Consider the following 144,179-nt stretch of genomic DNA (forward strand, 5'->3'; position numbering starts at 1 on the left):
GAAAATTAAAAGACAACATGTTTGTCAAAAGTTATAACAGATTACTATGTCGAAAATGTTTTTTGAAAGGCAGCCAACACCAGCTCTTTCTGCAGGTGGCGTTCTGATCAATCTTGTTTTTAATTATGGTCTATGGGAAAACCAATACAAATCTGCTGCATCAGCATTCAAGATAATTAAAGGTCAATATTAATGACATTATTAATAATAACGGCTGAATCCATGAATGACTACAATACCCAGGAGTAACTTTGTCACAAGATGCATTATTGGTTTTTGAGCCCATAGGCAAAGATTTAGGAGGGGCAAAGGGGACATGTCCTCCTCAATATTTAGAACATGAGCATTTGTCCCCCCTACTAAAAACATGAAAGTAGCAGAGGACTTTCATTTTGACAAAATTAAAGACATTTACGGTATAAATGAATGCAGAAAAGGCAGGTTTGGTGCATATAAATTTGCCAAAATGCAGGAAATTAAGTGTCTGACTCAAAAAAAAAATTCTTGGGGGAGGACCCCAACCCCCAGTTTCAGATGCCCCCTGCGCAAACAAAACCTGCGCTCTTCACTAAGCCTCTCCCAGCATGAATTGGGTGAAGGACAGGCAAAATCTCTGGACAGTTCTCCAGTCTATTACAGAGCTTAACCTCGGCCAGATAGACACATTTGCACTCAATTTCACACATATGGGCAATTGAGAGTTTTTCACGTTCCTGGACTGTGGGAAGAAGCCAGAGTACCTTGAGGAAACCCTGTGAACATTCAAGCTCCACACAGTACGCCGAAGCTGTGATTTTTAACACACAATCCTTTTATTGTGAAGTAATGTTGCAGACCATTTAGGCAATGCCTCACTCATTTTAACTCTGTTAAATAAAGGCTTTCACATACAGTATGTGCAAAAAAAATTTCATTTTTCCTCTATAAAGGTGCCAGAAAAGTTATTTTATTTCATGGAGGATTAGGCATATTTGTGCAAAATAGCTTGTCCTTCATTGTGAGTAGTCATATTCAAATACATTAACAATAAGCATGGGCAGATTATGAGAAAGTAGGGCCCCGGGCACAGACATGTTTAAGGCCCTACCACCTCTCCTGCATAGGGCAGGAAACACAGAGTGATTTTTGCCTCTTTTTTTATTTATGTATTTTGAGTTTCTTTATAGTCATTTTTTGTCTTTTTTGGATGCTTTCCCCCATTTTTTAGTTATTTTGTGTCTTTTTGTAGTCGTTGTTAGTGTCTTTGAGGTCATTTTGTGGGGTTTCTTAGGCAATTTTGTGTCTTTTTTGGTCATTTTGTGTCTCTTTGTAGTGATATTGTGTCTCTTTGTGTCTCTAGGTTTATGAGTGTTTCAGGGGATTTTGTGTCTTTACTAGTCTTTTTGTGTCTCTCGCATTTTGCAGGTGAAGGCAAGGAGGGGCCCTTAACACTTTTGGCCTTGGGCCTGTGCCCGGTAGGCCCATTCAGTAATCCATCCATACCCATAAGACTTCAAGCATCTTTTTTTCTCAAGAGCTTTCTAAAAAATCAAGTTGAATGGAGGAAGACAGCTGTACTGGACACATTGTTTACTGAAATAAACACAGTCTCTTGATTGATTCAAGATCCTAATAAGACACAGAAGACCTTCATTCATGCAGCATTTGTGAGAGAAACTTTTAATCACCCCTTGGCTCTGACAGGCTGCGTCATGGAATGTGTTTGAGCACACACGTCGTGCGTGCCTCAGCTCTGCCCATAACAAGGGTCTTGGTGGGGGAGACCAAGAGTGAATCATATAGGATCATTAATCGCTCTCCATGGCTCCAGGTCCTATTGTGAATCCTTTGCCTTTTCTGTTCAGAGTGAATATCCATGCCCCCACATAAGTCTGCCCTCCGCCTAGTGATTACCTCTGCTTAGCTTATAGCATGCTGCTCTAATTGAACTTCATCATGGTGGCCTACTGATAACTACAATTCAGTCAAAACAACATTAAGTCCTGCCTCGCTGGTTCTGTAATGAGCTCCTGGGAAAAACTGTGTGTTTTTGTTTTAGCTTGCAAGTTATGCAGCACTCGCATCAAATGTAGCGAGCAGAGTTCATTTGTATTCATAGGTAGGATGAGTTCTTCCTGCTACATATGTTTTTTTTTCCCGACCACAATACCTGTGCAGACTAGTTAATTCATTGATGTTACAGGGATGGAGAACTTACTAAAGGAGGCATTAACAAGCATTTTCTGAGAACAGCTGGCCGAAAAGTGAGAGAAGTACACTTGTGGAGCTGATTCTTCCCTCCCTAATCAACTACACCCTCGAGCAAGGCGCTTACATTACCCGCCGACGATTCACAAGACAAACAGTTAGTCCTCATTCATTATTTATGAGAGGTGAGTAGCCGAGTTTGAACAGTATGACATTAAGGTGGTGAAACAAATCAGGGGTGAGATACAGTGAAAGAACTTTGAATAATTTCATATGATGCAAAGGAGGATGGCAGTCATGCTAATCATGTTTGAGCAAAATGGAAAAAATTTCATTCCAGGAGACTCACAGAAAGTGGGAGTCACTGTCAGATTGTTGGTTTACCAACAATACAAAACTGTTCAGGCTGAATCTGACTGCATCCATTGTGTCAAACAGCACTTTTTTTTAAGCTAACAGCAGCCCTGAATACCAATAACTCCAGAGGGCTGCTCTGTGTCTGACAGCAGAAGATTGAGGTTGTACTGCTCCTGGGCATGAATGTGTAAAAACTGAGTAATGTGTAGTGTTTAGAGAACTCAGAGAGTTCAGTCTCTGCAGCAGCCGAAATGCCCATCAACTTCATCAGCACAGCGTGACAGGACATATGTAGACCATTCAGTATAATGTCTATGTAGAGTGGTGCAGGAATGTGTCCTCAATTGTGGAAATGAGTTAGCATTTTTCAGAGTCAATGGATTTTTAAAATGTGTTTTTTGGTTTGATGGCTGAAATAAGGTCTGTGTTGAACAGAAGCTTAAAAATGTTTCATGTTTTGCAATATAAAATGCGACAGTAAAATTGCAGTTGTGATTTTGAAGCTTTTATGTGTCTATGGCGTTTGCTAACAAGTGGCTGAATGAGACTATAGACTGTCATCACACTTAACATCGATTTACACACTACTTTTGGTTGGGATGTAAAGTCATGTGACTGCATTGTGGTTTGTTAAGAGTCTCATACTAGCTCATTTTCTTCTGGAAGTTGCATTTACACTTAAAAAATCATAAAAGTGGTGTTCATTTGTGAAGATTATCTTGCTAAACAAATTGTGCAAGTATCGTGTTCTTTTGTTTGCCACTAAGCTTTGTTTTTTGCAATAGTCCAAAATACAGTGGAAAAATCCCACTGGCTTTTTGCTGAGGGACCCAGTTTGTTGCTTATGTCTGGGTCGGCCCACAAAAAAACATAATTCCTGCAGCACTTTATAAGCACCTCCAGGTTTTGGTCGATAGCAAACATTGAGTGCCAATACGGGAAGTGACGTGCCCTTTGTGTAGACAGGCAGGATGTACGGGTCATTTTATGGTCGAAAAAGAGAAAGTCATATAATGTGTCATCTGGCTGTGTCAGACTGTCATACTCAAAGACAGAGTGTGAATTAGGCAAGAGACTGTCTCTCCTGGAAGACATTCATAGTGATGACCTTGGTTTCACATGAAAAGTGACAGAAGTAGCTGTGTTAGGAATGAATAAAGAGAATTTGAGACAGAATTTCAAATGCAGGCTCCATTCTCACCTCAATATGACTGGTCCATCACAACCCTCAGGTTGTGATGGGCGACAGTAAAACTGAGGGTTATGATGGGCCAGTCATATAGAGTGGGTGTGAGTACTGGATGGTTGGTTTCAGAAAGTTATAGAAAGAGTTGGGTACAGTAACCACTGATCTGATGTTGGAAAGATGCAGCGAGGGATATCTGAAGCTATTTAACCCATCGGGCAAGCAGTTCTGATGAAGCATATTGGCAGCTCAAGGGTGTGGAAGGCCGGATGGTTATTGGGAGAGTATAGCAAGGCAGAAAACCTTTGAGTTTGCATTCCATCACAGATCTGCAGTTACCATTTGCCTTTTACTGACTATAACCACAGACCTTTCCTAACCTCTACCAAGGTATCTAGTTGCCTAACGCTAGCCAAACCTTAACCACAGTTTATTTGCCATAACCACAGTTTTTCACTTTTAGCTTGCTCTAAACAATCAAGTTCGTTCAACCAGGTCGGAAGGAAAAAGGGTTTAAGGTGGTTTAAAACAGCCACACTCGAAGGGGAGGTGAAAAGCTGGCAGGTGATAGACAGGTGAGGTTGGGATATTCTTTTGAATGAGGATAATGACACACACTTTGGGACAATCCGTCCTCAAAGAAATTCAAGGTGTTCAAGGTGCACTCATTTGTATGCAAACAAAGAGTGGCTGAACTAATTTTTTTTTAAATTTAAAAAAGAAAGCCTGAGAGATAAATTCAAACCCTTCTTACTTACAAATTCCAGTGTGGGAAATGTATGTAGGCTCTTCTCATGCACTACCTACAAAAAGTAACTCACCAAAATTCATTTCTATAATCTCAAGTCAGTAATTTGTGTACAAACCATGTATTTGGTAAGGTAACCATGTGAGGGCAGCACGGTGGCTTTGTGGTTAGCACTGTTGCCTCACAGCAAGAGGGTCCCTGGTTCAAATCCCAGTTGGTACGGGGTTCGGTCCGGGCAGGGGCCCTTCTGTGTGGAGTTTGCATGTTCTCCCCGTGTCTGTGTGGGTTCTCTCTGAGGTCTCCAGCTTCCTCCCACAGTCCAAAGACATGCAGCTCAGGTTGATTGGTGACTCTAAATTGCCCTTAGGAGTGACTGTGAGTGTGTATGGTTGTTTGTCTATATGTGTTGGCCCTGCGATGGTCTGGCGAACTGTCCAGGGTGTACCCCACCTTTTGCCCGATGAGCGGTTACAGAAAATGACTGACTGTAACAATGTGACCGGAGTAAAGAAGGAAGAAGTTTGCATAAGCAGGCAGGTTTGGGTGGTAGCCTTACCAAATACATGGTTTGGTAGATAGATCACAAAACACAGGACTTTCGCCCTAGAGAATGGTGTTCAGATTAACGTAAAACCCACTGCACTTTGAGTTATTTTAAGGTATGTTTGTTTTCCTAAACAAAACCCCAGTGTGGTTTTACTTTCCTAAACCCAACCTACGTAAGTATGTAATGTCATTTGTGATGCACTGATTTGACACGTCACATAAATCGTGGGGGGAGGGACTTTTCAAAGCTGTTCTAGCATCTGGCAAGTACTTTGGTTGAAGCATAGCATCACCTCAACCACACCAAGGCTACCATTTGCAGATATTGTAGAAAGAGTTGTTTTTTTAATGTTTGCATTGGCCATTAAGATTCTGGACACTCCTCATTATCTAGGGTTTTGTAGAATGTGTAAGATGTAGGGTCAAGGTAAATGTGGCCCATTATGTAACAGATGGGGGGTGGGGGGCTGTATATGGATCACAAATTTTTGGCTGTGATCAAATTTTCAAGGACCCTATTCAAAGCTTGTGCAGTAAAAGGCAAGAAACTCATGCATGAAGCAATTAAACTTTGTGAAGGATAATCTGTTCAGCATTTTAAAATACATGTCCTCTTGCCTAAAGTACTTCTGCTTGTCTTGAGCTTCCAACATTTGACCTGAATTTCAAAACTCCCCTGCAATTTTACCAGAAGAGCCCACTGTGTAATTTCAATATGCCACTGAATCATTTATGTGGGCACACAAAAAGATGCTCTGCCACGTATCCGCCTGGTGAGCACAACAACCCAGGAAAGGAGGGAAGAAATCTTAAAATCTCTGTCTAGGCCATTTTGCTCTGTTTATTTGTTCCTCGAAAACATTCGGAAACTGAGGAGTGGAGATAAGATGGAGAGAGTGGGGCAGAAGTGGGAAAACTGGCTGCTAAAAAAGCAGCGGGACAGTAGATTGAGGATGCTCTCTGTCTCTGGCACTCATCCATACGCACAGAGGAGAAGAGTGACTTATAATTAATCATCTCTTGCAGAATTCCCCAATCACATTCCCAAATCGATGCTCCTCGCATGTCAGGACAGAAAACACAGCGCTCATGAATACAATTGATTTAAAGCCTTTTTTTGCCCATCTAAATGCTATTTTTTTGTTTGACTTTTGTTCAGAATGAGTCTCCTACGGTTTCTTCCTCCTTTACCTACTAATTACACAGTTTATTTTTTTCCTTACAGGGTTGCTGCCTTTGTCATTAAGAAGACGAGTCATATTTCAGCTTTGTCTTGCTGACACCCAGACCGCTGATGCATCTGTTCTCGTTCCACTGTGTTACCATGATTAGACATACTTGCCCTTTTACCAGCCCATGTGAGCCTGCCTCTGTATCGCTATGTCTCTCACATGCACTGAAAACCTACAATTGTCTAAACATTACCCTGAGGAGCTGTGTATGCCGATGCAAATGTCTGAATCAGTTGGGTCAGACATTAAACAGACTTCACCCTGCCAGCTTACAAATAGAAAGTCTGTGTCATGTCCTATGGAGCCTGTGTGTGAATAGAGCAGCTAACTGTCTGGAGAATTCACAGCGAGTGAGTAGTTGTTCTGATGACGTTTCTATAATGCAGTTTGCATAAAACCAGAAGGAATAAACACTCCAGGATGAAGAACAAAGGCCATTTACATGAAAATGGCAACCAAAATGTCAAACTCTGGAGATGACAAGAATTTGAAATTTCTGTCAATAAAGGCTAATGCCGGAATCCTCAAACAAACCAAAGCAATGGCAAGAGACTTGGTTGTTTATGACTAAAGTACAAACCAGCAAAAGGACGATAGCAAAGACATGACCTGCCCCACTTTGCCTTACACTGTCTCTAATTGGCTTACCCTTAGATTCTTACCTTAACCCTAACCAATCCTCTTGTAAATCTCACCAATCCAAAGAATAAAGACAATGAGTACTAACCAGTCAGACGGACAGTAAGGCAGGTCCATGGTTGTATTCCTTGGATGTGTTGAACTGCATACAGTGTCGAAAGTGCGACCCTGTCCATTCCTATCATAGCTGCTCAGTGGCACATGAAGCCAAAATAGTTCAACTGCCATGTGTAAAATTACACTGATGATTGGCACTACTTTCACACTTGTGCAGCAAGCTCACTAGAGACTTCGGCTGCCGAGCGCAGTCAAGTTCTGCCAGCCAAGCGCCCAACATTCTTTAGTGTTTAGTGTTCTGGTAAGCTAAATGGGAATTAAGTTATTTAATTACTTTCTAAATGTTATCAGACTGAATGGATCAAATTCTGATGGTGAAACAAATAATTTTGGGGGTGGTTGTGACATAAAAAGTCTTTTTGGTCCACAGGGCAACATGTGACATTGTTTGGCCACTGTGAATCTTCAAAGCCCGGTGGACCTCCTGGGGGCATATTTAATCTGCACAATGTTCTGCTTCTTTCCTGCTCTACCAAGGTGCCATGGCACATCTAAACCAAAGTATTTCCAGTAGATAAGACACATCTGACATGGACAATCTCCTGTTGTGTACCACATTTGTGAAAGAATAACTCTCAGACCTGTCTCAGACACTGACTGGAGTTCATATGAGAAAACGCCTCATGATTCGACCTACTTGACCTCTCTCCTGCAGATGATGCCCATGCGAGTCTGCCTCTGAATCGCTCAACACATTTATCAAAACTAACAGAGCAGCTTTTCCTCTTTTTTGTTGTAGATTTATTGCTTTTACCCAGACCTGCCTCTGGTTTCAAAGAGCCCTCCTGCAATGTTAAACAAATTTACTCTTCTAACAGGTTCATAACAGCTCTCCAACGGCTCTCTCCGTACTCTTCACAGTGATGTTTGCTTTTCAGCTAAAGCTTTCATGGATTTCCAATAAAAAAAAAAAACATACAGCAAGAGAAGCTCTCTAACAACTCATGGACAGATGTGGTGAATGAGCACACTAAAGAGATTTTTTTTCGTGTCAGTCTCCCGCTCCGAAACCAAATTTATGATGTGCCGTCATATTATGACAAATGATGTGGAAAGAGCTGATGATAAATGATGAAAATTAATTTTCAATCCTTTTCGTGGACTCTCTCACTCATACATACCCATACACACAATCTGTCTCATGCATAGTCACGTACACATTTCGCCCACTATGTCTCTTTTTCTCACACTCAGCCATCTTCATTTCCATGTCCGTGGCTGTGTTAAACGGCTGCAGTCTGGGCCCGCTCTTGTGTGTCTGTGTATGTTTTGTGTGTGCCGATTGTCCAGTGGTCAAGCCCCGGCGGAGTTGTGTGGGATGTGTAGAAGCGTCTAGGGGGGATTGGAGATGAGGGGGGAGGGCGGTTGAGGACACTGTTTCCTTCAGCAGTGGAATGTCTTCATGCATGTTCCTGTTTGGAGAGGCTGCTCACGGCTCCCAGAAGTTGGCAGGAAACCACATGCTGCTTACACTGGGGCCGATAAGGAGGAGAGAGGAGGCGAGAGGAGGGAGGAGAGAGGAGAAGAAGTGGGATTGTGGTGGGAAGGGAGGGAGGGAAGGGTGCTTTAGTAAACCTTCAGGAAGGTAGATTATCCCACGAAATGCTGGCAGAGCTTCAGCCTTTGTGCATACCCTTGTGTGTGTGTGTGTGTGTAGGTACGTGTGTGCGCCGAGCAGAGAATGAGGTTGTGTGACAAAAAAGCAGCTCCTTCAGCTCTCTCAGCAGTGGAGAGTTTCAATGAATCCGGGGCAGGCTCCACAAAGGGCTGCAGAACAAAAGGCCTGCAAGCTGAGAATGTGCAGCGTAGAGGCACGGCCCAATCTCACGCTTTGTTAACTCTCAAGCATAACACTGAATAAAGACTGAGACAATCACAGCTCGCTTGTCAATTACCTGCCTGTTGATTACGAACCTGACAGCTCACCACCTCACGCTGCAGGATTCATACGTGACTCCCGCTGTTCGCCTCATGCAGGGTGACTGTGCGCTGCATTTTCCCGAAGTTGAGTCTTAAGGAGTTATGTGTGTTATGATCCTGAGAATACCATGGAGCATATAAGCACAAGAAAAACAGAGGTCTGACCAAAATATTGTTTTGCAAGTAACAAGTCAGTCTCAAGCCCCTGCACTCAAGTCCAAATTCAAGTCCTTAGTCAAGACAGGCAGGTCGTAAGTCAAGTTGGAAGTCCAGACCCAAGTCAAAGACAGGCAGGTCCCAAGTCACAGAAAGTCAAATCCTAAGTCAAGTCCTAAGTCAAGAAAGGCAGGTCCTAAGTCAAGTTCCAAGTCAATCCCAAGTCAAAAGCTAGTGTCCAGACAGGCAAGTCCCAAGTCCAAGAAAGGCAATCCTCCCGAGTCAAATCCCCAGTCAAGTCTAAAGCTGAACACATGATGCGACTCTATCAGTGACCTTCCATGTCTACCAAGAAAGGCAGGTCTCAAGTCAAGACAATCAAGTCATTTCCAAAGTCCCAAACTTTGAGTTTCAGGTCTCAAACAAGTCATAATACCCTTTTCAACAAATATAATGCCATCTTAACAACAGAGTAATAAGGTTATCTAACCATTAGCCTGCTCTGTTAATATAAGCCTTGACTTTACTGTTCTTTGTGCAACTTTAAACAATGAACAAAGTTGGAAGTAGGTGGGTCTCTTTCAGTATTGGTATTATTTTTCCCAACAGGCACCCTCTTATGTCAAATTACTTCTTTATTCTTTCCTGCAACTTGATTGAATGGTGTCAGACTGACTAAAACAAAGTGGATTTTGTTGACATTCTGAGAACAGAAAGTGTCAACGTTTGCTTATTCAAGAAATAAAGTGAAGATGAACTGATTTGTGGCATACTTTGTAAATAACACTGTCTATTCTTTGGGTTTGGGGGAAGATATCAAGAATCAAAAGGGTCAAGTCCAAGTGAAGTCATGAGTCCACACCTCTGGTTTTTCATGTTGCAAAAGTAATGCTGAGAAATTAGTATCAAGAAAAAGATCAAATTATCCAGAGCAAACAAAAAAAATTCTAGGCTCAGTCAGTTTATTTTTGTTTTGTTTTAAATCCAGTGGCTGGTAGGATCATCTTTCAGAAGAGAGAGAGTTCATTTCAGTCAGTTTACATGTTTTCTTTGTCTATTTTGCATCAAAATATTTTTGATGCACTTGAAAATAAATGTTTTTCTGTTGAAAATGTCCCATTTGCTGCTCAGAATTCAGACCCAAATATAATTTTATAGTCTTAAGCGCCTTCACTCTTTATGAGGTTACGCTTTACCACAGTTTATTATAGTGAATCAAATGAGATAATGAACCCAATCTTCATGCATAAAGAGACGTGACAAATGAGATTGGATAAAAGGGTCGTCATGGGTCACCAATTTCTATTTCGCAACACAGCCTCTAAGAAAGTGGATGGACCAAGAAAAATGGCAAAGACACTCAATTTAGTCCACTTTTGGATCATGCTTCTCTGAGTATATCAGCCTTTTTTTACCCTCCCAATACAATTGCATGGGCTGAGCCCTGCATGTCCAACCACAGTCTATAGTAATTCCCACAAGTGCACACACACAATCCAGGGGATTATAAATCACAGGCACTTGGGAAAGGTTTCAGCTGACTACGGCTGATGTTTATGGTTTTCTATGACTGGATCCAGCTGTTTGGAGCCGCACAATGCTCCGAGAGGCACAGTCAATTTGGCAGATTAGCGTATTGACAGATGGTGTGCCATCCATCCAGCAATCAATATGTTTTATTTGAATCCCTTCAAATGTTTACTCAGGAATCTGGACACAGAACGCCTCTCTCCCCAGGCTCCAGCAGCTATTATACAGTATCTCCGCCTTCCTATTACACCTCCTCCCCCTCCATCCTCTGCCTTTTCTCTCCCTCTTGGAATGACTTTCTTTCTGGCCGTCCACGCAAAAGCAACACTCTTCCCCTCACTCAGAGAGCGCAATGGGATATGCTCCCCCCTCCTCAAGTAGGGCAGCCAAATCGAGCAATCAGACAAGACATCCATCACTATCCTGTGGGGTGGAGTAAATGACCTTGATGTAGTCTTCACACTCAATTTCAGATACCCTTGGGCTCCATTATGGAGAGATTTAAGCAGGGAGAGCGCGGCTGGCCTTCACATTTGATTCTTGCGATACTAGATGTGATAAGTGTGTGATGCAGCACAGAGAAAGAGAGTAATATGGGAGGTACAAGGGAGGGGGTGAGTCAGCAGGTGATGAAAGCACGGCAGAAAATTAAGATGGAGTAAGAGGGGCTCCAGGAGATGAGAGGAGGAGATGGTTGGAAATAGCTGGAAGAGTGAGCAGGTAGAAGGTGGCTGTGGATGGAAGAGGATAAATTGCTTTTCAAGGACTTTGTCAGCCTCCCATGAAACAGAGCTCTATCTCCAAAAACAACAGTACTCCTAGTAGAGTAGACAAAATATGATGGTAATTTTCAGAAAGAAAAAAAAAGATCCCAAGAGTGATCCATCAGAGCAGCATCACGAGCAAACTGATGCATCTGTGAATGTAAAAGCCTGCACTGTAAAACCCGATAAGTTGATTTTACTTCAAGAGCGCTGATTGCCTCAAAAACTGTAGATTAATGTTACTATTCATCTTGATTTATGTTTACTTTATATCTAATTAAGCTGACTTAAAAGTTAGTTATTGTTACTTAATTTTGTGAAGTTGTTGCAACTTGAGAATTTAGTTAAATCAGTCTTTCTAAGTTTTAGCAACTTCAGTAAACCAAGTTGACTGTGCTATAAATCTGTATTCTGCTGGCCGCAAACTAGTCAATTATATTTGTATCTTCTTAAACATGTTGACAAAAGAACTTGCAGATCTCCTGACCTCATCACTGGCAAAATCCTCTATGTGATGATCAAGTTAAGTCAGACTTACTTGGTTTACTGAAGTTGCTCACACAGAACAAGGTAATTCTTCTAGTAAATACAGCTAAATTTCAAGTAAACTTAACATTTAAAAGCTGGTTATATTTACAATTTTTTTGTAAAGTTGTTGCAACTTAAATTGAAAAGACATTTTTAAGCTGCATCAACTTCACAAGATTAAGTAAATACAGCTAAATTACAAGTGAACTTAACAACTGAGATTTCTAGTTATATTTACTTCCTGTTTTCATGGAAATCAGTTTCCAAGATAAGATTTCAAGACTTCAAGTAAGATCAACTCATCAGATTTTACAGTGTGGCACTTTGTCTCTATTCTCTCTCTACGAGCTGGTGAAGAAGAAAGCGAGTGAGCGTGTAAATGCACCCCTCCCCCTCTTCTCCACTGGCTGCTGGGAGAAAAAAATGTAAGCATAGATGAGTGCCCACCAATGAAAACATGTTTGCATACCAACAACACACACAGGAGTTTGGTGCAAGACATCAGATCCGTTTTGACAGAGCAACAACACAAAAAAGGGAGTTTTGATGTAAAGTGATTCAGACAATGGTTTCCTTTTATTTTCACTTCTTGCCTTTGATTGAGTATGTGTTCTTTCTTCCTCTCCTACCAGTCAGGAGGAATGAGCCGCTTTAGCGCAGCAGCCAGCCAGCTCCGCACGTCGCTCCCCGGGGAGTTCATTTGAGAAACACCACCTGCAGGTTTGAGTGGCATCATTAACAAAGGTCAGATGTGCTCACTGTGAAATTATACACACATGAATTTCTCATTGACTTGTTAATACACCTGATTTCCTTGCCCAGGGTGACAGTTTGCCCTTTGCTGTCTTCCAGGGGGAGAGTTAGACGGGAGCGCACCACGTGGGTGCCATGCGTTTGATTTAATTAAGAGGCCGCTGATAACACTTTACACTTGAGTAAAACAAGCATGTAAATAAAATTAACATCATTAACGAACCAAGGGGCAAAACAAATCAATATGGGATGTTCAGAGTGTGCAGCAAGATTGTGGCTGATTACTCTGAAAGCCGCTTGTTCGTATCTGTTTTGAGTTAGGCCAGTATCATAGTCTTTTATAAAGATTACATCATTTTACAATTTTATTGTAATTTCTGTTATTGGCCAAAAGGTCAAGTGATGCAAATTATTTTCCTTTTTATTTGTTTAGCTACTAAGAAGGGCTTTGCTTTTTTGGTGTGGATAAACTAAACCTTGCCAACATGCAGAAATGGGACCAATTCAGTGTTTTGCGTCGTGCAAGTAAGTCTCAAGTCTTTGCACTCAGGTTAAGACAGGCAAGTTACAAGTCTCAGTGGCCTCATCTTGCCACCCATACAAAATATTTCTGCCACCGCCATGTAAAGTCCAAAGTCAAGACTGACAAGTCCAAGCCAAGTCCCAAGTGCCAAAGTTTGAGTTTCAAGTCCTAAAGAAGTCATTATGTGCTCTTGACCAAATATGACATTTTTACAACATTGGGATTATATTTTCAATTTAGCTTACAAAATCATGTATGCTTTTTAAAATTTTACTACTTTTTAAAAGTAGTGTTAACATTGTTAACATTGCAGTTTCATAGTATACAGCATTATTTACCAGTTCCACAATTAGCACATAGCATATAAGCTTACTAACTATGTTAATATTCGCACTTGCTTTAACAAATTTGCTTTCATGATTTTTGTAAATTAAATACATATTATTACTCTGTTGTTAAAATGGCATTTCATTTGGTGGGGAGTGGATTCGGATTCGTTTAGGACTCAAAACATTTGCGACTTGGGACTTGACATTTTTCAGTCTTGATTTGGAACTTTAGTTAGGACTTTCCATTCTTGACTTGGGGCTTGACTTGGGACTGGAGTACAAGTAATTTAGTTGTGACTTGGAAAACCATGACTTGGTTCCACCTCTGAAGCCGAATCACATTAAGCTAAATCTGTTAACCGTGTTTATCATTCCTGCAGCAGCTGCTCCTACTGTTTAAAACAGGAGAACCACACCAATAAGCTATTCACACATTTCTCCACACATCACATACAGCTTATCACCAGAGAGGTCAAAGCGCTCCCAGATAAACCCAGTATGTGTAGCTCTCTAATGGTCCCACATTGCATGAACAATTTGCGGTCATAACATTGTGCGAGGGGGCTGTCATGTGAGGAGAAACACACCATTGAGAGTCAAGCAGCTGTGTCAGATCAGACTTTTGCACAGCCCGCTGCTTTGTCATGTCAGAGAAGGTTGCGGCTTGTCCTTGTCCACTGAAGCGAGTGTTTGCGCAGCGGAAACAGGCCCAGGGCAGGTTATGTGTGCAGCACTCATCCATGTAACTGGTACATATAAAACACTAGCTTCTCTTCTCTGCCTGGTGAGGAAGTGTTACATGTGGAGGCACATGTGGCAGAAATGTAATCATGGTACCAGTGGAACCGGGACAGATGCAACAGCACTGTTTGTCACTGCGACAATGCTGGTGTTGAGCACGTGAAATATGAGTCGTCCTGCCGAAGACTGTTACAAGGGAGAAAAATAATTGGAAGAGTGCAGGAGACATAAGGGGGATCATTTTAAAACACTTACTAATACAGGCTTTAGAGTTGCACCTGAAATCTCCTAGCAATGAGGCTTAAGCTATCCCAGAGTTGGAGTTCAGGTCAGGTTAGGGTTCACTGGGGTCAGGATTATGGTCCGTCCACTCAGGTTTCCTGGAGGGTTGGATGGCTGTCTTGTAAACTGAGCCGGAGCAAATAAGAATACTCCATGTGTTACAACAAAAAAAGAAAGGTATGTGACCACTTTTTCTAACACTGAAGTGATGTGATTGCATTTTTAGCTTACTTGCATGGCACTATATAGGGAAGGCAATGTTGGTCTGATGGTCGGTCAACGCACCACTTTGGTCCAGACTGATACATCTCAACAACTGTTGAGACTGACTGCCATTGACTTTTGCACAACCATTCAAGTTCGCCAGAGGATCAAATATTTCAACAACTTTTATGGAAATCCTTGAAATTTGATTAAGTGTCCTTGATGCAAAGAGCATGAATCCTAATGGCTTTGGCGATTCCCTGACACTTCAACTGACCTCACCAGTTTTCACTCATCCCGTGAAATCTCTTGACATTCCAATGCAAATGGGATTGGCATACCTTTACAGACATTCATGGTGCCCAGAAGAAATATCAAACTTGATCTTTCAGAAATATGTGAAATGACCTTGGGATATGACCTCGGAACACCACATCACAGGGTGGTATAAAGATGACCACACTTCTGGAAATATGAGTGGTTATCAAGCAGCTGCCTGCATTGTCAGAAGAGGCAAAAAAAAGATCTGACAGGATCTAATTTCACTGGAGTTACATGATTTTGTATGGAGTTATATGATGTCATATGACAAATAAATGATTGATTAATTGATTGATTGATTGATATGTAATGTACCAAAATGACATGCTGGAACAGTCACAATTTAAGCACGTGGTTACCATTTCAAAACAGTTGCAGTTTCGTGACATGAGTATATTGCGTCATGTTAAAAAAAGTCAACAATGACTTTTGGTTTCACACAGGACACAAAGTGTGACCTCTTGGATGAAAGTCCTGTGTGTGTTTGACCCATCCACTGCCGCAAACTCCTCTTTATGGAGCTGTAACATTAACCACCAACCATTGCATAATGTTAAACCAGGGAATTGTGTGTCCATCACACAAGGACTTTCCAACATGCCAGCAATATAATGTAACACAGTATGCACCACCACTTAATGTGATGTTAAGAAATTGTGATCTTTCTACATATTTTTGTGAAACCAGTATGAAAAGTCATACTGACTTTGGTGAATGTCTGTTATTTTCTCTAACTCCAATACAAGGTTCACAATTGTGGTTTTCAGTGTGATAGCTTAACATGGATGGGATGCCATGACATTTGGTTCAAACATTTATCTAATAATTTTTCTTTTTTGTGCACCATCATCAGGTCAAATCGGGTCATCAGGTTAGCTCTTTTTTTTTTAAATCCCCATTAGCCTCATCTGTTTTTGTTTGTGCTAATTAGCAAATGTTAGCCTGCAAACACCAAACTAATATGATGAACATGATAAATCAGATGTAGGTCATATCGGAGGTAGCTATAGATTCCTTGGGAGCCGACCAATTAGCTTAACCAAACTAAAAGTTACAAAACTCCCACTGTATGACATTGTGACTCAGACTGTTATCAGTGGGTCAAATAAGGAATGACACAAGCCAAGTCCACAATGAAAATCAATACAGTGTGGATAAAAATAATAAGGAAAACAAATGGAGGACTGAGTCGGCTCACAGTATGATTCTTATTGAGTAAAAAGTCCTCATTAACTTAATTTAAAAATCACATGGCACTTATATAACCGACATGGGAAAATAAGTAACAATGATGCCAAACAGACAAAACAAGAGCTAACAAGTTGACAACAGCAACATACTTTCCCTATTAGGTTGTAAATAGACATCATCTCACAGTTTTGGAGGATGACAAGATGCTCGTTTTCTCTCAAAACTGGTGTCCAGAATCAAGGTCTGTTGTCGATTAGATCCTGTCACGCTGCCTTCTGTCACATGCTCGTATCCTCCAACAGGCTGGAAGCTTGTGAGACTGCCAACATGTACATTTCCAAGAATGAGGCTGTTGGCACTTAAGACTCTCTGCTATATGTTGCTCTCCACCTCTCTCTTTCTCTCGCTCTCCTTCACAGATGAATACTGAGAGTTGTCTACTTTTGTGGTTTATTCACAGCTGCATTTCAGACTCCAGGAGAGAGCTCAGTGTGAATGCTGAGCCCTTGTTGAGCTCTTTGACATGTACGTGGTTTGAAAGGTTTACTTTTGAAAAGATCTCGGTCTAGACTGTTGTACTTACACTTATTAAACACTGAGGGAAAAAAGTATAAGTATTTGCTTTTGTAATTCTCTAATTCCCAAAAAATTCACTTTAAGATCTTTTTTTGATGCCATGTCAGCACATCAAAAACATTGAATAACTGAAACTTTGCACACATACACTGCAGTAATAGACTACTAGTACATTATTTTTGTATGAAAAGCGCGATCATTTGTGCGCTCTCTCACATTTTCTAAATTAGTTAAGATTTTAAACATCTTTTAGTGTGTGCCAGGCTTAAGTGTATTTCGAGAAATTTCTGCAGTTTGGAGCTCACCATGTTGTATTTTATCTTCACAACAGAACAGATTATCTGCCACATCACATGTTTAAATAAATAAGAGGGGTAGGTTGATCTGAATAATCAGCGTTTGTAGTAAACTCCACTTGACTCCTTGAACCAAAGTAACATATTAACTCATACAGTATTTCTGACACAGGTCTTGTTATCTCCTGAGTTTCATACACGCACATGCAGTGTGACCTCATGTCCCCCCGGGCGGATGGGAGGTGTGTGAACAAGTGTGCGCGGTCTGTCGACACAGGAGTAAATCCACGAGTGATGCTAACATCCCACAGATGTGTGAAGGCTGCAGTCTCCTGAATCAGCCGCAGAGATGAATGTTATGTGGGTGGGCGGGCGCCTCATTGATTTTTGTGTTGGAGAGATTAGTGCATGTTAAGGTTACACACTCAGGGCTGGGATGTATTAAAGAGGAACATACACTTTTCGCCTGACTGCAAATCTCGCTCTCCCATCATCCTCCCTCTCTGTTCATTGAGATCAGAGGATGGGCCGCACCAGGCTGCAAACAGATGTATCACCAAAAATATGCATCTCGAGTCTTTTGATCCAACAGTGAATGTTAATGTTATTCAAGTGAGAAAATATGGGATAAAATAAATGCACATGGTTCTAATTTAGACATAGAAAGTTGTTTGAGTTCATTCTTGATCTTTGGGAACTGCATTTGTAACAAAATACTCCACAATCGTCCCTTTACTACCTTCTGGAGCTTTCATCTCATGGTCCTTTAACACAGCGCCAACTTAACTGTCATTATGTGGCATGAATGAGGAACTGTGGCGATGTGATCTCTATTCAAGGATGGCGTTTGGTGATGGACATGAATACATGCTTGATTTTCATGACTTCCACTAGTTGATGACTTTGACCAGTTTCTTGTGGTCAGTGACAGTTGATGTCTGCTTCATTTAGTCTGTTGCCCAGGATCCTTAGGTTACATTCAATGCAGCTGTTGCACATGATCTTCTTGTAATCAAGAATCTTTTTTTGTATTGAAGAATCATCCAAATTCTGTTTGGTTTCAAGATACTGATGCTTGGTCCTGGAAAAAGAATTTGATAACAGATGGAGGTAGAGCAGTTTGCCCCACTGGTACAAGACTCTTTAAGAAGATTTAAAGGTTCAGTGTGTAAGCTTTAGGGCAATCATTTAAATTAAGTATAATATGCTTTCTTTAGTGTATAATCACCTGAAAATGTGAAGGGTGGTGTATGGACATAAAATGCAGCACAGTCACATGCAGGTATAACTGGTAATGGCCTTAAATAAACAGGTGAGTAAGTTCAATTCCAGGGACTCCAGACAGGTCAGAAGCAGGTGAGGTCAGCAATGGGAGATCAGTTCACAGGTGAGTGCTGGAGAGTCTCACATGGAAGCGTAAAGAGCAATCTGGTAATGAGTGAGTGGACATGAGATGCAGCTGTGACACCAGGTGAAAGTGCTGAGCTGATGAGGTGGGAGTGTCTGGCTGGTGGGCTGAGATGGAGGCGGGATGAGTGGGAATGACTAAAAAACAGCAGGTAAAAAGAAGTACACTGTTACAGAAAGTCATCAGCAATTTAAGCTTTATTCACATAAGAAATATGACCAGTGAAATAAAGCAAACCTCTTCACAAGAAGTGTATAAAATGCATATAAAAATATTCTACACATACGCAAATAACCTGTCAAATGAAGTCTAAATCTTGTAGCACGCCTTCAGAGGGATCAAAGTCTCCACTCAGCACGTATTCAGTCATCCCGGCTCAAGGTCCGTTAAGTCAACCACTCTGCCAGGGCTCGCAGGTCAACAGCCCGTGTTTACAAGTAAATGGATCTACCAACCTTATCAAGAGTTATCCAACTGCAAGCTGGTTATCTGATAGCTTCCTTTCTCTTTTCAAGAGCAGAGTGACTCAGCTCACAGCCAGCCTGCAGATACTTTTATGCCACATTATCAGTTCTTATCTGATCTGACACTGTTCCCTCAGCTTGACACAGCATTAACATACAACATGCGTATTCCCCTGCTCTGATGTCAGGAAAATCCACCGAGCTGCCAGTCACATTGCGGCAGATGTCGATGGCGGCGCCGAGGCCCCCACATCCTGCAAACCTAATGACACTTTAGTCATTTTCTGCTTTTTTAGTCCTTGTTAACACGCTCGCTGGAATGTTTCATTAGCCTCAAGTCTGCTTTTTTGATGGGAATCAGTAGAAGTCTTTCTAAGAAACTAAAAAGACAGGAAGTTCAGACAGGCGTCTTTTTAAAGGCAGTGACAGTGATTTTTCTCCCCCACTCTCCTCTTTCACCGCCCTCTCCTCTCCCTCTAAGCCCCCATGTTTTACCCTCTGCATTGATGCCGTGTGTCAGCTGGGAGGCACGGCGCTGAACCATGCAGATGTAATCTACACCTCTCCGTGCCAGAGAACAGCGATTGAATCGCGGCGGGCGGACGATCCGTGACATGCTGACAGGATCGGCAAAGCGACACATGTGTGGGTATCTGCTTTCATGTTACACATCCTGAGGGGGGCTGGGGGAATATGGTAGGAGGCCAAGTCTTGTGATGTGCGTAGCAGTGAAAAGGAGAGGCGCTGGAAAAACACTGCACGACTGGGTGGGACGTACGTGGGGTTGGCTGACACTACATTGAAGAGATCTGCAAAGAGAGGCTGGGTGGAGATAAGAAAGAAGGCCACAAGTGAGAGGGCGAGGGGAGTGTGTGAGAGGCAGAGCATGAAATAGAAAGAGCAGGGTGAAGGAAATGTTGACTGGGAAGAAGAGCTGTGGAGGTGCTGTGGATGAAACGTGGCAGCATGATCTGGGTGGAAAGTCCGTGTGTTTTTTTGCTCAGGGTACGTCAACACAAGCAGCAGAGCCGCCACTGCCGAGCGAATACAGAAAAGTGTGTTTCTGTGTTTACACGCATGCAGGAGCTTTTTATCTGTGTCAAGAACCTGTGTCGGTGGTGTCAGGGGAGCTCGTCTGCAGAGCGCTCGGGGAGTGCGAGCATGAGAAACCTTTGTTCACAGCAACATACTAACATCCGTGAGGCATCATTAGGCTCAGTCTGCTCTACTCAGAGCCAGGAGGGGCAGAAATGTGGACTTAACATGAGGGCTAAAGGGCATCGTCCGGTGGACACAACTAAGCAAACACAGGCATAGCCTTGGAGGTTCGGCTCTACCGACGAAGCTCTGATCTGTTCGCCTCTGAGAAGAAAACTTCAAAGAGCCCTCTTCATGATTGTTCAAACTACCATGAAGTGATACACTAAACCAACCAGGAGAGCTTTACCCAGTTTATTTTGATTTCCATCCTGCACCGCTTTGTTGCGGGAGTCATAAAAGAGCTGCTCAGTTCCACGAAAGCAGGATCTAGGCAAATATACATACAGCAGCCGAAGAGGGAGAACGCCAGAAAGCAACAGCATCGGTTTGTTGTTTCCAACTCCCCTAGCACTTAGAGGTTCCCTCCAGCACATTCTCTCGCTGAAATATTAATCGTGTTTGACAGCTGTTTTAGCTATGAAAACAAACACAAGACCGGAGCTTTTTTTGGGGGGGGGGCGCAGAGACATACGCTCGAGCGTGGACTGGCTCAGATAAGGAACAACTGTCGTGGACAAAAAGAGAGCGGGCTCGAGACAGCACCGCATGGAAGCGGCCTCATTAGAAATGTGCTGTTGTTCACCAGTGTGAAATGTTGACGAGCTGTACTGCAACTCAGCTGTCACGTCCTCAGGGGCGGCGTTATCGTGTACTAAGTGGCAGAGTATATAGTTTGAAATGTGCATTCATTCAAGACGCCTGATGCTCGGCTTCTCTTCTAGGTAACTCTCCTGTATACATTAACATTTAGCAACATCCCTGCAATGCCAACGCACTTAACAAGATGGTAGAACGATGAGAGGATTCCTTGATTACACACACACACACACACACACACACACACACACACACACACACACACACACACACACAGTTCCAGCACGGCACAGGCAATTTGCAGCATTAAGCTGCCTGATAGCACATGTCCACTGAGAGTTAGGGAGTGATTTAACGGACATTGCTCACACCAATTAGAGTGAATCAGCCAGGCAACGCTACCGACGACAAGTGGATGCCGGCGCTGTCAACACGCAGCCACACACACACACACACGCACGCACTCACATACGCTCCCACACACTGCGGAAAGGGGGTATTTCACTGTTTCTTTTGTGATTAAGAGCATGAAAATAGCCCATTTAGATAATCCCTCCCTGTCAGCGCCGTCAGCCTGAGAGACACTGACACATCCCATGCACTCGTTCCCTCGTTACCATACGCCAGTCATTTCAAGAGGGCCGACTGCAAAGCCTCAAGAATGAGCTGAAGTGAACGGCCACCTGCTTCTCTTTTTTGCCCGAGCCGCTCCTCGTCTCTTCGCCAGCCAAGCCTGGAGCGACATGACACAGTACGAAGGCCACAAAAGGGAGAGTCGAGCCGCACCGGGGCGACACGGCCGGCGAGAGAAAGAGGGTGCACAAAAGGATTTCTATTTGCACGCCCATTGGAGGGGTCGGACCCCGGAGAGCACCTGATTCATTTCTTCTTGAGGGCTATTAATCTTTTCAAGCACCAGAATCACTTTGCCTCTCAGGAATGGAGAGGAGATTGAGTTTTCTATTACAATCAGGCAGAGGCAGTGTGTCGCAGGGAGAGGGGGCAGCGACCATGCTGTCCTTGCTGCCGCCTTTCCCAATTTAAACAAAAACAAGGGAGGAGATGTATTATGGCGTCAGTAAGCTCATTTTGAAATTTCTATACACGGTGGGGTGAGCAAGGTCAGAGTACATGCACCGCCAAGTGCTTCACTTCATCTTCACAGACATAAAACCTGAATGATTTCAAACCAGTCCATGTGTAACTTCATATGGTCATACACTAATTCTCCACACATACAGCAGATGGTATTTGTATAAGTAAATGAGTCTTAAGCTTCTTATATATTCCTTACGTTTAGCCATGCATATGCTTCCCATATAATCCTGGGTTTTGTCTGATCATTTCTTGTCCACAAAATGAAATTAAGATGTTTTACAGATGTTCCATATGTTGGAGATGACTACAGTTGGTTACTTTAATTAGGTGCCATACTTTCTGAGACTTTTACTTTCCTAACAGTAGCACATAAAACAGATAATTTGTGAAAAAAAGGACACCTCCTACTGCTCCTAATGGCATTTGCAAGTATCCACCTCACTAGGTGGGTTTCCATTAACCTTAAAATTGCGCAAATTGAAATTGTGAATACAAAATGTGCCTAATGGAGACATGTCAATTACGGAAAAAAAACTCCATTTATTGAAAAAAGTTTTTACGCTGGCATGAGGGGGTATTTTAGGCAGTTTTTAAAAAAGGATATTTTGCAAAACTGCAATGGAAACACTTCACTTTCATAGATCATATGATATTAATGAGACTTTATGGGTGCCAACCACCATTAAACCCAAATAAGGAAAAGAAGAAAGAGGAGGAGAAGAAGAAGTATAACAAAGTCACATGACATCTACAAAACATGGCTCGATATGTGTGGATGGCGGAAGACACCAAGATCTTCTTATCTCTTATATGTGACACAGAAATTAAGGTGACATTGGATTGGCTTCATTGAGTGGTTGCAGTAGTTTGAACATCCATCGCCATGGTTATTGTAATGTTATCGTGAAAGGAAAGTCACATGATATCACTCAATGGAAACACAGTCATCTAGCAATAATGTATTATCGAAATTTTGAAAATATCGCTTAGGTTTAGCACAAATCTGTAGTGGAAACCCACCTAGTAAAAAAAAACAATCAGAGCCACGAAGTCTCCAGTACCTCTTTCTCACCAAAATTAGTGTGTGCATGCAGGTTTTTTCTTACGGGATGGTTAGCTTTGCATAAAACCTAGAAATAGAGGCAAACAACTTCTCTGACTGTCCAATAGTAACAAAAAAATAAATAAATACCACCAGCACCACAGAAGCTCACTAATGATTGTGTGTTGATAGATACAAAAACTGAAATTGACACAGTCTGTGTCCTGATTTATTCAGACTTTTGGAAAGTCTGGTCTTGTGTTTAAGACTCATTTTGGCTGCCTTTCTTAGTGAGTCTGTCTTTGTTTTCACAAAGGATTATTATTGAGATGATTGCATTTTAGGGTTTCAGTTTACTGTGTTCTTCCTCTCCTGTGTCCCTGTGCAGCCTCTTCCTCTTACACACATCCACACAGCTGTCCTGCATCAGCCTTGTTAGTCCTTCCTGCTCCTCAGTTTCTCTCAGCCAATAAGCTCCCTGCATTTCCTCTGCCTCGTCCCCTGATTCTCCTCACCTGAGCCTCTCCGCCCTTTTTCTCCACCTGAACTTCATCCACTTGTTAGACTAGATTTTGTTTTTAGTCCAAGTTTTCATTTCAGTCTTTGTTGGAACCTTGTTTTGCTCCTTTGGACTAAAGAGTGATCTTTTGAGTTCCTGTTGTCTCTGGAATTTGGGTCCACCCGCTCCACATTACATGACAAAACTGTAAAAACACACGCATTGTGCCTGTAACATCTTTGAGTCTCAGATTTCAATACAGTACAGCACGGTATAATTTTTAAAATTAAATGTTAAAAAGAGTTTACATTTTTATTTTGATATAGTCACAGTATGCGCATGCGAGTATGTGGAAATTCACATTGGATTATTGCATTTCCATTTTAATATTTACTCAAATAACATACATATGTGGACAATTATATGATGGAATTTCAGTTTAATTTTCAAGTTATTATTTTAATTGAGTCCCCTATGGACTTCCATATATCACTCAAATAATGAGCTTTAGAGTTATGAGACTGGACCTGATCTACTTATGTAAGTCTTGAACAAGCATTTTTACCAAAATATTAAATTATTCCTTCTTAGTCCAAACAGATTATTTTACGACTATTTCCAAGGTCAAGAATGAGCTCCTACATGGAATGGTTAGTGTTTTGTAGTTTCAAAAAAGCTTCTCAAGAATTCTCAAGAATGACACTCTGACGGTGGCTGAGCTGATTTGCCCTTGACCTGTCGTCTGCCAATTTTATGTTCTGCAGATAAAAAAGATGCAAAGCAATGCAGCAGTTTTTCTTTGCGTAGAAAAAGCAAATATATCATGAGCCTCAGTAGCCTTTCCTTATCAGACATGTGCTGTTGCTAATGGGCTAATTACCACAGAGGCCCACATGAGTCCTGGACACATTACTCCAATTTCGTAGACCCTTGAGGGTCAAAGGGCACACTCACTACACGAGTAAAAGGCTGATTTATCAAATCTAAGTCAAAATAGAGCATAGACATCACATTTATTACCGCCTTGTATAATTTATCAGCTGCGTTCATTAAACCGTGGCCTAGTCAGTTGAAAAATGTCCGTCGGCGAGGAGCATTAATTGCAGAAGAACATGAAGTGAGCTCGGTCGTGGATCCCCCGGTCAGACTCCGTGACGTCTGCGCTAATGGGGGAATATGGAGGCCACTTTAAAATGAAAAACTGCAAGAGAGCCCGGTGTCACTTAATCAATGTGAAACCCCAGCGGGGAGAGCGAAGCACCGCCTGCGGGGGCCGCGCAGTCCCCGGACTCATGTCCCCTAGAACGGAGGGGGTTTTAAATGGGGCCGCTCTCACGATGTAACTCATCTCAGTCACGGCCATGATGGTGCTCCCTCCCAAGGGGGTGTTGCAAGGAGGTTGTCTCTTCTTGGGAGGTGCTTAACAACACCATCCATCTCGGTAACACAATAGTACACACACACCGCCTACCTAAGGAGCCATCATCACCGCTGGCTCCTCAGCTGCCTTCATTCATGCAGGATGAAATTCGCCTTGAAAAAAGCCTGAGGCAACATCCGATCAATCACCCCTCAGCCAGTTATGACCCGTCAGGATCATAAAAGCTGACAAATTTGGCTAATTTGGGTCATTCCTCTATCCTTTTTCCACCCTCAATTACCTTAAAAACAAAAGTCCACTCTGGAGACACAAATTTCGATGCATTTCGTTGCAGGCGAGGTGCCAATGTATGTGGACATCTGCACGCCTGAGTTGGCCCCAGTGTCAGTTAAGTCTCCAATGGCCCCTCTGCTCCTCTATCTCCCGGCTGCCCTGGGCCCCGGGGTGCTCTTATCTCTCAAACAAACGGCTCCCGTGCCGCAGCCTCGCTTGCAGCCCTCATCTATCTGCCTGACATGTGCTTCCTTGTTTGTTTTCTCTCGCCTGCTAGACGCGGGGCCGATGATATTGAGCTGTGTCGACGGCGCTCCTCCATTCATGCCAGATGAATCAATCACTGCTGCGTGCTCCGCGGCCCTGTTTAGTGCCGACGGAGTCTTTTCCACTTCAATCAATGCTTTGGGAAGAGGTCGGTGCTTTTTCCTGCTATTTATTAGGGAAAGAAAAGCTCCTGAAAAGTAGCTCTGCCAGACACTTTGGCAGAGAGACGAGCAAGAACTAACAATGACAAATGTTTGTCAGGAATGACATTCTTGTTTTATTTGCCATGGAAATATACACTGAAATTGTAAATATGGGTATGGTAATAAAGCAGAGATCGGTTTCCAAAATCTACAGTATTAACCTGGATTTACCACATGGAAAGAAGGTAATAAGCAATGAAAGAAATTACCCTAAAATTAGCAAGAAATTAGCAAAAAGTACAAGATAATTACCTGAAAATTAGTTTGAAAAGTTTAAAGAAAACAATGGAGCAATTACTTTTTAAAAAAAGGTGTTTTAGAAGTATAATAATTCAGTAGCATAATTCTAAATATGTTATTATGATCATTTGAAATACAGCTTTTCCCTAGCTTTCTTTCCTAGATTTAAACAAAAAATAATTTTCTAAATCATGTTCTAAAACCAATTTCTTGCAAAGCATGCAACATTTCTTGCCAAGATGTTCATTGTCTTGTGTGTGTATGTTCAATCTTTCCCCATGTTTTTTAAAGAGCAAAGCACCACTTTGCTCAGGGTTCAAAGGTTTAAATTCCTGTAAAAGGCATCTGACAGCAGCACAAGAAAAGTGATGACGCTGCAGATTTCAGGGGTCAAATTACATTACATAATTAAAGAAAGGAGCAGAAATAAGTCATGTCAAATCAAAGCATGCTCAGAATTAATATATATATATTTGTACAGCATGTAGCAGAAAAGTCAGATAACACAGGAGGCAAAACAGACGACTTCCTGACTCTTCTTCTGTCCTCTAATGAAATAACTACAAGCACACACTCGCTCATTAAACAACCATATCATTTTAATGAGGCTTAGCAAGTTCATACATTAAGAGAATATAATTCAATAAGGTCCTTCAGAAGAGGCTCTGAGTATCATATGGAAATGAAGCCATTAAAAACCATCTGCACTCACTTAAAGAGTTCAAAATTCAAGAGTCTTTCAGGATGCATAGCGCAGTCTCTCAGCAGCTGAAGTCGCTCTCCTCCTGGACGATGAGCAGAGGGTTTCTGCGAGGACTCGGCTCTAACAAAGTCCCACTGCTGCTCCTCACAGACTCTGCACCGCTCGCCTGTGAACACTGTCTCTCTGCTTTGTAGCTGGAGTCTTGAGAGATTTTCAGCTCCTCCGCCACCCGCTCCCCCAGCTCCTGGATCAGCTGCCTGGAGCCTTCTGAGGCTGCGGGGAGGGAGTCCACCTTCCTCTCTGCTGAGGGGAGTGTGCTCGTGGGTTCCTGGGGGATGGGAGAGGCAGCCGAGGTGGGTTGGGGCTGTAGAGGGTTGTCCTTAGACGTCTCCCCTCCTCCTCCTCCTCCTCCTCCTCCTCCACCTCCTGCTCCCTCTCTGGATTCAGTGCTGCTTTGCCCTTCAGCCTCAGACTCCTCGCTCTCATCGGATGACTCGCTGCTGCTGCTGCTGTCACTGTGGGATATCAGAGCGTGCTTGGAAGCTCCCTGCTCTTCTTCTTCTTCCTCTGCCACCATTGTCGCTGCCTCCTCTAGCTCCTCAACTTCCAGCTCCAAGTCTTTTTTCCGCAGGGAGGATTTTTGTAATGTTGCGGCCAAGGCTGATATCTTCTTGGACCTGTAAAGATAAAAAAAAAAAGTAGTAAAGGAGGATGAGTAAGGAAAAATCACTTTCCTCACCTTGTGTTTGACTACAAAGACAGAAAAAAGAGAGACATCAAACTACAACTTCATCAGTGGTACCCGAGAGAGAGCAGCGACTGACTGATCGACTGGCTCTGCACACTAAAGACATAGCCACAGGATAACCATCTACAAATCTAATACCCATTAACCATATCCCATTCTGAATGCTAAGTAGACTGCGATTTGCAGAGGCGAGGGGGGCTCAATGAAATATGGAAATATGGATGTTTAATAATGTAGGGAGATGAGCTGCGCTGATACACTGAGCTCGAGCTCTTCTCCTCCCCCACTGCTGCTCTCCCTGCACGAGGTGATAAGAGACTGAGAGGGATTACAGAGAAAGCGAGGCAGACCCCTCCTCCTCCTCCTCCTCCTCCTCCTCCACCACCATCGACTCGGTCCGCACATGCAAACACGCTCACACTTTCACCTCCGCATTGTGAGAGGCTAAGCCAACAGTTGGAGGCTGCAAATGGAGCAAGAGGAGAGCGGTGATTGGTAACAATCAGAGGCAAGCAGAGGAACCTTTCATTCTGTACAAGATGTGATTTTAATATTTTAAAGAGCTCATTTGTGCTCTTTTACTTAATGATTTTAAGCACGGCCAACAGCTCCTGAGATAGATGCCAGAAAGAGAAAAAAAAAGACAGAGTATTACTGCCTTCAGTTTTATGTCTCCGCAAACCAGATTCAGTTACAGTTTACAATTATGTCCGTTAAAACATGGATGCCTCACACACATCTTCCTTCGACAGCACGGAAGATCAGACAATCAGCACAGTTTCAAGATTAGTGGCACAGACTCAGTATCTACCCAAATGTCTCCCCTTCTGTTCCTGATTTTACAACACGAAATAATGGCCAGAAAAGTGATTTACAAAACATTATAAAGTCACAGCAAAGTTGACCTTTTACATTTTGGATATATAATATTATCACTTCATCATAAGACATTTGTGTGAAAATTTATCATAATTAGTGTATAAATTCTCGTTATGGCCAATAACGTTTGATCACTAAATTCATCAGTCAGTGCTGACATTTGTGCTAAATTGGAAGAAATTCCCTCAAGGTATTCTTGAGATATCGTGCTAACGAGAATGAAACGGATGCAAGGTCACAGTGACCTTGACCTATAAGCTTTAACTACTAAATTTTAATCAGTTAATCCTTCAGTCCTAGTGGACATTTCTGCCAAACTTGAAGAAATTCTCTTTAGGTTTTTTTGGGATATTGTGTTCATGAGAATGAAATTGATGTAAGATCACGGTGACCTTGACCCATAACTTTTGATCACCAAATTTTAATTAGTTTGTCCTCAAGTCCAAGTGGATGTTTGTGCTGACTATGAAATAATTCCCTCAAGGTGTTCTCAAGATATCACATTCACAGGAAGGGGACAGACGTAACGTCACAGTTACCTTGACCTTTGACCACCAAATTTTTAATCAGTACATCACTAACTCCAAGTACATTTGTGCCAAATCTGAAGAAATTGCCTTAAAATGTTTTTGAAATATTGCGTTCAAGAGAATGAGACAGAGGCAAGATTACGGTGATCTTGACCTTTGATCCCCAAATTCTAATCACATCCTCGAGTCCAAGTGGATGTTTGTTCCAAATTTGAGGAAATTCCCTCAAGGCATTCTTGAGATACGGATGGACAACTCACAATCATAATGCCTCCATAAAAATCCTCACAGTGTGATTTTTAAACTGGATATTTTACCCAACAATCAGGCCGCAGAGAGAACTGATAGAAAAAAGCACATTTTGAGAATAAATCCTGCAGAACAGAAGCAGGGTAACCCTGAATGGCCCGACTCTGCAGTTGTGCACAAAGTCTGACTGCAATACAGTCAATAAAAGTCCGGCCGGAAAATGGCTCCGAGCTGCAGATCCACAGCTGAATGTCTCCAAAGATTAAGATTAAGAGAATGTCCTCATAAAGCAGTACATTAAACAATGTCCCTGTCCCCTTAGCTTCACTTTTATAGCTGTGTTGCCACAGAAGACACAACAGTCTCATTGAAGACAGAGAAGGTGTTTTATTGCTGATGAATGTCCTCCTACAAGGCCCCATTTGTGTAAAGCCATCAGATTGTTGGGAGGCCCCCGCCTGCACATTATTCACGCTGGGAATGCCTGCCATGCTGCCAAAAACTTAAGTGGTTGCTATTCGTCCCCCAGTGTGGCTAGGGCATGTGTGCCGCCCCTATTGCCATGGTGATTACAAGGTGACCTCTGCGGGTCACTGCGATTCAGAGTATGTCCATTTAGAGTGGGATAAAGTGTGTGTGTGTGTGTGCGTGGAGGGGCTACTCTTCCGCTGCCATTCACATTTTCACACTCGGCTCCTGGTGCCCTCTCTCTGGCCCAATTAACCCACTGCTGAGCACCAGGATGGCTCCTCATTACCGTGCAGTCCTAATGAGCTCCCTATTCTGGCGAGTAAAGTGTTTATGGAAGCAGCGTGTAGGGGCTGTGTATTCATTTAAGACCTCAGGAGGGACTGTGTAAACAGATCTTATAGTTGTGCACATTCTCCTCTTGTAAGCTGAGAAAGGGAGAAACCGGGGATGTGGGAAAGGAGGGAGATGCCCTTTCTCACATGCGCCTTAATCCAAAAATGTTTTGGCAGTTTTCTCTGTCACAACGTGGCGGCATTTGAAAACAGTAGCCAAAGTCGATTTTCCTGCTAAGGTGCTTTGGCAGCTTGCCAACGACAGAATGTGGAACAAAAAAACAAAAATCTTGAAAAATCTTCCCCCGTGGTTTTAGTCATGGAGCTTTGAGTGCAACATTCTCAGGCTACAAAAAATCTGTAAATATATTCAAATAAAACTCGCAAAAAACAAAAAAAAGAAAAGAGGTATGTAGATTTTGAAGAGGAATTTGATTGCTTTTTGCATTGATGGATGCAATATGATAATACTTTGTATTACCATATCAATCCTCTAATGCATTCTATTGATCCTGCTGTCAAATATTGTTTGTGCATGTTTCAACTATGTTTTCAAGCACACTTATATTGCATTATTATTCCATATATGAAAATGTTCAGAATTCGATACATATTCAGTTTGGCTATTCGGATTTTGGCATTTTGCAGTTAAGACGTGAGATATGCTGGTATCATTCAGGTTTTAGGAGCATTCTCTGCGTCTTAATTTGAGCTTTTCTGCAGTTTTCGACACACGACATCTTGTATTTTTACGGTCAGCCCGTAGCATTGTGCACAAAGCAACTAGTCAACAGTCTGCAAGGCTTCAGATGCTTACCCAAAAGAAAAGCCAACATTTCTGGTCGAAAGGAGAAACAAACTTTTTTTTTAAACATCATCAAAGACTCGGATATCAATAGGTTTTTGGTTATGTGCAAATATCGCAGCACCAACCTTTGCAAGAAGGTGGTTGAAGGAATGAAAGAGGGAGGCTGTGTTTGCATAGTCCAACAAGTCTGCCACAGATGAACAACTGAGACAATCATGGCACAAGCAACAGCTGTTCCACTTCTCCATATTTTGACGTAATAAACAACACGTTAAGGCACGTTAATCGGAGTATGCACGGCTGCACATAAATGGAAATATATATGTTTACAAGGGCGAAAAATCCATATTTTGCCCTTGTAAACATAGTAAGTGTTCGTGTTAGGGTTCTCACTGGAAATGTTGAAAACAAAAAAAAAAAAGAAAAATAGAATCATGCCTTTAATAAGACTAAAAGTCTACCGCCATGCTAGCGGCTTTGTGAGGCTGTAAGCTCTATGGGAAAAAAATAGCCTGTTCATTCATTTCAATAAGTCCATTCTGAAGGTGCTGAGTTGTCTGGCAAAGTTTTGCGGCAATGCAACACAGTGTCATCTAGCAGGGCATGGTGTAGGTCTGCTCATAAACTGGTTTGTTGGATCATATTCCACAGGTGGTTAAAGCAACACGTCACCACCAGCACAGCAACACAATACTTTAAGGTTATTTTTTTGGGGGGTTTATTGCATGAAAGGGGGAGAGAGGCAGCAAAGAGTCCATCCATCCATCCATCCATTTTCTTCCGCTTATCCGGGGTCGGGTCGCGGGGGCAGCAGCCTAAGCAGGGAAAACCAGACTTCCCTCTCCCCGGCCACTTCGTCCAGCTCTTCCCGGGGGACCCCGAGGCGTTCCCAGGCCAGCTGTGAGACGTAGTCTCTCCAGCGTGTCCTGGGTCTTCCCCGGGGCCTCCTACCGGTGGGACGTGCCCTGAACACCTCACCAGGGAGGCGTCCTGGAGGCATCCTAATTAGATGCCCGAGCCACCTCATCTGGCTCTTCTCAACGCGGAGGAGCAGCGGCTCTACTCCGAGCTCCTCCCGGATGACCGAGCTTCTCACCCTATCTCTAAGGGAGAGCCCAGCCACCCTACGGAGGAAACTCATTTCGGCTGCTTGTACCCGTGATCTTGTTCTTTCGGTCACTACCCTAAGCTCGTGACCATAGGTGAGGGTAGGAACGAAGATCGACTGGTAAATCGAGAGCTTTGTCTTTCGGCTCAGCTCCCTCTTCACCACGACAGACCGGTGCAGAGTCCGCATTACTGCAGACGCCGCACCGATCCGCCTGTTGATCTCCCGTTCCATCCTTCCCTCACTCGTGAACAAGACCCCGAGGTACTTAAACTCCTCCACTTGGGGCAGGACTTCGTCCCCGATCCGGAGGGGGCACGCCACCCTTTTCCGGCTGAGAACCATGGCCTCGGATTTGGAGGTGCTGATTCTCATCCCAGCCACTACACACTCGGCTGCGAACCGATCCAGTGAGAGCTGAAGGTCGCGGCCTGATGAAGCCAACAGGACCACATCATCTGCAAATAGCAGAGACCCAATCCTGAGGTCACCAAACCGGACCCCCTCAACACCCTGGCTGCGCCTAGAAATTCTATCCATAAAAGTTATGAACAGAATCGGTGACAAAGGGCAGCCATGGCGGAGTCCAACCCTCACCGGAAATGAGTTTGACTTACTGCTGGCAATGCGGACCAAGCTCCGGCACCGGTCATACAGGGAACGGACAGCCCGTATCAGGGAGTCCGAAACCCCATATTCCCGGAGAACCCCCCACAGGACTCCCCGAGGGACACGGTCGAATGCCTTCTCCAAGTCCACAAAGCACATGTGGACTGGTTGGGCAAACTCCCACGCACCCTCAAGGATCCTGCCAAGGGTCCAGAGCTGGTCCACAGTTCCACGGCCGGGGCGAAAACCGCATTGCTCCTCCTGAATCCGGTGTTCGACTATCCGGCGGACCCTCCTCTCTAGTACCCCCGAATAGACCAGGGAGGCTGAGGAGTGTGATCCCCCTGTAGTTGGAGCACACCCTCCGGTCCCCCTTCTTAAAAAGAGGGACCACCACCCCAGTCTGCCAGTCCAAGGGCACTGCCCCCGACGTCCACGCAATGTTGCAGAGTCGTGTCAGCCACGACATCCCCACAACATCCAGGGCCTTGAGGAACTCCGGGCGGACCTCGTCCACCCCCAGGGCCCTGCCACCGAGGAGCTTTTTGACCACCTCGGTAACCTCAGCCCCAGAGATAGAGGAGCCCACCCCCGAGTCCCCAGGCCCTGCTTCCCCAACGGAAGGCGTGTCGGTGGGATTGAGGAGGTCTTCGAAGTATTCCTTCCACCGATCCACAACGTCCCGAGTCGAGGTCAGCAGCGCCCTGTCGCCACCATACACAGTGTTGACGGAGCACCGCTTCCCCCTCCTGAGACTCCGGATAGTGGTCCAGAACCTCTTCGAAGCCGTCCGGAAGTCGTTTTCCATGGCCTCACCTAACTCCTCCCACGCCCGGGTTTTCGCCTCGGCGACCGCCGCCGCCGCACTCCGCTTGGCCTGTCAGTACCTGTCTGCTGCCTCCGGAGTCCCACAGGCCAAGAAGGCCCGACAGGACTCCTTCTTCAGCTTGACGGCACCCCTCACCGCCGGTGTCCACCAGCGGGTTCGGGTGTTGCCGCCCCGACAGGCACCGACCACCTTACAGCCACAGCACCGGTCGGCCGCGTCAGCAATGGAGGCACGGAACACGGCCCACTCGGACTCAATGTCCCCAGCCTCCCCCGGGACATGGTCGAAGCTCTTCCGGAGGTGGGAGTTGAAGCTCCTTCTGATGGGAGACTCTGCCAGACGTTCCCAACAGACCCTCACAATGCGTTTGGGTCTGCCAGGTCTGACCGGCGTCCTCCCCCACCATCGGAGCCAACTCACCACCAGGTGGTGATCGGTTGACAGCTCCGCCCCTCTCTTCACCCGAGTGTCCAAGACATACGGCCGCAAGTCCAACGATACGACTACAAAGTCGATCACTGAACTGTGGCCTAGGGTGTCCTGATGCCAAGTGCGCATATGGACACCCTTATGCTTGAACATGGTGTTCGTTATGGACAATCTGTGGCGAGCACAGAAGTCCAATAACAAAACACCACTCGAGTTCAGATCGGGGGGGCCATTCCTCCCGATCACACCCCTCCAGGTCTCACTGTCGTTGCCAACGTGAGCGTTGAAGTCCCCCAGCAGAACGAGGGAGTCCCCAGAAGGAGCACTCTCCAGCACCCCCTCTGAGGACTCCAAAAAGGGTGGATACTCTGAACTGCTGTTTGGACCATAGGCACAAACAACAGTTAGGATCCGTCCCCCAACCCAAAGGCGGAGGGAGGCTACCCTCTCATTCACCAGCGTAAACTCCAACGTACAGGCACCGAGCCGGGGGGCAATAAGTATTGCCACCCCTGCCCAGCGCCTCTCACCAGTGGCAACTCCAGAGTGGAAGAAAGTCCATCCCCTCTCGAGAAGACTGGTTCCGGAGCCCAAGCCATGCGTCGAGGTGAGGCCGACTATATCTAGTCGGAACTTCTCAACCTCGCGCACCAGCTCAGGCTCCTTCCCCACCAGAGAGGTGACATTCCATGTCCCCAGAGCTAGCTTCTGCAGCCGAGGATCGGACCGCCAAGGTCCCCACCTTCGGCTGCCGCCCAGCTCACATTGCACCCGACCCCTACGGCCCCTCCTATGGGTGGTGAGCCCACAGGAAGGAGGTCCCATGTCACCTCTTCGGGCTGTGCCCGGCCGAGCCCCATGGGTAAAGGCCCGGCCAAGCCCCATGGGTAAAGGCCCGGCCACCAGGTGCTCGCCATCGAGCCCCACCCCCAGGCCTGGCTCCAGGGGGGGGCCCCGGTGACCCGCGTCCAGGCGAGGGGAACTCTGGACCATTGATTGTCATCATCATAGGGGTCTTGTGAGCTACACTTTGTCTGGTCCCTCCCTTAGGACCTGTTTGCCATGGGTGACCCTACCAGGGGCATGAAGCCCCCGACAACTGAGCTCCTAGGATCACTGGGACACGCAAACCCCTCCACCACGATAAGGTGGTAGCTCAGGGAGCAAAGAGTCGAGGCCGGAATTTGAGCCCGCGGGTATGACTTTTCTAGGTATTTGGTCATAACCCAAACAAACTGAATTGTTGACCTGATGATGGCGCTAGATTTAAAATTTAAGGGATCACCAAAGTGATATATCCACAGGGGGAGAATGAATGTTTGAACCAAGTTTCATGGGAATTCGTCCAATCGGTGTCAAGACATTTCCCTCTAAACCTCAAATGTGAATCTCATGATGGCCTTTGAGGAATGATCTGGGGATAAAAAGTCATTATGATACATTTTCTGGACATTGTGGATGTCTGTACCAATTTAATGGCAATGCATTTAATAGCTTTTGAGATATTTTAATCTAAACCAAAGTGGTGAACCAACCGACCAACACTGCTAACCCTGGACCATGAAAATTAATCTGCTTAATGCGCCATGGAGGATAAGCTAATTTTCTAATTTATACATACAAATGCACCACATTGGAAGACTTCCCAAATCATTCTGTGCATTACAAATTAATGATGAGTTCTGGAGACACCTTGTCTTGCTTTAGCCTATTCCCCAAGCACAATCATGTCAGTTAAAAAGTCTGAGGATGCAAACAACATCAAACCACTGCATTCTTTGGATAACTGACTCCGGCTATTTTGCGGTCTTCATGTGTGAAAGCCACTAAAGACAGACACAACTTCAGCTAAGATCCCTAAAACTTTTTAAAACAATGACAAAGTGGCTTTTCCCACAGCGACTACAGGATATCGAGACATTAATGTGACCTGGGCTAATGATGATGAGGGTGCGCAGGCTGTATGGAGCCTGTTTAGGTCCCAGGCTCTATAAAAGCCACGTGAGAGCTTCCTGTAGCGTGGCTGGGGCAGAAGAGCCTCCTGCAGCACAGCCACTTCAAAGACTGCCCTGTATTCTCTTTCCCCCCGTGGGAAGTCATTATTGAGTTAGCATTGGGGAGGCGCGCTTGTTTTCTCTCCCCTCCCTTGCTCTGTGGTTGGAGAAGCTCTGCCTGCGGTGAATACAAAGGCTGTGTCCAGGAGGGGGAGGGATAATGTTGTACACAATCCAGTCATTACTACACTGCTGTTGTGGCTTGCCTTCATTAAACGGAGGAGGGGTGGTGTTTTCAAGGTTGGAAAACTTCTGGCGAGACAAAGACGCCTCCATCTGCCAAAGTCTTTAGATGAGAATGGGATGTGTGTGTGTATATGTGCGTGTGTGTGTGCGCGAGAGCCGAGCTAAATTACAATCTGACATTTCTTTCATCGGCCTGGTGTTCATTGAAAGAGCGACTCATTCAGGGCGTCTGTGCTCTTGAAAACATCTCAGATAAAGCTTGTCCTCAGATGTATAAATCTGTGTAATACGAGCACCAGATTTCTTCAGCGTAACTCGCAAAATGCATCATTCACTAGCTGAGGGGGATAAAAGCCGATGCTGGGAGATGTGATCCGTCACTGTGACTGAATGCTGGAAAGGTCTGAGGCATTGGATGCCACTCCGATTCCAGAAATGAGAAACACAGATGTATTTATTCAACACGCCAATGTTCCAGACCAGACTTATAGCTGCCTATGAAAGACTTATTGTACTGAACAAGCACTGATTCATCATAAGTATCTGTTGACTGTCAGGTAAATGTCTCTACGGGTCCAAAATGGTGGACCCGAATGCTGATCAATGTGGGAATTTAATTCTGAGATCTGATTTGACCTGACAACTTTTAAAAATATATACGCAAATCAAAACCATTATGTTTGTGGAAGAGCATATCTGGGTCTATTTCATCCTAAAAAAACTGTTAATTAACATTCCTTCTAAAAACTGCTAAAAATGTTTATCATGTTGGATACACAGCCTGCATAAATAATGGATGTCGAACTGTGGTGCCATTCATTGGTTTGTGGACTGCAGTTTTGAAGCTTCGAGTTTGGCATTTCGTCCCTCTCAATCCTGTATCTTTGAAGCCAAAAATGACCAGATTTAGATGAGAGGGCGGAGCTACGGATGAGCAAGGAATGGATTGGACTCATATACCCCTATTTCCACCAAAACACAGGTAAACCCACTCAAACTGGGCTATAGACTGCTTTCCCATGCCAGTAGACCTGAACTCTGTACACGGTTCTGCAGCAGATGAATATGCCTTACTGTATGTGTTTTTTGTGGTGCGTCATGTTCAGCATCACGGACATGCCAGAAAACATGTTCATAATCAGGTTTCTATGACGACCACAGCACAAGTAGATGCAGCAGCCAGTAGCTCTTCAAATCCTTGCTACTTTTTGCTATATTTTTCTCCTTTTTTTGGCTCCATGGCCACTTCTGTTGAAGCATGACTTTTCTATGATAGAGAAGCACTTATCAACATTGGGAGAAGTTGTGTGGGTCTTAACACAGCAGACCACGAGAGAATCCCCACCAGTGACATGTACGGAGTGGCAAGTCTGACCAGAGGGGAGAAACGAAACCTAAGGCGCCGGACAAGGAGAGGAAGGAGAGCCGGCATCAGGGCAAGGCTGCTCTGCGCACATCTTGACATGGTTAAACATTCTGGATCAAGCCGTCGCACTGGATGGACGGACCTTTTGGGAGCCATTTAGACACAAGACTCTGATGTAAATTTAAAAAATGCACTGCAGGATTTCAATGATGCCACCAGCAGCAGCATACCCAAGGAACTGGATGGAATTTTTTATAGTAGCTGCAGATTTTTTAATCAACTAATCCTTAAACTCCAATGTTGTAGCAGGATCAAGGACAACAGTAATTTTGTGTTATAAACTTGGTTTAAAAAATGACCAATAAATCTACTTAATATGAATGGAGGCTGTAAAAACTCTACAGCGGTCACTTCTTTTTATGTATATCTTACTTATCTTACGCCATTGCATCTCGCCAGTTAAGGAGCTAAAAATAGCACATTCACCCAGGAGTTTTCTTTCCAACAATGCTGTTCAAAGCAAATACCTGTGACTACTGAAGAGTCATTGACTCGGATGTGAATGCTGATCGTTACTGTTCCCATTACATTAAAAGCTGTTTTGAAATTCATTTAAAAGCCAATATTTGCTGATACCGACGACTTGTTGATATTACTGTTCATCACTGAACAGAATGTAAAAACGAATCTACAAAATTCAGCTTGATTTTTCTTTAAAACAAACAAACATTTTGGTATGGTAGAGCAGAAGAAGGAATGTGAACAAATTCGTAAAAACCCTCCACTGACATGATTCCATTTTATTTCCCACATCATCATTTAAGTTTAAAAGTCAGGCTGAAAGTTTTATCTTCACTGTAGGAGACTTTGGTTTGGGTTGTGCTCAAAGGCGCCCTCAGGCTTGGACTTTTCAGTGTTATTTTTCAACACTGCAGCTTGGCAAGCTTAAATTTTCAGTTTGACTCAACTGTTGGGATTGTGGGATTTTTTTTTTTTTTACTACAAACTATGTTCAGCTCATGACTATCTACTTTTACTGCTTCCTCTAACTTTTTGATTCAAGTACTCCCTTGGACATTTAAGCACTGTATTAATAGCTGTCCAGTGTGTGTGTTCCATATTCAGCTGTTAGCATCTCATTATATGTCTAAAAGTGACAAAAATTATGTTAGGAGCTGTTGTTTGATCAGCATCTGTTTAGATGTACAGAGCTTTGAGGCTGCAAAGACAGACGAAATCTCTTCACTGTGATCGGTTGTAAAAACTGGAGTGGGCACTCCAAACATGCATAGAGGAAATTATGCAAACACAGTGTGTAAGTATGTGTTTAAGATGAGCCTGTGTATTCAAGACAAGAAGCTGGAGTGGCCACATGCTGGGAGGAAATCTGTACTACTTATCCCTGTTAGCTGTCAGACATTTGCATCTTTGTTCTCCCCAGCGGGGGCCTCTAAGATCTCCTTCAGTGCTGTGGCTAACATCTGATAGAGCAGCTCCATTATCTGTTTCAAAGCCTTCAGGATGGCCGTTTGACAGTCGTGTGTTGCTGCCTGGTGCTTTCCAGCAAACATCTGGTTGTCACATCAGCTGTGTGGTTGAGGGAAGGGGGGGGCAGCAGAACAATTCCCCATTTTCACCCACATGGGGAGCATCGCACCAGAGAAGCAGCCTGCGACACCTAATTTTAATTCTCCTGTGAAAAGCCCAAGAGCACAAGTTAAATGAAAACACCTATTACGCAAAGTAGCCAGGGCGGAAATCTGGGTAATAAGTGCTTTAAAATCACAAAGAGGTGTACTGAGGTGAATTGACCACCCGAGCCTGACGGGGGGGATGGGTGTTAACACCACACCACCATGCACAAGTGCATTTCCAAGGCGTTAACCACAGGTCTTGGCTGACACGCTGACCCAGTGCTTGACCCCGTTGCCCTGAGACGATCCCGCTTGTTGGAGCTCCAGATGCTATTCCCTGGGGGGGAGCTGCTGTCAGAGTGGCCGACTCTTCCCCCGTGAGCTATTGTCATGCACACAATGCTGAGGACGAATGAGAAGAGGGAGGAGGAGAGCATGTGGAAATCCGGAGGGCTGGTTCGTCCTCCAGAAATAAAAGGATGGTCTGAGGGGGAAAAAAAATGTCTACAACTTCATTTCTGGCAGTTTCCTTTGTCGTTTTCATGCAGCATTGCACACGTTCTTGTCTTCATTGTTCCCTGTGTCTTCAATGAAAACAACAGCCACTGTTTTTTTGGGGACTGCTCACTTCACACCTTCCATTCACAACTGTTGGAGTCTGTCCATGCAGCTGTTGCAGCGCGAGGCTCGGTTTATCCTGGAACCATTTCTTGTCAATTTTCCAGGCTCTGGAGCGTGTGACTGTCCGATTCCCACATTGTACAGACACAGTCACAGTATCCCCACAAAAAATCCCAAAACAAACAAAAACACATACAAAGAGCCATTTTTCCCTTTCTATAGGGCGTCAACAGGTATAAGATACTTCAAATTAATGGTTGATAAGACCTTTTAAAGATTATTTTTAACCAAATTTAAGACAGATTTTTCATCCTTTTCTTATCCTATATTGAACATCTTGTTATAGTGCAATGTTTTGGCGGGAAACCTTGGGTTCTAGCCTACAGGTTGATGCAATTTGACACATGCCACCCACCCAAACACTAGCCGTATTTGCACTGCCTGTTCAAGGCAGGAATATCACACCATAATGCTGCCTTGCCGATCGCTGAAAGGGAATACAGAGTGGTCTCGCCTTAGCCCCGAGGTAACAGCGCTGTAACGGGGTCTATGTGAAACATAACGCCGGAAAGATGTGACCATGAGCGGTATGAGTGTGATGCTTTGACAACGTGTTTATGTGTGTGTCCCACCGCAGGAGATTTAAAAAGCAGTGACAAAGAAGACAGTGGCCGTAATGTCTGCAAAATGGTAAAACAATTAGAGTCAGGAGCTCCTTACCTTGAGTGTAAAGGACAAGATCAGCTGTCACATAACAGAGAAGGTACTGACATGTTATGCCTTTGTTATTGTTTGGAAAGCGTGTGTATAATATGTCACACCTGAGGCGGATGCTTGTGTGTTACATGTCATGCCTGTCATGCCTCTTTTGATCGCGGGATGCCACGATGCATGTATAATCACACACAGGTGCGGAGTGATTCCCCATTGTTTGGTTCTATGTAAAAATTCAGGGGCAATATAAAAGGGGGACTTCATTGCAGCTCTATAGTGCAGTCTCGGTTTGGAAGTGGCTACTGTTGCAAAAAAGGTAAACCAGCTTCTCAAGGTAATGACCTGGTCACCCAATTCCCCAGATCCCAATCTAATCGAGCATCCATGGGACTTGTCGGTACCCACCTCACAACCCACAGGACTCAAAGGATTTGCCCTGCTGCCAGACACCACAGGACACCCCCAGAGGTCTTGTGTCCATGCCTTGACAGGTCAGAGCAAAGTCCAATCCATAGAATTTCCGATCAGAGAATTACATTGTAACGAGAGAATCACTGCTATTAACTTCACGTGTCGGTGGTTTTAATGTTGGGGCTGATCAGTGCTTGTAGAGCCATGCAGAGGTAGGTTTTATGTATGGATATGGTTAGTAGAGTGAGTTAGTGCTGATCTACATTTTACAAACAGGGAAGTGCAAGTATAAAATAAAAACACAAATTTTGTGTAAAGATTTGCGACATCAGTGATGTAGAAGATGGTTATGGTGAGGAGAGGCGTTAAGTTCTTGTGGCAATTAAGACCTCATAAATTCAAAATTTAAGACTCTTAATTGACTTTTAAGCCCTAATATCTATTAATAAAATGAATTTAAGACATTTATTGACCTTTTAAAGTCTTAAAATGGCCATCTGAAATCAATCAGTTGTGCTGTGTTTCCTTGAATTTGTGAGGAAAATGGCTAACGTGTTGAATCATTGATTGATTGGGGACCAAACAATTCCATAACACCATTTATGAATTCTAACACAAGTTGTGCAGTATGATCCAAGCGTCATTTATCCGGGCTCAGAATTCAGGAGGCATGTGTTTTCGTCAGGAACTCAAGGTAACACTGCATGACTAATTGATTTACAAATGGCCATTTTGTGGTTAAAAACCTGCAGACAATAATGACTTCAAAAGGAAACATGAATCTACCTCACTTCCCTCCTCTCAGACGAACCCTCTAGCACATCACTTTTTTTTTCCTGCTAGAATCTAATTGACCCAATTAATGAGGGTGGGTGGGTGGTTTCAAGTGAAGCGGTGCTGAAAAAGGAAGTTGTAGCCCTTCTGATTTCACTGAGGTACTGTAACACAACACCAGGCCTATGAGCTTTGTCTGCGCTGGCTGCCATGAATCTACACTGGCGTCTCTCCAAGCTTTTTGATAAAGGGACAGACGACAAAGACAGAGAGAGAGAAAGTGAGGCGACTTGCTTTTTCTTTTTCGGTCCAGCAGCTCTGCGGGGGCTTTGGCATCTGAGGACCTCCAAATGCATACCCTGAAACTAATGAACTGGAGCCTGCTGCTCAATTTGGAAGGATACTCAGTGCTAACAATAATTGGGATTAGATGGGCGTGTGAGTTCAAAGTGTTTCCGCAGAGGAAATATGTGTTTAAATTCTGGAAACTGTGACCACTGCGGCGCAAAATAAAATAAAGTTCCAAATCAGTGAGACAAAGTGAAGAGCAATTTGCTTTGAGGTTGCACTCTTTATTTCATTGCGCAGGGTTCTGCTCAGACTCTGTGTGTCAGAGTAAAGGGGAGCGCCTGCCCCGAGGCTTAAATCAGAGTGAAGTCTTTACGAGGTTGTAAATTTGAGACCGATGTCTCGGCAGTCAGAGCAACTTTAGGAGGAGAAATGCATGTGGGACGGAGCGGAGATTAAATAAATCAACCCCCCTCCGGCCCAACAAACATCCATTAATCGCTATGTCCATCATGCGCAGCTGATCGCGTCTGCCTTGGCGGCTGCGCGTGGTGACAAGATACGGGGATTGCACCGGGGGTATAGATTACATCTCATCTTACCGCTCGGCTCCCAGAGGCGACTCACTTAACGGAGGATGACTTATCCCGCGCGGGGGAGAATATCTCGCACTGAAGAAAGCAATGCCTACACGATCTGTCATCAAACCTGTCAGACGACACAAAAGGGGCTGCCACAACAAACCGCATGTAAGATAGCGAAGGTTTGGTCTGTGAAAACCGCAGGCCTAACTCTCCTGTGCTGCTTTGCATTTTAACTGCAGGCTCCTTTTAATATCATACTGCAAACACGGCGAACATAGTTTCAGGAACCGCATGTGAGGATTGCATGGTATTACAGAGCGTGAGCCATATTGAAACAACAAAAATGATGCCTGACTGCTCTTTCAAGTGGTTGGAGACAGAAGTGGTTTTACTAATCCCCATGTTTTCTTCACAACATGACAGCTCATATGCAAGGACAAAACAAACTTACTTTATTGACAGGAAAAAAAACGAAACAGAAAAGGGAAATGTAACAATTCAACATGTCGCTGCTATGAGAGCACGGGCTAATCCATTTAATGATCGATGCGGGGCGTAGTAGGAGTCAGCATGTTAGGTCAAGCTGACATTTAGTCGCAATGTACAGTGGAGGAGGAGGAGGTAGGGGAGGCTCCGGTGCCTCTCAACTAAGAGAGTGATTGAGTTTTTCAGTGAGTTGACAGAATCCCGTTTTACACTGCCTGTCTAAGGCCAGAATATTGTTTTGTTAAACCACCTATCGCAGAATGGGTCGCATGGGAGGTGGTAAAAGCACCAAAATGGTGTCTGTATGAAAAGGGACAGCCAGCAGAAAGGCATCATGGGCAGGAAAAGTGTGGTGTTTTGATGTGTTATGTGTTTGACCCACCATGGGAGATTTTAAATGCAGCTGATTGCAGCTCGTCATGCCTATTTTTGTTCCACGTTGCAGGCATGCTGTCTAAAATCGCACACTATTGCGGAATGATGCCGCCGTTGTTTGGTTTTGTGTAAAAAATGAAAAGGAGACATAAAGAGGGGACTTCATAGCAGCTCCATAGCGAGATCTCTGTAAAAAAAGGGCTTATAAAAGGGACAACTGGTGGGACAAGATCATGAGCAGGACAAAATAATGAGATTCGGGAGCTCCTTTTCCTCAGAGCAGAGGACAAGAGCTGTTGTGTTAAACATCACGCCCATGACGCCTCTTCTGTTTCCGCAATGAGGCCTGCTACTTAAAATCACACATTAGGGTGTCATGCTGCTTCAGTCGTTTGGGTGTGTATAACAATGCAAAGGCGACACAAAGAATTGACATAAGCCACGTTTAGATTAGAACGGCCCATTAAAAATGGAAAAGTCTTTCCTTTGCACCTAAAAAAAAATCCACGTTCATATGATAACACGTGAAAGCGATCCTTGTGTACATGGATCTGCAAAAACAACAGAAAACGCTGTAGTATGCATGCCAGGCCATTAGTTGTCGGTGTAACTTTGTAATGACACACTAAAGAAGAAGCACAACACACATGCACAAAGTGCAGCTGTGACATCACCGTTCTCACAGGATCTGCGCATTGTGAGTTTACACAGCGTACAAAAGATAACTCTCTGGAACCCGGTTTCAAAAGTTTGCATTTTCAGACCCCCAAAACGCTGTTTTCACAACAAAACCACAAAAAAGTTAAACATTTCACGCAGGAACCGCCGCTGTGTAAGTTGCCTCTTAGTGGCAGCTCTATAGTGCGATCTCTGTGTAAAAAGGGCTGGAGCTTCAGAGGAGACAGAAAGCCTTTAAAAGTACAAGTGTGTCTTCTTAGAAAGACATCATTCCCACCCATTAAGATTCCAAAAATGTAGAAATGAGAATGTGAGGAGGAGGAGATGAGGGGAAGGAGAAGGGGAGGGGTGGGGGCACTAAATCCCTGCAGACCTTTTATCGTGTCTGCATCTGGGCGCCGAGCCTACAACATCAGGCACACATTTTTCAACTGGGCTTTTTCCAGACGAGCACACCACTTGGCTGAACCCTGGCCAAGAGTAAAACAGAGCTCATTACTGAGTAATGTGCTCGCAGGCTCACAATTGAAATGTGTAAGTAATTGTAAAATATGTGCTCGGAGGAGGAGAGAGCCATCAAACCTGTATCATTTGGAGGGAAAAAAAAGTGCAGATTTTGCGTGCCTGGCTACACTCGCGGAAGATATGAGAAGCCCTTGCATACACACAACACACACACACGCACACATGTGCGCTCTTAAAACTTTCATACGGACTGAATGTGCTGAGTGCAGCTGGCTCTTTTAAGACTCACTGATGGTATTTTTGACACATGATAATGGAGACAAGGGAGACTGCATCTCTCGCTGCTTCGGTCATTCAATTGGCCCCGCTGTGACAAATGACTCGTCTAATCCTCTCCTCTAAAGCACTGATGCATCATGGGGGCTGAGTGGCACTTTCCTACAGCTCTCGAGGTCTGAAGATGAAGGTCTATGATGTGTGTGTGTATAGGTTTGTGTGTATGTTACGAACTTACTTGACCCTCTGGATCCAGATGCAGTAGTCTGTGATGTACAGATCGTTCAGAATGTAGGCCGGCTCGTTCTCTCGGAACACTTTGTGGATATCCAGCAGGCATTTGAGGACACAGGCTTTCCCTGGGCACAGGAACACACCGTGGCAGGCAAATGGAAAAACAGTGTTATTCGCGCTCGGTATTAAGGATGACAATGCACTCCAGCTGCTGGCAGACGCAGCATGCATCTAAAGGCTTGCAGTCATTGTTCCATACATAAAAGCCAAGGTACAGGATCAGAGGAAAATCCCAGCGAGCTGCACAGTAATTTGATCCATACGTTTTTTTTAAAGAAGAGTTCCTGGTTAAGAAGTGGTTTGTCTGAGACAAAAGAGCCAAAGACGACTCTATTTTTGGCACTCGATCTGTCAATTTAATGGCGGCTCCACTCAGACTTTTCCGTCGCAAACGGGTTTGCCTTGATCTGTTGAGAAAATAGCACTTTTGATGGTTTTCCACTTGACAGTCATTCAAGTTAGCCCATTCAGCATCACTCTAGTCCTAATGTGAATCTTTGTGATCTGACAAACCTGAGAGCCTTTTTTAAAACTTTCACAGAAATCAATAATTCAACCCAGCAAGGTAACAAACTGCAGTGTTTTTTTTTCTTTTTTACTGATGGCAATAAGTCCAAAATAGGTCACTTAATTACACAGTTCTCAAATGTCTATTTTTGTTTGGTGCTCAAAAAAATCATTCTCTCAAAATCCTGTCTGGTCGTAAATGAAGAGCATCAACTTGTAAAAGCATTCGAGCCCGAGGGAGTCTATCAAACAAGAGTGTAGAACACGGCTACAATCTTATCGTGACAATTCTCTCGTCTGGATTTGCCACCCACTCTGACTCACCACTTAAGCTTTTGAACTAAATATATTTAACTTTGCCACTTTTCAAAACCGGTGTCGAATTGGTATGCAGTATGATGTATGGATTGGACACAGCTACTGTGTGGAAGCCTGCTGTTTGGATCAGCCGCTGCAAAACTCTGGAGATGCTCCAGATAGACGAGTGTGATAGAACTGGGCTCATGCTCAAACAAAACCGTTTGATTGTTCCTCCACCCTGAATGCAAATGTTTCCTGCCAAAGAAGATGTATTTGTAAGTTTGATGGAACACTTTTTTTTTCTTTTTTCTCAATGCTTTGAACGCCATAAACAAAATTCCAGTCAGCTCTATGGGATTTGGTTGGGGGCAGCAGAAATCAAGATGAATATCTTTAAATCTTGGCACATAAAACTGCATTGTTAGATACCACATACTGCGGCTCCTAGTGAGGAAATATGTGCTCTTTGAGGACATGAGTGCAGTAATGCCCTAAAGCTGGGGTGGGTATTTTTATTTTTATTTTATTTTTCTGTCAAAAATCCCATAATAAACTTCCAAGTTTGTTGTAACTCAAGTGGACTGACAGAAAACTTCTGCACCTCTTGGCTCCGTTTTTAAGTTTTTGTGAAAATCAAGCCTGCGAAGGGAGACTTTGGCCAATCACAGGTCATTTCAGAGAGATGGCGATCCTATTGGCTGATGCTCATGTGTTACATGTCACACCCGTCATGCCTCCTTTGATCATGGGATGCCATGATGCAGTGTTTTATCACACACTGGAGCGGAATAACGCTGCCGTCTTTTGGTTTTGCAAAAAAGTATAGGGTCAGTACAAAAATACAAAAATACAAAAACAGAGTACACTAGTACACTAGATAATGCTCCCATGAACATTTATTATAACCATGTGTGACATTTTGGGCCAAAGCCCTTCTTCATTTTTTTTTTTTGCGACTTTTTTCAATATAAAGGGGGGGCTATTGTCATTATTATTATTATGTTTATTATCTGTTTAACTTAAAAAAGTAAAGTTACTAAACACTTTGACATAGACTTCAATAAAATTCTTCATTTTATTTCCTTTCAACTGTCTTAAGTTAGTGTGGATTTTGTTTGCACAGTGTTCCTTCTGGTATGTTTCAGCATGTGATGCGGTCTGCAATCAATTACAGAAGGTTAATAGAGATTTAAACATATCATCTGCCAGCCAAAGTCTGTAAACTATCAAACATGTTTATCTCTTAAATGGCGAGAGCTTTTTGTTACAGTGCTTATGACATGGTTTATGGTCGACACCTGCACTTTGGAAACACGCTCTGAGATCGTTTTAGTTAGCTCGCAGCGGCTTTCCACACCACAAACGCACCACACAGAATCTCCATTTGTTTTTCTGACAAATGACTTTTCCCTGAAGCATACAAGCGTCCAAACTGCCACAGCACTTCTCCCTCCAATCAAGCGTATAAATAGCCTTGTGATGTGGCCTACGATCCGCTGAGGGCAAGAGAAAATGCTCCTCTGCACCGCCGCGGAGCTGGTTGGCATTGTCCAGAGAGATTCCAGCCCAATCAAAATAAACAGCGCACTCGCAGTGAGGAAAACCTTAAACAAACATTTGGTTCTCATTTAAGAATGGGATCGTATACAGCAAACTGTGCTCTTGAATTCAGGACTTGGATTGTGTCAGGCAAAAACACACAGGCTTCCAAGATCTGACTTTTTTTTTCACAGGGGAGATTCATGAGTTTGTATGAATTCAGAGGGAAGGGTTGCTCTCGGTTCAACGCTGATATTCTTGGTGAGATGCCCAAAAGAAGTGAGCAAGGCGTGTTAATTAGGCAAGAACAGGTTATCATATGAGTGGGGAAGACTGGGTAGTACAAATGTACGACAGCGATTCCTTGATGGCTGCAGAGTGAGCAGGCTTGCATAGATGTAGAAGTGGGTGTAAAGAGGAAAAAAAACAACAATGCCTGCTCTGTCTTCTGGACAAAAATGCAGAGATTCCAAAAACTGAAGAATGACTGCAAATGACTTTTTTCTCTCATTCTGTGCTTTATCTCTGAAAAAAACAAACTTATCAACATCAATGTTCATCGAAAGAATCTGTGGCAAATTATGTAAATGAATACTTAATATGATACATGTGTCATGTGCAAGGCAATGCAAAACAATGGAATTGAAAATGTGATTAAAAAATGCTTTGGCGCATTTTATATATAGAAATTCTGAGATTAAATTACAATAAAAAATGTATCATTTGACAGCCCTAATTTCAACAGTCTAGTTTAGGACATCTAGTTTACGCGCGCGCGCACACGCACACACACACACACACACACACACACACACACACACACACACACACACACACACACACACACACACACACACACACACACATTTCATGCATCCCCTCCAAAAAAACACCAACAGTGCCCCGAACCTAAAGCATTCACACCCTGCTCTGGTTGAAAAATGTCATTACTCTTCCCTGATTTTCCATAACTAGGTCAGAGTGCTTATTTGACCTATAATTTGATTTAAATTCCCAAACTTTTCCCCGCCCTCTAAGAATTCCAGAGGAAATTCCACGACCAGCACAAAATGTCCTTGAATGACTAACAGCAGAGATGCACGCCAGATAGATCTGTAACAGAGGACCGCATCTGACATTCCTCGTCTTGTCCTGTCAGTGCGAACACGACAGCAGCACGACCCAGAGGTCTTTGCCCACACTTCCTAACCCCCGGGGCCCCCTCAGCTTCTCTGTACCTGCCCAGTAGCTCTTTAGTTACAGCCACTTTGGCAGTGTGGCGAGTATTCTCAAGGAGCTCCTCCACCTGCTTCCTGAGGGCTGTTCAAATATTTACCCCTGGATAACATTTCCTCGGAGGCCTTAACCTGTGCGCTGCCGTTAATGGGTTTGTTTTGCTAATACCTATGAATGTTTGCTTTCATGGCCACTTAAATGAAGTGCCTCAAAAACTGGAGTGTGCATTTCCATTCGCTTTATCCTGACAAATTAATTAGTGTGTTAAGTAACGCTGGGAGCAAACACACCCTCAAACACACGCCGGGCTGAATTACTGTAGTGTTACAGTTCATTAAGGAAAAGCCCTATTACTCAGACTTCCCTAATGCCTGCAAATAATAAAGGCTATGAGTCGTGAGAGGAAAACAATAGTGAAATAATTTGCTTTTTTCCTTTTAATAAGTTGACACAAATGAGCAAAGCGTCTAACCGGTTGGCTGTTTTGGGGGGAAACAAAAGTATGGTGATGTATAATGTCGAGGCTCATGATGAGAACATGATAAAAAAATTGTTTCTGAGCCAAGAGAAACAAGGTGACGGGAAAAAAGAGTGACTCCAACTGCTGTTTCCCCAGCTCTCCTGATCAACTCATCTTCCTACTTAATGAGGCACGGAAATGCTAATCTGGAGCTTAAAAGGCCTTTAATTTGCTGTCATTTACCGGCGTTAAAATCATCACAAGCTGGATAATCTCAGCCCTCACACATCCTGAGTGTGTTTACACTGCAGAGTTTCATCTGTCCGTGGGGACTTTTGATTTAAAAGATTACTCTGGGCTTTGAGATATCAAAGTCAACAGTCCGTTCTTGACTAATCCACATTTTGCTCCCCAAGGAGGTGGGAGTGGGGCCTTGCATAGCTGGAGGAATATTACTTTCAAACACACCGTATGCTCATGAAGCATTTTCTCCAAACTCTGTCTGTCCAGCGGGCTGCTTCTGCTCGACAATGTGTCATGAAAGCATGCTGCTGCAAATTCAAGATGTCCTTTTACCAGTTTACACTCCCATTGTGTGTGTGTGTGTGTGTGTGTGTGTGTGTGTGTGTGTGTGTGTATGTGTATGTGTGTGTGTGAGGGTGCTTCTAGGCAACTCACCTGACTGCAGAATCTTAGTTGTGTCACGAACAGCAGCAGAGACCATGCCAAAGTGTCTGTAGAGCGGGTAGCACAAAACCCTCCGTCCGAATGACACCAGGACATCTTGCAAGGAGCTGTAGGTCTGCAAAACACAGAACAGCACAAATATAGACCACGTTTTTATCCAATAAGAGAAGAGATGCAACTGAAAGTTCAGGTGTGGTTCAGTCATATACAGTAGTTCAGACTGGGAATTCTTCATCCACTACTTTTCTTAGGGTCTAGTCCAAACATGAGTAAACTCACTCAAGGCATTCTTAATATATCGCATTCATGACAATGAGATGGATAAGGTCACAGTGATCTTGGCCTTTCACAACCAAATTCTTATCAGTTTATCCTTGACTTGAAGTGGACATTTTTGCCAACTTTGAGGAAACCTCCTTTTTGAGATACTATGTTCATTGGAACTGTGTAACAGTGACCTTTGACCACCAAAATCTAAACAGTTCATTGTTGAGTCTAAGTGGACATTTGTGCCAAATTTAAAGAAATTCCCTCACAGTGTTCTTGAGATATTGCTTTCACAAGAATGAGACAAAGGTCACCGTGACCTTGACCTTGACCACTGAAATCTAATGAGTTCATTGTTAAGTCAAATTGGATGTTTGTGCCAAATTTGAAAAAATTCCCTTAAGGCACTCTGAGATATCTTGTTTACAAGAATTGGACGGACGGAGGGACGGGCAACCAGAATCTAAACATCTTTAATTCATAGCTGTTGCCAGCATGGATGCATAAAAATGTCCGTCCAAATAAAACCCAAAACTTGATTTGATCGATTTAATCCTAACCCTAAAATCACGAAAAGAAGAAGAAGACAATGTTTGACAATCAGAAGCCTGAAAAAAAGGTATTACCAGGAGGCGACTTGGATCAGGGACCTCTGTAGCTCATTCTGATACCTCCGCTCCTCAATATAGTGGAAGAGTAAGTGTACATATATGTGTAAACATGTAAAAAGCCCTGATAGACAGGTTTGAACCAGAACTCATCACATCTGCCATTGCAGGAAATGTCACCTCATTTGTGATGCCTCACCAAGGCACACTCTGACATCCCAAGCCAGAAATACAGTGTTTCCCATCTGCAAGTCCACACTTAAAATATAGTTTATGAAAATTGTTACGGTGGATAGAGTTTAGGAAAATATCTGTTTTAAGTGACCTAAAATGCAGTTTGTGTGTGGACAGAAGACCAAAACACATAGAAAATGCTATGATTTAAAAAAATTAACATAAATGTAGGTTTCAAAAGGGACGCAGGGAACATGTCCCCTAAATATTAAGAACTTGTGCATTTGTCCCCTTTTGCTAGTTAAAAACATAACTAGCAAAGGCTTCCATTTTGACAACATTACATACATTGACACTGAATTTATGTATAACAGGCATTGACCGGTGCATACAAATTCACCAGACTGCATGAAATTAAGTGTTTGATGCTCAAAATGTTCTTGCGAAGGACCCCCCCAACCCCTCCATTTCATGTGTGTCCCCCCAGTGTGGAAAAGAAACCTGTGCCCTTTTCCGTTGTTCGTGCGCCTCAGGCCTTAGACTGGCTCCCATCAGTGTGCACTGCAGTCGCTGGTGCGCTAATTACTCCTAACAACTCCTCATTTATTGAGCTGGCAAAATAGGGGCTCACAACTCTTAAACACCTCTGCAGCCCTGGCCTGTTAATTGCCGCCTCCCTTTAATCACTGCCTTTGCTCTCACTTTTTCTCTGCACTCATGGACACAGCCTGGAGACAGAAACAAGAGATTTTTATCTCGTGTTTCTTTCTCTTCTTTTCTTTATGGCTTGTTAAGGATGTGTCGCGCGCTGCGTGCGTGTCATCCGGGATCATGCTCTCCCTTAGGCTTGTTTAGCAGGAGTGTAAATAAGGGCTGCTGCTGCAGGGGGGGAGAGGAAGGGGACTCACAGTCACACCAGCGCAGTCGACCGAGGACAAGTAAAACATGCAGCAGATGGAGGGGGGAGGGGGAGAGGGGATGGGGTGGGATAAGGTAATAGAGGGGAAGGCGAATGTTAGGCATAAGCGAGGGAGGAGATAGACAGTGAGAGCATAAAGAGGAGATAGCAGAGCTGGAGGAAGCAGAGCTGATTTCAGCGGTGACACAGACAGACAGGCAGTCAAAGGCAGAGAGGAATCTATTGTAGATCACACGGTGAAGGAAAGAGGAGGAGGAAGCAGGGAGTGGGGGATTGAGCGAGGTGGCCTGTCAATAGGAGCTGACAGCTCTGCTGACTGACTGACGAGTACTTAAGCACTGCCAGGCAGGTGGGGGCTGTTCGAAACTCCACTGTCACCACAGCAGGAAAACTACAAATTATCAAACTGCGGTCAAGGTCTACGCAACCAAAACTCCTGCATGCAGTCGCATCGGCTTGTTTATAATAAGAGTGATCTGATCACAAGCCATAAAGCATGTGCGCATGCTGAATGAGCAATTACACTTCTCCAACACATTTTTCAAACGACTGCAACTTCTGAATGCTTTTAGCAACATTCCAACGTCAAAAATGTTTTGGTTTTTATGGACATGATGGTTTGATTGTATGGAACATTTTTTGTTGCGCTTTTTAAAATGCAAAGCATTGCTTCCTTAAACCCAGTGAAGTCGATGTTTTTGAGTTTTCAGAATTTCCACGCAGTTTCTTTCATATGTCTGCTACTTTCAGCAGTGCTTTGGGATACATTTCAGCTATCAGCATTCACATGCAATTTTTGCATGAAATGTATTTTCTTGTTAAAACTGGTGGCCGTTACAGAAGCAAAAGTGTGCACGCAAATCCAATTCAAACTTGGAGCGGGTGTTGAACCAAAGATGAGTAGATAGTATAAAGACAAACAAAATGACTGGCACACCACAGAGCTCCTGTTATCACTTATTTAATGCGCCAAAGTGACATTTCAGCAACATAATGAAGAGCTGTGTTGCTTGAAATGTCACTTTGGTGCATTTAATAAGTGGTAACTGAAAACTGGTGGTCATAACATAAATCTTTATGAACAGTACAAGTTCCATACAAGGTGAAACCAGTTCCATGTGAAATCCAATGCTGAACTAAAAATCAAAACATGTGTCATAGTATCACTGATAGGCCTCCTATTACTCTTTCCTCAACTATAAAATCAGCTTTATATGAGAAGCACACTGAGGCCTGCGATTTATAGCTACTAGTTCTACATGTAGATTAAGTTGTAGTCTGGATGTTTGTGGATACAGGACACAGCTCTGAAGAGAGTCTTTGTCCAGTTTATTTGCCTCAATGTGGTGATTAGGGGCTACCGCTTCCTAAGGCAATGCCCACATTACTTTAAATGAATGGTTTCTCCTCTACAATTTGACCTCCACACAGAGAATCATAGAACGAAGAAATATGAAACACCCCACAGTTGCAGAACTGACAAAAACCCCCACAGTTTTACAAAACTACACCTGCACAGACACTATATCACCACAATGCGAAACTAAATCTCTGTTGCCAATATGTCGGTGATCAGTCATTTTGTGAGTCAAGAAATTGTTCTCACAATACAAGCCGCTCTTCCAAGAACCTGTTTCTCTGAGTCATCTGGATGACTTTGCTGAGAAAAGGTGGAACCTCGCAGGGTCTGAAACAAGGTCAAAAGTTAGGATTTTTTTTTACTCAGCAAAGTTATCCAGATGACTTACTTCTTGGAACAGACCCAAAGTGTCAGACTTTATCTGTAACTATCTGCTAACACTGGAAAATAGTGCAGTTTTATCAGCTTGATCAAGAATGAGTGGTAAACAGACAAAACATACTTGTACAGTCATCTTTAAAAAAAAAAAAAGACATATGGATGCTGCTGCAAGGAGGCTACAAAATCTAAAAGATGGGTTTTTTTACACACACCTTTCCCCATCAGCACAGAGGATCTGTACAACCAGCACAGCTTCAAGGTGCACACCCAAGATTTGTGTCACCAATTCAGTATCTGACCAAATGTCTCCCCATCTGTTATGGTGCTGAATAATGTTTTTTTTTGCAGAATATAATGATGTCACAGTTGACCTCTGAACTTTTGTATGTAAAAAGACACCACTTCATCACCTTACCCTATTATACAATTGTGTGAAATTTTGTCATAATGAGCATACAAATTCTTGAGTTATGGCCAAAATCATGTTTTGTGAGGTCACGGGGACCTTTGACCAAATTCCACTAAATCACCAAATTCTAGTCAGTTTGTCCTTGAGTCCATATAGACATTTGTGCCTAATTTGAAGAAATTCACTGTGTTATTGAGATATTGCATTCACACAAAAAAAAAAGGAAATTACGTGAGAAAAACATAAAACTTTGAGCTTTGACCACCGAAATTTAATCAGTTCATTCTTGTGTGGACGTTTTTTGCCGAATTAGAGGAAATTCTCTCAAGGCATTCTGGTGATATATCACCCTCTCGAGAGTGGGACAGACGATGAACAGACTACCCGAAAAAATGAATGCCTCCAGCCATTGCTGTTGCTGTAGCAGAGGCATAGAGATGGAACCATGAGAACACCTGAATTGTGTGTTAGATTGTACGTATGTACTAAAAATAAGACATAATGGAAATCAGGAAACAACAGAATAAAAGGTACAAACAGAGTAACTGATTTGTCTGTCAAAATGGAGTATCCTTTTAACCACTTGGCCTAGATGCAGCCATCATCAGCCCTAGGAGGAGGGAGAGATTTAACTGTTTCCTGCTGTTTCGGCATGTCAGTTTGGAGGGGAAAATTCTAGGAGATTATCTGGAAACGCCAGTTTGAATGGAACCCAGTTTGACACAGAACCATTTTAAAAACAATGTGCTACAATTGTAGACTAAGATCTTAAAAACATCTGAAATCTCACATGTCTAATGCCATTCACACACACACCCTCCAGAGGTGATTGTCTAGTGGCAGGTTGTGAGCAGACAGACCACACACATATACACACACCCTATCATTTGCTCTTTGAATTGGGAACACCTGTTACTGCTGTTGTATGGGACTCCGGTAATGTGCCAAGTGCAGCGATTAACAACTCCCCATAGAGCCCAGCGAATGAATAAAGCCCGGACCTGGACTGTTCACTTCGGATATCAGTCATGGAGCTGTCTCTGCTGTGCCTTCAAACATTGATGCAACTGTCAGCATATGTATTTACACAGAGTGAAACCATGTGTGTATGTGTGAAAGTCACACAGACACACTCACACATCAATATTCACCTCAAGAGTCTCTCTAATCATTTGATGACACATCCAACCTGTAACACATCCAACCTGCCCGCCAGTCAAAACAAGTTTGCTGAATGGCTGCTGCTGAGTCGTGATCAGAGGCAACCGTAAGTCTGAGGGGAAAAATAAAAGAGGAGCTGAACTACTGTTTTTTTTTTGTTTATTCTGACATTCTTTGTCATATTCACACTGTTGCTACTTTAAAGAGTCATACTTCACTGCACTGTTTTTGCAAAGTTTGTCTGAATGTCTGAAATATAAACCAGAGAAAACACTGCTGGAATAAGGTAGACTTGTCCTTTTCTTTTTTAGTTATAGAAAAGAAAACATACATTATTGAATAACCTTGTTTCGCAAGCCGTTCCTCGCCAACATAAACCTGACTCTGAAAATAAAAGAACGGCCTCTGTGAGAACGTCATCATTATTGATACGGAGCAAACCTCTGAACTCTTCTCCAAATATCTTTTGTCTGGCGCTGACTAAGACACAATTCAACAGAAATCATGCTCTGTCTCTGTCATGAGCTGTCTCTATAGTTGCTTACTTTCATGACAAAAAAATCCTTTGTCTATTTGATGACTAATATAAACTAAGGTTTTCAAAAGAATCAGTACTTCTTTAATACCACATGTTTTAAATAATGCATCTCTGTTAAATATGCATTAAATAGTATAGAAATTACTGTAGCTTTAAAAAGAACAGATGCACAGATCAGATTTTCAGCCCAAGGCTGCCAAATGAAACAACTGCAAAGAAAATCAACTGGTCCTCAGGTTGCTACAGTATGAGGGGCCAATCACACCGACATGCGTCGCTAGAGAAGCAGCACCAGAAAATGTTTTTTTTAGCACCACAATCCCCGTAAAATACTCATTTTACTCTTGGGATCCAATCTATTAACTGATATATTATCAGATAACATTTTGAAAGTCAAAAAGGGCCACATGGTTAAATCATTTTATCCCGAGTCAAGTTAGCGGAGGGCTAAACCAGAAGTTAGCTGCATTGCCAGCAAAAGTCTCTTGTGCGCTTGCTTTATGGGCCCAATGATGCAGGATAATTAAAAGCTGCAGTTCAGCTTTTTTTGGCTTTTTTTTTAATTGTGGTGTTGAAAGAGGACGATTATTTTTTTTGTTAAATACTTTATTGTGTCAAAGTTTAATATTCTGGTATTGTGACAACCCTTGTTGAAAGTAGGGATGGGAATGAAAAAAAACCTTTTATGGGTCCTTTTTAATTTGAGTAATTTCTAAACTGAAATAGCTTCCAATACTCCAGACGTGGTTGCCTGGTGAGCAACAGAGGCATGCCAGCTCCCTCACAGCAGGTTGGCAACATGACCTGCCAACATCTACATACACATCATCAGCCTGATGGAAACCAGTTCCATCTGTTAGTGGGTCTCGTCCTGAGCTACCCATATACAATTTCAAAAGCATGAGTACTTAAGGCTGCTAGTTATATAACAGGAAGAAATATTTAGAAGCTGCAAAATTACAAGAGCAGCATGAATGAAAAAAGTGTCTCTGCATATTTAGCATCACACTCCTATGCTGATGGTGTCATACTCACAATGGACAATTTGTGCAAAAAAAAAGGTCAAATTCAATTTCTGTGTGTTTTTTATTCCACATTTACTTCTTTCTTGTCAAAACCTGGCAGCTACATTACCCACACTGCAACTTGATCGTTGACAGTTTGGTCAGAGATTCAGGTGCGTTATACAAGTAGCAACTGATGTAGCCTGGAGCTGCTAGCTTCAAGACGGAGATTTACACAGAATGAGAGTGTATGTGTGCTGGAAGCTGATGACAGGGGAGGGATGATAGCAAACTTTCTTTTTTTCTTTTAAATGTGTGTGTCATTCTATGTCGCCTCTCTAAATTCTGAGGTTTTTGTGGGTCCACGAATGTAGCACAGGCGGAGCTCTCCATGAGTTCTTTTTTTCCTCAGCAGCAGTTTGTGAATCGTGGGGTGGATAAGTGATCTGTCAACCAATTCGCAGCCGGTCAGATCAGACAGACAGATGAAAGGAAAAGCTGCTGGGAGTGAATGCAAACTTTAAGACCCAGCACAATGAACAGTGAAGTTTTACTTTCAATGCGCCTGACATTCTGCTGTTCCATCTGTGCCCAGAATACACTCTGTGCTACGAGACCAATCAGTATATACTGTATATTTCAACAGCTCTCCAAATGAACAGCTCCAAAATGACTTGTAAACACACTTTGATGTGTGGAAGGCAAGTCTTTGACAAGCGCTTTGGCACATTTAAAAAAAAGGTTTAATTAGGTGCTTATTAAATAAAATATAAATATATATGTGAGAATAAACTATTACCTGTGCTGTTTTTATTTGTTTGTGTAATATCTGACTCACCTCCAGCCAACACAGAGTCCCGCTGAGTTTTCTAATGTTCCACGGTGACTCTACCTGCAGGGAAGAGGAGAACCACGTATCAATTCAACAATAACAGACATTAAATACCACAACAACATATAGTACAAGTGATTTCTTTTTTCAAAAAAATGATTAGAGAGCAATGAAAAACTTAATAAAACATGGCCCAAAAATTAGCAGGATATTAGTTTAGAAAAAAAAGAAGAAGAAAAAGACCTGACAATAAGCCAAGAAAAGTAAAAAACAAAAACAACCAAGAAAATTACCCCCCAAAATCCTAAAAGATTTCCAGTCATTTTCCTGTAACCTTTTACTAATTTCTTGCAATTTGATGGACATTTCTTGCCAATTTTTCTTGTTGCCTTTTTCCCTCATGATTCAGAGAGAAATCAAACCGATTTGATTATGTTTCAAGGGTTAAATAGCGCGTGAGAGGTGTATAAACACAGCACAAGAAAAACTGTCCATCCAGGTTTTAACGGGTTAAATTGGCATGGACAAAAGCACATAAAAGCACAGTAAAAAGCAGACAATTTGTAATAAACTACAGAGCCTGTTGTAGACCTCTCACCGTGTTACAATATGTATGGAAATTATGATAGATTTGGTTTTTATAGCCAGGCTTTAATTTAATATTCTGCTGTATCAAACATCACTAGTATTTCATTCACACATGCTGTGAAACGCCTTTAACAATGAAATCAGCCGCGCTCACCTTGCCTCTCTGCAGCTACCTTCGAGGAGTGACACAAAGAGGCCTGAGCTGAGCTCTCGGATCTGCTGGTAATCTCTTAAGGCTCTGAATGAAATGGAAGGGGGTCTAAAGGATTTGAGGATAGAGGGCTTTGTCATCCAAGGCTAAGTGCTGCTCATGAGGAGCTGCCTCTTCACACATACACACACTCGTTCACTTACGTTGTGCTCGCCCTCTGTGGAGCGTGCTTCATAGGAATAAGCCAACAGGATGTCCACCAGGCTGAGCCACACTTGGTGACGAGACGTCTTGTCCAGCAGGTATGAGCGGTTGGTGAATTTTCTCAGCTGCTCCTTCTCGTCGTCGGTAAATAACACGGCTGCATGAAAAGGGTTTTACAAGTTAAGTGTTTGATTTCAAGTCATCATGAGTTTTTACTGTGACACTGGACTGCACAAGAATCTATGAGTGGGTGTGGGAAGTGGAGCTGTATACACTGCTTTAGTTTACACATATGAGCTTTTGATGTAATGACAGAGGGAGCGTGAGACTTGCTCAAACCACTGTGTATTAAGATAAAAGGCTTAATGTTTCATTATGGTACTGCTGTCATAATAACAAGTGGGTTTAGCATGCAATGTCTGTCAAGCTGTATTTTGAAACCTTTATGAAAATAACTTTTTGTCACATTTGTCACTATATTCTGACACAAGTATATAAGGCAGATAGGTTATGAAAAAAAAACCATGCTCCCCCTCTTCTTAGTTTTTCTAATGGCATCTGCAAGAATCTACCTTGAATACAAATATATCAAAAATAAATCACAATTCTGTTACTGCATTTCCTATTTCTCACCCAAAAATATTTAAGTGTACTGTTTAGCCGTAAATTGAGAGTGTTTGTGACCCATGTTGATAAACAGTCAAGACAAAACAAAGCAATGCCCACCAGCCGCAGCACACTTTCTCATTTTACAGCTAAACAGTGCACTAAAATATGTTCCTGAAAACATTTGAGGTGAAAAATATGCAATGCAGGAACAGGATCTTGATTCATATTTGATCAGCGCTGCCTCGTTTAACAATCTGACCACAGTTCATGAGCAGTGATTGACATAATTGACAACTGCATTAGCGATTCCTTGGCTCTGATTGGTTGTTGGTCAGGATTCTTGCAAATGCCATTCGATGTACTATAAGAAGGCAGAGAAACATGATTTCTTCCACAGATATTCTGTCTCATGCATTATAGTCAGAAGAATATACTGACAGTTTTAGCAAATATGAAAAAGTTATTTTTGTAAAAGTCATCGACTACACCTTTAAGGTCATGTCCATACTAAGTTTGTTATATTTGAAAAGGCATAATTTTTTTCTCAGTTTTGGCCTTCAATCCATGATAAGCCAGTGATTTCACACCAAAAGCTGAAAACACCAACCTCATAGTTCAGGGAAAACAATGACGTACGGTGTGGGCTTGAATGCTCTGGACTGAGAATCTGGTATTTCCTGTGAACTCACCAAAATCTGCAGGAGGCCTCGATCCACAGCGTGTGTGCATATCTATCTGGGTGTGTTTGTGTGATCACAAACGGAGGAGGGCAGTGAACTAGATAGAGACCTACTCCAAATCTCATTATCGCCACTGTGCCAGTGTCAAAGACGTAGCCTGACCCTGAAATGCCATTATTATGGTAATACAAAAGGATCAACGGTCCAGCTGCGGGGGATTTTCATCCAGAAACTGCAGCTTACAGCCCAGCTGTGTACTGAAACATTATTTTGAATAAGTGTGAACAAAGTTTAAGGGCAAAAGGTGTAAAAATGCTAAATCACACTTGCGGGATGGAGGCTCCATTCCCAAACTAGAATGATGTGTGACTTTACATGCACAGTTTAGTTGAGCTACAGTCATAGCGTAATTAGCCTTTTAATTGGACTACTGTCCTTGTCCCAGTGTACAAGCACTGGGGAAGAATCTATTTAGTGACGTAAGTATGCCCAACTCCACCACGGCAGGTGGAGATATGCCTCCTTTAAGCTAGTCGTAATAAACCAATTTTATTTATGCAGTCTATGATATAGACCGAATCACAATTTTTACTGTTTATTTACAAGAACTTAGAAAATTGCTGCCTCACATACATATAATCAAACAGCGCTGAGCTAACTCTGCCATGACTGATTAGTTTTAAGCCACCTGAAAAATCAATATCGATTTAATTTGATATTTAAAATATTTTCACAGCTTTATCTTGTCAAAAAACAGCCAATACTAACAGGGATCTAAAGCCGTTATATCAAAAACACCACTCCTTTGAGAAAAATTTTACTCCACTGAACGGCGGAATTGCTGGTCTGCCTCCATCAGCTGTTGTGTTGTTGCTTTTGTCCACAGCAGTATACTGATTAGCTTTCGTGCCGATGTTGTGGGACTGTACTTTATTTTACAGAGGAGGCGGATGGCTAGGTGTCACTTTTTTATTTAAAATAAATATAAAACACCACCTTTTCATGATGTAAGGCCCCCACCTAAGCCAAAATAAAAAACACAAGTCCCTCCTCAGTGCTTACATTTCTTTTTTATAAGCATAACCCATTTTGCAGCACCCCTTCCCAAACAGTCCCTATCCGTAAACACAGAGGGAGGCTGGCGCGGCAACTAGGCACAGGCGCAGATTACCTCGTACAGTTGAAGTTCCACTGAGGTGCTTACATGACAACCGCATTATCTAGGTGTGTTAGTCCGATTTTGAGAAATTTGATTTAGTTCAATTTCAGTCAGAACAACATGTTAACATGCAATTTAAAAGTCCAGTTTTCATCAGACTAACACAATAATTAAACCTTTTCTAACATCATTTCAACGTACGAGTGTGGATGCACATCGTTTTCAAGTTAACTATAAAAGTTGTATTTATTTTGAAGCAACCTCCGTTTCACATGTTAAAACCAGCAAAATCTGTTTTCTGCCATTGGCTTACGAACTGCTATTGTGGAGCAGTTAGAGGCAAAGTGCCTTGTTGAGGTGCAACATGACAGGGGTTGATGAGGAGCAGAGGGAAAATAGGCCAAATCGGCCTTCATTCAATTAGGAAAATTAGTGAATCCAATCCCATTTGGACGCGTTTGACAGCTGAACAGCCAGAAATATGAAGTTCCATCATATGAAAATATCTCAAAACCTCTGCTTCCCCGCTCTCCGCGAATTCACTAACTGTTGCCTTTTGAGAGAGACATCTGCTTAATGGGGATCTGTGGCAAGCCTAATGGGGCGACACAAACAGACTTCAATCCCATTTAAGCTATCTCGTTCAGTATTGAGAGGCGCACGCTGAATGTCTGCAGGAACATGCTGTAACTCAGTTTTTTTCCCTTTCTCCCAGCAGCTTATAAAGCAGCTGAAAGCAATTCCTCTCTCTGCATGAGGAGAGGAGAGTCCCTGCACTGAGCTCCTGATGTGCAAGAAGCACTGCTGTGTATTGGAGAGAGCACATATACAAATACACAAACTCACACAGGCACACTTGACACACACACACACACACACACACACACACACACACACACACAGCGCTTCACAATGATCTCTCTGGCTGCAGTGGGAACTTGGCTCTGCTGGGAAGGAGATTCCTGTTGCATTACGTCAGTTCTTAGCTCCCTGCAGGCGCTACCTGAGTCCCTTGCTGGTGCAGCTGCAGCAGGAGAGAGCTGCGGCTGAGCAGAACACACACAGACAGGCACAAAGACCCACATGCACCCACATCTGCACAACCGCTCCTTCAAACACTTGCGGAAACACACACGTCGAGGAAAATTTGAACACACCGACTTGCAGAGTCGCGAGCAACAGATATGCAAACATATCTCCAGGATGCGCAGGCACTTAAGGAATAACATAAGAGCAACGATGTATCTAGAATACAAATGTTGACATAACGCAGTGCTTTTAAAAGTGTTTTTGTGGATCATCGTTCACACAAAATAATCCTGGAGATTTCAGGGGATATAAGCGCCGTCTGCTCTGAAGAAAGATGTTGCACAATACACCCCGACTGCAATTAAAAACAGACATTCACAATAACTTCATGCGAAATCTGAATAGCAACAGAGCGCTAAGCCTCTTGCAAGTTGGACCCAGCAGCCTCGTTTATGCCGATATATCATCTATTAATCCCGCAGCCAAACCAGCAAGGTGAGGTGAGCGGACCTGATTGATTTCCCCGACACCACATCCATTCATCTCCTCTCTGGAGCCAATCCCTTCTAATGGGCATTAGCGGGCAGTGTATGAGGGCTTCTGCTGATTGCAAATTAATTTCTGACCTAATTCCTCCAGTTGGACAGGCAGCCTGGCTCTTCACTGCTCTCTACAGGTCCAGATGGCCTGATGGCAAGGAGTAAATATGCTTTGTCAAAATACTGCTGAGGGCTGGAAAACACTTCCAGAATTGCACAAATGCAAGAGGTCAACATGTTGACCTTTGATGGCTTATATTGGTAATTTTGTGCAAGCACACACTGTGATTGTGGCAATTATCAAATCAAAGGGACATTTAAAGCCACAGTAGGTAACTCTTATGAAAATAAATTGTCATATTTGCAGAAACTGTCACGATATCCACACTAGGGCTCCCCCCTGAAAGTCACTGAATATTCGTATTGAACTGCCAAATTCGATTCGACTAGCATAATTCTGAGTTGGGTAGAACCCTAATCCACACTGTAGTACATGAGACACATAGTCTGCAAAAAAAAAAAAAATCATGTTCCTCTGCTTTCTCAAAGTGATTCTGATGGCATTTGTTAGAATTCACCACGGCTGAAGGATATCAACCAATTAGAGCCGAAAAGTCTCTAAAGCAACTGTCAATCATGTCTGGTGCACTGCGATTAAACTGTCAAACTAGGCAGTGCTGATCAAATCTGAATCAAGATTTTGTTACTGCAATGTCTGTTTCTCCCCTAAAATGTTTTCAGAAACATATTTTTGAGTTTTTGACCCTGCCGTGATATTGGACACAATCAAGCCAAAATTAAGCAATGCATCGCTGACTGAAGGAAACTTTCTCTTTTTACAGCTAAACAGTGCACATGATTATTTTCAAAAATTACCTGCCTCATGCACCACTGTCAGGACATGTGACAGATATGTAAAATAACTTTTTGGTATATATGCCAAAAAGCAACCTACTGTAGCTTTAAATGACATTTGATAAATGATAAAGGAATAATTGTGCATCAAAATCACAGCTGTGGTTGATTTACTTTGGGTTATTTAATTGGTTAATTTTTGTCAGTAATAGAAATATACAGCCTATAAAATAGCAGATATCTGAATTATGTGAAGTAATGTTATTAAAAAAGAGCTCTGTAAAGGTTAAAAAACATCCCTTGCGTTATGCTCAATCTAAACAGGTTTGGTCACTCTTCGGGTCCCAAAGAAAACAGCTAGAGTTGCAGGGGATTCTAAGGGAAATGCCATTAGAAGCACTACAAGGAGGAGGAACACAAGTCTTGTTTAAGATATCGTTTGTCACTATAAGTCCCTTTGATTTATTAACCTCTCTTGCACAATTTTTTGCAGTGTTTGTTATTATTTACTTTTTTTTTTTTTTTTAATTTGGGGGGGCTTTTTTGCCTTTATTCAGACAGGACAGCTCAAGTGTGAAAGGTGGCGAGAGAGAGAGGATGACATGCAGAAAAGGGCCAAGGCTGAAATTGAACCCACAGCCGCTGCAGCAAGGACATAGCCTCTGCACAAGGAGCACCCACCCTACCAACTGAGCCACCAGGAGCCCCATTATCTACTTGTTTTTATCATATCTTGTGTGCTGATGACTTCAAATTCAATTCTGTCTCTTACCACTGTGTGGGTGTATTGACAGTTTCGGCAAAGAAAGAAAACACATTTTTTTATTAAAGTTACCAACTACAGCTTTAATGAGTCAGTCTGCTCAAACTGTAACCTTTGTCTGGTAGAACTATCTAACTCAGTCAAAGGTCAGATATCTAAACCTAGCTTTAACAAAGTGCAGCAGGTAGAGAGACACTGAGCTGTCAGGATCACTTAGCGTGGAGCGGTGTGTGAATACAGGCCTCCAGTGGACAGCTGTGGCCTGTCAGTGTGCTGGCCCTGACACTGGAGAGCACGGAGGGGCCAGTTTCTACTTCATTAGCACTTGTGTCCACATCCATCTGTCAGGTGACATATATATCAGACTTAGCAGAAGTGAGGGGGGGTGGTGGAAAAAGTCTAAAGACGCACATGTTGGAGTTGTAGCCGCCATTTCAAATATACGACAAACAGTTAAAAAATCATGAGCATGCTTTCCAGATTTGCTGGCAAGCCGTTTAAATCTCCTGACCGACGCCATTCTTCACACTCAGCTGAGGCTAATGCTATTCGACCTGTCAATCAAGCCATTAAGTTTCATTTGGCCCATTTATCTACGCCTGGGCTCCCGACTGAGGCACTCTGTCTTAGAATGCAGAATGAGGCGAGGGAGCCGTCGGGGCCGCGGAGAGCCGTAATGTTCATCGGAGGCTAAACTTCAGGCTGCGGCTAATGGCCTTTGCACTGCTGACTGATGGCTGCTCATCAGCAACCGGGCCCTTCGCGCTGGTGGAGAACCGCAACCGGCAGCACTCCCTCCTGCGATAATGCTATCTGTTTAATCTAAATCCTCTCTTGAGAGTACGACACCCATGCACTACACATAAGCTGTGGCTGTGAGCCACGCGCCTGCTTAAACAGTGGAAGTGCTGGAATTAGCAGGCTGTTAGAGGAGTCGAATGGCACAATTAAATAGTGTCTCGCAGTGCCGAGGCTTCGCGAGCCATCGCTCCTATGCCAGAGGCTGAAATGAAGCAGGGAGGCTCCAGCCAACAAGCGGCGCGTCTCAATCTGAGTAAATGAGCCGTTGATTTGAAATGGATCGGAACTGATTACAAAAAGAAAACCTGAATTAAAAAAAAAAAGAAAGAAAGACATTAAAGATGCAAAAAAGAAGAAAACATTTTTTGGGGGTGTTGTCACATTCAGCAGATGTTAAAACTGGTCAGCATGCAGCAGAGAGATGCAGTGATTAGGGAAGGTCCAAGTTCAATCCCTCATAATGGGAAGTGTTTTTCCTGTTGAGGAGCCCTGAGGCACTCTGGCAGGCAGCGCAGCTCTGCTGCTTTCTCGGTGACCTTCCTCCTCGAAAAGGCCAGTGAAAAAAACTCACGTGTCCTTTGGGGATTAATATATTGTCAGAGAACAATGTGAATGCCTCGCAGGCAGAAAATCCCAGCCAACAGATTCCCGTTAAGAACTCATTTCAACTATTTCAAGTAACAATACTACAACTGGATGTTTTGGAATAGTACTACTTGTAAAAATGGTAAACAAAAGTATCTTAATTTGGTCCTACAATATCATCAAACGATGCATGATTGCCCTCTCAATGTTTGCAACTTTACGCCACCTTCTGGTAGCCTTCCGTCACTACTTTGATAGTTTAACGGCTTTATAAATTCACATCTTCAGTGTATCACACTGCCAACACAATATATATTTATATTTTTAAACTGCATCTTTGTCTTATTTTTCTTTTTTTGGTGTTTTTTGTTTAGAATTTTTTCACTGGAAAGGTTTCATTTAAAAAACAAATTGAATGCAGCTAACTCAACATAGAAACATGATTTAGAAACCTGGAGCAGCATCACTTTTCTTGTGCTGCTCTTCAAACACCTTTCAAAAGTGTTGCCCTTTAACATTGGTGCAACTTCTTTCAAAAATGTGGGACAAAAAGGCAATGAGCAATTTGGTAAGAAATGTTCCACAAATTGCAAGACATCAGAAGATTCAAAAAATTATTTTTAAAACGCTAGGGGAAAATGTCTAGGGAAATAAGGAAAAGAACTTGGGAAAATCTATAATTATAGCTAATTATCATAATTACATATTTAAAAGTATGTTAAAGAATTCTAATATTTTTCTGAGCGCTGAGTAATTTTGTTTTTAATAATATATATATATATATATATATATATATATATATATATATATTGTTTTTGTTATTTTTATTATCATTATTTATTCTTTTTTTCTACTTATTTTCTGGTAAATTTCTTATACTTTTTTGCTATTTTTTTTTTTTTTTTTAAATTATGGATAAATAAACTTGCCCTTACCTGCTTCTCCCTCTTGCTCTGTAGAAGGACTCAGTTTTGCCCACCATGGTCTAAATTTCAACAGCTGCTTGATCTCATCATCCTCAAACAAATCTGCCCTGTAATGATACGTAAACGTTGGCGGACAGCACAGGAGAAAAAGCAATGTTTTAAGGTGTCAGAGGTTTATACTCTGCTAAACTCACAGGTAATGGTCGGGGGAAAAAGCAGATGCCTCTGCGTCCAGTCGTGCTCGCCTCCTCTCCGCTGCTGAAGTTCCCTCTGGGTTCTTGACATCAATCACATCACTCAGTTCCTCCTGTCAGAGGAGTCCCGATGTATTAAGCCTTGCAGTGTCATCCTCACGTTATTTGCATGATTCTTTTTAGCAACTTTGATCATATTCAGAAAGGACACAAGGATTTCATAGATGATAAAATAATCCTCATCGATAACCTCACCTGTAATCTTGCAAACACTCCAGACCTCTGATTGCCGAAGCCGTATTTCTGCAGGGTGCTCAGCTCCTCCTCAGAGCTCTCCTTATACACCTCCTGCTCAACCTCCCAGTTAAATTCTTCCTCATCTTCATCATCTCCTGCATCTTCACTGCATCCTTGAGAAGAAGTCATGAATATTTCTAGCTTCATTATTAATTTAGTTACACTGCTGTATAGATTTGACTTACCTGTGCTCAAGTCCTCTATCAGTGGTTTGGCTGATCGGGAGCCTTTTGGGGCGAGGAGACTCGTCAGCATCTGAAGTCCCTCAAAGTGCTCTCCAGCTGTTTCCTTGGGGACCCACAATGTGACGAGACCTGGTGGAATAGAGCATAAGGCGAGGGATGGATTTTAATCATGAGCTCCTTTTTAAATCACTTCACATTATTCAGACATCTGTTATCTAACGGGCTGTATGTTTATAATACTGACAACAATTAACAAATTAAATAACTATAATAATATCTAATATTTTTTTTAATCAACTATGATGAAGTTATTTTTTTGCACAACTGTCACTATATCCTGACAGTAGTACAAGCAGCAGGAAATCTATGAAAACAATCAAGTTCTTCTGCCTTCTCCTAGTGCTCCTAGCATTTGCAAGACTCACAAAAACAACCAATCAGAGGGATGGAGTCTCTTACGCAGGTGTCAATCATGTTAGTCACTGTGGTCACACTGTCAGACCAGGTAGAGCTGATTAATGAATTTATTATTGAATTGATTTATTTATGAATCAAGATTATGTTACTGTATTTCCCATTTCTCTCCTGACATGTTTTTAGAAATCTATTTTAGTGTACTGTTTAGCTATAAAATAAAAAAGTTGATGATCGGTGTTTAATTTTCACTTGACAGTTGCTGACATTATGACAATGTCACAAACATTTTCATTTTTCAGGTCAAGCGTAAAATTTCTAAAAACTTTTTACACAAGGGTGATCAGTTGGTAGGGCGAACGCTCCATGTACAGAGGCTATGTCCTTGCCACAGCGGCGGTTCGATTCTGGCCTCGGCCCTTTGCCACATGTCATCCCCTTTCTCTCCCCGTTTCATGCTTAAGCTGTCAAATAAAGGCAAAAAGCTCAAACATAATCTTTAAAAAAATGATAAACTTTTGATGCGAGAAATAGAAAATGCAGTAACAGAAGCTTGATCTGTGTTTGGACAATGCTGCATAGTTTAACAGTCTGACCACAGTTTACAAGCAGTGATTGACATGACTGACATGATCTGCCTCATGTACTGCTGTCAGGATACAGTCAGTTATTTAAAAAATAATTTGGTTAAAAAAGTTACATGGCCTGAACACAGGGCCAGGTGGAGGTGCAGAAGTCAAGTGTTTTCTCAGACCACTGGAATTACAATATGCTTTAAGTTTATTATGTTTTTGTATTTCAACAATGATGCTAAACTTAAATTGCCTACCCCCACTTTAACAGTACCAAAAACTGTCTGATTGCAGTGTCTCAAATCTTTGATTTTTGTAACTTTAAAAGTTTAAAAACTGAGTGCTATTCTGTAACCAGAAACTAATAAAACAATCTTTTTTCGTCTCAAAGTCAACAACTGATTACAAACCACTTATTTTTGAATCCTAAAGAAAGAATAAACTTTGATCACTTGTTTTACAGTCCTATATTTTAATTTGAAAGTATCTCTTTATAACAAACATTAGCCATTCAATTTGGCCACATGTGCATGCAACACTTCAAAATTAAGTACTTCCTTTACAAACTGTTATTAAAATTAAACAGCCAATACATGATGGATGAATTCAACTGATTCGGCCACACCACAGTGATAATCTGTCGCTCGCCCAAAAAGCCCTCATAAAATTTCAATGTACCCAGTTGTTAAAGCTTAGATGTGCTTTACGATGAGAGCTGACTAATTGCTCGAGTTGCAGGCCTTGCAGAATGGAGAGCCTGAGAGAGGGATCTTAATGATTGCTCATTATAAGTCTAAACAAGGACACTCATTAGCGGGGCTTTATTAGCAGATGTTACAGGCTTATTTAGACACAGTGAGTTAACCGGGGCCATGGTGACAGACGGGCAACGAGGTGTCAGAGTCCATAAGGCAGATGTCCCCATAAAGACAACTTCATTAGAACTGATTACGTGCCACAGAAATCAAAGACAGATCACGCTGACAGACAGTAGTGTATAGACAGGCCTTATACTCATTGTAACGTGTCATTTGCTGGTTATATGTCTTAGTAAAATCCTACATGAGCTCCCTGTCACTGTGATAGAGATACTGCAGGCAGCCTGCAGGCTGTAATCATTATGACATTAGAGATGGCTCCAGTGGCCCTTTAAATGGGATGAAATAAAACATGATCAGTGGGTTAATTTACCCTGGCTGATTGACTCAAGTACAAACTAAAGACGCCCCGAGGATCAATCACTGTCTGCAATTACAACCATGTTTCAGGCAAGGACTGGTCAACAATAACATTAAAAAAAGCTATGCTTTTTTAAGGACCAGGATGTCTAAAGTTTCAAACTCAAATGATACAATTAATTTACAGCCAGCAGTGTGTTGTTGTCATAAATAAAGCTGGAATGTTACTCTTCGCAACAGTACATGGTTTCCCACATGGTTTCATTTATTTGTGGCAGCCTGCCACGAATAAAACGTGTGCCACCACAAATTGATTTTCTATTTTTGGAGCTGGACCGTTCACGAAGGGTGCTGTTGATATATAAATACTGTTTGGGTGATTCGTTACCACGCACTCTGGAGTGCAGAGCACACTCCGGGCACAGATGAAGCAGCAGAACATCAGGCGCATTAAAAGTTAAACCGTTCATTCTGCTGCGTCTAATCGTTTGCCTTCATACGCAGCAGCTGCTCCTCTTGTCCATCAATCTGATCTGATCAGCTGTGGACTGATCGACAGATCAATTACCACCCCACCCCCCACCCCGTGAGTCACAAACTGCTGTGGAGGAAGAAAAGATGGGACACAGAATGATACAGAGGGGCACGCGCATTGTCCCCCTACCCTTAATGCTTCCATCCAAGTCCCCAGGAAGTGCGCCAGACAAATTTCACAAAGTGGCCAAATGTGGAATTACACTGTGCAGGTCCGTCATGTGATGCCCAAGGCCCCAGACAGACTTTTTTCGATAGACTTCCACTGGGATCAAGATGTCTGTAAGTCAGTGGGTAATTTTTTGTGAGCGTCAAAACCTCCAAGAAACGACTAATATAACTATCTTGATTTAAGCCATCCAGTTAAATAACATTTGGAAAGTCTAAAAGAGCTGCAAGATTTATTTTTTTAGACCAACTTTAAAGCTACTAAACCGGAAGTCAGTCGCTCCACTGGCAGAAGTTACCTGCGAGCACACTCGGCCACGCTTGGCCACCTTCAGTCACTAGTGCGCAAGCCTCTAGGCCTGTAGATCCGGGTATTCTAAACTCGGAAAAGAGCTTTTTTTACTTCATGCGCCAATGAGCAGCTCTCATAGGAATGAATGGGGCCCCACCTCCATGGCTGTATTCAGATTTTCTTAATACATCCATGCTTCCACCACACACACACACACTTGTTCTGTGAGAAACACTGCAGTATGCCTCTGGTAACATGGCAGAAGCTGCTCTTATACAGCCTGAAATCAGCAAGAGAATAAGACAGTAAGAGTAGATGTGTAATACAGACTTCCATGTTAAAATGCCCAACTTTACAGCAGAAATAAACATGTTTACAGCCTGATACAAAAAACTGTTTTTGGTGTCTATAGCTAATGTCCTCGTTCATGACAACTGTACAGGGACTGAATTTTTATATAACTCACTGTTTACATTTTATTAAAGAATAAAGTTGAGCATGGGTTGGATTGAGCAACAGGCCGTCTGCAAGGTGTCACTAGAGGTGTTGCTTCTCCACAGCTCCACCCTCTCCTCCAGTTATGCTCACCTCTGTTTCAAAGACACAAAATAGCTATGGCCAAATGCTGAAATCAAGACTTACCAAGATGGTTTTGTTAAGTTTTGTTTTGTTTCTGTCAAGTCTGCGTGCAGTATGTTTGAAATGAAAGAGAGAAACTTGAATTGAGAAAATGTATAGTTTGATAAAGCAGAAAAAAGGGGAATAAAACGTAGCTCAATATGTTGAGAAAGCATTTGTACCACTTAGAAAGAAAAGATACTGGAAAAGTGTTTTTCCCTTGTTGAAAGAAAGGTCAGCACATTCTGGCTAACACGGGAGGGAAAAAACAACTGTTGTTACAAAGGCTTCCTGAAAAAAAAGATGCTTTTACTTGTTTTTGTTTTTTATGTGCTGACACAAAAATACAAAAGAAATAAAATGGGTGGAAGATATCAGATCCTCCAAAAGAACATCTGTTTTTTTTGTTTTCTCTCGTCTAACAGTGCTCCTCTGGCTCAGTGCTCACAGAGAGCTGATATTCTTTTTGCAGTGGGTGACAAACATCCGGTCACAAAATCGTTTTAGAAAACAGTAAGAACTTCACAGCAACCTGAGAAGTCTCAGTAATGCAAATATTGCTCTCCATTTAATGCAGCAGTTGTAATCCTACTGAACAGCATCTGCAGTCATTTTGTTATGCAACGTCACCACACAACTAATAAGACAGTCACGCTGTTTTACTGCCATTGCATGTGTTACCATCAGAGCTGCAACGATTAGTTGATTAAAAGAAAACTAATCAACAACTATTTTGATAGTCGGTAAATCATTTCAGTCATTCTACAAGCAAAAAGGTCAAACATTTTCTGGTTTTAAGGATTTGTGCCTTTTTATATGTGAGATTTTTTTCTGCTTTTTTTTGTCATTTATAATAGTAACTGGGGAGTTTGGGGGTTTGGGACTGTTAGTTGGACAGAAGTAGCAAGCTGAAGACATCATTTTGGAATCTGAGAAAATTTATGGGCATTTTTCATAGTTTTTTTTACTTTTTATAGATTAAACCAAAGCTGCACAATGTGGGGCCCACGAGCCACGTTTGGCCCATACTCCCTTTGTTCTGACCCACCACAGATTTGACAAGCTTGTGCTTATTCTCCTCCTATTTTAAAGTGAGAAATGTAAATTTTGTGCAGCTAAAAAGAACATGATCAGAGTTTTGCAGCAATGTAGCACAGTGCTGTTAAGCTTCCCTAATAAATTAAATATGAGTTATCTATGGAGACATTGCTGCATCTCACCCTCCCTCACGTGCTGTGGGTGTATCTTACATTACTGTGGCTTTAGATCAGCCAGTCAAGACGGAGCGAACAAGCCAGTGGCACACTGATCATCAAGACAATCATTTAGAAAAACTTGGCAAAAACTTGGCTTTTACAGAAATAAATTCCACAGCAGCTTGTCTCATTTGCAAACAGAATTGCTGTTTTGAAAGAACATAATTTTTGCCAACACTACAAACCAAAACAATTCAAATATGTTTATGCTTTCAAAAAGAAGCGTATGGTTGTTTTCTGTTATTAATAATCATCTCTGCAAATTTATCAAATTACTGGTAAACAGATTAAAGACTAGGATTTTAATTATTTTGAAATTTTATTTTAGATTTACACTGTTTTTTCTTCTTTAATGTAATGCAATTTCAAATGACAGCAGCCCTTCATAGGAAGGAATTTGGGCACCGCGTTTAATCGTGAAAACAGCTAGCACATTAGTTAATAATGAAAATAATAGTTTGTAGTAGCCTTAGTTAGCACCATATTATTATGTGACCTACCTTTATCAATGTCAAATTTGGCCTTTTCTCTCCCATCCTCCACTATTCTTCCAGGAAGTGATAATCTGAAAATAACACAGACACCCAGATGGTAACACTCACCAGTAACATAGACCCTATCTGTTTGATGATGTCAATTTCCTGTTGATGTTGAAACCAATACCATGATCACAAAAAACTTGCATATTCACCGACAAGACAGATGGTGTTACTTGACAAGTCAATGCATTCACTGCTTTCATCACAGCCTCTTTCATCCAAGCTAGATTTCAGAGGTACACAGTTTTCACAGAGTTGCATCAGTTTATGTGTATTTGCTAACTCACCTGAGAAAGTAAGGCTTGGCATAGAACTTGAAATCTGTTCCATCTATGTAAAGATCAAACTCTGAAGTTCGGGTGTAGGGCACTCGGAGGCTGAGGATCAGGAACTCTGGATCTTGGCTCAGGTCAAACGCAGGAGTTATCATTATGAATGCTGATGTAAAACAGACCTGTAGCATCAATGACAAGAAGAATCTCAAGCTTTGGTTATAATGTATAGGATTGCACTTTACAGTAGTCTGCAAGACTGAATGATGGTCCAACCAACTATAGCATGCCACCTTGTGGTTGACTCTATTAAATGTTGTTGTAGTTTAGCATGTCTCCACCAGCAGCAACCCACATGTGCCACACTGACAGTGACAACTGTAAACATAGCTTGTGTAAAACGAGTCGTTTCCTACTGCAGACAGTAACAAAATGGGTCATACCTTAGCGTAATATCAGCTTGTAAACCGCTCCTCCCGTCTTCTCTAGTTTCGAAAGATTTTCATACCAAACCTCATTTGAAAATCTAACATTTTAAAAGATTTTACCTGTTGACAAACGTATGCGTAATTCCTAACACCGATTAAACCATTTCAATTATTATAATGTTCTGGAATCATGTTCGGCATAACTCTTATCTAGCTGGAGGCATGTTTGCTAGATATTTGCTAAAATTAAATAAGATACTGCTTTAAAATGTAATGGAGCTATTTTAACTATGAAAGTTTGGGAGTAACATGCATAAAAATAATCACGGTCTAAATGTTATGTTCAGTAGAGTTTATATTGGCTTGGATATATTCCGAATTTAACATTACACTCTAACGAGTAAAATATATTAAGATTTGATGTATGAAGCGACCGTATCTATCGATAGGCTCTATGTCACGTTGTCTTAATACAATTTTTAAGTGAGGTTTTGTTTTATAGTTAGCTCGCTGCTAGCCTGTAAACTAAAGTAATGCATGATTGGTATCCTCGTGGGTAGCTAGCACGAGACCGGTTCTAGCTGACAGATAACGCTATCATTACCGTACTCCAGATCATGTGGTGGAAACGGGTTGTTTAACTGACTTCAGTGACAGTCAGTATACACGGCACATTTAATATAGAGTTTACAAGAATTCACACTCACCAAAAAAGCACTGAGCTATCCAAACTAGCTTCACTGGTAACTCTGAGATGTAGCGCCCATGTTTTACCGTAATACAGAATGTAAACTGGCCGTAAAAAAGTATTTAAACAAAATTCACATTTTTTCGCTGACACTATAGGTTTATGAAAAATACAAATATAATATAAATATGTGTCAGCGTAGCAGTAATAAATGTTATATTTAAGTGGCACACATGTGTTCCCAAGCTAAGGTCCAGGGATTCAAAGATTATTGAAGAGGACATGTGGACACAGCTATAATGCCCATTAACTTCATAACTTTCACAAGTTAAAGGGACAGTTCACCCCCATATTAAAAGTACATGCTTCTCCTCTTACTTGTAGAGCTTTTTCATCAGTCTTAATTGTTTTGTTGTGAATTGCAGTATTGGAGATACTGACTGTAGAGATGTCAACCTTATGGAACTATGGCACCTGGCTTGTGGTGCTCAAACTGCCAAAAAATATATTTGCAAAACTAAACAGCAATGTCTCTTTAGATAAAGTATGCCTCACTGTATAAAAGTAATGGACATAGCCACTGTAATGTCACTCAATAGTTTATGGACTCCGGTTTTGAAGCCTCGATTTTGATATGTTGGCTGTCGCCATACTGAATTTTTGGAGCCAGAAGTTACCATATTTAGACTAAATAATGGAGCTGTGGAGGAGAGAGGGCTGGATCCAACTCATAGACTGTGGTAATGTGCAGCCTGTCACTCAAAGCTGCCATGCTCTTAATCATGCGTAACTTTAAGCCTTTATTTAAACAGAATAGTTATGCTGTATAAAAATTAACCCCTGTACAGTTGTCATGAATGGGGAAATTAGAGAGACTAAAACCATTTTTTGTACCAGGCTGTATTTTTTTCTTCTGGAAATTTGACCATTTCTACATGGGGGTCTATGGGGATTTGCATACTTATGGAGCCAGGCTCCAGTGGCCATTTAAGGAAATTAAGTTTTTGGCAGTCCTGCATTGGCTTTGTTTATTAGCCTCAGAAGCTGCTGCTTGGATTATCAGCACATATTATCAACACATATCAACACAAATCTTATTTGAGATAGAGCAGTTTCATGTAGGAGCTTTGAAGGAAAATTAGAACATAATTTAAGTGTTATGTTGGCTATATTGCTGTCCATTGTGATAGTTTTTGTAAAATTACAATGAAAGGAAGGAGGTGCTCCTTGGCTCTGATGGCTGGTGCTCTTTGGTTAAGCAGGTAAAAGTGCAAAAATCAAGGGCCAGTTTTTTTAAAAAAATATTTTAAAGGCACTTTGTCATCAGGTGTAATGTCATATATATATATTCTTCAAGCATAGAGACCGACATGTATCAACTCTAGGTTTTCAATAGGGTTTTATAGTATGTCATAAAAAAGTGATAGTATAATATGTCATAAAAAGGCCATTAAAAATGTCAAACTAAAATATGTCACAAAAAGACCATAAAATTTTCCTGTGCAGTCCTCAATCACACGCTGGGTCCCTAAATTGACCCTTGACCTGGTAATCAAAACTTTGAAAACCCCTGATCTAAGCTGTTTGTTTCCAAATGTTAAAAATGGTCAGGTTAGTTGCGTTCAGATGCCTTATACATACACTGAAACCTTTGAAACCTGGAAAACATGGCTAAAGAGGCAATGCATATGATACATGAATGATGTCTCATAAACTGCACAAAATTAGGAAAATGACCTTCAAAATGTGTTTTAAAAGAGAGAGAGGGAGACCAAGAAAGTTTTAGAAGTTAATAATATATATATATTTTTTAATACTTTTTTTTTTAGCCTTTTTACTTTACCTTTTTTTGTACATTTCAGGTGTTTTATACCTCATAAATTCTTCCTGTGTTTTTGAAAGAACTCAAGCCAATTTGCCCAGTTCTTAAAGATCTCCAACAGGTGAATACGGCCCTGTCTTAAAAAGAAAATGTTCCTATTATTTCAGGGAGATACTATTTTAACATAAAAACACCAAGATACAAAAAAACAAACAAACAGATAAATACATAAACTGGTCCCCCTCTTACCACAGACACATTTCCAGTATGACAAGGAAATTGCAACATAATAGCGCGCTAGTTCTCCCGTGATTACGGCGCTGGTGGAGAAGCCACGCCTCTGCTGAGCAATCCTCCATGGACGTTGAGGAGCTCCTCTCCGCTCTCCATCATCATCTGCAGAAAAATGCGAGCGGGGAGCGGTATCAAAATGTCAACTCGGGCCGCTCTCCCTCACCCGCAGACATGAGCGGAGTCCCGTTTGCCTCTTCCAGCCGCAACAAGTCGCCCTCACCATGCGGATCCACTGCAAAGTAGTTGTGATCGCCGTGTGTTTCGGAGTTTTCCTACTTTTGTACTTTTTGGGGGGCAACGCCGCGGAAGATCCGCTGTTGAAAGAAGTTGGAGAGCAGCAGCAGCAGCAGCAGCAGCAGCAGCAGGAGGACAGCAACTCTCCCCGGTCGCCCCCTCAGCTCCGACGCGATGTTGCAGCAAAGTTTGCGAAGAAATCATCCGCCGGAGTCGGCGCGCGTGCGGGAGAGCCTCCCAAGGGACGAAAAGAGGGGAAAACGATCAATAGAAGAGCCAACGTGAATGCAAAGAGGTGAGTGGAGTTTGTGTGTGTGTCTCTCTGTCGATTTGCTGCCCTGATGAGCCTTTCTCCTCCACGTCTGCGTCCATTTACGCACGCACAAAAGCATCATAAACTCCATGGTGTTGCTGAGTCTCGTCTTTTCTGTCGTCAGGAAGTTAAAGAGTGAGCGTTCAATCCCGCTTTGAAGCAGACATGCTCCCCTTTGCATCAAACAGCCTTTACATTGTGCTCAAGGACGCCTGGCTTCACAATAGCCTGATCTGTCAAGGGGACACTTTCTAACATGGACATATATCTGCTTGCTTGGCTGCATTTTATGTCCATTATTTTTCCCTTCATTTATTGGACTGTGAGTCACGCTTTTGTAATCAGGGAGCTGCTCAAATGTCTGGCTGAAATGTGAGTAGAGAGTGTGACTAATGAGATTAGGTGGAAATATTGGCAGTGTTTGCAGAGAGGACAGACAATAGCAACAACAGAATGATAAATCATTACCTGACCTCTAAATCTTCATCATTACACCCTTTGGGCCTTTCATTCAGCCCTCTGCTGCTTCAAAGGGGGGTAAAGGTCACCTTGAAAGACATCAATTGCAATTAATAAGGAATGCAAATGTGCACAGATTGGTCCGGTTGGCCTGGTAAAAGAGTTGAATGCTGGTGAGATGTTACAGGGAATGACAGAAAGCCATCCTGTCGACCGCCAAAGTCTGCCAAAACATTCAAGCGTGGGAGTGAAAAGCCTGTCAGGTGTGATTTTCCCTCTCTGGATGGTTAAAAAGAAGCTGCAGCCCGGCACATGATCTGATTTAGTCACCATCTCGCTGCAAATTGAAGACAAAAGGCTGAGTTTGTCAGTTGCTATTTCTGTTCAAGGATGGGAGCTTTTTTATTATGTCTCCCAGTTTTCTAATTTAAGCCTCACACATCCCTTTTCCTTCCCCCCGGGGGCTGAATGCCAGCAGTGCCATAGCAGCCACGACGTGGTTGTGGAGATACCCGCTCCGCCGGCAGCCAATAATATGTATTCTACTCCAAAGCCCGGCTGGAGGTTTGGGACGCTGTTTGGTAGATAAAAGCCATCAAGGCGTTACATTGAGAAAGGACCTTTGCGTCCTCCCAGAAACCACACTCCTCCATGTGTGCTCAGCGCTGATAAGGGAGATGGGGTGGAAGGGGTCACCGGTGGCTGTAAAAAGAAAAAAAAAACAACACTACCAGGTTTGGAAAGCGCTCAAGACTGACTGCTGCGATGTGGGAAGCACACTGAGCATTTGGCCAAAGCCTCCAAAAAACTTTCCTCTGTTTAATTGCACGAGCTAATCAGATGGATGTTTGGTGGAGAGATAAAGGCTGGAGGAATCAGAATGATGGGTTGCAGTTTTGTAGTTACACACATACAAGCCTTTGTTCAAAAGGAATGCTCTGTTAACCCTTTGAAACCTCTGAGCAAATTGGGTTTTTCTTTTCAAAAAACATGGAGAGAAGGCAATAAGCCATCCATCCATCCATCCATCTATTTTCTACCGCTTATCTGGGGTCGGGTAGAAGCCCAGACTTCCCTCTCCCCGGCCACTTCATCCAGCTCTTCCCGGGGGATCCTGAGGCGTTCCCAGGCCAGCTGGGAAACATAGTCTCTCCAGCGTGTCCTGGGTCTTCCCTGGGGTCTCCTACTGGTGGGGCATGCGGGGAGGCGTCCTGGAGGCATCCTAATTAGATGCCTGAGCCACCTCATCTGGCTCTTCTCAACGCGGAGGAGCAGTGGCTCTTCTCAGAGCTCCTCCTGGATGATCGAGCTTCTCACCCTATCTCTAAGGGAGAGCCCAGCCACCCTACGGAGGAAGCTCATTTCGGCCGCTTGTACCCGCAATCTTGTTCTTTCGGTCACTACCCAAAGCTCGTGACCATAGGTGAGGGTAGGAACAAAGATCAACTGTTAAATCGAGAGCTTTGCCTTTCGGCTCAGCTCCCTCTTCACCACGACAGATCGGTGCAGTGTCTGCAGTAATGCAGACTCGACCCACCTGTCGATCTCCCGCTCCATCCTTCCCTAACTCATGAACAAGACCCCGAGGTTCTTAAACTCCTCCACAGAAGGCAATGAGCAAGTCAACAGAAAATGGACCAAAAAGTAGCAAGAAATTTGTAAGAAGTTACAAGAAAGTTACCTGAAAATATAGGGTTCGAGAGATTATCGGCCTGGCCTATTATCGAAGCCGATATTTGGCGTTTTGCTGATTATGTGTGTCAGCATTTTTATTTTAACTGATCGCTGATAAAATCATTCATTCATTCGTTCATTGTCTGTAACCGCTTGTCTTCACAAGGGTCACGGGGGGGCTGCAGCCAATCCCACCTGTCATCAGGCGGAAGGCGGGGTACACCCTGGACAGGTCGCCACACTAACGCAGGGCTGACACGTATAGACAGACAACCACACACGCTCACAGTCACACCTAAGGGTAATTTAGAGTCACCAATCAACCTGAGTTGCATGTCTTTGGACTGTGGGAGGAAGCCGGACACCCCGGAGAGAACCCACACAGACACGGGGAGAACATGCAAACTCGGCTGGAACCCCGTTCCAACCTGGGATTGAACCAGGGACCCTCTTGCTGAGCACAACGCCACCGTGCCGCCCATTTATAAAATTAGTTAATGAAAAAGTGTGCGTATTACACTCAAGCAACACCTGAAGGCTGTCTGCAGTACATACAGAGAAAGTGTCAGAATTGGAGGAATTTTACTTTGTAAAAACCTATGGTATGATATTTTTATGAATTCATTTTTTAATTTAAATTTTCATTGAACTTTATAAAAAAAATTGCTGGGAACTTGCTATATATGATGTAAAAGTTTAATTTTTGCCTAAACGTTTGCTAAAGGCATTCAAACAATGTTTGAATGCCAAACGTCATCTGTCTAATTAAGTATTAATTATCAGTATCAGTATCGGCTCTGAAAAACCAATATGGTCGACCTCTTATAATAAGCAAAAAAGTTGAAAACAAAAGGAGACAAGAAAATTACCTTAAGAAATTGCGAAAAAAATATTCTGTAACACAAATTGAAATACACAATGATAAGAATTCTTAACATAGTTTTCTGGTCATTTTTCTTGTTTTGAATAATATTGATTAATCTCACAACTGTTTTTTTTTTTTTTTTCCCGTCTAACAAGTTGCTTATTGCCTTTTTTTTCTCATGTTTTCAAAATAATTCAAACCAGTTTTGTCAAGTTCCATACATTTAAATGTTTGTGAAATGCGTAAGAATGCAGCACAACAAAACCAATTTCAATCCAGGTTTGAAAGGGTTAATGTTGAACGCAGAGTAAGTAAACACAAAGGGCTGAATAATTGATTTAAGGGCTGTCCGCTGTTGCTTTTATATTTCCCATCGACTAAAGCATCAAACAGATTGCGTTATGTTCTGTAGGTGTGTCTCTTTGCCTTTTGTTGTTCGACTTTCTATTCATGTGTGAATCTGAGCGTCGGGCAGATTTCCTGTGCAGCATGCCTGATAGACAAACATCCCTGTTTTTCCTAATCATATCATTTCCTCTTGACACATCACACTTCTTCCTGTGGCCCAAAATAGAGAGCAGAGAGCTCCATCTGTCCCCCAGACACCAGACGTATACCGTAGGGCGGGGACACTCAACTTTTGCAGAATGACAGGAGGCCAGGGAACAGTTAAAAAAACAACAATAATAATTATCAGATAAAATAAGTAAACAAGGCAAAGCCCGGGCAGGTCAGGTGTATGCAGGGGTTATTTTAGGATTTGAGGACATTCAGGGTTTAGCCTGGACCGCTTTCAGTCTGGGGGATCCACCCCTGGTATTTAAAAAAAAACAAAAAAACAAACAGGCTCTATATTAATCCCTCGTATGCACTCTGATCCCTTATTAAACATGAAGTCCAAAACAAAATCCCAGTGTGAATCAGTTTTTGAAATTTTGAAATGGAATTAAAAATGATTGGCAGGCCACCCAGCACGCTATCGAAGACTAGATTATGCTTATGGGGCATGAATTCCAACAGGCTGTTGGGGCAAAAGTCCAGTTTGAGACAAACATAAGTGGCCAGATGCATAAAAAAAGTACGCACAAAAAAACAGCGTACACCTTTTGTCACACATAATCTGGATCATAATCTTGCATCATTATTTTTGCTGCACAGCTTTCTGTAAAATGTAAATCAAAGGCGTATTCATAAAGTCAATTTAAAATTATTCATGGCTGATACATTTTACCATGACGTTTGATATTCGTCACTGTTTGAGATTGCTTAATTTGATCCTGTGAAGCATTTTGTTAAAGTCAGCTTCAGCATGAGCGCTATGAATGAATCATTGATCCCTCTGATGTTTAATAGTCAGAATGATTGAGATTTTACCATGACGATGACAAATACAAGAAATATCCACAGTGAGGCGTAATGACAGCTGCTCTGGCACCTCGCCGATGTGACGCAGTCGCTGAAATTGCACTTTCTTCACTGTATTTCTCATTGACAGGTCTAGGGGCACAAGAATTGATATGCAAACAGATGTTTAAGGGCGTTTCTGTATTTATGGCCGACTGTCGGCATAGAAACAAGGCTTGTGATTGTGCGCTTCGTGCAACTAGGAGTATGATTTATAACACAAAAACAGGCGTATGCATGGCTTAAATAATCTGTCAAAAAGATTGCATATGCACATTTCTGGCTTTATGCGCACACACAGTTCTCGTCCTAATTCTACACAGAGATTAATGCATCTGGTCCCTGTCGATGATCAATCAGTAACTATCATGAGTAAAAGTTAGTCATCAGTTTTGATAATTAATTCAGAGAGATTTTGTTGCTTCTCTCTATTTTATATCATTTGAAATTGAATATCTTTAATTAATTTAAACGTGTGCCTTCAGGCTCTGGGAAATTCTGATTTTTCACAATATTCCAACATTTCATATACACTGAATTTTTTATCGATTTATTCCAAAAATACTAACATATTAACTGATAATGAAAAGAATCTGGGCTGAAAAATGAAGCCAACATGTTAGTTCTAGAAACTGCAGTTCCTGGAGTGGCCATTTGAGGCTGAATCTGAAAGTGAGTCATGTATCTACTCATAGACGAGAGGCTCACGCACTTGATGGTGTTAAGTTGTAAAATGAGCAAGCTCAGTGGAGTGTTGAGTGTGCTAGCAGCCGATGCACGTTCCTTCTGCGCTGTGATACAGTTTGCGAGCGTAGTTTGGTAGAAAGAAAATAGTTCCCACTTGAAACAAGGTGTGTTGATTATCCAATTGGCAATGTCTGAGGCTTAAAAAATTAAGCCGATGCAGAAATTCAATAACTACACTTTTTCAAATTGCAACTTGAGGCTGGCTCCAAAAGCGAGTCAACCCCCGTAGACCTCCATGTTAAAATGCCCAACGTTACAGCAGAAATAAACGTGTGTGATGTCACGGTGGCCACGTTAATTATTTTTACAGTCTGTGGTTGCAGCGACATCGTCTCACAAAACAACCCGTACATATACCGTCAGTCTGATCTCTTTATTACCTTCAGTATATGTTTCAAATGCAGAATAATAAAGACACATCTCTTCTATCTGCTTTGTTATATTGAATTAAGGCTTGCACCTACAGGATTAGATGGGTGTTGATACTTTGTGTTGAAACAAATCCCTTGCCCTGTCACTTCAGATACAGTTCAGCAGCTCTGCTCGCAGTAAAGAAGTCACTCTCTCACTGTGGCATTATGCATAGCTATAAAAATGTCATTTTGCATGACTGAACAGCCTCTCTGCCAGGAGTGTTTTTGAAATCTCCCTGCTTGCCTGTGTAGCCTGACATGGTTGGAGGGGGTGCGTGTGTGGAAACCATCAGGGGCAGTTAAATCTGCCAGTTTGACTGGCAAACACACTTTTAATTTAGTAGTGAATGAGTCATAGAGGCTGTAGGAGAAACTAGGAAGATAAAAAGGCTTGCAATAATTTCTAAGGAGCATTTTTCAAAAGTCAACGCTTAGAAAGTGAAAGCTCATGCTAAAAAAATCCCAAGTTTTCCTGGAAGATAACCTCTTCTAAAGAGTTACTGATCCAGCAAATGCAGAAACAGTTAATTGATCAATTCATTTTCCATTGCATAAGACACTCACATTGTAAACTATACATCCAGTGGCTAACCTAACCACCAATGTTTAGCTCAGAGGTTCATAATGGGTTTTCAGCCAAGGACCCTGAGAGCAACAAACTGTTGCTGAGGAAAAAAACAGAACTCAGAGAGCTTTGCCTGCTATGCTTCATTCACTGGCCCACAAAAACATCTAAATTTCAGAAACTGTATCAAAGTTTACAATTCTTATATCCTGACAATCCTGTAACAGGGACTCCTTCATGTATGCCCCTTGTAATAATTTGAACAATTGATATTTTTTGATCACTCTTACAGTCTCAATTACATGAAAGGAAACTCTATTTAAATGTTTTCTAAAGGCAATGATATTAGACATGCATTTTTAAACATTGCTCCATTTCATAACACTTCCTTTCTCACTATAACTCAAGAATTCATACACTTATTGAGACATTTTTTTCATGCAATTTTCTAATAGGATAACATGATTAAATTTTATACCCAAAAGGTCAAAGGTCAGCTTCACTGTGACATCAAATTGTTCTGCAAAATCACTTTTCTGGCAGTTATGCAACATCATTACTCCAGTAAAGGAGACATTTCGCCATGTTAGAATTATAAGGTTCTGTTTGCGTTCTGAGTGGTTTTGAGATATTGAGCTTCAAAGTTTTGCATTCCAGATGGCATAAAGGATATGAACCTGTTTGTCAGCTAAAACCTTATAATTCTAAGGTGATGATTTGGTCAGATGCTGAATTGGTGACACTAATCTTGGTTGCCAACCTTGAAACTGTGCTAATTGTACAGAATTTCTGTGCTGCAGGTTTGAAGATGTGTGTGAAGCATGCAAGTTTTGCCAAAAGATGTGCCAAATACCTTTTAGTAAATTCCTTTAAAGTCTTCACCACATATATTATATGAGTCTGGACAGACATAGATGTAAATTTCAACTTGACCGCTTGGCCTAGCCATGTAACCAGGAGGCAGTAATTCTAGTTGGTACATATTTCAGTGATGTGAAAGCACATGTCTTCCAAAACATTCATATTTAGTGTAGTCAGGTTAAATGAGCACATCTCGGGTGAATTAAGATTTGAGCTGACACATATTGGGGGATAATATTTGGTTTAGACAATCAGCTGGACATGATGACGATTATAAATCATTCCATAAGGATAAGATCATGAAAAAAGATCATCTGGTTCCCATAAATCAGCTGGCTGAGGCTGCATCTACAACTCTTTTCGACCAATAACCAAAGATTTGCTTTGATTTGAAAAGATTTGAAATTTTTAAGCTTTGCCACGTCTTGGCAACTTGTTGAATATAGCCCTGGATCCAGTTAAGTGGTCTAAATAAGTATTTGTAGGTTTCTTTGTAATGTGGTCCAACATTTTATGCCTGTTCTTAAGAGCTGAAATCTGTGCTGCCAAGAAGGGCATGATGGGAACATGTTCAGTTTAATGGCCTTGATACCTGCTGGTTCAGACCAAAGTGAACATGTTGGATACAAGTCCACCAAATGACCCAGTTATATGCTGATTAATTAAATGCCTTAAAGGTGTTCTCTGATGTAGTTTGTACTCTGACTCTTTACTTAGTAAATGTACATTTTTCTTTGACATTATCTTCAAAGGTGCTGCTTTTTTTTCTCTCCTTACATGATTTAAAAGGGTTGGCTGTGGCACTTTGTAGGCTGAGCGCTCCTCGTGCACTCACTCTGCAGTCAGTAATGAATTCAATCCTTTTGTACCTCTTCTGTGCTTTCCTGACTGCTTCCAGATGTGGGGGAACAGTGCCATGACACAAAACATCATGTGTGCAGCCCATGCTTTATTCAACAAAGGAATTTGTCCTTTTTTTTCTTCTTTTGTCCGTCCAATTTTCCGCAGACATCATTTCAAGGGCATTTATTTTGCATGACTAAGTGCGACGTAATTACACCCGTGTAGGAGATATGGATTGCATTTTCTGCGGAGTAAAAAAAGGAATGTATGTTCAACAACCTTGACAGAGCGTCGGCCTTTGAAGCGTGGCAGACAGATTTCTCAGCACCTTCTCATTCATCCTAATCTGCGGTTCATCATTGTCCCTCAGCCATGCAGAAAACGAAGTGTCACGCTTGGAGACTGCCCTGCAAACCCACCTGTCAAATTTTCGCTCTTCTCTCTTCCCATCCGTTTTATGTCAGACTCTTTGCTTCCTCCAGGCTCAGAGGGAATCCATGCCTTTTGGAATATGCAGTCTTTAGTCGTAAAACCATTTACCTTGCACTGTTCTCCCAGATAATGCTCCATGCTGGAAAAAAAAGGTTTTCTATTCTTTTTTTGTGTGTGCCAGTCTTCCCTTCCTAAGGCTATGACAACATTTATGTTGAACATGTTATTACAACCAGCCCCATGCAGCTTGTGCATGTGGAGGATGTCGGCCTGAGCTTCAGGCTCCCCCGTTGTACAAATGTTTCCTTATCGTAGTGGGAGATCCTCTGCACTGCTGAGTGTATTTTAACACACCACAGCAGCTCCAGCTCTGCAGAGAGAGCTAATTTTTACATCAGATAAAGGACCTCTTTGCCTTTGAGCATGGAAGAACAAAGTCCGGTGGGAACTCGGAGTTACAGAAGAAAAGAAGTAGATTGTGTGTGTGTGTGTGTGTGTGTGTGTGTGTGTATGTGTGTGTGTGTGTGTGTGTGTGTGAGGTAGTGTGTGGGGGTGGTGTTGAACAATGTATGAAGGCACAGGTGTCTTGTGTTTGAGAAAAATCCTTGACTTTTCACCTTGTCTGTCTGACAGGAGGATGAATGTGATTCTATGCTTGTTTGTTCGGTGTTCGTTCTCATAAAGTCCAAAATGAGTTTCGGAGCTCGTGACATGTCCATGAAGTGACATACCATTAACTGTTCGGCAGTGATGTGTTGACAGCTGAGGAGAGCTCACATGTGCTGCTGTGCTCTGAACCGGATGCATTAGGTCACCAGCAGTCAACCTACAACATTGTCACAGTATCAGTATCAGTAGCTCAGTATGTGGGCATAATATTGATGATATTGATTGGATGGATACAGTGCATTCTGATTTAATATATATTAATTGTACAATGTATCAACATTTTTTGGGAAAGCTCTCAACCTGTACTCATTCCACTGCAAAATTCTGGTCAGACTGTGTACAAAAACATGATAAAACACGGCGTTGCGTAGCTCCATACACTCAGGGGTTTTGCTACTACAACCCTACTTGGTCTTGCATGACCAGTAGCTTGTGGTGGCTAACGTTAGCAAACTTTATTCAGCTGGTTTCTGAATAATAACTTGTGTGACTGTTACATTATGTTTTAGCATTATCCAGTAATTGTCATTTGCCTAAATGTTAGCAAAAGTTACATGGTGTCATTTTACTTTAGCTTCTAAATTAGCCTAATGTAAATAATGAATTGTTTTTAATTAAAAAATACATTTTGGAAGAGCGCATTTTTTTAGTTGCAGGAGCCTTAATTTTAATTTGTGTATAACTCACATTATCAGCAATGTCTTCACAAGCCTGAGAAATTATTTATGTTGAAACTATAGATTTCACAAGCTTTATGTATTAGCAACTGGCTAGTCAGCTTGAGCTAATTAACACTAATTTTAGTTTTATTTAGTGGATAGGTTATACTTCGTGTAGCTTAAATTCAGCCTGTTTGTCACATTATGAAGCGTGAAAAGATAAAGAGTAGACTTAGTTAAAAAGAGCAACAGAGTGGTGAGTCTTTCTCCTACATTGGATAAATAATATAGGGAATTGCATTGTGTTATTTTCAGACGGTTTGCTAGCAAGCTGAGAAGCTAATCGGTAAGATGTAATTGACCAACGGCTGGTAGATAGTAAACAGTAGTTATCTCTTAGTGAAACCTTTTAGCACATAATCTCAGTGGTCTAAACTTATCATTGTTACAGTATATTTGCTGCTCTTTCTGTATGAATCTTGTCATTTCAGTCCATCAACGCAAGCTAACATAAGCTCAAGCTAATACCGATACGTTAAGTCCCGAAGATATCAAAACTTGACATTGTCAGACATGACTTATTTGACACTGTGAAACTGCTCAATAAATATAAAACAGGTGTAGTACCTTAGCACTTACATGTGAGCTAAATGAGTCAATTTGTCTATGGAAATTAGCAAAGTTTACTTAAAAATTTAAAATGTTGGTTTAGAAAAAAACAAAACAGCTAAATATTTTTTTAAAATGTAAAAACAACATACATCTGAGATTATTTGTAGACCATAAATTCAGATTAAATTTTAATAAAACTATTGCTATTGAAATCATAATTATAATATTGGTTTGACAGAATTATATTTATAGAATTAACTTGTGAAGTTTAGCTCTACCTCTACCCTTTTTTCTACTGAATTACAGCGGGATATGTATAAGCAATCCACAACGTATTACTTTCCATTTGGTGGAATTATGCAACCAGTAATAGAGTGTCTTGGGTTGGAAAGTTATCTTTAATACATGCATGATATTGCTGCAACAAAGCTGATATGACATGTTTTTTTTAAAGTGAAAAAATAGTTAAAGCAATAGGATCAAGAGGTTAATAACTACCCTATTTACAGTAGAGGGTTCAGGGTGTCCAAGGTGCTGTTTTATAGGTTATTCCAAGCATGGAAGGAAAGTGCTGAACTTCAGTAGCCTTTAATTTAGGGTACTTTTTGAATAATATGTTCATGAGAATTTGTGTTTTGTATATTGTCACAAAGCTTAAGAATTCAATGCCTTCAATAAAACTGAGATATAATTATTAAACTTCAAAATTCCATATTAATTAAACGCAATGTGGAAGTTTGAAATGACAGTATCTCTATCAGTACTTTCACTTTGGGCATTTTGGCTTAAGTGTAGTACATCTCCTAGAGAGTATAAGTTGCTCTTCACAAGCACTGCAGCACACAGGCCAATTTACAGGCGACGAGTGAGGGATACAAGGTTTGTGTAATCACTGACTGTCAGCAGATCCAAACTCCCTCAGCTTTCCCCACACATGGCCTTGGCCCATATAGATCTGAAGACATTGTTGGATGAAGAAAAACTGCTCGTTTGGTTAATACATTTTTAATTCTTGTCTTTTTTGTATCTCTGTTTTAGCAAACCACGGAATAACGTGGCCCGACCTGTGACCAGGCGTAAACGGGTGGAGGAGGTCATGCACCTGGCCGTGGTGGCCTGTGGGAATCGTCTGGACGAGACCCTCACCATGGTCAAATCAGCCCTCCTTTTCAGCATCAAGAGGATTAAGTTTCACATTTTTGCTGAGGACCCTTTGGCACCGCAGTTTGAAGAAAAGGTAAGAACGCTCCAGTGGCTTGATGCCCAAATGTATGCAGTGCAGATTTTCATGTTAAAGAAAAGGCACAAGATCAAAAGTGGTGCCGCAGAGACTTTAGCTATAAGCAGCACTCTTTTTTTGGTTTATCTATGCATACTTCTTCAGTGAGTCTTCTGACTTGTGATTTAATCCAGTGCATGTTAAACATCTCCCCCTTTCTTTGTAATAGATGATATCAAGATCAGAGCAGTTTTAACTCTGCCTCTCTGACTCAGTACAGACGTATAAGCCTTTTATCTCAAGGCTGGGAGTAATATATCACCAAGACACCCTGCTTTTTCTCCAGTACAATGTATGCCTCAAAGTCACCTTTACAGAGGTAGCTGGCATGATCTTGATTAGTTCCACTGATAATGTAACTAACAGTCTATTAACATCACTTCTGTTAATGGATCCTAAAGCTACATTTGGGAACTTTTATGAAAATAGTTTTTTGGTCAACCTTGTTGAAACTGTCACTTTATCCAGACAGTAGTTAACAGATAATCTGTAAAAAAAAAAATCATTTTTCTCCTCCTTTTAGTGCTTCTGGCAGCATTTGCAAGAATGAGCCAAGGATTGTCTGAGCTGACAATGACATCAATTACTGCTTGTGAACTGCGGTCAAACAGTGTTGTCAAAAGATGGCCACATTTAGATGAGAACTGTCCTACTAAAAATTGGAAAAGTCTTTCCTTTGCGGTAAAAAAAAAAAAAAAATCTGTTCATGTGATAGCATTGTAAGAACAATCCTTGTGTACACAGAAAACAACCGGAAACGCTGTAGTATGCATGCCAGGCCAGTGGTTGGCAGTCCAACTTTGTAATGACACACCATAGAAGAAGACTATGGGCCTGCGCATAAAGGAGTTCCTTTAACCAAATGAAAAGAAGATGGTGAACGAAGGCACGAGAACCATGACCTCACTGTTCTCACAGGATCCACGCACTGTTTTTTGACTTGATGGATTTTAACATGGTGGCTGTGTTTTCAGACAGTTATTGTAGTGTACTGGTTAGTCCCTCAAGGATGTTGTGATTGCAATATTAAACGCACATTCACCCAATCCCCTCTGAGTTCTGCGCATTGTCACTGCAACTTGACTGCAAATTTGACAATGTAAAACAGGTAAAATCGCATTTTAGAGCTGCGCACAGCGTATCTATACACTCAGCCCTTTTTTGCCTCTCTTTCTCTCTCGCGCGCTCTCTCTCTCTCTCTCGCTCTCTTTCTGTTACTCATGAAACTACTGCTCAGTGACAGGGCTAACTGTTAGCATAACACAGCTAACGTTACCCAAGGATTGTTAACAGGCTTGAGGACAGAGCTGGGCCGTTTCAGCATTGTGCAAACTATACTGCGGCTTTCGGAAGGGGGCTCACTTATTTTGGTGGGGGGATGACGCTTGCTCATGCCTTAGAGCAAGGGCTTACTCAAAACATATCCATTATTACAAGCCTGTACGCCTCCTTGCCTTATGTGCCTTATGTCAGCACATATCATGCCTTTTCAGAAAGCAGAAGAGTTTTTGTGTCTCTGCAAATTGTGCATCCCAAGTTTCCATCCTTAACAAACAGCCAGGTATTGCGGGACTTCTATTCTCTCCACTGCTGGCTGGTCCAGTTAGCCGGGAGAGAGAGGCAGGTGGAGTCACCGTCATCAGCGACCTCTGAGCTGTCATTAACCCCATCTCCAGCCTCTGTATTAGGCTCGTAGGCATGGGAAAAAACAGTATTTTGCCAATATTTTAGAGACACCCCCAAAATTTCACAAATCATGTTTTCAGGGGAGCTCATGTCTCATGAAGGGGGGCTGAGACCCCCCCGGCTCCCCCGTAGTTCACACCCTGCGTTTCAGTACCTGTGTGAGATTATTGTTGGGGCTGTTTACAGCACTGTGTTGGATATTAGCCAATGCTGCTGTGTTAGCTCATGCTAAATGGGGAGAAAGACAGAGAGAGCAGAAGGAGAGTAGCTCACGGAGATGGTCCTCCAGCATTGCTCTGAATGGCAGCAACAGCTGATCATCTGCGATCAGCTGTTACCGCCCTCCTTCCATCCACCCCCGCAGTCATCACATATATATTCTTAATATGTGGGAAACACTGAATGCTAATAATCATAGGCTCTATATCTGAGACAGCTTTGCAATTGTTTTTGCAATTTTAACTTGCTCTTGTAATTTGCAAAAAAACCCATCTAAAAATATGGCACCATTTATCACTTTTTTTTTTTTTAGAAAAGCTGCAGTGAAATCAGACATTTTGGACAGCCCTGGACAATCCTGGAGAGACTGACTGTTTAGCTGTAAAATGTGTTTGCTCCAGCTGGTGGGTGGTGCTTTTGTTTTTGCTCAACTGTTTGCAACATGGCGGCCGGGTCACAAAATGTCTAATTTTACAGCTCAACAGTACACTAAAATATGTCTCTGGAAATATTAGAAGTGAGAAATAGGCAATGCAGTAACAGAATCGTGATTCATATTATACCAGTGCTGCCTAATTTGACCACTGTACACGTACAGTGATTGACAGCCGCGTTGTAGACTCCTTGGCTTTGATTGGTTGTTTTTGTTAAAGCATGCTGTTTTGTTGCAAATGCCATCATAAGCACTAGGAGGAGAAACATAACCCCCCCCCAGATTATCTCATGTCTCATGTACTACTGTGTGGATATAGTGACAGTTTTGGCAAATATGACATTTTTATAAAAGTTACAGTTTTAGACAGCACCTAAAGCACATTAAAGAGCTTTAAATCCAAACCCTAAACCTGTGAGCTTGCCATCATGTGTAGGGTGAATCATTTCCATGTGCTGAAAATCCCCTCGTGGAAGACGGGGAGCTTGGGTAGTCAAGGCCTAGATAATAAAGCACATGTGTACAGTATATAAATATAAAGTAGTAGCTTATGTCCAGCCACCGTGTACTGAGACGGTGCATGCGCATTGAGGGAGTTAAAAGATTTGTCCACAATCTCTGATTTCTTGTCCTCGTCAGCACAGGAGCTGCCAATTGCTCGCAGCGCTCTCACTCTTTTCAGGGCCAAACTGTTAAACTGATGATTACAGAGGGGCTCAGTGCCTAACAGGTCGGATAACACAAGCTTTGGTGATACACTGCAGAGTTTAAGAGGGTGCCTCGCCTTGTTTAGACTGCAGCTTTTTAATCAAATGACAGCTGGCGGCTGCATGTGCTTCATGACGTGACTCGAGACCCTCGAGACGTGACTTCATTGTTTTAAATGGACGTCTTTGCGCTGCATTTTCTGTTGATAAGTCTGTGAAAGAAAGGGATTAGCTTTCAGGATTATTTGTAATGGCTCTTTCTCACACACGTTTCCTTCTCAACCTTTTAAGAAGTCTATGAGACGCTTCCTCTGTATAATAACGTGATGTGTTGCTTTACTTCCAGCTGCGCCAGTGGCCTCGCTCCATCACAGCCAAGTTCCAGTACAGTATCTACCCCATCACCTTCTCCGTGGGGAACGCTGATGAGTGGAAGAAGCTCTTCAAGCCTTGCGCTGCACAGAGACTCTTCCTCCCCGTAAGGCTGCAGCACTTATCTCCTTTCATATCCTCACCATGCATAATGTCATTAACCAGTGTTAAGAAAAAAATGTCATTAATCCATTTCATTTCTACTTAAACGGCATTTTCCTAACCCCTTTATTTCATCCCACTCCATGCTTATAATGCATTACCAGTGCAATTATTGATGATTACACCCTTTACTGCCGCAGTTACTTAACAAATAAGCAGTCCCCAGAGACCGAAACCAACGATTTCATCAAGTGAAGGCTGTGCTCGGCTATTGATTTTCTCTTTCTACGGGTGTTCGTTGAAATAACAACCATCTTACTTAGCATGTAATGTCCATATTGCAGGTCAGACGGATCCATAGGTGATTTCTATAGCTGCAAGGCACTATATCAGGAATAGTAGTCTTTCACCCTCTACATTAGTCTAAATAATGTAACGGCTGGATTTGTCAGTCCTGATTTAGTGCCATCATGTACTTCTGCAGATGTTTTGGCAGTTGATTGTGCAAAAATCCAAATCCAACTACTTTTCAAATTGGTTTGTTGCACTCACATGAAGCTCTCAGTCTGGCTTGAAGTTGGGTTGAGTCAGTTTAAGACAATCATAATTGCATATAAATATGACAGAAATACCATAGAACATAGGAGCTTATTTGTTTATTTCCATTGTTTGTTTTTTATGTGCATGTAGCATTATATTTTCATACTGATGGATTTCTGCTGACTATTTTACAAATAAAAAAAAAATGACAGAGATAGGTTTGCTTTTTCGAGAGAAGACATAGTAAGTGGCCACATAAATATAGCAGTTTTAGTTCTTTGTGCACATTTCCAAGGTGGTGCTCTCTGCAAAGGTCCCATTTTTTCAACAAACATATTGTTGGAGGGCCCCCGTCACTTAATGGGCCCCAGTGCAACTGCACTGCCTGCAAAGTCTATATTTACGACCCTGGCCATGATTTGCTCCAGGTTAAGTTTCCACAGTGTTAAAAAACCTTTAGGTCGTGGGTGTCAAACTCATTTTATTTCATATACAGCCCAATGTTATCTCAAGTGGGCCAAACCAGTAAAACTTCTGCATAATAACCTATTCATAACAACACCTCTAAATGTTTCCCTTTCTTTAAGTATTTAGAAGTATGTTCTGAAATTCATCCATGTACAAAACAGATGAACAGCCTGAGATGTCTTCCAAAAAATAAGTGCAGCTCCAAAGACATGTCTCAGTTTTTCCACATTCACTCTTTTACTCACTGTCACTATGTGCATTTTTCCATACATTTCTACTCCTGTGTAAAAATCTTGGCATCACCTCACTAAACTGAAGTGGAAGCTATTGAGAAAGCTAGTTGAGTTATCCCCTGCCATACACACAATTTACAGATAAAAAGTTTTGGCAGCACTGTAGCAAAAGCACTCAATAGATAGATAATTCATTTAAGCTCATCATGGATAAAAGCTTTAAGAGAAAACTTTTGTGCTTATCATGTGGACATTCAGTGTGTTTTTATGGTTTATAATCTATTTCCAGTACAACCACACTGTTTGCAAAAACTCCATTTATATTGACAGAGAAATCTGTGCTCTGCTCTCTAATTATTGCATAGCTGTGGATATACACACACAAAATGAGGCTGTTGAAACAGTGGGTTACTGCTCTGTTTGGGCTCGTTGGTATCGATTGCTGTTTTGTCACGCACACCAGCACCCGCTCCTCGCTGCTGTCAGCAACTTAATCCAATAGAGCAAGCACAGTCCATGGTTGAACACACTACTGTGGCATGGCAATGTGATTTTCAACTTTAAGGGGTTCTGACTTTACTCTGCACCTCTGATGTTGGCCTAATCCCAATACACCCGTTGCCCCTACCACTTAGCCCTTACCCCTGTGTTTTGCAGGGTTTGTTTAGGGGTAGGTTGTCACATTGCTGGTTTAGAGTGGTAAAGGGAAGTGTTAGGATTACATGGCCCTTCAAAGGAAGGTATTTGAAAGAATATCCCATAATGAGTGTTTGGAAAAATCATTGCAAATATGGCTGCACAAGCAACAAAATAAACCCACAAATTTGTATTCTTTGTTAATGAAGAAAATACAATAGATGCAAAACTATACAAATAGAGTCCACGCACTAGGTAATGCTCCCATGAACCTTTATTGCCTTCACATGTATGATCTTCAGACATGACTGAAGAAGGGCTTGGGCCTAAAATGTTTTTTAAAAAAAATTTTTTTTGTTCTTAAAGATTATTTTCTTGTCTCTTTTTCTTTTTTTGTTTTTCTTATTTTCAGGTCATTTTCTCATATCTTTTTTTCTCCTAAGTTCTTGCTAATTTGTGGGAACAAGGCAAGAGTCAGCCTTTCTGTCTCTATCAGATAACTGGAAAATATCATTGTGATAATACTATTATTGCCATAGTACTGTCTCTTCAAGTAAATGCCATCAATGACTACAGGTGGCATACTGGGTTCTGTAAGTGTTGTCCAATTTCATAGGGTGAGATTTCAACCACTGTTGCTTGTACCTCTGTGCCGAGGGGCTAGGAGGCTCTCGAAAGTGAGAGGTAGAGGTCAAAATAAGAAATGGGCTTTTATCATTCCAGTTATTGTTGTAACGCTGAACCTCTGTATGCCTGTGCTGTATATTCTAAATATTAAATTCTGACTGGTACACTCGTGTGCTAATAATAAATATTATACTCTTTCCATACACTATAAACTGGAAGTCACTTTGGCTGTCTGAAATATAGTTTTAACTCTCCATGTTTCTCAGCTCTGAAGTCTGGCTGCTGGTGAAATCTTATCTCAGCCCAACTGGCCCTGTAATTTGTCTACTGTGCACTGACAGCACAATTCATCAGTGGATACAGGAAGTAATTATCTCATCTTTAACTCAAGATATTGTTGTTAGCAGACAGTATAAGTCAGCATTTTCCTCTCCCACTGTAGCGCATGACTTCAGTGTTTTATGATGTGTGATTTCTAGATTCTCTGAAACAAATCACGTCCATATTCTTACTGACTTTGTTTCTTGTATTTTTTACACCACTATCAACTCTAGCAATAGTAAATGGACTAAAAGGTCAAATCTTTTTGAAATCCTGGATCTGAAAAAAATATTTAATGTTAAAGTCTGTTAAATCATACTTTTTCCACACTAAAACAGTTAGTTGATGTATGTACATGGCTTTGTTTTACTAATATTAGTGATGCACCAATAAGGAGTTTCACAGCTGATAATAATAGCCTTTTACCTTTTTTTTTTTTTAACCAATAATTACCTGTATTTGTTGATGTTTATTTTATTATTCCCTGGGTTCCTGCCTTTGCCTTGTCTGTCAAAGCACTTTGTAAACAGCTGTTTTTAAAGGTTCTTTATGAATAACAGTATGATTATTATCATTATACTACAATTTTCTGCTGCAAATAATCATCCGCAATTTGTCTCATCTGTTACGTTTCCTCGCTGACAGCCAATTTGATTGCTTAAAGACGAGGTTGATGACAGTGCCGAAAACACTGACTTCATTCGAGTCTGACACTTGCCGCCACCTCCTTTCAATGTTCTACACCAGTTTACTGGTGAAAAAACAAAAAAAACAAAGCGTTTGAGCACTGATTTAGCCATCAATCATGGCAATGATTGAAGCTTCGAAGCATTCGTGTCGGCCCTAGTAAGATGTATTTGAGACTATGTACAACAGCAGGGTTATTTATTGTTTTTTTTTTGTTTATTTGTTTAATTTTTGAGTATTACTGTACATGGTGTAATAATGCCCATTCTAATTCTTTATATGAAAAGTTGTGGTCACTATGATGACTGTAACTGTGTACTCCCAGGTTATCCTGAAAGACGTAGACTCGTTACTCTACGTAGACACCGATGTGCTGTTCCTGCGACCAATGGATGATATCTGGAGTCTCCTGAAGTCCTTCAACAGCACCCAGCTGGCAGCCATGGCTCCGGAACACGAGGTCCCAAAGATTGGCTGGTACAGCCGCTTTGCACGCCACCCATTCTATGGAGTCACGGGGGTCAACTCTGGTGTCATGCTGATGAATCTCACAAGAATCCGCAGCACAATGTTCAAAGTAAGGTCAAAACGTTGCCATATTTCTTCACTCTCACACCAGTAAAAAGCTAAAGTGAGCTGTGATTTCTCTTTCGCATTCTGAAGGTTCTTTTCTTCAAGTCGCAGAGCTCTGAGTGGGCCGCCATTTCTGATTACCACGCCAGAAGCATAGACTTCTGCCCCCAGAACTCAATTTAGCAGCTCTCCAGTTCTTAATGCTGCCTACTGGATTGCAAATGGAAGTGGGAATGTAAATGTGCTGTTCCTTTGATGCTGTGTTTTTGGCGAAAAGACTGCTCTTGAGCTGTTTGTGAGTGAACGCTGCTGTTATTGGTTTTTCAGAACAGTATGATTCCCAGTGGCCTGTCATGGGAGGATCTTCTGCATCCACTCTATCAGAAGTACAAGAACCACATCACCTGGGGAGACCAGGACCTCCTCAACATTATCTTCCACTACAACCCAGGTACACTTCTTTTTATCAAAATAGGCTTAAAGCTGCTCTATTGAAGGCCCGCCAAAGGCATAACCAGTATATCAGACTGTGTTTAAATCCATTTTGAATTACTAGTCCGCACACTTAAGTTTCACACTATCAACATGTTCACATTAATGGTGTCTTATTTCACAGAGGATAAACGGGTCTAAATTATGAATCAGGATCAGTAAACACACAAGGCTGTGGCTGTAGGCAACAGCCGGCTCTGGCAGCAGACTGAGCACCAGCTGTACTGGCCAGATGTGGGCATTAAATGTTCAAAGTTACGGTAGAGCGACAGCAAAGCTGGCATGGCCTGTGTTTTCTTGAAAACACAGCCAGTGTTTGTTTTACATGGTATGGCTGTGAGCTCTCTGCAGTCCTCAGAGAAGGATTCGAGTTAAAGCATTGTTTTTTACCTCTTTTTGCTTGTTCTGCAACCAGGAATGGGAGCGCTATGTATTTACAATATACTTCAAACACCAGCAGTGTGATGTCTGAATCCTTCATGATTTACTGTCCTCACTGTGTCCTAGTGTCGTATTTACATGAGATTCAGTCTGTTAGTGCATTACATAGCAAACGTGTTCTTTTGTGTTCTTTTCTTCCAGAGTGTCTCTTCATCTTCCCCTGTCAGTGGAACTACAGGCCAGACCACTGTATGTACGGCAGTAACTGTAAAGGGGCTGAAGAGGAGGGCGTGTCCATCCTTCACGGCAACCGTGGAGTGTATCATGATGACAAGCAGCCAGCATTCAAAGTAGTTTATGATGCAATACGTGATGTAAGTCTCCTGGTAGGACACTCAACTTTTACAAACACCATATGGTATTGATGCATAGCACCCTCTGTTGAAAGTGCACACACAGTGCAACATGGTGGGTCACTCAATAATCTAATGGTAATGAACTATTTCATTCATTTTAGTAGAAATGATACAGTTAGGGATATAGCCATTTATATATATATAATGGCCTAAACAAACATATGAGTTTATCCCAAAAGAGTGGTTGCAAAAATAGAGCATTTGGCAGGAGAGAAATACAAGTATAACTATTCGCCTTATTAATGGCTGCATTCCATTCAGGTGTATCAGCTCTGGAGAATCAGTCTTTGTTCATTTTTACACTTTTTTTAATTGCATTTTTCTGCTATGTCACATAAAAACATTTGATGTCTACAAAGGTCTGTTGAGTTGGAATATCGGAAAAGTAATGAAAAGCATTATAATAGACTTTATATAATAAATTATTTTCTCATGTAGAGTATATTTTGCTGTGATTCATTACTGGTTTATTACAGCAAAGGTCAAGTTATTTATGAAGTAAGCTAATTATGAGTATTATGTGGCTGCAATGGGTGCAGCTAAGCACGGTGCTACAAACTTTAAACGAATGCTTCACCCAAAAGTGCCATTTGTATATCATTTCTCAAGGTGTGCTATGTTGAATTTGTGTAGAAAACTTTCAACCTCAATAGTGAACAAAGAATCCAAAAAAAGGCAAACATTCTTCATGAATTGAAGTAATCAGGTTCCACATTTAACAACAGCAAAACTATATGAAAACATCTGTTTACAAATTTTCAAAACTTGTGCAGTGTAATCCAAGTCTCATTTATTCAGTCATGTGCTCAGTTCTTTCCAAACACATGCATTTTCACCATTGCAATATGAAATACTTACGCCAAGAAGCAGCAACCTGACCATGCCCAGGACTTGTACTTGCCTGAGCATGAGACTGTTTGTAGCGACAGATAAATGGATAAAATAGGCTTGGATTATACGGCACACATTACGTTGGGGTTTGTAAACAGATGTTTTGATATAGTTTTGCATTTGTTAAACGCAGTGCTTGATTACTTCAAATCCTAAAGAATGTTTTTTTTTTTTGTTGATTCTCTGTTCACAATAGAGGTATACAAGAAAAAAAATGTTTTTTTTAACAAATACAAGGTACAAAATTGATGTATCTGTGTGTGTCAGTTTGTTGGTGAAGTGTTCCTGAAAGACCTGTACAGCTAATTTTCCTACCTAGCTCCTCAAAGTCAGTCAATCCATATGCGCAATGTAAATATATCCAACATACAGAAGACCAAATACACTCTGCATCATGTACTCTTGTTTACTATTTAAAGAAATTAGTAGATTTAGAAAATAAAAAAAATATTCAGAAAAAGGCTAGGAAAAAAATCCCAGCAAAGTATATATTTCTTTTTTTAGTGAATGATTATCATTTTTAAGCAGTTTTCCATGTCATGTTCTTTATTTAGTTCATTCACTTTCCCTTTTTCTGTTGTTGCTAATTTTCAGGTATTTTTCTAGTATTTTCTGTCAAATTTATGCTATTTTCTGGGTCATTTCCTCATAAGCTGCTCATGGCCTTTTTCCTGTGTATTTGAAAGTAAGTGAGTGGGTTTGCCCAGATTTCAAAGGGTTAACCAGTCATGTTAAATGCTCAATATACACTCCAACTCTGTGCTTCCTAATACAGACTGACATGTTTAGCCTCGCTTAGCACAAAAACCAGATGCAGGGGGAGTCTGGTAGCCTAGCTCTGTGAAAAAAAACACCTGCCTTCAGCTGAAAAGAGACTGATCCATCTCGTCTTTTCATCTGACCATGGGTAATACAAAGAAGCATATTTCCCAAAAATGTTGGACAATCCCTTTAATAACTCAGTAAAAGAGCATTTTTGTGTATTTTCTCTCTGATACAAATTCTCTTTCGCTTGCATTAAACAATCTGGGTCAGTTTTTAAATTTAGAATTTGTTTTCTCCGGCAGCAGAGTCAGTTCCCCCCCTGCTCCGCTGAGATAAGCCTCTTAAAGACGAGCTGGGTCGTAATTTATGATTAATACAGAACACCACCCCCCCCCACCCCCCTGCTGATGGAATTTGTAAATACAGTTTCATCTGGGATATGTTCCATTAAAAAACTATCAAACTGAAATGGCTTTGGTATCACAACTGACACAGGACAATGACTCTGTCCCCGCAGTTTCCCTTTGAGGACAACATGTTCCAGTCGCTGTTCTACCCCATCCAGACCAAGTTCCTGGACACAGTCAATACCCTGTGCGGCCGAGTTCCTCAAGTCTTCCTCAAGCAGATAGAAAAGACCATGAGGAAGACGTTCGAAGACAAAGTGGTCCGACACGTCAAACCGCACAAATAAGTGATGGAGAAATGGACTCCTCGTTTTATCTGACAACACTAAGGACCATGTTGCTGTGGATTATGGGTCATACCGGCATCTCCCAGACTGAACTCTGTGTTTGCAGTGTATGCAGCACCTCCTGGAATGGTCTTATGAACATTATGATCCTCTAATGATGGTATGGATAATAAGCCTATGTATACAGAGAAGCATACAGTGCTGGTCAGTGATGCCGTAGAATAGGTTTGCCTTATTTGCCATCTAAAATTTTTCACATCCCAGTTACATACGGCAATAACATTTATGAGAATGTTGGAAAGCTATAGTGAAAAAAACTGCACAATTTTTTTTTCTTAAATCAAGATTTATGAAAGTATCAGCTCTTAATCACAAGTGTGAGCTTAAAGTGAAATATAAGGCATATTTGGCATATTTCAACTGAGCATTTAAAAAAAGTATCCGCCATCTTTATTCTTCTTCATGGACATGTACACATTTAAAGGAATAGTTTTTGTTGTGGGTTTGGTACTTTGGTAAGGTACTTATCTATAGCCAATATTTTACCAACAGTAGATGGTGGCCGGCACAGCCGTTATTTTGGGAAGCAGGCTGGAGTCTGACATGGAAGCTAGGCAGTGTACTGCTGTGGATAGCGAGTCAGCAATAAAACGTATTTTAGCCACCTAGAAAAAAGTCCCACCTAAAATGATCAACATCAGTTGTCAAGTTAAGAAGTTTATTGTCATATGCACACTAAAAACAGTGTTGGTGGTATATACCATACATGGGAATTCTTAATTACCAGTCTCTCTTTACACAAAACAATAACAAAATTAGAATAAGAATGAAATAAGTTAAGAAACCTGAGTTTAAAAGTAACATGCACTATGCCTTGTGCAAATATTCAACCAAGTATTGTTTAAAAGTAAGGGCGGGATGCCTCTTATAACTGTTGCAAACAAGATCAATGCATTATGTTTTGATGTTTAAGTCATTTTAGGTGAGTTTAAGTGGATGCTTTATTGAGAGTATTTTCACCACTTTACCTCTCCTTCAGAAAGTGATTTCCACTACTGAAGCCATTAAATAGCTTTCTTCTAAGCCAGACTTCATAGAGAAAATCAGTGATTTAAAATTGCTGAAAACGGGAGCTGCTTGTCTACGGCTTCCTCAGTCAGTTATGCTTCTTGTGTTATTTTGTGACTATGACATTGACAAAGACTAATTCGGACTCACCAAGTCACACGATACCAAAACGAACTAACTGATGGAAGCAACATTAGACCAGCAACTTCCGTGCTCAGCGAGCTAAAATGACTGTTTTTAGCTCACTCACTGTTCTCTATGTACTGTGTATTAAATAGTGAACCATATAGGAATAAGTGAGATTTTGGACACTATGCTGGAATGTTCTTCCTCCAGAAATACACGACCGAATTGCATTGTGGTATACAGGAGTAAAATGTAGGGTACATCGAATTCCTCTGCAGTTAATTTCATCTACTATATAGTGCACTTTAAAATACCCACAATACACAGCAAGTTTGAGTGTACATAGAACACTACTATAAATGGCAAACACACTATATAGTGCACTATTTCTATGATAAGGAACGGTTTCAAACACGGCTTTTGTCAAAAAAGTCTCATGGCTATTACAAGAGCATGTGAAGCTGTGGCAGTTTACAGCTTCTTCTTGGAAAGGGCTGTCTGACAGAAAGGTAAAACAGTAAAAATACTCTTAATATAGTGCAAACTTAATCTGTTATAGATTTTCTTTTAGGTGGTTGATCACAATCCACATCGGCTTTCATTTTGGCACTCCTGCCATCTCTTCAAACTTTGGGCATATCTTTGACAGACATCTACTGTAGGTAATACACTGACTATGGATAAGTACCTCATGCAACTCCACTTCAAAAAATCTGAACTATCCCTTTACCAAGGTAAACTTTGGACTTTGCAAAGGTTTACTACTTCAGAGTAGTAGATTCATATACCGCTCCTCTAAAATCATGTGAATGTTTTACCAGCAAATGACTTGAAATGTGAGCCTGTGTGAGTGACAAGAATTGTGAGTTTTTGGCCAAATGCCGCTGACAGTATTAAATACAGCATAAAAGAGGAAATATGGACTTTTAATGTTACAAGGCGAATGTTGAAATGCACTTTCAGAATGATATAAGGACCGGATGGTTGTTTGTACGTAACATGTCCACATTAGATGCTACACTGTCCAAGTGAATCCAAACCAAAAGTGCTAGCATTTTAAAAATAGTGACATACTACAGCTGATTATGTGCCATGTAATTATTAATGTTTACCATTACAAGGAAATGCGGGATGTACAGACGTGTGTGTTTGAGAGGGTGTCATAGTTTGTAATATGATGTATGGTCTGTTGTGATCACATGGGGTCACATGTTTTAGCAGCATTACTTTCAGTGTGGTGTAATGATCTAAATATATCATTCAAACTGGAAACTGAACATGGCTGTACAGTCAGCACGTTTCTAAATAAATCAATGCAATGCACTGAGTCTCATTTGCATACTGTGGGGACTGAAATATACTTAAGTGATGAAATGCATTATTCTTTCAAGTGTATAAAACTACACAGTGAAGTAAAAGGAAAATGAAAACTGAAATTGATTAATATTGTCACATATTAACTGCTGTTTGCCACTGTAACAACAATCATATGTTCAGTTGCACAATGAAATTTAGTAGGTTATACCTTCTTAATCTTTATCAAATAAGTGCAGGTTTGTTCTTATCCTTCATGGGTTTTTTTTTTAAATGAAATACACATCTAAGATACACAAAAACATAATACAATGTAATGTATATATATATATATATATATATATATTTAGTTGTATTTGTCACTTATCTGTTTTTTTTTCCAAAATCATAGGACAAAGGTGTGACCAAAAAAAGAGAAGAAATTACCCCCAAATGTTCAAGAAATTAGTAAAAAGTTTAAGAAATTACCTGAAAATTTGTGGGAAAGTGGGAAAAAAAAACAAACTTTTTTTTTTTTTTTTTTTTTTAAAAAAGACATGACCTGGAAAAAATTCCTAAAAAGTCTAATGATTTTTAAGATGAATTTTTAATATGTGATTATATTATTTGTAAATAAAGATTTCCCTAGCTTTTTAAACATGATTTCTTTCAGTTTGTAAAACGTTTTGCTCTCTTTTTCACGTTCATTTTATTTTTTATTTTATTTTGCACACGCACACACACACACACACACACACACACACATATATATATATATATATGTATAATAAAACTATGATCTTCTCAGTGCAGATCTCTGTCTGTCGCTGAACAGGCAGTGACCTCACGGCGCCATATTAAAATGCTCCCTCCTCTTTGCCTGTGAGATCGTAGCTTAGCAGCAGCAGCTAGCCGCCAGTCTGCTTTTCTACATCCTCAAGACTGACAGAGGGCAACGGCGTGATGGAAATTGACTCGCTTCAAGAGGCGCTTCGAGGTCACTTCCATTTATTTCGATACTTTTTGTGTTCATTAAGATAATATGTTATACGTGTACTTTCCTCATTTTTAAATTGTAAAAAACAAACGGATTGTAGCTCAGAAGCTAATGTCCCTAGCTAGCTGCTACTCATGACCAGCTAATGCTAACAGTACAAGCGGTTTCACGGAAATGGTTAGCTGTCTGTGCATTATCCATTAGCTTATGTCAACTTATTCGCCGTGGAAGAAAGCGAACTAAAGTAAGATGATTTCTTTATCCGTACGTATATGTTTGTGCCCTCAGTATTTGATTTAACACGGCGACGGATTTATTTGCCGAGATAAAATAACTGGCCAGTGTCACCGGTTACCGGCTACGCTTTTGCGGCTAAGTTAACATGCTAGGCAGAGCGCTAAAGTTTAGCTAGTTGCAGCGAGCGAGCCACCTAGCTCGATGGATAGCCACCACTAGCCCGCTAGGTTATGTAAATAGCTAACGTTAATTAGGCAATGTGACCGTCTTCACTCAAAGTTTCGCCGGAGACCTGCTAACAAGCTTCATTTAGTTTCCCAAACTTTAAATAATCATTGCAGGTAACCGAAATACCCAAACGTTAAAGCCCAGTTATGAAAATAGTAGGTTAAATCAAAGCCTGTCCATCTCTGTAGGCTAGTACATACTGGAACACAGTGTAATGTCGGTGTTCTCTCTCCCCAGATTTTGACAAGAAAGCAAAGCAGGAGGCATCTCCGCTTCTTGAACAGTTTCTATGTCATATTGCCAAGACTGGAGAGACCATGTAAGTAAACGTAGCAGGCCTGACAAACTCTTCTGTCCTTACTACAAACGCACACATTTTATTATTTACACCATAACTGTATTCATAACCTCTGTAGAATTGTGGTCCAGGAATAATGTTCATACAGAGTTCACATAATTCATTTTTCCTAGTTTGTTGTGCAATTATGATCAGTGTAACTATTTTCATGCCTCTTTATAATTCATTTTATCATAGCCAATGTGACATCTAACCGTATGCTTTTGTCCAATTTAGCCAGTTTTTCCTCTTATTTAATGTGTTATGCCTAACGTGTTAAGACCTCTTTTGCTTCCATTTTTCTCCAGGGTTCAATGGTCTCAATTTAGGAACTACTTCCTATTTAAATTGGAGAAGGTGATGGATGACTTTAGGGCCTCAGCACCTGAGCAAAGAGGTCCTGCAAATCCCAACGTGGAGTCAATTCCATTTGAAGATATGAAGGAAAGAATTCTGAAGATTGTAAAGGGATACAATGGGTAGGTGATCAGCTAAAGTACAGTTCTGTATGAAAGTAACAGAGATAGTCTCACTGTATGTCTGGTCTCAACTGTTAGGTGTCCTCCAGGTCACCCAAATAACCACAGATATCTGTAGTCTACAACATTTACATCACCAATTATTACAGACGTTTGTAAAATGTAATAGTATTGCTGATTTTGACATTTTTGCACAGTAGTACCACCATGCTTTTTATTAGGTCCCAAATTTTATGGCAAGGTCTGGCGTAATTTGATACATCTTTCATATCTGTGCATATTTAAAAATTACTAAAGTAAATAATTTTGTGTGTAAGAAAGATCTGGGATGTATCTGCATCACTCACAATTTCAAAGTAGTACATTATATTTATCCAGTTTTATTTGAGAGTGAACTCCCTAAGGGTGATCACACTGAGATGCGTCACTAAAGAAGCGTCACAGTAAAACTGTTGTTTGCTGATGGTACAGTGCGCCTGTCAGGCACTCCTCTCTTGCTGCTGTGCGTTTTTTGAGCGGGCGTTAAAGTTAAATATAAGTTTTCCGTTCAAGGCACAGAGTTTCACCGCTTGTCAATTACACTTAATGCCATGTGCATGCAGTATGTGCTCACAGCCCCACTCCACAGGAGCTCCTAGCTGTTTGTCCAGATGAGCTTCCAAGGCAGTTTTGGAATGGTCACACCTAGTGCTATGCATTTTGGTGTGATCACCCTCTTAGGGCCTGTGCTCACCTAGTGTTTTTTTCTTAAACACTAGGTGCTGGCATCTTATTAAAAATTATTCCCTATGAGGAGCTGAAGCCTACGGCTGCCTGGAGAAAAAGCAAAGTTCCTTGCGTCTTTTTTTCAGAGCCCTCTGTCTTTTTTGTGTGGCCACTCCTGGCGCTTTGAGTTGAAATCTCTGAACTTTACAGAAAGGCGCTGGTAACACCACTGCCGCTTTTTTAGCTAGGCTGCTGTCACGATGAAGACAGAAAAACCTGTCTGTGAGAGCAGATTAGCTGCGGGACACTGGATGTTGCTGGTGTGAGTGTTGTGCTTTTATCACCGCTCTGTTGTAAGCTTGTTACCTGTGTAGTCAACTGTCTAGCCCTATATACACTGCTTGTTCAAGCCGGGAGTTATATGCCGTTCTTCAAGGCGGGACAGAGTGGTCTCGCTCTGTAACAGTCTTATGTCACACTAGAGGTGGGTCCTCGTGTTAAACGTCACGCTCGTCACGCCTCCTTTGATTACGGGATGCCACGATGCAATGTATAATCCTTCACAAATTGAATGATGCTGCCGTCGTTTGCTTTTGTTTAAAAGTGCAGTGTATAAAGGGGGAACTTCGTTGCGGTCCTGTTGCACGATCTCTGTACAAAAGCAGCTTTTGTTAACAGTGTCATGTTAGCTTACTAGCTAATGCTAATGCCGAGATATTGTTGTCATAGAAACAAAGCCCATGATGCGTCATAAAAAAAACCCCACTGGGATAAGCACTCCTCAGCGCCCTGCCGCTGCTTTTCTGCTGAAGAAAAAAGCCAGGTGGACACAGGTCCTTAGTGTTAAAGTTATTCCCTACATAGTGTCCCTCAGAACTCCCTCAACGGAGCCATTAATAATCCTACAATGTAATGCGTCAACCTTAAATCTGTGAGTGTTGTTGCAAAATAATGATTCACAGTTTTCCATAAGCGCTGGCTGTCAGTTGGATGGCTGGACATCAAAGCATTTCCAGCTGACATCTTTCCCACTGTTTCAAAGGTTGTTTCAGATTGTTTTTAACTGTATTTTTTTAACCAGATAAAGGAGTTAAATCATTAGATATCTGGATCTTAAATAATCATAATTTGGCTCCAGGTAAAAACGCTAAGATGCAACTCAGCTACAAGCTCTTGCTGACATCCTTTGGCTGCCAAAGAGCGCAGAAAAACACATTTTCCATTAAACTTCTTTATACTTTGTTTTTACCTGTTTTAATTATCGATCAGTTTGTAGGAGACCTCTGCAGATGATTCAGCTCTTGATAAAATCCTCCTGATATGTGCTCTTTGTTGTAAAATTATATTGAGTGGAAAGTCTGAGCAAAACAAGATACAGCAGCCCTTAGGTTCGATCTACATTTGATTGGCAAAATAGACGTTTTAGCTATTAGGGCTTATGACTCAACAGCGCAAACTAAGTGGAAAATCCGCCTTGAACCATTTAGAAATGCACTTGGAATTAGCAATGCACTGTGCAGTCTATATGCTAGTCTAATTATGAAAATTTAAAGGAAAGAAAACAACTCATATATTGGCAATTAAAGTATCTGAGGAGGAATCACCTGTTTAGATTGCACACCTCTTCAGCTTTATATAGTTGGCCGTCTTGCTGTGAAATGTAAATGCAATCTAGCGAAATGTAAATGTAACAGTTTAGTACCATCTTTACTTTTTTTCCCAAAAAAAAGAGGACAACTGTAAGAATATGTGATGGACAACTTTAGTGCATGGCCCTCTGTCTCCAGCTGGCTAGCATTTTCACCCAGCTGGACATTGCATGCTCTTGTGGAAAAAAACACTGGATTCACGAGTGACACAAATCTTAGTTTACTTAAGCTTACTTTATCATGAATTAGCACGAGATACGACCTAACTGTGAATTTGCTCTGATCCATTTTGGTATTATTCGTGTTGATACACTGACCAGAGACCAGATCAGATCTCGGGGGATCTGTCACGCTCCCACTATCCCTGAGCACTTACCAAATTGACCTAATAAATGGATGAAACAAAATGTTAGGGCAAAATTGTAAACAAGACCTCCTGAATGATATGTTTTCGATTCACTACATAATGACTGTTTTTTTTCCTTCTTAATTTTAGAATTCCATTTACAATCCAGCGCTTGTGCGAGCTTCTCACAGAGCCCAAGAGGAACTACACAGGAACAGATAAGTTCCTTCGAGGGGTGGAGAAGGTATGTCCCAGACAGCATAGCCTTTTTGTCCCCCTAATGTTGTTAACCTGCTGTCACCTATTTTCATTCATTTGGGATTTCTTGTTCCCTTCTAGAATGTAATGGTCGTAAGCTGTATTCACCCAACCTCAGAGTAAGTGTCTTGTCCAAATGAAACACTTTTTAGTATTAACAAAATAACTTCATATGAAGTTTTGTGAATGAAATGTTCCACTGGATTATTTGTTTGTTTTGCTGAACTTGTACAGGAAAAATGGATGCAGTGCTGTCAACAGAATGAATGGAGTGATGCTTCCTGGAAACACATCTGCCTTTACAGAGAGGTAGTGCTGGGGCAGATGTAGTCCTTCAAATTCTAAAATTCACAATTGCATCAGTAGTTGTTTCATGATAACTAAAAATACTTTTTTTCATTTCTTTTCTCTTGTTTTGATGGATTTTTATCAGGAAAGTGAACGGTCCTGGAACTCCTCGGCCGCTGAACCGACCGAAGCTGTCTCTGGCCAACTCACTAGCAGCCAATGGCCTGCCAGACAGCACAGACAACAAAGACCTCAACACAGAGCAAGAAGACGACAAAGACTCCAGGTATGTCAGAGGCTGTAGCGCACCAGAAAATGTATTCTCCAAGTTCAACAAAAACCCACCGGAATCATAATTGTATCTCCCGATTCTTCTTTGTCAGTGAGGTTTCAGCGTCGGGAGGCTCCCTGGGCAGCTCAGTGAAAAACAAACACCCAGAAGACACAGAGGAGGACATGGAAGCTGAGCAGCAGGAAGTGAAGAGACTTAAGTTTAGCAAGGATGACGAGGAAGAGGAAGATGAGGATGATGAAGAGGAAGAGCAGGAGGTGGACACACTGAGGCCTTTACATGCCACCTGCCTGTCAAAAGAGGCAGAAGCCATGGTCCAGGAGGAAGAGGAAGAAGAGAAGGTCGGGTACAGCAAGGAGAATGAAGCCTCCAGCAGTGCTTCTACCACTGAGGACCAAGGTACGGTTGTTTTGTTTTTGTGTGCCGTGTATTAATAAGAAATTTGTTGTTGTGTTTTTTGCATTGCTTACAAGAAATTATAGTACAGGTTGTTCATGCTACACTTCCTAAAAAAGTCATTGTTCACCCAGGTGGTTTAAGCAAAACTGGAGCAATACTGCAATTTCACTGGATTAGTTTGGCTGCAAATGTTTCATGTTTCAAGCTAACTTTGTCATTTCTCCCAACTAAGTGCTACATTGTTCAGGAGAGGCACTATTATTTTCCCTGATAATGTGACATATTGAGCAAGAAGTCGGGTTGAAAATGTAGAAATCTTGTTTTTCTTTTTTTTTTTGTCATGAAAGTGAAACTTGATTTTTGGATTCAATTATCATACTGCATCTGTGCATTTATTGCCTAAAAGGCATAGAATGTGGCAGTGTCAGTGGCACTGCAGAGGACCAACATTAAAAAAACCCTCACATTTTTAGTTTCAGTAAATGTACTTGAATTCACAAATACAAAGGATATTACTACAGACATGTTTGTAATCCCACTATTTGTTCCGTCGTAACGTGACTCTTCTCTATGATGACCTGATGGTGCTTTATTGTTCAGGGGATGTGCTGAAAAAATGTCTTCACCAACGGCCGCATTTTTTTAACTATGTGCATATATCTCATGCAAGATGAGATCCCAGTTTGTTCATAGTTTTAATGAGTGAAAGGGAAACACAGAACCTCCCTTGGAACGAAAGAATACATGTGTAAAATTTCATTTATACAGTAGATTTTTAAGTTTTAATGAAATGATCATATATCACATTTGATTTGCTTGATACTGTGCAGATGATTTTGGTGCTCTGTACTCAAAGTGTGACATCTGTATCGTGTTTTGTACATAGACTATATAAATATACACCTCTATGGTTTTGTAATTAAAGTATTTATATTTGGGATTTTATTTGTTTGATTATCAGATAGATTCTCAACATACATTAATATAATCATAGTGACGGCCACATAACATCAAACAAAAATTAAAAACTAGAATTCATCAAAAAACACAAAGTTTGCGAGTCCTGTGGACTCACGACATTGAGCTTCTAGAAACCTCGCTGCCTTGAGTCCATTTTGGAGCTCGTGAGTGAATGTAAGAAGTTCTGTCGAATAACAAACTAAAAGTGTGTGTTTAAATTTGCTGCCTGACGAGAAGGCAAGCAAACCGGTCATTCATCTGTCTTAAATTGTTTGGAAAGATTTGGGTCATTTCAAAATGGAAAAAGGGCTAAAACATAAATCATATTCTTGTGTTTTGATGTCTTTTTAACCACAGAACCAACTAGCAGCACGCAGGCTGAGGCGTCCGCGAGCCCAGCTCCGGAGGCCGAGCAGGCTGAGAGGGAGGTGCCGTGCGGCTCCCAGGATGAGGGCAGCGACATGGATCAGACAGAGCAGCAGGCCCCCGCAGGCATCCTGGAGAGCCCCGAGACCAGCAGGGACAGTGAGGAGAGCAACAGTGACCCAGTCAGCAGCAGCAGCAGCAGCAGCAGCAGCAGCAGCAGTAGCAGCAGTGGTAGCAGCTGTAGCATAGAGGAGAGCGCAGAAGCGGCCAGAGAAGACGTCGCTCTCGCTCCCTCCAGCAGTACGACTGAACCTCCTACAGAGGGCGCCATGGAAAGTGCCACCTTGAACACTGGGACCACTGAGGAGCCCATGGAGCAGGACTAGACTGAAGGCGCCCCCTGCAGCCATGTGTGACCATAAACCAGCTTGTCCTTGAATCCAGCGTGACTGTCACTGGGAATGAGGATAACTGCACCTCGTACACAAGACGAATGCCTCGTCCCGCTCTTTGGACACTCCTCCGAAATGGCTACCTGGCATTGATGTGGGCATACAAATAAATTTTCATTTGAAGTTTTTTTTTGGTTTTTTTTCTATTAACTGGAATATTTTATTGATCTTCTTATCCTCTGATTTTAAGTTTCCCTTAAAAGGGGTTGGTTTCAGCAGCTTTGAGTTTCTTGGCTGGATTCTTTTTATTTTTTGTGCGTGTTCAATGGGATTCTGATGCTGGGGTGGTCTTTTCTTACACCACTCACTCCACCCATTTGGACATTGCGACAGGATTGGTAGTCTACGTTTTGAACCCTTTAAGCCCAGTATACCAGGGTCAGAACAGAGCCATACCAGCCCCTGGGTATTTATGAAATAGTTCAAGATATTTGAGCCATGGTTTCTGTTCCTGGCTGAAGCTCATGTTAAAATGTTCTTTAGTCAAGCAATGACCTGAAGGCAACACACCACCACTATATTGTTCCACCAGGCTGTTGAGAACATGCATTGTTTTAAAATGTATTACTCCATCCTTGTGAGATGGCAAACTTTCTTTTAATTGTGTCCTTATATTATTTTAACCATATTTCTTTTGCAGTGATACACTACCAATCCCACTAACAATACAATGACATGCTACCTTGTCGAGGCGTCTTCTGTAAAATTATATATTTTGGATGCATAAAAAAACCACCATAATTTATATGATCATTTCAATTCAACTAGTTATTTTGGAGTATGTTTTTGTTTTGTCCGCCAGTTGTAGTTTACAAAAAACCAGCTGTAAGTACAAAGATGACTTCTGCTTTCTTTGTATCGTGATGTCATCATGTTGTTTCACCGACCGATATCCAGAGCAGTTTCTGGTTTCCAGTTCTACACCTGTTTCTGCAGCTGTACTTTTTGATATTTAGAATTTTAAATTTCTGTAAAGTAGATTTTTGTAGGTTGTAATACAGTATGTGTTCACTGCCTTTGTGAAACCATATATAATTGTATAATTTCTGTGTATAATCTGAATGCTTTTGCTTTCAGTGCGGTATTCAGAAACAGCAATAAATGTTAACATTTTTATGCGTGGTGGCCTTACTTACTTTCACACAGCAGCTTGTCAATTTTGTTAATGGTGCATATTAACGGGTGCAGTATAGTTTTATGCTGCTGGCTCACTGAAATGGGACCATTAAGAAAGCAGACTGCTTAATGGCATTAGTTGTACCTATGCTTTTCCTGCTACAACTTCCATAAAAAGACATACATTAGATTTTTATCATTTACAGAACTTCCAGTGCTTTGAAACACTGATTTGGAACGGCCAGTTTTCTCAATTACTATTTTGTAGTATTAACCTGTGACTGAAGCAACACAAAGCTCTTCTGTTCCATACTACATGCTACTTTTTACAATATGTTCCAGTGTACTTCTGTTGTGTTGTATTAATAGATAATGAAGGAATAAGTGTGAAGTGTGAACAGACACCAAACTGGCTTTACTGCCGATGAACCAATTTTAAAGGAAAAGCAAACTGTTTTTCAAAAAATGTAATAACTTATTTTATTGTTTGTTTGTGTTCAAAAGCTTTCTCATTATCTTTACAGCTGTTAGTGGCTCCCGTTTTTGTAATCCATCGTATTGTGAGACAGTAGTGTACACCCCCATGAGCAAACTCAACAGTCAAGTGTTTTATAGTATATATAGTTTGCAGTGTGAACGCTGGACCCTGCAAACCCTCGTTAGTGTATTATTTCCTCCACCAAGAAGGTAATGATGTGTGATCATTATCACAAACAGCTGATTGGCTCCCAGTTTTGACCACAAACACCATGATTAGTAGATATTCTGTGTATTTTAGGCTGTTAGTTTTATGTTGTACACTGAAGGTTTAATATATTAACCCTTTGAAACTTGAGCAAATTGGCTTGATTTCCTAAAAAATTTAAGAAGTTAAGAAGGCAATAAGCAACTTATAAACAAGCCATTCTTTGTAAAAAAAAGTACACAAAAATCATCGAAATTATTAAAAGTGCTTAATAATAATAATAATTTGAATGTAATGTAGATATATATAGATATGTACTTTTGGACTTTTTTACCATAGTGTTAAAAAATAAATAAATTTTTAATTCTTATTTCCTGCAATTTTTAGAGCACTTTTCAAAGGAAATCAATTCAATTTGGCCGGGTTTAAATACCTTCAATACAGCCCAAAAGTGATTGAAAGGGTTAACATATCCTGTCTGGTTGACAATAATAATAGTAATAATACTAGGTCTGTAAACTACATGTAGCCTACAGATGTATCTAACAGGAAGTAAATGACTTCCTGTATATTCTCTGAAGGCTGCTGGAAACTTTCCGACTCGGCTGCAGCTTTTTGTCTCTGCCTCCTGCTGCTGCCGTCTGATCTCATCTGCTTTCTTGGCGAGGCGCAGTGCATCTTAAATGAGCCTATTAAAGACTTTTCACGTAGTTGTTAACTGCACCCCAGGTGTATTATGGTCTCTGATTAGTAGGCTGTAAGTTATCTGAGTCCTGGGCAGCAGAAATGATGTTTTTCACAGACGGTGTAGCCACTAAAATTAACTGTGGCTCCAGTCCATTTAACATCCCAGTAAGCCAATTTGTCTGTGAAGTGTTCCTGTCGGCTTTGATGTCAGTTAGCACATTATTTTCCCAGGTAGCAACGGTGACACAAGCAATATTTAAAAAGAGAGAAAAAAAGGTTTTCTTAAGATATTTTCCAGGAGCATCTCTAACTTTTCAAAGGGCAAAGGAGGCATGATTTAAAAATAAGGAGAAGTTAGGAAAACAGCACGTGATAGAGATGCCTGCCATCTGTGAAAGGGCTCTGGTTCTAATCAGAATATACAGACGAGCCAATTTTTGCCCGTGAAATTCCCAATATCGCCTGTCACTGCTGTCTCTTGGCTGCTGAAATTTGCCATGGCTCTCAGAGGAAATAAAAGCGGACTGCATTAATCCACGCCGCACTGTTTTAACGGTGGGCTTTGAGGACTCGTCTCCAGGGAAACAAATGCCAGGTCAGGAGGGATATTAAAAGCAGCTTGACACCAAATGATTTTTAATCTGACGTTAGCTTTAATGAGTGGCAGATGACATGGACAGAGCACAGGAGGGTGGTGGCTTGAAGGTTTCACTTCTTTTAAGGGACAAATTACAACAATGACCAGCTGACACACTTTATGAATCACAGTATATAGTCTACTTCTCACTTCATGGGTGATTCTTTATGATTCTTTAACTGTGGGGATTTTTTTTTGCCCCTGTCCGAAAAAGAGAAAAAAAATTGTATTTATTTATTTTTTTTATAAATTTTTGTCAAACTTGAAATCAAAAGGGACATACACAAAGTAAATAACAGATTATTCATTTTTGTTATTTAAAAAATTGCCTTTTAGGCATTTTTTTCTATATTTCCCTTTCCCTTAGACAGATTTCATTCATTCAACCCTGCTTAATTTTGAATTGAACATTGATGTCCTGGTCACTTTTAAATACAAACGACACATTAATACCCACTTTAGTCAATTGTATCATGTGCCATAAGATCTGTTGGAATTGTATGTCTTTTCATAGAAAAAACATCTGTCCTTTCTGATTACTTACTAATTTTGTGACTACAACAATAGTCATGTGACTAGTGTTATATTACAGAAAGTATTGTACTAATATTTCTCTAAACGTGTTACATTTCCTAAAAGTTTTCAAAATATGAAATGATCGTAGCTGAAAACCTTACCTTAGCTGAGCCTTATGTGTCATGACTGCATTTACAGATTTTTTTTTTTTTTTTTTGCTTTGGGCCCCGCATTCTATCTTTGCTACTTTCTGTATGTGCAGCCGCAGGGGGCGTGACTCTATTCGAAAAATAACATTTTAGAGAGGTAAATACACCAGTCTGTTGTCAGATCCGCACTAAGAAAAACTGCCTTCGGCCTTCCCGAGAAGCAAAAAATCAAATTAAATTGAAAATGAAAGAAAAAAAAACACACTGCAGGGCTGTTTCTAGAAAGCATGGTTTTTTTTTCTATTTCTACATTCCAGTAATTGTGTTTTTTAAAAATAAAAAACTGCAGATGTTGGTGTTTATTGTCCAAGTCCTATATACTGGCTAACTGTTAGTAGATATTAATATATAATTAAAATTATGAAAGCTGCCCTGTGTGGAGTGAAGCCTTTGATTAAACCAGTCAGTAAAATTACTATGAAATTAAGCTCTTCCTCCTTTTGCTTCTGACCCTTGAGCCACCTCATGGACCCCTGGGGGCCTCTAAATTGCACTCAAAACCCACAGGATGCAACTAGTTATACATGGATTATTATTTCACCACCTGCCTCAAGAGCAGAACTTTTAAAAGGATCTATGGTCAGTAGTAGTGCGTACCAAATCAAACTAATTTTCTCCAGTCATCACGCAAAGAGAAAGCACTTCAGAGCTCGACACACTTGGCGACACTGACAGGATTAAAAGCAGAGAAGCATCAAGTCTTAAGAAAGTCATTTAGTGCATCTGTTGAGAGATTTGAGCATACTAAGTGGTTCAATAGGATTCAAAGTTTCAAAGATGGAGCTGCAGCAGCAGCCAGTCGTGTCCTCTCAGACGGGGTCAGGCACCACCACGCGCAATCTCCGTGTCATCCAATAGAGGGTACTGTTTAGTTTCCAAGGCAGACCACAAACATGCTCAGCACTGCCCTGAAATCAGAATGCACAGCGAGTCCTCCTGCTGCCAGTGAAAGCAGGCGGTGACACATTCAGTATGCCTCCTTACACAGTGCCTTGAATGGCCTGAAAAAGCACACACAGACATCACGACCTCCTTCAGCTCCATCCAGCGCTGCCCGCATGATGAACCCTCGCTTGTCTAATTCAGTCTGCAGGCTGCCAGTGAATGTTAGTGAATGAATACGACATGACATAACTGTCTTTTTCTTTATTGCCCAAATGCCAGATAGAGTGTTAGTTTCAGCTGAACCTGTGACACATTCATCACGCCTCCTCAAGAACCGCAGCCATCAGATCAACTCCCACGTGTCTCATTTCTCACACTTTTATCAGAATGAGCTTGAGTACGCTGCTTGTGATGAATGTTTTAAGAAACAAACCAAGGTGAGACTTTTCTTTACGTTGCCTAAAAGGTTTGTTGGTGTCTCTGCAGACTTTTGGTGACCCAAACCAGGTTTTGGTTTGTAGAGCCCCCCTTATCCTCACATGTTCCTATGGTACTGAACCAACTCATGTATAGCAAATACCAGTTTAAGCACACATAATGTACAATTAAGCATATGGAGACTAAAGTGAGACCTGTTACTAGCAACACTAGGCAACTATAGTTGCCCAAGTGTATGATTGTCATTTTCACTCACAAATACATTTCTAAATGTTATTCATTTTATTTATATTAATGAAATGTAGGCCGACAACTTAGAAAGTGGTCTTAAGAAAAAAAAATCCAAGTACTTCCTGACCCTTCCTTCCTGAGCACACGGTGAAGGCAAACCCTCCCAAGAAAAGGTAAATTTCACATAATAATGATGCTTCTTTTGTTGACATATGTATTCTACTTAATCGTTAAAGTCCAAAGAATCACCCAAATAGCACAAATATTACTTGGGATGTATATTTTTTTGTGTGTGGGCTCATTTGTGCAAGCGGTTGGCACATACCTTGTCAGGAACAATGTGAAAAGTATAAAAACACTGTCTGTGGGATAGCTCATATCTTACTTATTTTTAAGGCAAGATTGATGTCTCATATTCAACTAGAGATATTACCCTTTTCTTGTGCATTAAGCAAGCAAGTATTCAAAGGCATCAGGTGGGGGTTGGTGTCACTGTCAAGTTACATTATTTGGCACACAGCTGGGTCAAACATTCTGAACTACTCTGACAAAATGGCAAACACCAACAGTGGGTGGGACGCTGTCCAGTGTGTTGGCAGACTAGAAAAGTCTGGTGGGAAAAACATTTATTCCCCCTCCCCACATCAAAAATACCAAGCACCTAAAAATGGAGGCAGCAGGGAGGCTCCACCACAGGAGGCCTCTAGACAGACTTCACAAGTGCCGCGTAGCAAAATGGGGACAGTGAGAAATATCTAATGTTCTGAAATGGTCAGTGGAAAAAAGGTAGAGATTCAATTATTCCAGCGCCCAGGCTCCAGTGGGTTTGGGGAGTGGATTTTAATGCGGCTCAGTGAGGGGGCGGCACGCACAGCGGGCACCAACCTCGGGTGGCTGCTGTTTGAATTTCCACTCCTCTGTCAGAATGGCATCATCACACAGAAAGAGAGACAGTAAGTGGAAGACTGCTTTGATTCAGCGGGTCTATTTATGTCATCGCCGATCAGCGTCCCCTTTCAGATCGGCTTCGAGTCCCGTCAGAAATGCCAAGTTGAGAAATTCTAAGACATTACACATTACATGAAGTGGTGACATTTGTGTCTGGCAATAAAATGTTGGCTCTGAGCCCAGCTGGGGAAATGAGGTCAGTGTTAAAAGATCTGTAAGCAAAGGAGCAAGTGTTAGTTTGACTCCTGCAGAAGCACTTAACCTTGTGTTTCCAGGGCATGCATCTTTGTCTCACAGGCACTTGAAAATGCTACACAATAAATAAGAAACAAGCAAGCATAACACAGCTCAGACCTGAGATATCTCATATATAAGCAGGTCAGAGAGGTACTGTGGAGCCAGGTCATGTTAGCTTTATAAGCACAAAGCGAATATTGCAGTAAGCTCTTAAACTCTACGGAAGCCGATGCAGAGATCTGAGGAGCATTTTGAATTAAGCTGAAAACCCTTTTTCAAGTAGACCAATGAGAAGGGCACTGCAACCCAGTCAACAGTTGTATGTTGGGCCCATGAGGGCAATATGTGGGCTGAAAAATGGGTCCTACTATATGGGATTGTCCAGTGATTCCATAATGGGCCAATGCCAACTGGTACCATGAGTTATGCTAGGGCTACCTGGGTACCAAATGGGTATGGGCACAAAATTGGCATCATATCTGGGGCCTACTTGAGGAATGCAGTTTTTCAGCATCTACGATGACAAGAAGTCCCTTACGGCCCTGACACACTAAGCTGAAGTTTGGCATTTGGTTGAAGTTGAACCGTTGGTGAGCATCTGTGACTCTTGTCATTGTGGTCTGTCCTGCACCGTCCGACCTCGTCAGCTTTTTTTTTTTTTTGCTGATTCAGCATGTTAAATCAGCGATGGCTGCCATGAAGCCCATTGGTGAATGACATCACTGACTGGCTGTTCAGCTCAGCGCACAAGTAGAGAAAGTGAAGTGAGGAATGTAAACAAATAGCGAAAGACAAGAGGGAGTGAGGTCAGAACAGACTTTTTATAGAGTTAAGATTGTTTTTCTTTATTTATTGAACATTTTAGCAGAAGCGTTTCCTGGTGGTTTCTCTTCATGTTCTCTGGCGCACAGTAAATATGCTTTGTTCTTTCAATGTTAGATTGTAGTGTTAATGTGCTTACTGCCGCCAAGACGGACTGCAGTGTCCTTTTTTCAATGATGAATACAGACAAACACTGTCTGCAGGTGTGAATTTCCTCTCATATGGGCACAGAATGTACATGTCTGTTGGCAATTGCTTGGGTGTGTATTGTGCAACTTTTTGGCTGAGACACAGTGACGTGAGGTGACACAACAGAAGGCTAGTTCTCTGTTGTTGGTTTGGTGTGTCTGGGCCTTTACTCTCTCATTTTTTTAGGCACACTAGTTGCGTGGTTCTATGGATGACAGGGTCGGTCTTATGTATCTGCACAACTAATCAATGGATTGGCATTCATTTTTATATACAAACCCACAGTGCCCAGAGGATTTATCCCTTAAGAATTTTGTAATTCACTGCATTTTCTTTTAGTGGCACCAGCAGGTCACACTTTTCACCTATTCAATTATATATCTCCACATCACACTCATGGATTGCCACAACATTTTGTACATATATTTATAATCCATAGAAGATGCACCCCAAAGACTTTTGGTATTCCCTGACCTTTCATCTATAGCACCACCATGTGGTTGACCTTTTTTTTTTGGAGTGAAATGTCTCAACAACCTTTACATGTTAGGGCTCAGTGTTTTTGCCCCTTGTCTTTTTCCTGTTTTTTACCCTCTCCCTCATGTGGGTACGTCTGCCCATTGTCTGTTTTTCCCCTATCTCTGTGTGTGTGTGTGTGTGTGTGTGTGTGCATGTGCGTGTGTGTGTTGTTTGTCTGGAGCTGGGTGGAGTCGGGGAGTTTGGCATGCTGATTATCCACACACCTGCAGTTCATCTCTCACCTGCTGCTGATCTTATAATCAAGCTGCCTCCACTGCTGCAGGATAAAAGGAGCAGCTCATTCCTCCTGTCTCCTCCGGATCGTCTGTTACTCACCAGAGGTTCACCGTCAGTCTCTCCTTTTATTCTTATGCTCCTGTTGTGTTGGTTTCATTCTAACCAATATTCTCCATGTTCAGATCCCTAGAATCCTGTCACCAGCTCACCTCCAGCCTTACCTGTTTGCCCTCAGCTTTATCCAGCTGTTCTTGTCCCTGGCTACATGATCCTCTAACCTCCTGCAAACCCGTGAAACCCCCAAGAAACCCCAGAGCCACTTACCTGGATTTCACCCCTCCTCCTGCAAAGAACTCTCAGCCTAATTCCTACTCACCTGAGCACTGTCCTGAAAACTCAACTCCTTCTAACACCACAGGATAAACTAATAACTTTGGTGATCCCTTGATATGTAATTTAGTGCCTTCACCAGGTTGAAATTTAAATTCGTGAGACACTTTGATTCATGAGGAAGTGAGAAATGCCTGCAAAACTAATCACAATATTTTTTTTTAAATTCCAAATTAGCAAATGGTAGCATGGTAACACGGTAGACTAAGATATGTATGGCTGTTTATCAGACTAAATTGTTTTGGTGTGAGTTGCAGAGTGTTGACGATATCTTCTCTCCAAAATAATGGAACTAGATGGCACTCAGCCTGTGGTGCTCAAAGTGCCAAAAAATACATTAGAGAAAAACAATGTCTCTGTCTAGAAATCATGACTTACTCAATATCATCCACAGAGCTTGTGAGCAGTTAAATCTAGGAACTATTTTTATTCTACTAAACTACACCCGTATTACTGCTCCAGGATGCTATTAATGTTTATGTCTCGGGCTGTCTTAAAAAAAAAAGAAAAAAAAAAGAAGAACCTCTCCTCCATGAGTAGATGTGCAAACACGTTTAACCTGCCAGACATCCACATGTTAGCATTGTCATTGCAAGGATGTCCACATTCTGACGTCAGCATTTAGCCCAAAGAACTGCTGTGCCAAACTACAGCCTCACAGCTGATAGTATGGCTGGAGACTCTTAAGTCTTGTTCGATGATAAAGGGCTGTTTTTTTCTCATTCATGATACAGCTCAGGAAAATAAGGTCAGAATCGACAATGATTACCTGTGCGGCGCTCTCTGGGAACAGAGTGGTTAAATGAGAACATATTTCCTGTTGCAGCAGCTCAGCACAACTATATTAATTTCCGTTTTTTTCTCCATCATTAAGTTGCAGGAAATTGTGCTTCATTGACTCTCCTATGTCCTAATGTATTCAATGATGGGTTTCTCCCTTTTGTGTTTTGTACTGCCTCATCTTGACCAACCCAACTCCAGCGTTTTAGAATCATAAATAGGCTACATGTTCCGGATCATACAGAGGGTATAGTAATATAAAAATACTTGATTGTCCTAAAATATTCCCCTAAAATAAGAAACATCACCAGTACTCAACGAGTTATAGCCTTCCTGCAAGTTTACTACACTCTAATGAAGTACACTAATTGACTTTAGGCACCATACTGGCAGCAAAGGCCTTGTCTGCTTCCCCACAGCCACTCTGTCTAATGGCACTGACGGGTCTTGTTTATGGCGGCTTCATGCTTTTAGAGGCCATTTTCGCAGATGCGACCTGCTCTTTGCGCTGGGTTGTAAAAAGTGTGAATGGGAGACTAATAAAGGTGCAATTACAGCAATTGAGTGTGTATGTGGTGATACTGCTGTGGAGTGGGATTGTATGCATGCATCCTGCAGCTGAGGAGGCGGGTTGCTTGGATGCTTTATGATGATGATAATGGATTGTTAGGCCACACTGGAGAGGCACAAGAGAGTGTGAGCTGCTGTTACCTGTCCAAGCAAACACTGACATATAGTCATTTTTCAGGTCCGTGGTTCAAACAGCAAAGACATAAATAAATGAGAGAGTGACTGGGCCGGTTACTTGAGCTCTACGCTAAATAGAATCAGCCTTTATTTATTTGAGCCCCTCAAAAGCAACTAAATGAAATGGACTCTTTTGAGATGGACACTTAAGCTGTATTGATTTGTCTTTCAGCTGGAAGAACATAAAGTTGAAATGTAGCTTGTGAGAACATGCCATGGATGGTTGAGAAGTTCTGTTGCTAGAGGCTTGAAAAAAACCTTGTGCCATAAGCATGGTCCATTCACAACGACAACAGAGCCTTTGTCACATTTAGAGCTGCATGTTGTAATCTCAATCAATGGGCAGGAAATAAGAGTTGCTCATGAAGCCCGTCACACAGCAGAGAGCTCTAGAGATCAGCGTTTTATGTGTGCAGGACTTGAATTATTAGTGATACGTCATGGCACATACATTATAAATGAACAAGCAAGGTGGAGATGGTAAATATTAAAAAGGATGACTGAATTGTAGAATCAAGCGTTCCTGAATATATGAAGTTCAGCCTTACCTCATGCCCTCTAGGGATATCAGTAATGGTCAATAAAAGCCCTACCAAAACTGCACATGTACACATGCGCTCATAGATGCATTATGAAACAGTGGGCCACTGGGCTCAGAAATACAAAGGGCCCTTCCTGCCACCTGTTGTTAGTGTAGTTTTATGCCTCTTTAAGTCAATTCATGCCTCTTTTTGTGGCTTTGTCTTTAGTGTTGATTTCATTTTGTCTTTTTGGTAGTGTGTCTGCAGATATGTTTGTGTTGTTGAAGTTATTTAATGTCTCTTTAAGGGTATTTTGTGTCTTCTTGGGGTACTTTTTGTCTCTGTATTCATTTTCTGTCTTTTTGCATCTCTGAACTAATTTTGTGTCTCTTTGTGGTCATTTTGCATCCTTTTAGTCATGTTTTGCTGTTTCAGATTGTTGTTTTACCTCTCTTTGTGATATTTTTGTGGGTCACTGTAGTCTTTTTGTGTCTTTTTCAGCACAATTTGTCTCTTGAAGGTAATTTTGTGTTGCTTTGTAGTTTTTCTTTTTCTTGAAGTTACTTTGTGTCTTTCTTTCTGTAAATCTGTATCTTTTGTTTTTATATTTCATTGCTCTGTAAAGCACTTTGAATTGCCCTGTTGAAAAAAAATGTGCTACACAAATAAAGCTGCCTTGCCTTGCCTTACATATCTCTGTAGTTTTTGTCTCTTTCTAATTGTGTTGTGTCTGTTTTTAGTCATTTTATGTCTCTTTGAGATCATTTTGTGTCACTCTGATGTCATTTTAAGGCTTTTTTAGTCATTGTTTTCTGTTTTTGGTTATTCTGTGTCACTTTGTAGTTGTTTCAAATTTCTTTGTGGTCTTTTTGTGTGTCATTGTAGTGTTTTGGGGTCTCTTCCTGGTTAGTACCTGTTAATTTCAGCAAAATTTTGCTCTGTGTAGCTCTGTTCCTTATGGGTGAAGACGTGGAAGAGGGACAGCAGCTGGCATAATGTTGCGTGTCTCACTCGGAGCCACTTAATTTGTTTCCTATTTACAGAGCCACTACTGAACCTTGAGTTGAATTTGTCAAAAATGTATTTGATTAGAATCACTGAATGCACCTTTATCAGCATGCTTATACACTGCATAAATGCTAGAAGATCATGTTCATTTTTATCAAAACCACTGATGTTTTTTCATAAACAGACTACAGTTTGAGCACATACTTCCTCTAGCAGCTGCAAATGATGTCGTAATAAAGTCTTTCAATTACGGCTTGCATCACGCTGAGATTCTAATTCCTCACTCCAGTGCTTCTCAAAGTGGAGCCCTTGGTGGGGAGCCTTTGAAAACGAGGAGCAGTTTAATTCTGCCATCATTTCATTTGGCATATTACATCGTTAACTTGTAGAACTCTCAGATGTGTAATCCTTAGATTAGCTAAAAGTTTGACATGTTCAGATACTCCGTGTTGTAAACCTAACCTTGGCTGAAAATGGTCTGATGAAGAGCAAGTGTCCTTGAAATGTCGTTATTTTGGTGCATTAAATTATTTGGAATACTGGAGCCCTGTAGTGTGCAGGGCATCTTTTTCTTCATTTTTTAGTTACACTCACTGTGTAACTCAGATGCCACTTGGTCAACAGTAACTCAATGGGGATCAGGGGTGGTCAGATCAAATCTAGCACAGACCAGCAATGGAGTGTTAACTGGTTACTGAGGAAGTGTCAGTTCACCTCCTGGGCACTGTCAAGGTGCCCCGGAGCAAGGCACTGAATTTCTAACTGCTCAGAGCACCGAAAGCAGTCCCATCATTCCGATGTACGATGTCTGCGTGTGTATCAATGGAGTGCAAAAACTGAATTTCCCCAAGAGCGATTGTTTAGTTGCCCATGACAAACCATAAGCAGACCTGGTGGTTAATATTTTCTGTCTTGCATTATTTGCCCCATTGGGCATCATATCAACAGTAATGTGTGTAATATTTACAAGAAAATCCAACATTAACGTCAAGCAATTGGGTTTTAATAAGGACACAAGTGCTTCTCAGACCGTGAAAAAGAATGCAGAGCTCTGTTGTATCATTTTAATAGGCATTTGTGTATTTTTTTGTCTTCCCAAAGCTAACAGTCCAAAAAGTTACATCTACTCTCCAAAGTTCTGATCATAGCACATTGTCTGTGTACAATTTCTGTAACCAAAACTATCTGCACGCTTCTTGGTGTCTGTGGTTTTTCTACATTGATGCAGTCAGTCTGTTGTGACAGTGCTGCACTTAACACTTAATGATGTTGGTGTTATCAAACCCTGCGCTCTGCAGAGTCTGTTTGAACATGAGCGCTGATACACTGCATGGGGTTGAGGTAAATCCTTTGGATCCAGTGGGAAATGTGGTGGCACAGAAGAATGACAGCATGTCTTTCCCTTCCTTTTTCTCCCTCTCTCCTTCCTTGTTCAGTTGCCGCCATCCTGCTGACTGAAGCCTATAATTTGGAATGTGTATAATGGATAAATTAGCTGTCAACCAATAAATCTGCAGGAAGGGAGCCATAGAGGTTCATGCGATCTGACCCAGGAAACTGCGCTGTGAGAATAGCAGCACAGAGAGGGACGAGCTGTGGGAGGACGGAGCACTGTGAGTTATGGCTCCACTGGGCCATAAACAAAACACAAGCAAAGGGGCCTTTGAAGCTAACAAGACCATGCAAGGGTCAAATACGTAGTTAGAGACATTTATGTGTCTTTGGCATTCAAAGAGTTGGCTCTCTCTCTTTTGCAAGACGAGACAAGAACGGTTTCAAATAAAGGAGGAAAAAGCTAAATTCCATATGTAAAACATATCAATTTTCTTTGAGTGAAGAAGCTATGTGTCTGGATTCATTTTTAACCATTGATGTGCCATTTCTAACAGTCCTTAGGGGAAGGTTAGGTGACAAACTGGTCTTCTAGTTGACCTCTTACCTGCTGCCTCCTGAACTTTGAGTCAAACTGCAAAGAAAAAACTCAAAAACAGGCATCAGGAGCCCACAAGCCTGCAAACAGACATTCATGGTGCCACCATGCACTCCTTTAAGGCCTCTATGAGGGTCATTTAGAGTTAATGGGGAATCTGAACTTCTTTCTTTGACTTTTAAGTCCAATACCTTTTGTCAGATCTAGTTGCTAATGTGGGAGCATATCAATGTTCTTAGTAGTCTTTGTTCCCAGGCTCAATATCCTCTCAATATGACTCATTAAAGAGACCTTTCAAAGAGTTTTCTGTTCTCAACGGTGTTTTATCAGTAGGTCAGATGTTCAATGTATGCCTCTCTGGGCCAGTATGTCGAAATCAGCCTATAGTCTACTGATGTTTTACTCCTTCACACTTACACCCTCTAATTTGTGGGCAAGACATTTTGTTTGACTTTAGACATTTATAGTTTCCACTGTGGCTGATAAGATTTTAACCATTCAAACTGCATTTGAAATATCAATTTCCTTTTGTTCTTTTGCAATTTAAACGGCTAAGCTCACAATTCCTAATCTTTTGTAATTTCAGCAGTTTATATCACTTTAGACATAGGACCCAGGGGACACAGGGATGACCCTGTTGGTACTTTGAATCTCATCAAATACTTTGGTTCATTACCAAATGCTTCCGAAATTAATGACATTCCCATGAGCCTCAGCTGTGTTTGGGTTTAGTCAAAGACAGTATAAATTAATGGGCGTAGCCACGGTGACTTCACCCACTGATTTGTGGACTCCCATTTTGAAGCCTCAAGTTTGACATATTGACTGTTGAGATCTTAATTCTTTTGAGCCAGAAGTGACCAGAAGTTTTGCCATCAAAAAAGACCTAAAAACAGTAAAACAAAATGTATTTACTGGAAAAACTCTTCGGAGGTTCTTTTTGTGCAACTGAAAGCTGAATGAGACTTTTTTAGACAACCAACATTTTTACAATAAAATCTGGGGCTACACCATGGTTCGGTTACCCAGGTTACTCAACCAACATTGTTGCCATGGTAGCAACTTGTCAATGTATGGCACCCACCATCACTTAAAGCAGACATGACCTTGACCTGTTGACTTGTCTTGGAGCCAGCCTCAAGTGGCCATTTAAAGAACTGCAATTTTTACCATTTCCGAGTGGAAGCAGCAGCTTGTGTTTAGTGCTAAGTAGTCCATTAGCATGCTGATGTTAGCATTTAGCGCAAAGCACCAGTTGCCAGAAAACAGCTTCACTGAGTGCATGGCTGTATCCTGTCTTGTTTATGGTTTCTTTTGTTAAAATGAGAAATAAACCAAAGAACCACAACTTATCCATTGTCTTTGTTTTGTTTTGTTTCCACAGGAGAATAATATCTGTAACAGGCTTTCCTTTCAAAACCAGCAACCTGTGCTTTTATATAAAATACAATGTATCTTTGTAACCCATTGGTGTAAATTGACAGGGCAACTGAAAATATGCTCAGTGTCAACAAGTCACAAAATGACCACAAGATCCATCTCATTCCACATTCCAGCTGATAAGTCAGGATCCTGTGTGTTGTTCAGGCTCATATCTCCTGCAGGTAAACAACATGTTCCCCTCCTGCCATTAATCATTGTAATGCCTCTGTGTTCTTCCATCTCGTACTTGTGATAAATCAGAATATCTTGTGGGTTTTATTATTCATTTTACGTATGTGATATATTTAGTTACCTTTGGAGATTTTCTCATCCATCCCAACTGTCACAAATGATTTCACAGCAAACACGTTGCGCTGGATGAAACCAGAGTGATAAAAATGCTGTACAATACAATGAAGTTGTCATTTCTCAAAAACAATCTCCAGCTGGCAACAACGAAATATCCTTGTGTTTCATTGTTGCCAAGTTTGACATTATTACAGCCAGCATGAAGCATAAAGTCAGCAAAGATACAGATGTCAGTATTTTGTAGTTTTTTACAAAGTTGTGCAGCATTACAGGGTTTACATTTCTCCAGTCTATAGCTTGCTTAGAATTTTTACTTCAATATTTTCTTTTACAGATGCCTGATTTTGTCTCTCTAAAAACTAATGTTTGAGGTATTTCTGATAGTTGTATTTTTATTCACACAAACTAAAATGTCTTCACCTTAAGGGACATTTTTTTTTATAGAACAATAAATCTATTGCTGTTAATATCTAGCAAGGTTATCACGGTAATCTTAATACCATGGACTTAGACCACTGATCAGTCATGCAAGTCGATGTCAGACTGATTGCTTTTATCACAAAAATCTACAAATTAAATTTTTTTGGGGAAAATACATCCATCACTATTGAAGACATGTACATGAGTCCAATTAGTAATGAAGGCTAGAAATTTATAGCCTGCAGCTAGAAAGTAATATTTTGCAATATTTCAATTTTCTGTGCTGAACTCCACTTTTACATCAGCAATATTCTTCTGGGTACACTTTTTTTTATTGTCAATATCACATTTTTTGAACAAAACTCTTCAAAGGTCAGATATTAAAAAGCTCTGAGGACATGCCTCCACATCCAAGTGCAATGTTTTGACTGATGTTCAGACACGGCGAGGAGAGTGTGAATATGTGGTTCAGCATTTCTTTCTGTTTATCCGGCAGCTTGTTGTCTTTAATCTAAGATTTGCCAACACAGTCTCGACACCTGCTGAATTGCTGGAGCAAAGCAGTGCCCCCAAGGTGTACTGCATGTGGTTATTTAAAATTTTGGTCATGCAAAAAAGTCAGACAACACAAATTGAGTTTTACCAAGGCGTGCCACAAATGGTCCCCTGAATTGAGTTACACTGGCATCTGTCAAAATGAATGACTATGACAGTAAAAATGGCAATGTATGGGATAATGTCTGGGCTTGTTGAGCAGGTACAAGCCCCTCAGTGCTTCTTCGTCTCCACAGTGAAGCAGCATCACAATCAGCAGAGGAGCCGCCTCCTTATCAGTTAATGGATGAGCGCGCTGGAATGCTGGCCTGGTCTCCGCGCTGACATTTAAACTGATGAGTCCCGCTCTCCAGCCCAAACACAGGGCTGTCAAACGGGTGGGGAGACAAACACTTTCATCCCAAAGATAATAAAAATACACGGGGGTGGTAAAGGCAAGTTTGTGATCAACTAATCTCCTAGCATTCTGTGGTGGTGGTGGTGCAGGGGGTGTCCGGAATACATTGCTGAAGCTTTTTGTTTGCCTTGCATGCCATATTGTTATCTCCCATTAAAAAGAGTGTGTACAGAGACTTGTACCCACACATAAATCACAGGGTTGGGGTTGGGTCGGGCTTAAGGAGGAGTGATCAATTATACCCTATACCGACACAGAGGAAGAACCTGAGCTGGCACCCCGTGCTGCTCTCATTATCATAATCATCCCCCTTAAGTGATTCAAAGTCAAAAATGGAGATGAATGCATGAACTACCAGGTCTGACAAATAATACAAACTGAAGAGTGTACCTTGGATTTCATAATTAACAACATACTTTTAACAAATAATTATTTTATTTTGAATAATGAATGCAAGTGTTTATTGTACTATGAGTTATATGCAGAGGACATTTATTTGGAGAGTGGTAAGCTGTAAGTTTGACGTGAGTCCTCGGACACTATGTGAACAGTTAACCTGATGATAATCCATCTATCACAATTAAACTTTACCAGGCCACTCTACTGGTTTTACATGTCAAAGTACATGTATTAGTTATTGTTATACTGCTGAAATCACTTGTATAATGTCTAATGCTGTATTAGGAAAGTCTAAAAAAATTACTTGAAATTTTCAGATCATTTCAGCATTACAGATTCAGGACATTGGATTTCAATTCTGCTCTATAAAGCCTCATTCCCATTGCATCACATGACTAACGTGCTAATAGGGGTTGAGTAGAAAGTAATATAAAGAGCAAAATTCACCGTAATGAGGTAGGTTTGGGCAATGAATTGGTTAAAGAACACAGGACTCCAGTGTTTGGAGCTATGCAAAATCAAGTTATTTTTGAGTTGTTTTGAGGTAGACTATGTTGTCACCAGATTTAGTTTTCTAAACCTAACCTACGTAACTTGTATTGCCTAAACCTGTGCATGACTTCTGACGCCCAACCATGTTTGTTTTCCTAAACTTTACCTAAACCTTACCTACTTAACTTTGAAAATATATTTGTTTGATTTGTTTATTGTATTTATTTAGTGCATAAAAAACAGCAATATTATACATTTCAATAAAAGGAGAAAACCCTCAAGGGGCTTGACAAGTGAGGTTCCCCATGAAACTGTCAAGTCCGGCTCATTCCCCGGACTCCTCTGACTCTAAACTTAAAGCATGGAAAACTGACCTTCAGGAGGAACTAACATGGCAACAGTGGCGTAGAGCATGCAAAACAGCCCAAACACAGACAGGCAAAACATGCCTAAAACTTTTCTTCCTTTACTTCCTTTCCTTTACTTCGAATTTTTACAATTCAATTGGTTGATGAGAGCGTATATTACGCCTGAAAAATTAAATACATTTAATAGTAATATACCTGATTTATGTATCAGATGCAGTTAAGATAAGGGTACACTTTTCCATTGCTTTTGGTCATGCCCGAGGGTTGAGGAGCTTTGGGAAGAAGTTAAATTAACAATTCAGGAAATTTTATCAATTAGACTAGAACGGGATCCAATTTTTTTTTTTTACTTGGCCTTTACCCAGAGGGGCATAACATAAAACATCACAAACAATTTTTTTCTGAATATGTGTTTACTACAGGCAAAGAGGGTGATTGCCTTAACGTCGAAAAATATGGGCAAACCGAGTATTTCACAGTGGTTTAAGGAATTAGCTCGATGTCTACCCCTGGAAAGAATTACATATACTCTTAAGAGCAAACAAGAGGTGTTTCAAAAAGTATAGGGATGTTACATATACAAGAATAATGACTTGTCTCACCTAATGAATGAACCTGGAGCAGAATAATTGTACCCTCTGCTTGATCATGTTCACCTGTTACACTTTCATGGACTTACTTGCATTATTTGACTGAGCACTCATGAACTCATGCTTTTATCGAATGTGATCTTGTGGCCGCCATGTTCAAATGTTTGAATGTCTGTGTGTCAAGATTTCTAAATTGAAAGTCAATAAACATATTTATGAAGAAAAATGACACAAACACAACTGCTTCATCTATAAGTGAAAGTATTCATCTTTCCACCACTCCTGAAAGCAGTTTCCCTTGCATTTGAGTTTATTCAGTGTGGCTTAAAATTGTTCTGCAGGCCACAGTTGGGCCACAGTTGACCCCTGGGCCAGACTTTAGACAAGATTGGATCCTCACTGCTCATCAGTATGTCAGCAGAACAGAATGGATCTGAGGCAGATTGTCAAATCTTTGTGCTTTAAGCCCCTCCCATACTCCACCTACTTGGCATGAACCATAAGAGCTATTTCTTTAAATGTATTTTTCTACCCTTAGCTGGGGTTCTTCCCCCTTGTTTCAGCGTATAACTTCTCTCACAGCATGAACATTCTTTTAGTTTGATAACAAAACTCAGTGGTGATCATTACTGTCTGTTCTAACACTGTTGAAGTGAGTTTACACTTGGTTTATTCCACCTGAGTCCTCTTTAGTTCAGGTGTGCTCCATCAGTCCTTCCAGCTGACTCCTTGGGAATGTGTGATCTATCAGTCACTGGTGGGAGGACTTTGAACATGCCAGATCTGGCAAACTGCCTCTTTGAAAGCCAGAAGGTGAGTACTGAACTGAACAGAGAACTAAAAATGAGATGAGAGTGTGCACCCACAGTGAAGCCACACTAACACTGTATCTGTTTGATCCTTTGTTTAGTTTTCCGTGACCTTGTGGGTCATCCTCATGGTCCCATATACTATGTCATAAAAAAATCATAAAAACATCATAGTATAGTATGTGAATAAGAAAATGTATAAAATGTTATATAAATTATCTAAAAAGAAAAAAGCAATAAAAATGTTTTCGTATAGTATGTTGCACAACAGATAGCAGATAGCATGTTGATTAAATATAGAAATGTCATAAAATGTCGAATTATAGTATGTTGTGAAACAAATAGAATCATGAAAATGTTATAGTAAAATACGCTATTAAAAAGAATGAGAAAAACATCATAGAATAACGTCATTAAAAATCCTGAAAAAATCACAGTATAGTATATCATTTTTTAAAAAAATCATAAAAATGTCATAGTATTGTATGACTTTCAAAAAACAAAACGTCATAGTGTAGTATTTAGTTAAAAAAATCATAAAAATGTAATAGTATATTAATAAAGAGTAAAATTTTAAAAAGCATCATTGTGTACTATGTATGTCAAAAATACTAAAAATGTCATATGTATGTCATTCAAAACACTTCTAAAAAGTGAAAGAGTAGTCTGTCATTTAAAAGCTATTAAAAGGGCATACCATAATATGTTGTTAAAAAAAATTTGAGATCACCATAGTGTAGTATTTTATACAATAAATAATAAAAATGTCTAGTATATCATTCACATAATCATAAAAATGTCATTGTATCAAATGTAGTTCCAAAAATCATTAAAACATCATAGCCTTAAATACATTTTTTAAAGTGCTATACTGTAGTATGGTGTACAAAAAAATATTGAAATGCCATCCTATACTTAAAGCATAAAACCATAAAAATGCCATGGAATAGTATGTTAATCAAAAAGATAATGACGTCTAAAAACAGCTGAAAACCACACATAACAGCATGCTGACACATGCCATAGCATAGGATATTTCAAAAACAGTCAAAAACATCATGAAATAGCAAAAATGTCAAAATATGACATGTCCAAAAAACAGCTTAAACCCACATAAAACCACATAAAATAGCATGTCGAGACACGCTATAGCACAGGATGTTGCAAAAGCGGCCAAAAACGACATAATATAGCAAGTTGAAAAAAATGGCATACGAAAGCTAGGTGAAAAAATGTCAAAATATGACATGTCCAAAAGAAAGCTGAAAACCACATCAAACCACATAAAATATAATGCCGTGAAACGCCATAGCTTAGAATATTGAAAACACGCCCCAAAACACCATAATATGACATGTCCAAGAAACAGCTTAAACCCAAAAAAACCAACATAAAATAGCATGTCGGGACACATTATAGCATAGGATGATGCAAAAAAGGTCGAAAACACCATAATATAGCATGTCAAAAAAACTACCGAAAATGCCATAGAATAGAATGGCGAAAAATGTCAAAATATGACTAGTCCAAAAAAACAGCTGAAACCACATAATACCACATAAAATAGCATGCTGAGAGAAACCATAGTGTAGAATATTGGAAAAAAAAAACCCCAAAACACCATAATATAGCATGTGGAAAAAAATGAACAAAAACGCCATGCTATACAATGGCCAAAAATGTCAAAATATGACATGTCAAAAAAACAGCTTAAACCCACATAAAACACATAAAATAGCATGCAGAGGCACATTATAGCATAGGATGTTGCAAAAAAGGTCTGGTATCGTATGGTGAAAAATGTGAAAATATGACATGTCCAAATAACTGAAAACCACATAAATCCACATAAAATAGCAGGCTAAGACATGCCATAGCATTGGATGTTGCAAAAACAGCCAAAAACATCACAAAAAAGCATGTCGAAAAAATGACAGAAAATGCCATACTATAGTATGGCAAAAAATGACAAAATATGACTAGTCACAAAAATAGCTTAAACCCATTTAAAGCCACAAAAAATAACATGCAGAGACATGCCATAGGAAAGGATTCTGCAAAAAGGGACCAAAACACCACAATATAGCATGCCAAAAACACTACTGAAAACGTCATCGCATGTTAAACGTTTAGCGTGTCTAAAAATGTCAAAATATGACATGTCCAAAAAACAGCTGAAAACCACAGAGTATAGCATATTTAGACATGTCAGAGTATAGAATTTTCAAAATTCGTCCCAAAACGTCATAATATAGCATGTTGATAAAACAACAGAAAATGTCATAGTATATTCGAGAAATTTCAAAATATGACATGTCCAAAATACAGCTGAAAACCCCAAAAGAAATAGAATGTTGAGACACGTCATGGTATAGAATGTCAAAAACAAAGTATATTATGTCTCCCGAAAATCATCAAAAATGACAGTATAGTATGTCGTCCAGAACTCATCAAAAAAGACAAAGTGTAGTATGTCGTCCAAAAATCATCAAAATAGACATAGTATTGTATGTTGTCTGAAAATCATCAAAAACAACAAAGTGTCAGATGTTGTCTGAAAATCATCAAAAACGGCTGAGTATTTTATGTCGTCCGAAAAATCATGATTATCAACATACTATGGTATGTCATCCAAAAATAATCAAAAATGACATATTATAGTATGTCATCGGAAAATCATCAAAAAGGACACACTATAGTATGTCGTCCGAAAGTTGTCAAAAATGACATACTATATTATGCCATCTGAAAATCAGAAAAAAATGACAAACTATAGTTTGTCTTCCAAAAATCATCAAATGTCCGTCGTCCAAAAATCATCAAAACGACATCGTATAGAATGTTCAAAAATCACCACAATTGACTTACTATAATATGTTGTCCGAATATCATCAAAAACATCATACTTTAGTATGTCCTCCAAAAATCATCAAAAACTTCATACTTAAATATGTTGTCAAATAATCATCAAAAATAACATAGTATAGTATGTCATAGAAAAATAAAAAACAACATATTATAGTATGTCGTCCAAAAACCCTCACAAATGACATAGTATACTGTCGTCCAAAATCATCAATTTTTGTATAGTATGTCATCCAAAATCAGCAAAAACCACAATGTATATTACGTCTCCTGAAAATCATTAAAAATAACAGTGTGTCATCCAAAAATCATAAAAAATGACATAGTATAATATATCGTCCCGAAGATCATCCAACATGAAGCAGTATAGTATGTCCTCAAAAAAAGGTTCAAAAACAACATAGTATATTATGTTGTCCAAAAATGATCAAAAACTACATAGTATAGTATGTAACCCAAAAATCTGTCTGTCTCTGTGCCTTTACAATCTTGCTTTATTAAAATGTATAAAACTAGTAAGTAAAAGTTTAGAAATTAATAATAATAAAATATAAATAAACACATTTTATTTCTATGACGCTTTTCTAAACCATTTACAAAGTGCTTCACAATACCAAACTATACAATATATAAAAACAAAGTACAACAGCATCATTCACATAAAATGCCAATAATCAGCTAAGTTCTTGGCAGGGAAAATTCAGTATCGGCAGAGACGTCTGTCAGAAAGCACAACTGATGAATGAATGAGCCTATATTTTTTTGGAACAGATAAATCAATATCAGTAGAGATGTATGGCATTTTTCTGTTGAAATGTCTTGCTTCCTGTGACAAAGTTATATATATATTTTAAGATGATTTTTTCCCACTTTATTTAACAGTGAGAGCCACAATTTTCAACCTAATGGTGGCATCATTATAATTCATCCTGCAGGGCTCATGTACTGTATGTATATTAAAATGTCCCTACAGACTGCATAGAGGATGCTCATATGTTTCAGTTGCGATCAAAGTGATGTGCTGCATGTGTGTGAAATAAAGAGATCCAGTCTGACATTCAATGAAATGACTTCCATGTGTTTATCTCAAAATCCTAATTTAAGGAATTTATGAGACACTGCATGAAGACAAAAACAGTTGTACTGTCACAGTAAGACAATCAGTGGTAGAATAGCTTGGGTCATGCCATACCATAATAGAAACATCTGATGATGTCATTCTGCATAATAATTAGCCATATGCTTCTGTTTGGGTGTTTGAGTGTGCAGTCCATTTTCGGTAAAGCGGCCCTTTGAAGCAGTGCATGTTTTTTTCATGGGACGCTGGGCTGTCGGACAAATGGCCTTCCTGCACGATGTGACACTTTTCACACTCTTGGGTTTTAAGAATTATGAGTTGTCAGAACAACAGCATGACACTCCATGTAGTGGGCTTGTATGAGCTTGCAGCTGCCTGTATGCTGTTCAAAATGAGGTTGATGAGTAAAAATAATAATCCAAAATAATGAGCTGAATGACACTAAAACACTCCGTAGAGCAGCAGAAACTGGGTCAGGTATTAGTTCTGTTTACTATAGGTTTGTCACATTGCATACAGTCAATTGGCCCATTTTGAGTATAAAAATATTGATTGGTGCAGCTTCAAGCTCAACATAATTGAAGCATTAATTCATGATTAGAGACAAAGGTACAGGTCAAACACATAAATACTGGACGTGCTAATGCAGTCGATGCACTAAAAGCATATTAAGTTGCCTTAATTGTTTCTGCATCAAAAAAAGAAAAACAGAAGGTGTGTTTGATGGAACGTCTCAGCAGAGTCTGAGCTGCCTTTGTCCACAATAATGAGGCACTGAGCTGCTAATTGAAGGATCATATGGGAGTGAGGGTATGAGGTCCTTATAACAGATGGTGGGAGTCTTGAGTCAGATAAATAAACCATTAGCCCAGGGAGGAGATATCGCCATGTTAGTCAGCCTCATGCCAGCCTCACGGACAACTTGGTTCCAACATAAAACGACATATTCACTATGAACTGATGGACCACTTTATAAAAGCAATAAAAGATGATGGAGGGTAGCCACCACTGCAAAGTCTATGTGATGGGGAAGACTGCCACGATGATAAGGGAAGACAAAAGACATAAGACGTGTTTTTTAGCCTTCAACCATCAGATCTGGACAGCAGGGATCTCTGCTGATTGGATTATTTTATGTAAATGCAAGTCTGACATGCTGTTGCCCGACATTGCATAAACAGCCAATAGACTTCTCTTTGCCCCAGGAATACATGCTACAAAAATTACCACAAGTTGGCAAAATCACAGCAACAGAGCATCTGATTCTGTGGTTCCATTAAGAATACATATCCTATGTTTAAAAATATATTAAACACGAGAGCAAGAGGGGCTCTTAGTATTTAGTGTTAAACTCTACATCAATAATGTTGAACAAGCACCAGAAGGAAACAGATTTAAAGTAGGAAGTAAATCCAAACCTGTGTTTACATTTACTTTCAAGCCTGAGTGATATCCTTGTGGGTGTTCAGTCACCTGGACCATCCTCTGATCAATTTATTGGACTCAGTGCTGCTCTACAAAACTTGAAAGAGCTGTGTCATGAAAGCTCTTATACTTAAAAACATTCATCTGAGCAGGTGTAAATGCAGTATAATTAATGTGATACTAACAACAGAAAGTAAGTCTTTACATGAATACATCCCGTTTTAAAGTTAATCTGCATTTATTCAAAAACAAGCAATTGTGCATTTCTCGCTTCACAATATGTATTTACCTAATCCCAGCAAACGTTCCTAAATACACCCAACAAACAATCTGAGCTACAGCCCAGGGTTCATGTTTGAAGTTAGGATGAACGAGTTTCCCCAAAATCAGAGGAAGACAGAAAGATCCCTTATTCCACCCCAGCGAACAAGCAACTACTGCACCACTAGAATAGTAAACCCTGCAGCACCGGTGGCTCCGAATGTTAAAAAGAGTTTAATAAAAACCAGAAGAGTAATCAGTTATCCTGTCAACTGTGTAAATGATTATCATCTCAAGTAATGGCACTTTCAGAAGGTTAAGTAGTTTATACACAGACTGGTCTTGCTTGATCTACATAATAAAATAAAGTTAATTTTAGTTTGAAAATCTATTTTTTTTTGTGTGCAAAAAGTTATGTAGTTTTTACATAAACTAGCCTTGCTTTAAAATTAACTTAAATCGACTGTAAATTTGTTTTTTGCATACAAAAAGTGATGTGGTTTATACACACGCTGGTCTTGCTCTATCTACATCATAATCTGATGCAAAAAGTTGCCTTAATTTTTTAAGTAGATCAAGCTGGATATTTATATCAATGTGTGCACATCCTCACTCATATATACATACAGGGGATTGGAGATTCATGTTTGATTTCGATTGTGTGGTTATACTAGGGCTGGGCAATGTAGAGAAAAATCAAATATCAGGATATTTTTGACCAAATATGTCGATATCGATATTGTGATGATACTGCAGTATAGACATATGGTGCTTTCACCAAAAATGTACACAATAAGAATTCAGATAAATAATTACCAATCATGTGGATATAATGAAAAATTGGGTAAAGGCAAATAATAGAGCATAGAGGAGTCTGGTACGTCCAGAAAATTACATCACTTAACTGTAATGCAGCCTTTAAAATCAGGAAAAGACAACACTCGATATTCGATATCATATCTAAAATCTAAGACGATATCTGGTCTGATATCACCATATCGATATATTATTGCTATATTGCCCAGCCCTAGGACATATTTTCGGTGATCCAACAACTCTTACAAATGACAAATTCCAACACCATTTGAAAGCTCATCATATATAAAACAATAATTTATTATTTCTCTCATTTTACAGGACATCAAATTGTGTGGCTAACTAAGGATTTGTTACGCTGTTATTCTGTCAGATACATAAAACCCTAAGAAAGCAAAAGCAACTACAATGTGTGCTTTAACAAACACAGACATTAAATTCCAATGTGAGAAACATCTTTCTCTAAATACAAACACAATATCATGTTATGATGGTCGCTACATTATGTAACAGATGGTACATCGCTGGTGGTATTAACTCTGGGAAATCAGCACCATTAGAGAGAAATTACAACTAAAAAAGTTGGATTTGTTACAAAAAATTTATTTTTTTAATTTACAAAAGTCCTTTTAAAAGGGACGTGTTCTACCTTGCAGGAAATTAGCATTGTTTCCATAAAAGCATTAAGTATGCATAACAGTAAAATACTGATAAGAGATATATATAGTAGGAACTAAATAATGTAAAATAGTGTAAATGCTGGCTGTTTATGTATGGCACACGGTCTTTACACACTTTCAAAACCTTCCAAAAAAGTCACGTATTGTGTTTTTTGTTTTCAAAATTGTTTCAAAGAGCAAGCACAAGGGTAGAAAAGGTTATTGAAAGAAGTTGAAAAAAAGTTTCCAAAATCATCCTCATGGCCATGTCCCATTCATGTCAAGTCCGACCATCATTATAAAGACCTTCTCTTCACCGCAGCAGTGGAAAATGTTCGTCCAGGAAGGGGCTTTCTTTATTTCCTATTTACAAAATGTTGCCACATTGAACGAGGCAGAAATCTCTACCCCACCGGTAGTGTCCTATGTACAGTCCGTTACACTCTGGTCCGTCCTGCTCTGGCTGGCCCGCCACCTGAACTCAGAGCAGGACTTAGACTGTGGTCACAGACAGGAGTGAGTTGTAAACCCTCGTGCCGTCTGGTGACTTGGTACCGTGGGTCAGCAGTTCCTGGATGGTCATCCAGTTGTCAAATATTTTCTTATTTCTCTTTTTCATCATCTTTTTGTGGCTGAGTTCGATAATGTTGGGCTCTTTTTTGTCCTCCGGGCCGGCCTGCTCCTTCAGACAGTCAGCTCGACTCTGCTTCATGAACTCGCGGCGCTGCCTCTGCTCTTTGGCGCGGACTGCATGCTGCTTCCTCTCCTCCTTGCTCCAGTAGCGGCCCATCTTCAGCTCGCTTATGGCGTCGTCATCTGTGGTCATGCCGCTGCGCTCCTCGTTAATGCGCAAGGCGCGCTCCCTCAGCAGCTTGTCCCGGACGGGCCGCTTGGTGATGTAGCGTGTGCCGTCGCTGCGGATCTTTACCTTCCACTCCATCTTGGGGTCCAGGTCGTTGGGGCTGATGGGGTCCCGGCACATGCTCACCAGACTCATCTGGCTCTGGGCGTACTCCACAGCTGATTTCTGCTGGATCAGCTGCATGTAGCTCTGGTAGTGCTGGGCGTGGGCGGGGATGTGGGCATGCTTGTAGGGTGAATGGGGCTGAGAAAAGTTCCGCCCGGACTTGCTGCACTCCCCAAACTTCCTTTCTTTGCTCTCTGCCTGCAGGGCTCCATCTGGATCTTTGGAGGAGCATCTGCTCCGGCTCGGACCACAGGCTTCCTGGACGGGTGACAGGAGAGGTTTGAGGATCCTGCCGTTGGAGGTGGTGGAGGCGGACGCCCCAGCCTGATTCTCAGCTCCTCGACGGAGTGAGTTGTCTGGAGACAGCTCCAGTGTGAGCGGAGTGCTGCGGCAGCTCTCGCCAGTGTTGTAGGCACTGGAGCTGTCTTTGTCTGATTTCTCCGGCAGCTCTGTGATGTCTGAGAGCTCATGGCGCCGTGCATCGATGCTGGTATTGTAGTTGCGGAAGCCACTGTTGTGGAGCATCCAGGACTCGCGGCACTGCTCCCTCAACTGCTGCATCTTGTGAGCACGGACGATATTCAAGCACTCCAACTCGATGGTGCGCAGCTCCTCGTTGAGCATCTCCAGCTCTTTGTCCACGCACTCCTGGTCCTGACCTCCTGCCCCACCACCCTGGAAGTACAGACCCTGGGCTCCACTGTTCCTCATCTGGCACTTCAGCTCCAGGAGTTCTCTGAAGCGCTCACACTCATCAGCCGGGATGCCCAGGAAGTCAGTGTCGGTGTAGTCTGCCGAGATGAAGGACTCGCCGCTGAAGGGCAGATCGGTGCTGCCGAGGGTGTCCTGGCTGTAGGTGAGCTTTCTGCAGCTGCTCAGCGTGTTGGAGGCCGTGGTCTGGTCGTCACCGAGGTTCTCCTGCTCGGAGCTCTCGTCATTTCGCGTGCTCTCATCTGTGCGACCAACCCCGCTGTCCTTCTCGTGGTGGTTGGACAGCAGTGTGGCCGTGTCTGTCGTGCCTCCGTCCTCCTCATGCTTTTTCTGTAAAAAAATAGACAACTGAGTGACTCAGAAAGTGTCTGAATTGCGCAAGAGTATAAAATTCAATTTTTGTATGGAATCAATCAAAATCAGGAAGACCATTAACAAAAAACTGAAAAAAATCTAAAAATATATAATGTGTTAAATTTGGATTAGGTCTTATTTTTAGTCCATTAAGGTGTATATGTACTGTTTCAGAAATGTATTTACTATTTCTATACTCTGAGAAATAAAAGTTCTAACTAGAGCAAGACTGGGTTCTTCGGCTAGTCCCCATAGCTAATTTGCATTTCCTAGGAAAGTAAAGCAACGGCCCGCCTTATGCCGCCATTGATTGGCTTACCGTGACTTTATCCAATCCAATCTTGCTTAAAACTTAAAGAACCATCTGTGATCTACAAAGAACCCTTCTATGGTGTAATTGTTCGCATTACTCTAAAAGTAATAGTTGACTACATAACCCATAGATTTATATTCCACTAATCATGGTTTCAGTTGAACAGGTTAGCTGGGGGCCAAGGAAACCGTGTCCAGCAGCTTTGGGCTTCATGGGGATCCTAAAGGACTGGGGCTGATGTGGTGCAGCACAACACTCATTGTTCACAACCACGTCTTTAGGGGGTGGAGATTTTGTGAAATCACTACTACTACTGTCTAAACTATTTAATGGTGTAGTGCGTTGGAAACCAACACTCAAATTACTCAATACCATATGGTATTGTATGAAATGAAATGATGGAAAAGATATCAACCATCAACAGAAAATATGTAAAATGAATTGATTTAAGCCCGGTATACACTGTGCGATTTCGGGCCGTCTCAGACAAAAGATAAACATTGTGACAAAAACGTGGTCTGTGTTGTGGCTCAAAAACGGTGGTCCTATGTCGCACAGTGAGAGAGGTGCAAGGATGGCTGTTGTCAAGGTTGTGCAATCAAAGACAGCCTGGGATTAAATTTTGACAGTGTCAGAAATGTCACTGTGTGACAGCTGTTACAACCTACGTCCACTGACCAACCGATAGAAATGAAGCATGAAATGACGCAGTAATCAGAGCTGACTGCTGACTGCTGATAAATGCTAATATTTACACTGAGCTCTCATTGCAACATTGTCATGTAAAAGTTAACCTCTTTTCCCCAACCACGACCACGTCCACATTCTCCTCTTCCTCTTCTTCAGACTATTTCACACACATAAATGCCACTACAGCAAGGACTCGACTTGTTTGTTTACATTTTGCTCTTGCCACTAGAGCCGCATGGATGGATGACGTGTGCCGACGACGATTTGTTCTCGTGTATTTACGTTGTGTATTACTGCGATTCAGTAAGTGATGTCATCGCACAGTAATACATCAAACTTGATGGCATACCCAAGTTTATTAAGATCCAAAGTCGCACAGTGTAGCTGCACTAAACTTATGAGATTGCAAAAATCTCACGGTCTGCAGGAGGCTTAAGGGAAGTACCGATACATCAACATTTAGAAATACTACTTGAAACATGGAGGAAACACTGGCATGTTTGATAATTTGTGAGGATCTTTTAACATCCATGCTTTGAACAATCTTTGTAAAGTTTTTTTTTTCCTTTAAAAAGGGGGATCTTTGGATGACAGGGCTCTTAATAGAACCCTTAGTTTTACAGAGAACCCTTGAAGAACCCTTTCTTCAAAAACAGTTCTTTAGAAGTACATGGTTCTAGGTAGAACCTCAGCCTATCTCTCTTTCGGAAACCTTATTTCTAGGAAAATGCTACTTTGTTTAGAACTGCTGAAAAAACATTTTAATTCCAAATGGAGCTATACAAGTTTTTGTCAGTGAGCATGTGCTTGTCAATATGGCAGTCTTTATTTTTTGCAAGGGGGAATAACATTGCCAAAAACTACTGACAACAACAGCTGTTCCCCTCGGCAACATTGGCTCGGCCAAAATAATCTATAGATGAACATATGTGTTGGTGCTGATTGATTGTGCTAGTTTGTGTCCACAAACTGAGCGTGTGTGTGTGTGTGAGTACCTGCTGCAGCATGCTGGCAGTGAACTGCATGGCCTGATGGTGCTGCTGCTCCAGCATGTCCATGTGGAGGTCATCCAGGAAGTCGTTCCTGTCGTCATCCATCCAGCCCTCGTCCAACTGAGACGCGGCGGGGGGAAGAGACGCCTCATTAGATGCATGTATTCTAAAGTTTCACTCAAAAAGTAAAGCATCTACCAAAAGTCCAACTATTATCTGTTGGCATGAGATTTGTTGGACACCATTTGATTTTAAAAGAGGCCTTAAGACGTTTTAACAAGAATTGCCTTGTTTTCTGACTTCATACACATAATGACATCCTTGTTACCTGGAGTTCTGGTCTGGCCACCAGCAGGGAGATGTTCTGGTTCCCCTCACTGGTTAGCAGCGCTACAGCATCCTCCCGGTTCTGGATCTCAACACCATTGATCTTAAAGGACAAAAGGAAAATTATTGCAATATCTGATCTCTTTAAAGACCTTTTCTTAACATGGGTGAAACTTTTTTGTCAAAACTGTGGATTCATTTACAAGCAAGCAATTGAGGTATAGAGTAATATATGAACTGAGGATTGAAGAGACAAGAAAACTGCTGAAAACTTACCTGAATTATTTTGTCCCCTTCTCTAATTCTGCCATCCTTTGCAGCAATGCTGTTAGGATCAATCTAAAGAAAACAGAATAAAAGAGTAAGAGATAACTGTGACTGTGAGATCACCTTTTCTATTGCATCTATTTCAAAGTGAACACTGACCCTGCTGACAGTCCTGGCAGTTGTTATTTACTAACTGTTGAAGTAAATTTGAGATCCAGCCAACACCACATACCTCACTAATGTAGATCCCAGCCTCGTCCTCATCATCAGTCCTGTAACAGATCGTCAGGCCGAGCTTGTCTTGGATATTGGCTCGGTACAAATCCACCTCCTGGTAAGACAGATGCACAGACTAACACCCCATACATCTAATACAATTATTATCTTTTCTCCCTAAGATTGAGTTGAAAATGGTTGTATATTTGCTCATGTTTTTCTGGACCGACTGAATATTCTGACTACAAAATGGGATCACGGAGCAACAGTGATCCATCAATCACTGTAATGAATCTTTCAGCTGGACACAGGGAAGCCATTGGCTTTCTTCGAGGCCCGCTGACAGAATGAGAGATGATGAGGCGGACTGCAGGCGGGCAGAGTGCCGTTTTTCACTTGTCAACATCTGTAATCTCACAGATACAGATAAAGATACGTGCAGCACTGTTTTTGGAGGGCAGGGGACGGATGCTGCGAAGGATAACCCCTCAGTCTGAATACAGTATACTATTTTTAATACATTTTCTCCTTTGTTTGCACAGAGTTAGATGAGACATGTTGTAAGAACAAATTTCCATGGAGGAACTAGTTTCACTTATAACCAGGCCAAGTTTGAACTTAGAGAAAAACTTAAAAAAGCAAATAAATCTAATAAGCAAAAGTCAAACAATTTTTTGAACATTCTGAATACCAAAATAGTTTCCTAAATTAGCAGTAAGTTGTCTGATTGTCACAAAACCTAATATTTTCTTTTTAATGCAGGTGTCAAAAACGGTCAAAAGTCTTGATCCTACGCAGCTTTAAGTTTTAATGGTCCATGCTGGTTCGAATCCTGAAATTGCTGGTGGCAGCTATATTTTATAATGCATTCTTATGCGCATTAAAAACATTATGATGAATGCCGAGTGGTAGTGAAATGAAACTGATCAAACACAAGCGCATTTGCCATTAGCCGTCCTGAACTTCACCTTCCTGCTCTCAGCCTCACAGCTTTTCCGTGGATATTATTTCATCAAATAGTTGGTGGCTGGGGTTTAATGGGAAGGGGTGTCAGGGTCGGGGGAGGTCACAGTAGGAGCACAACAGAGTCTTGATCACAGCCTCATTATGGCCTCATCCAGGCATTGTGAGCGTGCATCATCAGATTCATCGCTGCAGACGCATTATCTGTGCCATCTAATTATCCACCAGCCATGGAAGACTTATTAGGGTCCTGTCACTAATAAGTAATGATGTCACCGTTGTGCATCTGCTGGAACAAACCAGCAACTCGATTCCTGTCTGCCCTACAGCTCTGTATGTAGAGAGAGTGCCTCATCAATAACTGGGATGTATCAGGACTTGTGGTCACAAGCAAGGACATTGGGCCGGAGACACAAAGGCGACCTCTGATCTGCTTATGTAGTGATAATGCACTGCTGTCTGAACGTACATCTTCGTTGAGAGAAGAATAAGGAAGGGAGTTGATGTTTACCTCATACTCAAGCTCCTCACGCTCTATGTCCTGCTGTATGACCTCCAGGAAGTCATTGGGGTCAAAGTACCCATGTGGAGGAGGCCTGAGGAAAGAAAAAAAAGAGTGTGAGATAAACTGGAAAAGAGTTGAGTACACATTTATTAACACATTTGTCAATCTGGTTTTAATTTTGCCCCAGAGTTTGGAAATTAAATGAGAAGGAAAGAGGAAGTAATAAGAACTCAATGTAGAAATCACTCTTGAATCAGATATAGTGACGCTACACCCCGAGGCTAATCACAAATTAGCATGTTGTGTTATTAATTTGACTGAGAAATCAATTAAAGGAATCACAATCATTCAGTAAAGGGCAACTGCTGCTGCCACGGGGGTGTAAGATGTAGCCAGACTCTCTGAGCTCAAGGGCCTCCCACATACTGGTACACACAAACACACACACACACACACACACACACACATACACACACTCACACAGAGAAACAATAGATGCAATTTGGAAATATGCAAATATTCATGAACTAAACCATCATTTCATGGTGGCTGAGTGCCCTGGAGGAGCTGTCATCTCCAGTAAGTGACAGGGACATTTTCCCTTCAAACCCGAGACACATCCTGTGTGATCACAGCAGTGCGGTCTGGAAAATAAGATAAGATGTCGCTCTCTTAATTATGTATTAAGGTGAAAGGTCTGACTATGACGGAGAGTGATGTGACCTTTTTAGCACTGCTGAGTTCTGACACCAAAGAAATACTCTATCTCCTTAAAGTTGGCTTTCTGGTAACATAATAGGCACATAATATTTTTTTTGTATATTTCCATATTACTAGAAGAAGTTGAATAATTGTGTTAGTCCGACTAAAACTGGACTTGCATGTAAACATGTTAGCCAAAGTCAAATTTCTCTTGAATTCGGACACCCTTTGATAATGCAGTTAGGGGTCAATTTACTTTTTCATGTATACGCCTCAACCGGACCTAAAATGGCCTTGGCATTCTGTGCATGCTCCATGTCCCTGCGCCAGGGTTTGACAAATGAAGAATAAGTAGGGAAGAAAAGAAAACAAGACTATACGAACTGTACAGCGCTGAAAAGTTATCCATATTGTTGCCATCTGACATGCAATAAGTTTGCCGCTTGCTAACTTGTTTGGTGTGTGATAGGTAAATAGGAAGATGATCCAATAGCAACTAGCTGAGAGAGGGCATATTGCCACCTTTCCAAATCGATTTATTGACACACTTCCATCAGCAAATCGATTCTCCCCGGCGCTTGTATACTGGGACATGGACAGTAATCCAATTAAACTCCCTAATCGAGCTATGACCATAGTTCCACTTAACTGTGCATATAAAAAAACTGACTGACTACCACTAAAAAATGCTTTAAAAAATCAGTCTCAGGTACACCAGTAACTTTGTGGTTAAAATACTAGCAAGTCTCAGCACACTCAGCTGTGTTCTGGCACCAGAGGACCAAAAACGGCCCAGATTAAGTTAGATTTGGTGGGTGTAGACTGGGCAGATTTGAGCTCAAAATTAGAATCAATACTACTTTAAGTCAGAGGTTTCTGTAGAATTGAGCCTCAATGAGCATTCACAACAAAAAAATGCAGGCTGCGTTGGTGTATTCTAGGGCTTGGATACTGCTTGATACCTTAAAGGTATTGACCAAAATAACTTAGACTTAGACGACTTTATTGATCCCCGGAGGGAAATTTAGTAACCCATCTAATA

At 41.2% G+C, this 144,179-nt stretch overlaps 4 protein-coding genes across 5 annotated transcripts in view; 2 read left to right on the forward strand and 2 right to left on the reverse strand.

The window, feature by feature from the left end:
- Positions 1 to 26,436: 26,436 nt before the first annotated feature.
- Positions 26,437 to 73,751, reverse strand: shq1 (SHQ1, H/ACA ribonucleoprotein assembly factor). The gene is made up of 12 exons (XM_042494012.1): positions 73,685 to 73,751; positions 72,565 to 72,731; positions 72,239 to 72,303; positions 66,707 to 66,835; positions 66,480 to 66,634; positions 66,225 to 66,337; positions 66,040 to 66,137; positions 58,084 to 58,241; positions 57,148 to 57,201; positions 49,480 to 49,603; positions 44,704 to 44,824; positions 26,437 to 27,238 (listed from the first exon to the last, which is right to left on the reverse strand). The coding sequence occupies exons 2-12, from the start codon at positions 72,705 to 72,707 to the stop codon at positions 26,620 to 26,622; spliced, it is 1,779 nt and encodes a 592-aa protein (XP_042349946.1). The 5' UTR covers positions 72,708 to 72,731; positions 73,685 to 73,751; the 3' UTR covers positions 26,437 to 26,619.
- Positions 73,752 to 75,818: 2,067 nt separating this feature from the next.
- Positions 75,819 to 101,561, forward strand: gxylt2 (glucoside xylosyltransferase 2). Its single transcript, XM_042495877.1, has 7 exons — positions 75,819 to 76,310; positions 87,570 to 87,768; positions 91,202 to 91,333; positions 95,167 to 95,418; positions 95,742 to 95,865; positions 96,489 to 96,661; positions 98,877 to 101,561. Exons 1-7 carry the CDS (start codon positions 76,003 to 76,005, stop codon positions 99,051 to 99,053), a joined length of 1,365 nt encoding a protein of 454 aa, XP_042351811.1. The 5' UTR covers positions 75,819 to 76,002; the 3' UTR covers positions 99,054 to 101,561.
- Positions 101,562 to 102,444: 883 nt separating this feature from the next.
- Positions 102,445 to 109,781, forward strand: ppp4r2b (protein phosphatase 4, regulatory subunit 2b). Its single transcript, XM_042506663.1, has 9 exons — positions 102,445 to 102,537; positions 103,240 to 103,321; positions 103,648 to 103,818; positions 106,669 to 106,762; positions 106,858 to 106,895; positions 107,011 to 107,085; positions 107,210 to 107,350; positions 107,448 to 107,755; positions 109,073 to 109,781. The coding sequence occupies exons 1-9, from the start codon at positions 102,504 to 102,506 to the stop codon at positions 109,465 to 109,467; spliced, it is 1,338 nt and encodes a 445-aa protein (XP_042362597.1). The 5' UTR covers positions 102,445 to 102,503; the 3' UTR covers positions 109,468 to 109,781.
- A 25,969-nt stretch (positions 109,782 to 135,750) lies between these two features.
- Positions 135,751 to 144,179, reverse strand: part of pdzrn3b (PDZ domain containing RING finger 3b) — a 119,129-nt gene continuing 110,700 nt past the window's right edge. For both annotated transcript variants that reach the window (XM_042499624.1, XM_042499617.1), the window contains 6 exons: positions 142,442 to 142,526; positions 140,984 to 141,082; positions 140,761 to 140,823; positions 140,486 to 140,587; positions 140,161 to 140,277; positions 135,751 to 138,138 (listed from right to left, as the gene is read on the reverse strand). In XM_042499624.1, the coding sequence (XP_042355558.1) occupies positions 136,624 to 138,138; positions 140,161 to 140,277; positions 140,486 to 140,587; positions 140,761 to 140,823; positions 140,984 to 141,082; positions 142,442 to 142,526 (1,981 nt within the window). In that variant the 3' untranslated portion in view covers positions 135,751 to 136,623. The remainder of the gene's footprint in view (positions 138,139 to 140,160; positions 140,278 to 140,485; positions 140,588 to 140,760; positions 140,824 to 140,983; positions 141,083 to 142,441; positions 142,527 to 144,179) is intronic.

This window comes from Plectropomus leopardus, chromosome 2 (genome assembly GCF_008729295.1).
Source record: "Plectropomus leopardus isolate mb chromosome 2, YSFRI_Pleo_2.0, whole genome shotgun sequence".
Taxonomy (NCBI): domain Eukaryota; kingdom Metazoa; phylum Chordata; class Actinopteri; order Perciformes; family Serranidae; genus Plectropomus; species Plectropomus leopardus.

Excerpts from the sequence above, each read along its gene's own strand:
- gxylt2 (XM_042495877.1), top strand. The coding sequence starts at position 76,003 with ATGCGGATCCACTGCAAAGTAGTTGTGATCGCCGTGTGTTTCGGAGTT. Across the intron at positions 87,769-91,201 it reads CACCGCAGTTTGAAGAAAAG|CTGCGCCAGTGGCCTCGCTC; the intron begins GTAAGAACGCTC and ends CTTTACTTCCAG. Across the intron at positions 91,334-95,166 it reads CACAGAGACTCTTCCTCCCC|GTTATCCTGAAAGACGTAGA; the intron begins GTAAGGCTGCAG and ends GTGTACTCCCAG.
- shq1 (XM_042494012.1), bottom strand. The coding sequence starts at position 72,707 with ATGATAACTCCTGCGTTTGACCTGAGCCAAGATCCAGAGTTCCTGATC. Across the intron at positions 66,338-66,479 it reads GAGTGTTTGCAAGATTACAG|GAGGAACTGAGTGATGTGAT; the intron begins GTGAGGTTATCG and ends CTCCTCTGACAG. Across the intron at positions 27,239-44,703 it reads ATCTGGATCCAGAGGGTCAA|GTCCAAGAAGATATCAGCCT; the intron begins GTAAGTTCGTAA and ends TTATCTTTACAG.
- ppp4r2b (XM_042506663.1), top strand. The coding sequence starts at position 102,504 with ATGGAAATTGACTCGCTTCAAGAGGCGCTTCGAG. Across the intron at positions 106,763-106,857 it reads TCCTTCGAGGGGTGGAGAAG|AATGTAATGGTCGTAAGCTG; the intron begins GTATGTCCCAGA and ends GTTCCCTTCTAG. Across the intron at positions 107,086-107,209 it reads ACATCTGCCTTTACAGAGAG|GAAAGTGAACGGTCCTGGAA; the intron begins GTAGTGCTGGGG and ends GATTTTTATCAG.